This window comes from Silene latifolia, chromosome 10, assembly GCF_048544455.1.
Source record: "Silene latifolia isolate original U9 population chromosome 10, ASM4854445v1, whole genome shotgun sequence".
In the NCBI taxonomy this organism is placed as follows: Eukaryota; Viridiplantae; Streptophyta; class Magnoliopsida; order Caryophyllales; family Caryophyllaceae; genus Silene; species Silene latifolia.
Window position 1 is genome coordinate 13202777 of NC_133535.1, and position 116552 is coordinate 13319328.

A 116552-nucleotide genomic window follows, 5' to 3' on the forward strand; every position below is an offset into this window, starting at 1 on the left:
CGGTCCAAATTCACTACATTTTTCATATTCCCGTCACGTTTTTGGTTAAATGTAGTGAATTGAACCGAACAGAGGAAATATATCTTTTACTTTTAGTCCCTTTCCAATTTCTCATCTCTCATTAAATATGTGACATGACAAATTACAATAACATACCATAACTACAAAACTAACCTGTCAAAAATAAATAATCGACGATTTGAAGTAATTTGTCGAAAACAACCTTAAGATAATCACATTATTAACCAAAATTGTAATCATAATTAACAAAAGTTATGATCCTTTGTTTTAAACTGAAGGGTCTAAGTAACTGACAACTGTAAGGTAAAGATGGAAAAAAGAGAGATTAAATCAGAGCCATTGATGAAACATTGTCTTGGGAAAAGTGATATAAACAAAAGCTTTTACTGCAGGTCTAATGCAATTTCTGATAGTAATAAGTGTCAGAAAGACAGTAATAATGTGAAGATTGAAGTTGTTGATGATCATGATTTTGATCATGTGGTGGAGAATAGTGTAGGGTGCAGGAATCCTTCAGTAGTCAGCATCACAGTAAATCAGTTGAAACAACTAGAGTTACAATTGATTATATTTAACTATTTTGTTTGGGGTTTACCTGTTCCTCTTCATTTTCTCAGAAGTTTATCTCCCTCTTTTATTCACAATTCATGTGAGTCTCCCCCCTCTTGTAAGTTTATTTTATTTCTTTCATTCCGTCTTAATCTTTTGTTTATGTTTGATTAAAATATGCTTCATATAGAATAAAAAGTAAACAAATGATTTAGACGAAGCGGGTTATGGTTTGCTAATTATTTGTTTATCTTTAGTTAAAATACGTTTCACAAAGAATAAAAAGGTAAACAAATGATTTACACGAAGTGGGTATTGTTTTATTGAGTTACATTTTCATGTGGGTTATGGTTTCCTTTTGCTAGTGTAGCTCTTGTTGAACGGATCATTTGTTTACCTTTGGTTAAAATACGTTTCACAAAGAGCAAAAAGGTAAACAAATGATTTAGACGAAGTGGGTATTGTTTTATTTAGTTACATTTTCATGTGGATTGTGGTTTCCTTATTCTAGTGTAGCTCTTGTTGAATGGATCATTTGTTTACCTTTGGTAAAATACGCTTCACAAAGAACAAAAAGGTAAACAAATGATTTAGACGAAGTGGGTATTTTTTTATTCAGTTACATTTTCATATGGGTTATGGTTTCCTTTTCTAGTGTAGCTCTTGTTGAGTTGTTGTTATCATGTTGGTCTTTGTGGGTTTTTAGTTTTTACTTTAAGTTGCATGTTACAAATGACCTGAGTTTCTATGATTTGTACCCCCTTCTTGGGGCTTTTTTAACACACTTTAATAAAGGTCTTTACTCTTTACTAAAGAAGTTTGTGTACATTGAACCTCCAAAACCCGCCATCAGCGGAAATTTTCCGATTTAAGTGTGTTTTCTTTGCTGTAAATGGAGTCACCAAGGTAGTTTTTGATGCTGATGGGTTCAAATTAGATCATGTGTTCCGCCACTTGATGAACTAAACTGCTAAGCTAGCCGATATCTTTAAGGATTAGTGCATTTTTAAAGGTTATAATGCTTCCTATTCTAGAACTGCGTGTGCTAATGTTATTTTTATGCATATGTTACAACAGTAAACGCCTTTCGGGCTATGAATCTGTATCTTAAGGTGAGTTCCTTCTGAATTCGAGTTCTTATTCAGTTAAAGTTGCGGCAATTGATATTCAGGAGCTTGTTTTGGCTAGAACTTTGATGAATCATTTTTACAGTAGGATGAGTTCAGGATTTTTGCTTTTGTGACAATCTTTTTTCCTGTTTCGTGTTGAAACTTCATCTGAATACCTTAAAAGTTCACCATGTCATACTGTAAGACAGTTTTACCCAAGACGTTTTGTTTAGATTCTTATGTGGATAATTTCTGATGTCGGAATGCTGTCCAGGGGAAAGCATCTGTAATCAAGGTACTAATTGTCGAGAATTGATGGAGGCTGAGCCAGGGAGATGCAGGAGGACCGATGGGAAGAAATGGAGGTGTTATCAATCTGTAGTTCCTAATGAAAAGTATTGCATAAAACACATGCATCGAGGCAGGAAGCGTTCAAGAAAGCTCGTGGAAGATGTCCCTACAAACACCCCAACTGTGAATGAAGAAAAGCCTGGTAAAAATACTGAGAGTAGCCCTGGTTTTGAAGTGGCAGCTATGCATAGTATGGAATCCAACCCTCGGAATGAGCTGAGTAAGGATGCGATTAAAGCTCCGAGCTATGAAAAGGTAGAGACAAGCAATGAGGAAAAGCATGACATTGTTGTGAAAGAAAGGATTGCTGCCATTAACCTTGCTTTGGGACTGGATTTATCCCCATCGGAAAATGTTAGCCAAGATGGTAGGTCTTAACTCTTAATACTCAACCCTTAATTGTTAATTTCGATTATGCATGCATCCGTGATTATGGATTTTGTACGATGTTCTATTGAAAAAGCTGAGACGAGTTTTGTTGCGCTTCTGCCACAAATTTTGAAATGCAGCACACATTCTTTAAAAACACCATCTCATGCAAGCTGTTGGTGTGAGACAGCTCCATCTACTTGCTCGTCTTCATTGATATTACATGTCTGAATGTCTCACAATTTCTTTGTGAGACGATTTCTCACGAGACAAACTGAATTTAGAATTATTGTGTCATTTTTCATTGTTTTTGAGATTATTGCCTCCCTGGTCATTCATTTGCTGGGATGCTACTTTCGGTTTTGCTAACTAATTTGTGTTTCATTTTTACGTTGTTGTCTTACGCTTCTTCTATTCTTCACTGCTTTAATGCTTGTGACGATGTCTTGTTATAGAATTAGACTCCGTAGCTATCATAGCGCTTGGACATAATTTTAGGTAAGGCGGCTAATTGGTAAGATAGGATGATTATTTCTCAAGGGCCTTGCTAACAGTCAGAGGCAATTCTAGGATTCAGTGGACGGGGGTGCGAAAAATTAACGAAATTACGGAAATTGCGGAAATATTTATATAATGAGAAATCTGGTTCTAACATAATAATTTCTTGTGTGATTGGGAAAAATATACACAACACAAATGGTAAAAAACTCATTGAATATAAAATGTTCAAACGACACACAACCACTAGACCAACATAATTAATATGTCTCTTAATTACACAAAATTATACTTATTTTTTAACAAAGGGGGTGCGCGGGTGCATCCCCTGCACCCCCTCCATAATCGCCACTGCTAACAGTTCCTTGATAGTAGCTAGGGTTGGTTGTCTGATGGTCTCTTCTGTTTATCTCTGATTAATTCATCTTGAAATTCTTACGAAGGTCGGAGGTGCTCGGAAGCTGAACTCTCAGTAAAGGCTCAACGAAAAACACTGCAAAGATGTAGTAGGACAGATGGGAGGAAATGGCAGTGTCACAACGAAGCTCTGCCGTCTAGCAAGTACTGTGCACAACACCATAACAGAGGCGTAAAGAAGCTGGCCTTTTCACCTTCAGACCAGAAATCATCTGGGCCGAAGCAGGATATAATGGGCATGGGCATCGGCATGGGCCTGGATATGGATCTGAAAATCTCGCTTCCCACGAATCTGTCTGATCCAAGGCCCAACGTGAGAGTTGGCGCGACTAATCATTGTAGTAGCAGTAGCAGCAGCAGCAGCAGCAGTGATCCAAGCACTGAGACTACGATAAGTGACGACATTGCATATATGTCGAATCTGGTTGCTGTTTCTCCTAGAATTCAGTAGTAGATTTGTTTTTAAAACTAAATGTTATCTTCATGTATATATTTAGCATGTCGAATCTGGTCGCTGTTATCAACATGTAGTCATGTATACATTTGCAGGAAGATGAGGTTTGAACTTTGGTTTATTCTGCATGAATTTGGCATATATATTTGATAAACATGATGTTGAAAACACCGTGAGATAATCCATTGCAGCCTGAAATTAGCTGATGGACAGACTTCTTTAATCCTGACCTGATATTCCTGAAGTCCCGAACATAGCCCCTCAACCAGAGTACCCCCTATGCCCGGTGGTTTATCCACTGCGCATCAAAGGTAACGGTTACGGGTTCCCTCGTCAAAAAAAAAAAAAAAAAAATCCCGCTTAGCTGACGGTCTGAGAAGATTGCATCAGGCAATAACCCTACAAAAAGCGATCACGTACAAGTTAAAGCGGTTTAAGAGTGAATTCTAATTAAAGTATTATTACCATATTCAATTCTAATTCCTTTACTATATTTTTTATTTCCTGCGTGTCCCCATCAAACCTCTTTATCGCTCCAAGTGCGTCTCCAAGCGTTGGCTCTCTTTTATTTCCTCAACTTGTTTTGCCCGCTCTTATATCCTTACTCATCATCATAACAACATGCTACTCTTCGAAGTTTCACATAGCGGACTTGATAATCGAGTTTATGCCTTGCCCCTCCTCCCTGATGCAGCCTACCCTTATGTTTCTTCAATCCCCGTAAACTTTAGTTTCGTTCTCCCACTCTTGCGCGATATCTATAACATTAATAATTACGATGAAGATGACATTTGGGAGGTCACTAAAAATAAGATGTTGCAGCGCGTATTCTTAGTTGGTTGCTATGGCGGTTTGGTCTTACTATATACCTGTATTCCGAACCACCACCCTGAAAATAACGAGTATTTTTATTATCAGTATTATCTGTGTAACCCCGTGTCCAAGCAGTGGGTCCAACTACCTTTGATCTCAACTCACCATATTGTTGGTTTTACTTGCTACCACACACAACAAGGTAGCGATTCTAGAATTTGGGCTGATACCGATTCCTATAAGGACATCATTAGGAACAATGCCGATTATGATCCCAACCAGATTGACTTTAGTGTGGTATCCATCAAATGGGATGAGGAGAAAGACGAGTTTATTGCTAGTGTATTATCGTCTACTGATGAAACAGTCGAGTGGAGGATATTCCACTTCCCTTGTCCACCTAGGTGGATGAGTATGGACTTTGGCACCGCCAAGCTTGTATTTTTAAACGGAAAGTTTCATTGGTGTGGGACCAACTGCATTGCTGCATATGACCCTTTTAACAAACCTCTGGACTGTGATATCATTCCGTTACCTCCAATGGATGATGTTGAATCAGAGACTCGTGAGAGAATATTATATTTGGAAGCGTGTGAAGGGCGTCTTAGATTGGTGAGAGCGTTCAGAAGCGGAAGATTTAGGGTTTGGGATCTCGTAGATTATGCTAATAAGGTGTGGGTTCAAGAAGTAGATGTTGTTGGCAGTAGTGATTTAATGTTTCAGTCGTTCGTCGGTGTTGCTGACAGGGACAAGGTTTACATGGTAGCGTACCCATCAAGTGTCAAGCTCTTTGATGTGAGAAGTGAATCCGTACAACATTTTTATGATCCTACCAACTCGGACAATGTTTTCCAATTGCGGTTTGTCACACCATTTTTCTCAAGCCCATGGCCGACTCCTATTGCAGTTCGACAAAAAAAACTATTGTCTTATATCGACTTCATTTGTGTATTAAGGAGATGTATGTAATGTCTAATATCTTCATAGATAGTATTCAAATACCTTGTATAATTTCTAATATTCCCTACGCCCCATTCGTTTTTATGAGGAGTATTTTAATTAAAGGTAAACAAATGATTGAAAAATAGCGAGAATCAATATCTATCTATATTATTAAAGGAAACTTTTTTCGAGCAATTTTAGAGTCTCCAACTTTAACGAACTACCTAAAATATTTTCTAATGCAGATATATTTATTAGAGATAATAATCAAGATGTAAAATCAATTATTATATATTGGAGAAGATAATATTTTATCACATCATAGCCATAACCCAACCATAAAAAAGTGTAATGCTAATAAAATTCTACCTCTATATATATCTATATCTATATCTATATTATAAAAGGAAACTTTTGACCTATAAACTACTTTTAATATTAAAAAAAAAAATATAACTAGCTTGGTGATTAGAATTCTAATATACGACTAAAACGTAATATTATTGGCAAATTGCAGTTGGAGATATAGTAAAACTCGACTACCAAGTACCAACGTAACATAACTGCAATCAAACAAAGATTTAGTGTGTGTATATATAATGCAATTAGCCCACATCCAAATTCCTAGCCATGTTACATTTTTATTTTTATTTTTATTTTTATTAATCATCTTATAGCTTTTTTTTTTTACAATGTTATTACTTTGTAGTGATACTATGATAGTAATTATGAATTCGTGTGCTGTTATACTTCGATGTGTTTGAAACTTTAAATTTGTTTTTCATTTGATTTATACTTGAATTTAATTGTGACAATTTTTTTTTGCAGATTTAATGAGAAATTGATACGGTGATGTTAGCTTTGGAACTATGTATCAACTATGATTCAAAAAGGTATTTTTAAAATTTACGGTTCACATATTTATTTAGTATTTTATTAGCATCATACGGTATATTTATTTTATTTATGTTTATTTTATTTTCAACCGTTAACTCGCGGAAAAAATCTGCATTCCTACGTGAACAAAGAGTAAATTTATACCAACTACAAAGATTTACGTATTTATCATTCTATCCTATTTGAGAAGCAAGAGTTTAATTAGAGTACATTATAAATTCTTTATTTTTGTTTATCTCTTGGATTAAGTTGATTATACAATTGGTGATATTACTACATATGATATAATTTCAGGGTTTTATTGTAAATTTACGAGCTTGGTATTAGGATAGAGATTAATAATTGATGCACATAAAAATCTAAAAATAAAATAAAAAAATCCAAGCCTACTCTTACAAAGTTACACAAGACGGTTAAAGTATACACCTTCAGTCATAACTACTTACCCACCTTCAACTTTGTTGAACTACTAAGTTGTTAAATTATGATTTTTTTATAGTAGTATAGAAACCATAGAATTTGAGTGGAAATAAAATACTGGTATTAGTTCAACCGAAATTACTAAGTTTTTAAATTATGATTTTTTATAGTAGTATAGGAAACATAGAATTTGAGTGGAAATATAAAATTTGGTATTAGTTCAACCGAAATTTTCCTCTTATTTTTAATGGGATGACTATATTTACTAAGCATACGTCTTCCCAAGCATAACCATGCATGCTTATAATTTTGATTTCTTTTGGTGTTATGCAGGGTAAGTAACTTGTGGAGTATGAAAATTTAGCTTCCATCAATAATGATCTTTTTCTTATATTATAGGTAGAAGTTATTGTTATTGTGGTCGAGCAGTCTACCTCTTCATTACTTAAGTCTCGTATAACGAGAACTTAAAACTTTTTTGTAAACAGATCAAAGAATAGAAAATTGTTAGCACAAAGTAAGTGTATAGAAAAAACAGTGCATTAGCATAATTTATTTCTTAACATCTGCCTTCCCGCTCCTCTCCTAAGCATGAATTTTTTTTAAGATTACATGTTTTAAGTATGTTAGAGATTAACGGTTTGATTTTAGAAAGAAATATGACAAATTTTGTGCCAGAAAATTCAAGTTATATAAAAATTTAAAGGTTGAATTAAACATTGTTCCAATATTTTATCCTTTAAGCTGAAAATAACAGTGATCAATACAGGTAAAAATTAATAAAATCGTACGAGAAGCATGTTGGTGATTTAAGAGTAATTACCGGTTCATTTGGCGTAATTAAGATTGGTTCATAGATGGGTAATTTCTAAATAATGTAATGCGAGTTCGGGAAGTACGGAGTGTACACTCGCTTAATTATTTACGGGATTACGGTATAGTTTTCGGTTCGAATAACTATGAAGGGGGTCTCACTACTCGGATTTTTAATTAATTGTATCCGGAATTTCTGAAGAGTTGTAACTCTTCAGAAATACATCTCCCTATACCCTGTTTTGTCATTATAAATAGACAAAGGGATGAGAAGAAAATGTCACAGAAAAATAATTATCTTCTTCTGCATCATAGAACGACATAACATTCTACAACAAAATACTTCTATATTATGTCTCTGTTTTTTGTGCCAAAAATCAGAGGGCACCGTCTTATCTCAGTAGAAAGTTCGATTATACCCAGGCACTGTTAAGGGTCGAATTATTCTATTAGGAAAGCAAGAGTCGATTCGGTGCGGTTTTATTGTCAATTCCTGTTCGTTCATACTCAATATCTAACAATCTAATAGAATAATTATCGAATTCTGCCTAGATGTCAAATGATAAGGAATGACAATTAAGGTTATGAAATTTTTTAAAGTTTTTTTTTGGGATTAATGATGGAATCAGTACTCGATTATATCAAGATGGAATGGTATAATTGCTTTATGATTCTGGGTTTGGTCGAGAGACCATGGATTTGAAATCGGTAATGGTACATAAGAACTCATTCAAAGGACATTAGTTTGGGTTGTCAATTTGATTTTGTGCTACAGAGAATTTATGGTGACACTGGAATGATCACAAAGCAAGGTTGGCAAATTCTATGGCAACTCGCAAATTAAAAGATAAGTTTACTTGCTTTCGTTTTAACACCTGGATTAGGATGATAATTATTGTTGTGAATGTTTGATATTGGCGGCTATATGTGGGCATAGATTTCAACAAAAAGATACAATACTGCTTTTGCCTTCCTTTGTCACGGTTGCTATTAGAACTTTGCATGGCTTATTATTATTTTTGCTGTCATTTGTGATAACGATAGATTTACATGAAATATTTTTCTTGTTCTTTCATGATTATTTACATTGTTGTCTGGTAACTAATCTTGTTATGATTGTGGGACAATGACTATATTTGCCAATGACACATTCTTAAAGAATATTTATCGATTTCGGACCAATGATAGAATCGTTATGTGAGACGATGTCAAATCTGAATCTTGGTACGATATGAAGTTGATGTGTTGGCATTATTGTTGTGTGTTTTGATAAGATTGCAAAACAAAGTCTGTAAATCTTACGTGAGTTACAACGAGGAGGGGTTCGGTTTGCGAGTGTGTGAGTTTGCTTTTCACATGCTAAGATTCTAAATCGGATTACGGTATCCTTTGCGATGCATGCCAACGTACTAACGGTGAAAACTGGCGAATGATAGAAAGATTAAGATAATATTATTGATCATGTGTCTTCACCTTGTTGAATTTGATGGCTTGGCAAATGGGAATGACAAATTCTGAGAACATTATCCAGTATTATAGTGTATGTTTTAGTACTCTTGAATGATGAAGCGGTGTTTTGTGTGCCTGCGATTTTTCGCATGAAAATGAAAGGTTGTTGCATGATAGTATTTGTTTTCACTGTAACAAAAAGAGTTTAATGCATAACAAGATATGTATTTTCATGATAATCCATAAGGTCAATGGGTAATAACATGTTTTCATGATTAATTCATGATTTTCAATGATTATCTTGTTTCGTTGGTCCCTGGATGTGGTCAAATTTGTTCAATAATTCATTAATTACGATCGTCTGTGGTCTGGTAGGCGGTTAATATGCAGTATTGAGCGGTATAATACGGGTGTTTGTATTGCTCAATAGTATAGTGTATTTGTTTTTGAGTGTGTTAAGTTTTTCGATGTTATGGTAACTTGAGACATCCTATCTGGTTTAAGGAGTTTGAGACGTGCCCATAAAAGGGGACACATTCTTATGTCCATGTTCGTCTCAGTATTACTTGACCTTATGTTTTAAGTGGAACACATTTAAATGAGATGGGTATAAATATCAAACTGTGATAAAAGTGGTTTATTGATCTTGTATGACATATATCATGTTAAATATGTTCACTGATCAATTGCTTTAATGATAATGACAATGTATATGTGTTGCGGTTAAAGTGAAAATAGCTTTATGCTCACATGGATATTAGAGTGATTAATGGTTTTATTTATAATGTTTGATCTTCAAATGTTTTAATAATCATGTTAAATTGATTATGAGTTGTCATGAGCGTTGACTATGTTTTAGTTGAGTAACTTTTTGTATTTGATGTTTGTATTTTTTCACTATGCTTGTTTGTTAATAATGATACTAGTACTGTTTTCATATGTTTTTATTACATGGTGTATTATGAAAATAAGTCCTATGGAGTGGCAATGAGTGTATTGTATAAACTCTCTTGAATATTATTATTATACACTATAAGGTGGATATTGAGCGGTAACATATGACTATCATATGTGGCTTGATAGCATGATGTATTGATTTAGGGCGATACTAAGGACCGGTATATGGTGCCTTAGGTAGCCTGTTTTATTCAAGTAGAAGTTGAAAACTCATACATATAGGATGTAATCTTGAATGATATTAAGTCTCAGATTGATCATTATTGTGAGATGACCATGTAAGGAGATATTTATAAAAGTATAATGTTTTGATCAATGGATATTTAAATTGATCATCATCGGTTATATAGTATTGTGGTTAGTGTTCTAACTGTCTTGTAATGTTTGTTTAACATGTTAATATCTTGTATAAAGCATTTTAAAGTTTGATTATGTAATTGATTTTACCATATATTATCGGGAATGATGGTTTGTGATAACCATGGTGAGATTTTGGAGTGATGGTAGTTTGGCCATGTAAGAGGTAAATTAAACACATTGAAAGTACAACTATATTGACAATCCGGTTATGGAGTTGTCATCTGTTGTAGGATTAATGACAAGTCGATATTTGGTATAAATCAAAGATGATTTACCTTGTAAAATGTGGTTTGTCATCATGTTCTTCTATGATGGACATGGGGGAGGTAATATGATCCTTAGTATTAGGATCAAGGGTGAGAGTATAAATATTATTCTCTGGTTAATACTCCCAATGGTCGAGTATGACACTTTTATCCAATAATTAAAGTGGAGTCATGACTCGGGTTTTCACAAGGTCTTATTTATTTCGCTTTAACAAGTTGAGTAAGTATACTAGTTTAGCTAGTACTCATCTTTGGCAAGCGATTAGGCGAGCGTGAAAATGTATGAAGTAAACCAGAATTATGGTTTGTCCTATGTCATTTTCCTTCGGTTTTAGAGGTATAGTATATATAAGCAAATTGAATTATCAATGTAGAAGGTTATTTTCTACTAGTGATAATGTATTTTACTTGGGTAAGTATCATGAGTATATGGACTTCCAAGAAGCGAATTTGCATTATGAGTTTGACATTGGAGTTGGTATGCGTAGTGTTAGCATATAGCCGGTTAAAAGGCTAAGTAGCTGAAGAAAATAATCTACGATATTCCTTAAGTTATTTAACCAATTTCGTTAATATAATTTTTGATAGTGAATAACGGTGCGCACCGGGGTGTTTGTTATAACACATTTGTGGACTATCATAAATGAGAATTGATATTGGTTGTTTTGTGAGATCTCATTTTAGTTGATCACTTTGCATAAAGGATCAGTTAGGGACTTGGTTATAAAGTCGGTTGACGGGATGGATCTAAAACTCGTATAAGATCCTTGACGATAGGATACCCAATTCCCCTCTAATACAACGTTAGAGGCTGAATTCAATGTGGAAGGCCTATTGTTAAGAGATTGAAGCACACAATAATTTATATCCCGAGGTGTGTGCTTAGACTTGCATGTTGTAAGGTTGATCTTTTGAAAAAGTGTGTTTGCAAGGACACGATAAAAAGAATCAACCTATATGAACATGAAGTACAGCCGCTTCAAGGGAGTATGGGTTTGACTCCTGATATGTTCATGAATAGATATGGGACACTAGGCTTGAAATTAAGTGTCGGTTTATGTAATTTTTAGAAGTAAATTAGTTTATGTGTGAGTTATCTTCATGTATTCAAAATGGGTAGAAAGGGTTCAATGCTTAGTCACACCCCGATACTCGAATATTTGGAATGTGTAATTTCACTAAGTGGAAATTCAATCTTCGTGACATTTCCATTTATGCATAAATTGGTATGTTTGTTAGCTGTTTAATCTTGTATTACGCTTAAATGGGGGAGGAATGTTGGTGATTTAAGAGTAATTACCGGTTCATTTGGCGTAATTAAGATTGGTTCATAGATGGGTAATTTCTAAATAATGTAATGCGAGTTCGGGAAGTACGGAGTGTACACTCGCTTAATTATTTACGGGATTACGGTATAGTTTTCGGTTCGAATAACTATGAAGGGGGTCTCACTACTCGGATTTTTAATTAATTGTATCCGGAATTTCTGAAGAGTTGTAACTCTTCAGAAATACATCTCCCTATACCCTGTTTTGTCATTATAAATAGACAAAGGGATGAGAAGAAAATGTCACAGAAAAATAATTATCTTCTTCTGCATCATAGAACGACATAACATTCTACAACAAAATACTTCTATATTATGTCTCTGTTTTTTGTGCCAAAAATCAGAGGGCACCGTCTTATCTCAGTAGAAAGTTCGATTATACCCAAGCACTGTTAAGGGTCGAATTATTCTATTAGGAAAGCAAGAGTCGATTCGGTGCGGTTTTATTGTCAATTCCTGTTCGTTCATACTCAATATCTAACAAAGCATATACACATTGTTTATGGCTTTAATATTGTTCATTTAGAAATAATATGAGATCTTATATATTCAAAGAGCAAGTTTACATAATTTAAGTATTAGAGCACGTAAGGACTAAGGAGTACTGGAGTAGTAGTAGAAGAGTTCGTATAATAATCGTATGGAAGGAGGCGTGACTTTTGCCTTTGAATGAAGTTAGAGTTTACCAAGTATTAATTTTAATTTATTTCATTACCTTATTAACCTAACATAGAATTAATCAAATAAATATAATTCAATCAGTTATTACAGATTTAACCAAACATTTTATAAACATTAAGACTGATAAACCACAAGGTATTTTTAAAAGGATTTGTGTTATTAAATAACTATACAATTTTACTTTTGTAAGCATTGTACGATAAGAATAAATTTTATTACTACTCGAAACACCATAATAATATGAGAACTTATTGCTCAAGTACAAATCAACAAATAAAATATTAATGAAGTTTGAAATGAGTCTTTACATGATCGAGTCCCGATATTTGTAGTGGTTTTTGTGTAAAGTAATTCAACAAATATTTTTTATATGAGATTGTTTTTCCCTTAATTGCAACATAGCGAAATGTCACTTTGGTGAATATACAATAATCTCAAATTAATATAGAATACTTTATATGAGGGGGGTATTGTTATCTTACTAAGATTCTGAAGTTAAAGGTAAAACATAATCTCATACTTAGATAGAACACCACTGACAAAGTAGCATATAGGTTACGATCCTAAAAACATTTTTTAGTTACTACATATATACGACAGAGCACTACTAACAGGCCCGTGCATCACACGGGCATTAAATCTAGTCTAGTATATATATAAAAGAGGCTTTTTTCAGGCACTCTCAGAGATTCCAACTTTTCTAAAACACTTAAAATTAAAAACACATTAAAATATATGAACTTGATAGGATAGAAATTTAAAAAAAAAAAACATTAAAATATAAACTTGATAAGATACAAAATTTGTGTACGTACCAAACACTTTAGCAATGTATATATATATGCATTCATCCTCTTTATAAGAGAACCCTAAAAACACTCTTTTCCCATCCGTTTTCACGTGCTTTTTTTTTTTGTTGTTTCAAATGTATAATAACCATGTTTTTAATAATTGTACGATTTAGTTTATTGAATATCTCTACTCTATTATTTTGATTGCAGGTACTAACTCTTTCGTATTTACTTTTATAAACAAAGGCTCTAATAAGGGTATTAGATAGAGACAAAACTACTTTACGAGGTAAGATCATCAAACTTTTGTTTTTGTATTATATTATTGTCAACTTTGTATTTCATATTGATTTCAAGGATTTGTTTTCCATATAATTAACGTCATAATATGGTTTGTAAATATAAATATTGTTTTCGTTTTTGTTTATCTTTGTATGCAGGAACTTCGGCACAATTTTTATTCAAGGTGACCTACGGTGTACGGATTAATTGTACAAGTTAGGTATGTTGAGTAAATTACTTTTACTATAAAATTAAATTGTAGAACAACTTATACTCGGTAAAGATGGTATAAATCATATACGTAATTGTACCATTGCAAAAATTTACATGACCTACAACACTCTCCCTCAAGGTGTTCATATCACTCAAAGTTCCTGATAATAACCATATTCAAGATGCTCCCAGGTTTCCCTATCTCATTGTAGACCAACGAGCTTAAAAGTTCCTAATAAATTAATCCACATAAAAGGAACACATTATAATAGTAAACAATTTTTTTTATCATAAACGAATTAATGGATCTCCAAGACTCCCAAGTATGATTTCTATTATCTCATATCGACCATAGAAAAAATATTATAAATATTTTTGTTCTTTTTATTTGAAGTAGTGATTTATATAATAAATTGAATATGATACTGAGTTTATTAGTATATATACAATTATTATGTTATTAGCTCTAATTTGAGACAATCGTTAATATATCTTCTGATTTTCTACTGAAATGTTTTTCTAACAAGCATATTTTTTATAATCTTTAACATTTACGCTACTTTATTTGGGTGTTTTTGCAGATAATCTGGGAGTCATGCATGTCTTCATCTAACATGGTTGTGGGTTCGAGTCGAGGAGCGAGAAATGAGCTATTTGCGTAATTTACGTATTTAGTACAACTTGCTATTACTAACACAAGAAGTACTTGAGTTTCTTTTAGAACAATTCAACTAATAACAATCATCATGGTAATTCAGTTGACTGCTATGGTACATTAGCTATGTTTAGTGTTATATTTGAACATTACGTAAAAGATGTATGATCAAAATTTTAATTGTTTATCTCATGCACTTGCGGAGTTTCGATATTATATACTCCCTCATATTCACTATATTCTTCCCTTTTACTTTTTACCCAAGAAATAAGGAAATCAATTTGGACCACAGAAAACACACTACCCCACGTGCCATTGAATTTGGACCACACAAATCAACCCAAAAAAAGAAAATAGGGAAAAAAACCCGAATAACCGAATATGGAAATAGGGAAGAATACCCTGAATAGGAGGGAGTATAAATTTTAATGATTACTTTAGTGGTCAAGTAAAGTTGATTTATATTGCAAATTCAGAGTGGTATTAATGTATTATACCTTCCCTTAATATTGTGAGACTATCAAAGTTACTCCTGCCTTGAGTTGGTTAGCATTACGTACAACTTTTGTGGACGCGTTTTGAGAGATAATTAGATAAACCTACCGACAAATCAAATATATATATATATAAAGTAATATTTATTGGATGGGAGGGAGATAAAGTTTAACTTATATCTATCTACGTACAAGACTACAACTCTACCAAAAAACCACTACTACAAACCTCAATGCGTATTCATAGAAGTGTTGCTAATATTCTAAATCTACTAGCATGAGTTAATTATTGATAATGTCAGTAACAACATATCTAACAGGTATATAGGAATCATTGTCATATTATAATTCACATATTCTCATTTATAACGGGTATATCCATCACAAACTTGCGACGGGTCAAGTACTACTCATGTATTTAGTTAAGACAAAACATTGTCACAATTGAGACTTGCTGATTTCGTCACAATTGAGACTTGCTGATTATAATTAGGGCACAACCCACGATCATACATATCTAAGATGACAATAAAGATTTCATAATATGCCAATGAAGACCGTTTAATACGGAGCAGTATATAACACAATCGCACAAAAAACTAATTGAAATTAGAGAGACTAACTGAAATTAATTCACAACGTCGACTACACTTATTTTCAAAGTCATTAATTACTTTACGATAGCAAATTTTACCGTTCTCACATTCAAGAACTTACATATTCTATCACTTCAGTTAAAAATAAAACATTATTTAGAAATCGTGCAACGCACAGGCACAAAATCTAGTATGTTTATATTTTTCAATAAGGTTGCTTTTAACTTTTAACATAAAAACGCCATGAGATAAGCCACAGCAGCTGGCCTGAAATAAGCTGATGAACCGCTAATTAAATATTGTCCTGATATTAACCCGAAGTCCCGAACATATATTGCCCGTCTCAACCTGAGTATTATTAACCTGACAGAACTGCTTAGCTGATGTTTCTCAAAAGATTGCATCCGGCAACAACCCTAAAGCGATCACATACAAGTTAAAGCTGTTTAAGAGCTAATTATTTCTAATTAAAGTATTATTACCAAATCAAATTCTAATTCGTTTACTATTTAGTTTAGGAAATTTATAGTAAGCTGGGAGTTCGACAATTACTCCGTATATATATAAATCAACAACTATTTTAGTTTAGGAAATTTATAGTAGTTGGGGGTTCAACAATTACTTTATATATATATATATATATATATATATATATATATAGAGTGAGCATCCCATGAGTCTAGCATCTTAGATGAGTCTAGCATATCAATAAGAACCGTTGGATCAACAAGATCCAACAGCCCTCATTCTTCCACGTCACCCTCTATCAATCTGCAAAATTATAAAACTAAACACTTCCTCTTTCACGTCTCATTATTGTCATAAATTTTATCTCTCTACAAGTATTCTCTCCCCCTCTCTCTCTCTAAACACCATAGTCATCAATTATTCAACAAAAAAACAGACGATCTAATTCCTTCAACCGCCTCTTTTTCCAAAAAACATTAAAAATCAAACGAAATTTTTATTAAAATCAAGCGAAGATCTTCAAAAAAATTTAGTTAAGATTATATTAGATCGGTTTATCGCATAAAGAAGAGGTATAAATCGTTCTCAATTTTCGTTATATTTTTACAAAAATTTCGTTGTGATTTATGTTATTTCAGGTTGTTGTTGTTGATGATGATGATGATTGTTATTGTTGTTGTGGTTGTTGTTGATTTTATTGATGATATGAAGAAACTATTAATTGATTTAGGGTTAATGTTTTGCTCAAACTGATTAATTGATTTTTCGCCAAAAAATTAGGTTTAATTTGCATGTTGCTTTGGTTGATCATGAATTATATAAATAAACTGTCAATTGATTGTATATATATTCACTTTTTCGAACATAGAAATTGAGAAATTAATTCTAGTTTTTGTTTTCTTAGTTATTAAATTCTGTGATACTTCATGTTCTAATTTTCGCCTAAAAATTAGGGTTAACGATTTATAAAAACTGAGTAATTAATGTACGCTTTTGTGTTTGCGTGGGATTGATTAATCTTTGTAATAGTGTTCTTTGTAATATTACTACTTGCATGACTTAATCGTAACGATTTCATAAAATCCTCAACTCTTCTTACTGTAATAGCGTTTCTGTAACATTACTACTGCATGACAGAAATTGAACTTGAAATACTGTGACAATATTGTATATTTGATGTTATTGGTTTTTTCTCATTAAATTTGATGGTATAACAATTGTCATAAACTCACAAATAATGTTCTTTGTAATATTGTTCTTGTAAAATTATGAATAATGATGGACCACAAGCTTCGCATAAGTTGTAGTTATTAATAGTCGAATATTTTGTTTTTAATGTCAGAATATTTGAAGAAGAAAGTTTGAGAAATCAACCAATACAAAAAAGGCGCGCAAAGAGAAGATATATACAAAATGGAGTAAGACTACGCTAATCGGTCATGAAGATAGGTGTGAAGAAGGCAACGTTAATGAAGTTGAAATCCTAGTTGAGGTTGTTAACATTATTGTCATATTTTGATGTGTGATTATGATGTATACTTCTTGTAAACTTTTCACATTAATACGATGTGATATTGCAAATCATTTTAGTGGATCAATCTGGTTAGTCTGTTTTCACTTGATTTTTTATTATTGAAGTAATTAAAGTTTGGTCTTTTAACACCGTATCCGTATTATTTTTATGAATGAATGATGTTACAAGAACACAATTCTTTGTATCAATGTTACGATAACATTGTCACTTTTAAAATACGAAACATACAACTTTTTCATTACATTTTTGAACTACTTTATACACCGTTTGATATAATACACAAACTAAATAATAATTATTGTAACATTGTTGTCATGTTAGTTTAATGAATTAATGTTTTTACAAGAATAACATTGTTACGATAATATTGATATACCATTGAAAAATTAAATATAACGAAGATGTTACTGGACTTACAAGAACACTTGTAACTTTGATTAATGACCGATATTCTTTGTAACACTATTGTTGTGACGTGGCAGAATAAGGATTGGTTGTATTGGAATTAGGAGGAACGTACAAAGTTATCTAATAAACTAATAAAGCAATAAAGTGGTGTTGACCATACAACAAATAACACAACAATAATGGTAAAAGTGTCCACTATCATTCCAACTTCAATAACATTGCTTTCTTCATGCCTATCTCCATGATTGATTATTCAACGTCTTGCTTTTTTTTTTGTATATATTGTATCCTTGTGCGCCTTTTTTTTGTGTTGGTTGATTTCTCAAACCTTCTTCTTTCTTCAATTCTTCTGACAACCAAAACAAAACATTCGACAATTACTAGATAAACCATATGCGACAGTAACAATATTACAGTAACATCATTACAGTAACATCATTACAGTAACATCATTGCGAGTTTATGACAATGTTAAACCATCATATTTAATTGAAAAAAATCACATAACATCAAATATACAATGTTGTAAGGATATTTTAAGTTCAATTCTGTCATGCAGTTTTAATGTTACTGTAACGCTATTACAGTAACAAGTTTCGTTGATTTTTTTACGAAAACTAATTGAATTCTCACATTTACCGCAATTTCACGAAAACAAATCCAGGTATGAATTTAATAATGTGAAAACCTTAATTTTTTTTACAAACATTTATAACACAAATAATAAACGGTAAATAATATAAAATGATGTTATACCACAAAATAATCCATAAAATCGCAAATTAACACATAAATCAATTACAACAAAGCATGAGAAAACGAAAGATTGTTAGTTTCACCATGACATAGCCCTAACGTTTCAGAAATAGTTTGAATACAACATATAATCGACATTAATAGTATGAACAATCAACAATAACAATTTTTAAATTAACTAGAAAGCGTAGAACTAACCTGGAAATCGATTGAAGGTAATCGAACGAAAAATGCGATTTCAGCTGAAAGATCTAAATCGGGGTTTGATTAAGTTGTTTAAATCGATTGAATAGATTCAATCCTGAATGGCTATAATCATGAATTAACTGAATTGATTGAACTAATAAAATTGCTTATTGCTTGAGTTTCTAAAATTGATGAGATTAATTAAACGTGAATTGTTGAAAATTGGAAACCTAGAATTTGGGGATTTGTAGAAGAAGACGATTTAGAGAGAGATGGGAGGAAGAGAGATAAAGTGATATTGGGTTATGATTCTGTTAGGTTAGATTTTTAAGTTTATATAGTATGAGCTAGGATTAATCTCAGCCATTCATTTGTTTAAAATCGAATGGTTGAGATTAAAATGCTAGACTCACCTAAGATACCTAGACTCACTTGATGCAATTTCTATATATATATATATATATATATATATATATATATATATATATATATATATATATATATATAGTCGGGATCCGATGAGTCTAGGGTTTTAAATGAGTTCGTCCTATAATTATAAACCGTAGGATCTAATAGCATCAGACGCGCCAGATTGTGCCACGTCACCCAAATAATTAAAACAACAGGACTGAACCCATCCTTTTTTCTTCATTTCTGTTTCGTTCCTCTGCACCCCCCCCTCTCTCTCTCTCTCTCTCTCTCTCTTCTTCTTCACTTCTTCTTCTTCTTCTTTTACTTTGTCCAGATTAAATGCGCAATTAACAAAATTGCAAGAGAAAAGCGAAAAAAATTCATCAGACGATGGAATATTATGTGTTTTTACCTAAAACGAGGTACAAGCTACGATTTAATTTCTAAATTTTGTTTCATTCACTTTGTTATGTTAGATTAATTTGTTGATGCACTAATTTCTTCTAAGTTTTGGTTTAATCGAATTTTTAGAGTATACTGGTGAAATTATGATCATCGTCATTAATAATTATACTGGCGAAACTGTGTTATTATACTGGTGAAATGTTATTCTACTGTTATAATTGTGTTATTATATCTTTGTTGAAAATATATTCATCCCTGATGTTGAGGATAAATTTATCCCTGATTTGCTTTGTTAGCCAATTTCTAGCATCACTGAATCATAAGTTTGTCTAAATAATTTTTTAATAAATTTGATATGTTGCACTCTTGGTTCGATTATTTTTTGTTGATTTAGAATTTGCAGTTTCACATACGTGTAATCTGTTCTACTATAATACACACTGGTCGTCAATGTAACATACACTTCTTGTTATTATAACACGTATTGGGTTGTTGCCTCAATATATTCGGAGTACTTGTTATTAAAACGCATATAAATTAGTTTTTGTAACACATACATGAGTAACTAGTATCACTTCATAGAGTCTCCTGTTACACTATGAAATAACTTGTCTTACTCAATCAAGTCAAATGAGTTACTAGTGTGACTCGATAAACCAAGGTTACACAATCGGGTACCGAGTGCGTCGAATACCTAGTGCGTCATTCTATAAGTAATATTTAGGATATAAGTGGAGGATTTGGCTAGTGTCGAAAGTTTGGTAGGGCATGTGGCTAGATCTCATGGATTGCATTTGAACTAGTTTGTGAACTGCAACTGATATGTCCTACTCTGCAGTTTGGATAATGTCCATTATGTGCTTAGTGGTGCTATATATATTAAATGGCAATAGATGCACCATTCTTTAGTTAGAAATTTGGAAGCTCTATACATGACAATTCTTGGCCTGACCATTCTTTTTGTTTCTGCTTTTGAGTTTCTAAATGCAAATATGTTTCATATAGGCTATTAGCTCAATGGTAGAGCAATGTGCATTTTTGCACAAAAGATGTGGGTTCGAATCCTGCATAGCCTAACATAGTAACACTCTTTTATTGATGTTAGATGTGATTTTTTTTCCCTGGCATTTTGTTAAAATTCGAATTGTAAGAAAAAAATTTAGGACACACTTTCAAGACTGCATTAACACAACTAAACCACAAAAAAACATTACTATGCTATTATCGTAACATACTTACACTACTAGAGTAACACACATTCACTGTCACAACTAAACCACAAAAAAACATTACTATGCTATTATCGTAACATACTTACACTACTAGAGTAACACACATTCACCGTTGTGTCTTTCCTTAGGCTGTTTATTATCACATCTCTATTGTCTTGTAAGTTAGTATAATCATTAGAATAATATTGAGTACTATTTTACTATGTCCAGAATACACACTAGAGTAACACACAAGCAAAAAAACAACCACTAAAAACGAGATAACCTATGTGGGAGTCGAACCCACATCATTCGTACAATTGTACGATGCTCTACCACTTGAGCTAATAGGTTTTTGATATACTATGATCAATCAATTAATAAGGCCAAAAGACGCATATTCTTCTTCAATTTAAGCCTAAGATCTGTCGATATGTCGTATCCATGAGTAAAAATTGTTACTCGGTATAACATAGGAAAGTATAACATAGTAATCAGACAATGACAGGATATGTAATTCAATAAAACCTTTATAGTAACATAGTTAAGCTATTATTGTAACACAGTTCAACCGTTATTGTAACATGCGTAAACCATTGTTATAACAAAGTATAACTGCTACTTAAAATGAGTAAACTATTAGTGTAACAAAGTATAACCATTATTGTAACACAGTTAAACCATTATCGCAATACAATTAAACCATTATTGTCGCAAGTTACACTCTTAACCATTGTTATAATTTTATCACACACAAACACCGTTACAATCACACACTTATACCATCATAGTAAGAGAGTCATAAACTTACTAATACAGTTATCGTCACTATTAATACCGCGGTACAATTATTAAAATGTTATGTAACACAAGTACATTAATATTGTAACAAGTTAAAACAAACATGCCGAATCAAGTTCTCAACAATAAGCCTTTTTCCAGTATGGATTGCTCAGACGTGGACCTTCATCAATATTTGACAACCAAACAAGTTACTAAGATTTGTTGTTTCACTATGGAGCAACTTTCTGATCCAGGTCTTGTTAGTAAGGCCCATGGAAAGGATCAGGCGTACTGTCGTACTTTCAAAACGAAATTCGACTCAAAAGTTAACATAATTACCCAAGTGCTGCTTATAAACCTGAGAGGAACTTGCAATTAGAAGGACAAAGCCTCGCAAAAGCATTATGACAAACAGTCCAACACAACGACTAATTTTCTCGATGTTGATGATGTACATACTCCACTGTAAAGAAAGAAAACAAGAGCGTCGAATGTAGCCAGAAAACTTAAAACCATAAATCTTATCCTGTTAATCAATCAAGCAACTATCAGAATGTCATTTGGGGAAAGCTTTAGAAAGCTCCTACATCAAAATAGATGGGGACATACAATTTACACCATCTTGCCATCATTATAATACTCATCTACAATAGATGGGTAGCATTACAACCCAAGAGCATTTGACCATCATTATAACAAAGTTTCCATGATTAAAACACCTTTCCTAGTTCCCCGTTAGTCTTCGTGAATAACCTTAACATTACTACTAGTCACAATAGAGGGAAGTAAACAATAAAAAACATGCAAGGATTAGCATATAACTGATTGTAATGAGTAGAAAACAGATACACCATTAATGTAACACACTGATATCATTATTATAGCACACTCAAACCATAAAAGTAACACACCAGCAAACCTTCTCCTCCTCCTCGAATCACGAACAAACGCACCAACAAAAGAATAGCACAATTTGAGTCGACAATCCTAACCAAACCTGGAACAAACGCACCATTAGTAACCCGGCTAAACCATTATAATAACAAACATATAGCATTAGAGTAACATAACGTCATCCTTCCATTATCGCAATTAGTCATTGAGTAACACACTTATATCGTTACAATAACACACTTAAACCATTATAATAACACACATATAGCATTAGAGTAACACTACTTCAAAAATTCTACTCCAATATTTTAAGAATTTAAAATACTTTAAAGCATTATCATAACAAGGTTATATCATTGTAATACAGTTGCACAATTACTGTAACACATGTACACCATTAGTATAACACTAATAAAAAATCCTTATCATCGTACGGTTTACAAATACATCGCATTTCTATTAGCAACAAAAATAAACAGAGCATTCAAAAGATTGTGCATACTTGTAAGCGATGATTAACAATAGTTTGAATCATATAACTCGATTACTCTAACATCGACGACGAAATCGTTGGAGATCAATGCTTATTTAGACGATGTTGTTGAGAATGAAATATGCAAGCTAGAAATGCTTAAAATAATTACAATATAACATTAGATTTAGTGAAATAATGAACACAATTATATAAATTGAACAATATGAAAGCAGAATTGAGAAGTATAAGTGATTGAACAACACGACAGCTAAAACAAAATCAGAAAAAGGGAAAACATACAAAACAATAATATAAACCCTAGAAAACAAAAAGCTATTCCAAATAACTAAGTTTTTCACAAATTGAGCAAGAAATTCACGAAATAATGTTAAAGTACAGTAATTAGAAATGAAAATTGAAATCGAATAGATAAAATAATCTTACATTGAATCGATCAACAATTTGAGTAGGTCGAAGTAGTGAACTTTACCTTAATAATCTGCAATGATATGAAATTAAATGGCAAATGAAGAAAATTAAACAAATGGGAGAGAGATTAGGGAGAACCGTACGAAACTCCAGCGATCGATGTAGAATATAAGTATAGAGATGAATGAATTGCATAAATTATGGTGGAATTGCATAAATTATGATTGAATTGCAGAAATTCCAGTGGAGAATTGAGATGTGCTTGAACAAGGAAAACGTAGAGCAAATTTGATGAGAGAGAAAGGAGATCTGATAAATGACGAAAAATGTGAGTGGATCAGGTTTTATTGTTTGTCTGTGAATTACAATTTTGCCCCTTTCAAAAGATGCGCTCTATTAATATCGTAATACGTTGATCAGATATAATCTCAGCCATTGGATTGATTAGATCTAACGGTCTATAATGGTAGGACGGACTCACCCTAAAAACTAGACTCATAAGATCCTAATTCTATATATATATATATATATATAAACCAACTAGCTACGCCCAATTTAATCAAATCAAATCATCCTTGTTTCTTCTGTTTCTAATTATTACAAGGATGGTTACTAAAGAGAGGCCATTACCAAAGGAGTTATCTGCTCCTTGTACTACTATAGGTGGTGATTTAAGCGTTTGCACTAGTCATAGCGCACAATCATTGTCATCATCATTGCCATTTGATCGTCTCACTGATGACCTTTTAACTGAGATCCTCCTGCGCGTTCCCATCAAGCCCCTTTATCGCTCCAAGTGCGTCTCCAAGCATTGGCTCTCTTTTATTTCCTCAACTTGTTTTGCCCGCTCCTATATCATTACTGATCATCATAACGACATGCTACTCTTCAGAACTTTACACAATGCTGGTAAAGTTTATGCCTTACCCCTTCTCCCTGGTGCAGCCTACCCTCATGTTTCTTCTATCCCCTTAACCTTTGATTTTGTAGATAACATTTGGGAGGTAACTACTAAGGTGTTGTGGCGCGTATTATTAGTTGGTAGCTATGGCGGTTTGGTCTTACTATCGGCCTGTTTTCAGGACTACCACGCTGAAAAAATCCGCCAGTATTGTTATTATCAGTATTATCTGTGTAACCCCGTGTCCAAACAGTGGGTCGAACTACCTTTGATCCCAACTTGCGATACTGTTGGTTTTACTTGCTACCACGCACAACAAGCTCGAGGACAAGACGGGATTTCTAGAATTTGGGCTGATACCGATTCCTATGAAGAGATCATTAGGAACAATGTTGATTATGACCCCAACAAGATTGACTTCACTGTCGTATCCATCAACTGGAATAACGAGAAAGGCAAGTTTATGGCTCGTGTATTCTCCTCTACTGATGAAACAGCCGAGTGGAGTATATTCCACGTCCCTTGTCCACCTGGTTCTAGGTGGACGGGTATAGACTTAAGAGCCAAGCTCGTATTTTTGAACGGAAAGTTTCACTGGTGTGGGACCAACTGCATTGCTGCATATGACCCTTTTAACAAACCTCTGGACTGTGATATCATTCCGTTACCTCCAAGGGATCCGGTCAAATCAGGGACTTATACAAAGTTAGTTTTGGAAGCGTGTGAAGGGCGTCTTAGATTGGTGAAAGATTTCTTCACCGGTAGATTTGTGGTTTGGGATCTTGTGGATTATGCTAATAAGGTGTGGGTTCAAAAATTTGATGTTGACACTGATTTAGGGTTTCAGTCCTTCGTCGGTGTTGTTGCCAGGGACAAGGTTTACATGCTATCTAATTACTCTTCAGCTATCAAGCTCTTTGATGTGAGAAATAAATCCGAACAACATGTTTATGATCATATCACTTCGGACAATAATGTTTACAAATTGCGGTCTGTCACACCATTTTTCTCAAGCCCATGGCCGACTCCTGTTGCAGTTGGACAGAAAAAACTATTGTCTTATATAAATTTCCCTTGAATTTAAATACTCTTGTATAATGTCTAATAATATACACCACTTGTGATTCATTCATGTTTTGTTAATAGAATTATATTTCGTCATACAAGTATTTCTAAAGGACATTGCTGACAATTCTTATGGTCGTAGGGTTGGTTCTGCTTGTATGATTGTTCTTGTGTTTATCTCTGGTTAATGCATCTTGAAATTCTAACGTAGGTCGGAGGTGCTTGGATGCTGAACGCTCAGTAAATGCCCCACCATAAATCTTGAGCTGGACGGTTGGGGCGCGTCGGTGCGGTCCTGGCCGGGCCTTATCGGCCCTAGTGAGATCGACCCACATGAGATAACGGGCTGGGCTAGTCGCGCTATCTAGTGCTGGCAAAAGCTGACCCGTCTCGACCCGCTCGAAACCTGACTCAGTAGAACCCGAAAATAGGGTGAACCGAAACCAACCTGAACCCAACTTGAACCGATAAATGATAGCAGCATTATTTTTTTTTTCAACCTGAACCCAATATGACCCGACCTGCTTTGTCCGAACCTGTAACCGACCTGATTGTCGCCTTTAGTGCTATCTAATGTTTGGCCAGGGACTAACTCAGGTGTACTAGGTTCAATGACGGGCCAGGGTTAATTTTTTTTTTTTTTTTTTTTTGTGTGTTTTACAGGCCAATTGGGTCGGATTCTCAAAACTAAAAGGTCAGAGCCGGAGGAAAAAGTCGGCAACAAGTAGACATGAAGTTATGATAGGGAAAAGCCACAAATTCTCGTTTACGACAATACTATCCATTTTAAATTTAAATCGGATTAAATATATCATGTGGGAGAAATAGGATAACACTATAAAAGCATAGTGTATTGAAGAGGTAAAATATCGATTTTTTTTCTAAAATAGGGTTAAAAACCAAAGAAATTATCAAAAAGGATTGAGTTTCAAAATAATTACCTAAAATGGATCCATGTCAGCCCAAAGCTAGTATCGGATTCAAGTCATTCTCCCCCTAAGCGACTACATCTGGGATGACATGAAAATAAAGTTGCTTTTAAAAGCCAAGATTTTAGCCCAAGTCGCTCAGCCGGCCGGCGATTAGAAGACAAGTCGCTGTGGGAGGCAGCGACTTTTGGCATACTGGTAGTATTTTATATAAAAAAAAATACCAAAAAAAAAAAAGAACTTATGCGGAATCAAACCCAGATCATACGAATACTAACCCTTACCTCTTCTCCAGATTAGTATTTTATATAAAAAAAAAATACCAAAAAAAAAAAGAACTTATGCGGAATCAAACCCAGATCATACGAATACTAAACCTTACCTCTTCTCCAGATTCCCAACAGAATATTTATGTTCAATATTTGCAATCAAATATATAGGAGTATATTATTTCCAAACATAAAACCGTTGCATTTAATATGTGTTATAAATGTTTAAGCACAAAATTAAAGAAACATTGAAGCACACTTCCTAGAGGGGTTAAGAATATGTGTTATAAATGTTTAAGCACAAAATTAAAGAAACACTGAAGCACACTTCCTAGAGGGGTTAAGAATTTAGGCATTTGTAGCAGCAGACGCGGGTACATAATTTTTTTTTTCCACAAAATATTGTAGTCGTTCAATGGGTGAGCGACTTAAACCCAAGTCGCCTACCGACAACGATTTGGGTCAAAACATCTGAGCCTTGACATCACTAATATTAACTTGTTGCCCGGGGTGTAGACGCTTTGGAGGAGAACGACTTGAATCCGAAGCTAGCTTCGGTACTGACGTGGACCCATTTTAGATAATTAATTTGAAACTAAACTCATTTTGATAATTTCTTTAGTTTCAATACTTTCAACCCCATTTTAGAAAAAAATTCTAAAATATTCGTGCTATATTCTCCCTCCATTCATAATATATCACCACACTTCCCTATTTTGGCAATTCATTTTATATCACCTCATTTCTCTTATTTCCAATTTTCCATAGACAACCCACTTTTATCATATTGTCCTTGTTAGCCTTCATTATTTGCCAATATTGTCATTGCTTTTTCATTGTTTATTAGGTAATCTTTGTCCACTTGTCTTTCTTTTTCATTGTTTATTAGGAGTTCAAGTTTATATGCATTGTTTATTACCACCCTTAATATTTGTGCAAATTAAAACGGGGTGATAATTTATGAATAAAGGGGTATAACATACTCCACGTGAATACTATTTAACCCGAGATCAAAACGAATAGTACCGTCTTGATAAGATTAGCCGGAGTTAGAGGTGGCAATCGGGTCAATCGGGTCGGGTTAGGGTTGGGTCACATCGGGTCGGGTCAGCATACCCTTTCGGGTCGAGTCGGGTTCGGATCGTTATCAGGTCGGGTCATTTCGGGTCAAATGATGTATCGGGTCGGGTCGGGTCGGGTTTGGGCCGGGTTATTATCGGGTCCGGTAACTTAATCGCATTACTACAATTTTTTACCATCAAATTTAGTTTTTAACCTATTATTTGTTTTAATTACTTCATTACTAAGTCAAACATATCAATCTAAACACAAAATCACTTTCATTTTGATCAAAATTAAGCTTAATAATTGTCGGGTCATCAATTTAATCGGGTCAGTATCGGGTCGGGTCGGTTCGGGTTCGGGTCACTGATAATCGGGTCGTATCAAGTTATGGGTCGTCATCGGGTCTGGCCGGGTCGGTTCCGACTCTAGCCGGAAAAAAGCATAAGGGTAAGATTATTGGTAGTCTTGAGACAAGACTTTGGTAAGTCTTAAGACATGACTTACTCAAGACTACCAATAATCTTCCAAAATCTTTTTTTTTGGTACATAATAATCTTCCAAAATCTTAACAAAGTCTTAAGCCGAGTCTTGGAAATCCAAGACTCAACTTAAGACTTTGGATGAGTCTTGACCCCACATTCAAAGAAAAGTATCCAATGAATGGGCCACATGTGTCATTTCTTTTTATTATTATTTTTTTTTTTAAATTTGTAAAAAAAGAAGTGAAATGGAAAAGTAAGATCTGAGGTGAGTCTGACTGATAATGTATGGAGTCTGAGATAAGTCTGAGATGAGTCTTAACAATATAAAAATAATAAAAGTTAGTGAAAAGCTGATGTGGCATAGTCTTAAAACTTTGGTGGATCTGACTGATAACCTCACCCTAACATATTCACAAGAGTGGACCCACTTTTCATACTCTACAAATTTGTGTTCTTCATCTTTTACAACCAACTAGTTTTAAACCCGAGCAAATTGCACGGGCATGATGATTTAAAGATTGTTTTTATCAAAAATATGTCAAGTCTTGTGTCAAATTATATTTATGGTATGAAATTCAAATGTTTGCAAGGAAGAGAATGTAGATGTCGAACCTAAAAAGGACATTGTACGTAACAATAAAATTCACTTATTAACCCACAATTAAACTCTCGATTACATACCCACCTATTTTTTCCCTCTTTACTCTTACTTTTTGTACATTTTCTTAAATATTTCATTTTTGCCTATGTTACTTTTGGTCTGGATCGGAGGGAGTAGCATATATTCATATAGAATGCATTACGGTTCATTGCTCGAGCGTTTGTTGAAATACGGTCCTTCCTCTTGTTAGATAAGTCTAAAGTCTCTAACTGATATTTTGACCGGGTAAATCATGCATTTGAAAGAAATTGTTTCACGTTAAATGAAATTAAAATATTTTGGTGAAGATTAACAAAAATTTAACTTTATCGTGTAAATAAGAACTAATTGATTGCAATGTCTTAACGGGTCCATCGGTCACACGTTATAGATTTTAAGTTCAAATAATATATTGACTACATTGAATATTTAACAAATTTATATATTAACAATAATAATTCAAATTTTTACAATTATCTTTTAAAAAAAATCATAAGTTGGCATTGCTTATATTGCCTAACTACATAATTTGTTTTGTTAACACAACATGATTACAATGTATTCAAATAGAACCTAATGATTATAATATAATCCTTTTTTTTTTTACGATTATCTCATGAGCTTGTTAAAATTAATTTTTATTAAAGTCTTTAGATTAAATATTGTAAAATATATTTTCCTTACGGAAAGAGCCTTCATATGAGATATTGTAGAATAAGATAACCCGATCCAACATTTTCAACAGAGGACTCTAACTTGACTAGTAATTCGAATTCACCCGATTTAGTTTGACCTGCTGGAATGTTTATTATTAAAAACTAATTATTATCTCCAAATAATTTGATAATAAACGACCTAAGATCAGTATGCCTGAAACGATCTGACCCGTATTTCTGAAAACTCGAAATAATCCAACCCAAACTCAACATGATTGTCCCATTTATCATGTGTAATCGTAAAGAAAAGTGAATGTTTTCAAAACCTAAAATGATACATGCTTTACAACTCAATGTTTTGGCTATTAGCCTATTACTTACTCCGTATATATTACTAACAATAACTACTATAATTAGTATATTTAGTTACATGTTATTCTCTCAATCCCGATCAATAGTTTACACCTTTTCTTTTTAAGATATATACATATCATATCAGTCAATATTTTAAACTCTCACTTGTTAACAAATTAAGCAACCCAAGTGGGCGAGACCATTATATTTTCTCCTCATTTCAAGTTGTTTTTGATTTTTTTAATAATTGTAAAATAATTAATAATCGTATATAAATCAATTGTAAAACATTAGTTGAGACGAATGAAGTATTATAGTTTGAATATTAATTTTCATAATACTGCATGCATAATAAACACAACCCATTAAGTTACTCTGTATAACCAACTGATATAAGTAAAGGCAATGAAACTTCTTAACCCAAAACTAACACAACCCATTGCATATTTGCATCCATTTCCACTTGCTATATAAACCCACACTCATTCCATATCTCGTTACCCTAATAAATCTTTCATCACCCATATTCATTTCCTTCAATTTCTGCTGCTCCTTTCAAATCCAATTTATGTTGCTTCGATCTTATTCCCTTCGCATCCTTTCTCCTTCACTCGGCTAGTTCCTTCCTATATCTCATTCCGTTTACATCCGTTCTCCCTCCACTGCAACGCCGCCTCCATACCCCTACCATTTTCTGGATTTCATTCTACCAGTAATATTATTTCATTCACTACCTTACTCTCTAAAACTGGGCTTCCACTCAAACGAAGCAAAAAATCATGTATTTTAATGATTTTACAATTATTATATTTTAAATTCAAAAATTAAAGGTTCAAAATTTTTTATACAGAAAAATATTTGTTATAAAATGTTTCAAGTTTTTCTAGAATATATTTCTTGTAATTAAACTGAATTTTTTCATCTTGTATACTTTAATATACTCGGTATTAGTTAATTGATAGTTAGTATTTCAATTTCTTAGTAAATTAATAGTATATTATTTTATAATTATAGTAAGGCACTATAATTTGTATACAATTAGTTAATTTTTTTTATAATGTTCATTAGACAATGGGATTTTTAATAATTGTTCTAAAGTTTTTTACCTAATTTCTGTAATTTGTTGTAATGTTATTGATTTTTTTTTCAGTTGTAATTTATCGTAGTTTAACTTTGGACTAAATTATTTTGGTGTAATATTGGTTACTTCTATTTACATACAAAATGTGTATAAACCCATGTTTCACCAAAATTAAATTCATAAGTATTGCTGCGGGTCCCACATTTTTAGTTTTTTTTAAAAAAGTTGTATGTGATGAGGTGGCGTAATGAGGGTGAGTTAAATGTTTTAGTATTTATAAAGATAAGATTAAATCGATTCCCACTGCAAAAAGGCATTTTACTAAAAAAAAATCATTAATAATATCTTGTTTTTCATTAACCTACCAAAAATAGAAGAAAATGGAGGCTGAATACATCACCAAGGATCAATAAACACCAGGAAATTGGACCTAACCAATGTTCTTCTTGCCTTACTAAACGCATCAAAGCCTATGATCTCAACTCGCGATGTTGTTGGTTTTACTACCATTGATCTCAACTCGCGATGTTGTTGGTTTTACTTGCTACTACTCACAACAAGCTCGAGGACAAGACGGGGTTTCTAGAATTTGGGCTGATACCGATTCCTATGAGGACATCATTAGGAACAATGTTGATTATGACCCCAATAAGATTGACTTCACTGTCGTATCCATCAACTGGGATAACGAGAAAGACGAGTTTAACGCTAGTGTATTCTCCTCTACTGATGAAGCAGCCGAGTGGAGTATATTCCACGTCCCTTGTCCACCTGGTTCTAGGTGGACGGGTATGGACTTAAGAGCCAAGCTCTTATTTTTGAACGGAAAGTTTCACTGGTGTGGGACCAACTGCATTGCTGCATATGACCCTTTCAACAAACCTCTGCACTGTGATATCATTTCGTTACCTCCAACGGATCCTCTTGAATCGCAAGATAATAGAATATTAGTTTTGGAAGCGTGTCAAGGGTGTCTTAGATTGGTGAAAGATTTCTTCACCGGTAGATTTGTGGTTTGGGATCTTGTGGATTATGCTAATAAGGTGTGGGTTCAAAAATTTGATGTTGACACTGCTTTACGGTTTCAGTCCTTCGTCGGTGTTGCTGCCAGGGATAAGGTTTAGTATTTTATATAAAAAAAAAAATACCAAAAAAAAAAAGAACTTATGCGGAATCAAACCCAGATCATACGAATACTAACCCTTACCTCTTCTCCAGATTCCCAACAGAATATTTATGTTCAATATTTGCAATCAAATATATATATTATTTCCAAACATAAAACCGCTGCATTTAATATGTGTTATAAATATTTAAGCACAAAATTAAAGAAACATTGAAGCACACTTCCTAGAGGGATTAAGAATTTAGGCATTTGTAGGAGCAGACGCGGGTACATAATTTTTTTTTTCCACAAAATATTGTAGTCGTTCAATGGGTGAGCGACTTAAACCCAAGTCGCCTACCGACAACGATTTGGGTCAAAACATCTGAGCCTTGACATCACTAATATTAACTTGTTGCCCGGGGTGTAGACGCTTTGGAGGAGAACGACTTGAATCCGAAGCTAGCTTCGGTGCTGACGTGGACCCATTTTGGGTAATTAATTTGAAACTCAACTCATTTTGATAATTTCTTTGGTTTCAATACTTTCAACCCCATTTTAGAAAAAAATTCTAAAATATTTGTGCTATATTCTCCCTCCATTCATAATATATCACCACACTTCCCTATTTTGGCAATTCATTTTATATCACCCCATTTCTCTTATTTCCAATTTTCCATAGACAACCCACTTTTATCACAAAGCGTCTTGCTTGTGACGGGCTAATCCCGTCACAAGCTGAAGACCTCTCACAAAAAGGGAGAGGGGACAAGGTGGGGCACCCCCCATGTGCTTCTCCACTCACTTCTCATGGGTATTTTATGAGAAGAAATGGTATCCGTCACAAGCTTGTGACGGATATCGCCATCTTCAATGAGATTTTGTGCTTTTATCATATTGTCATTGTTAGCCTTCATTATTTGCCAATATTGTCATTGCTTTTTCATTGTTTATTAGGTAATCTTTGTCCACTTGTCTTTCTTTTTCATTGTTTATTAGGAGTTCAAGTTTATATGCATTGTTTATTACCACCCTTAATATTTGTGCAAATTAAAACGGGGTGATAATTTATGAATAAAGGGAGTATAACATACTCCACGTGAATACTATTTAACCCGAGATCAAAACGAATAGTACCGTCTTGATAAGATTAGCCGGAGTTAGAGGTGGCAATCGGGTCGGGTCACGTCGGGGCGGGTCAACATCCCCTTTCGGGTCGAGTCGGGTTCGGATCGTTATCAGGTCAGGTTATTTCGGGTCAAATGATGTATCGGGTCGGATCGGGTTTGGGCCGGGTTATTATCGGGTCCGGTAACTTAATAGCATTACTGCAATTTTTTACCATCAAATTTAGTTTTTAACCTATTATTTATTTTAATTACTTCATTACTAAGTCAAACATATCAATCTAAACACAAAATCACTTTCATTTTGATCAAAATTAAGCTTAATAATTGTCGAGTCATCAATTTAATCGGGTCAGTATCGGGTCGGGTCGGTTCAAGTTCGGGTCACTGATAATCGGGTCGTATCAAGTTATGGGTCGTCATCGGGTCTGGCCGGGTCGGTTCCGGCTCTAGCCGGAGAAAAGCAAAAGATATTCACAAGAGTGGACCCACTTTTCATACTCTACAAATCTGTGTTCTTCATCATTTACAACCAATTAAATGGATTCCCAGTTCCCACTGCAAAAAGGCATTTTACTAAAAAAAATCATTAATAATATCTTGTTGCCTTACTAAACGCATATAAACTTGAACTGAGACGGAAGGAGTAACGGCTAAAGGATTAAATGGATTCCCAGTTCTTCTTGCCTTACTAAACGCATCAAAGCCTCTACTGATATTGTATTCTTCTTTCTTTTTTATTTTGTTATACTCCCTCCGTCCCAATCATTTATTTACGTTTTATATTTTAATCAAAGGTAAACAAATGAACGAGACGGAAGGAGTAACGGCTAAAGGATTTAATCTTTGTATAATAGAATGCCCTTTTAGATATACTTCTTGCTTTGTTTAGTATAATTTCATATTGGGTCGTTTCTTTATTATGTTGTTAGCGTAAGGCTAAGGTTGAGGATATCCGACCCCCTCTTAGCCGGGTAATGTTGTTGTTGTTGATGATCTTTCATTTGTTCCTTGTCCTGTTTAATGGCATTGATATGATTCTAGAGTAACCCAGTTTTCTGTTTTTTATTTTCCTTTTTTTTTTCTTGAATCAAGAATGACCCAATTTGTTACTCTAATTAGGTCTTTTGCAGTGTTTTCAATCCTTGAAATAGTAAATGTTTATGCCCGTCAATTGTTGGAGTTTTAGTTAAGAATTGAGTTGATTTTGCCTTGTCTATGTTACTCCGGCACTTCACGTATCATGTGTCCGACACCTGGAAGTGTTGAACATGACACGATATGAAATTTGGGTCCTATTGGTTCCTGTGGCAAATATAGATGGCACCTAGCTTAGATATGATTACTTCTAACTCCCTCGTCAAGAGTCTTGAACATTAGATATACGCAACCTTACCCTCTAATAGTTGAATGACCAATGTTATACGGAGTATGAAATTTGGTAAATGGCAACAGGCCTGTCTGTTTGATTAGAATTGCAGGTTTCTGTAGTTTTTTTTTTTTTGCTTGTGTGTAGTAACGTGTGAACTTGACGAAGTTCCTGATGTTTGGTCAGGTTTGGTATTTAGTGAGAAGATTTGATCAACCGCAAAGGTACAAGCCATTCATAAGTGAATGCAATCTAAGGGGAGACTTTAAAGTTGGAACAGTCAGAGAAGTAAATGTGAGATCAGGCCTTCCTGCAACAACCAGCACAGAAAGATTGGAACTTCTAGACGATGTGCAGCATATTCTTGGTGTCCGAATCACAGGCGGTGATCATAGGTTGAAGGTAATTTCAGGCCTCTAAGCGCTTCAGTTCCAGTTATGTTGTATGAATCTCTTTTTGCCAATTTTCTGATACATACAGCTCTTACATGGCTATCCTTAGAGCTATCAATATCAGAACCCAAACCACAGCAGCCGGCCTGAAATAAGCTGATGAACCGCTAATTAAATACTGTCCTGATATTAACCCGAAGTCCCGAACATATATTGCCCGTCTCAACCTGAGTATTATTAACCTGACAGAACTGCTTAGCTGACATTTCTGAGAAGATTGCATCCGGCAACAACCCTAAAGCGATCACATACAAGTTAAAGCTGTTTAAGAGCTAATTATTTCTAATTAAAGTATTATTACCAAATCAAATTCCAATTCTAATTCCTTTACTATTTAGTTTAGGAAATTTATAGTAGTTGGGATTTCGACAATTACTCCGTATATATATATAATAATATAAATCAACAACTATTTTAGTTTAGGAAATTTATAGTAGTTGGGGGTTCGACAATTACTCCGTATATATAAACCAACTAGCTACACCCAATTTAATCTAATCAAATCATCCTTGTTTCTCCTGTTTCTAATTATTACAAGGATGGTTACTAAAAAGAGGCCATTACCAAAGGAGTTATCTGCTCTTTGTACTACTAAAGGTGGTTGTCGTGGTGGTCGTTTAAGCGTTTGCACTAGTCACACCTCTAAATCATCGTCATTTGATAATCTAACTGATGACCTTTTTACTGAGATCCTTCTGCGTGTCCCCATCAAGCCCCTTTATCGCTCCAAGTGCGTCTCCAAGCATTGGCTCTCTTTTATTTCCTCAACTTGTTTTGCCCGCTCCTATATCCTTACTGATCATCATAACGACATGCTACTCTTTAACGCTTTACGTAGTGGACACTATAATGAACAAGTTTATGCATTGCCCCTTCTCCCTGGTGCAGCCTACCCTCATGTTTCTTCTATCCTCTTAACCTTTGATTTCGTTCTCCCACTTGCGCGCTATATCTATCACATCAATAATTACACTACTAAGGTGTTGTGGGACGTATTATTAGTTGGCAGCTACGGCGGTTTGGTCTTACTATCGGCCTGTTTTCAGGACAACCACCCTGAAAATAGCGAGTACAGTTATTATCAGTATTATTTGTGCAACCCCGTGTCCAAGCAATGGGTTGAACTACCATTGATCTCAACTCGCGATTTTGTTGGTTTTACTTGTTACTACGCACAAGAAGCTCGAGGACAAGCTGGTGAGGTTTCTAGAATTTGGGCTGATACCAATTCCTACGAGGACATCATTAGGAACAATGTTGATTATGACCCCAATAAGATTGACTTCACTGTGGTATCCATCAAGTGGGATGAGGAGAAACACGAGTTCATCGCTAGTGTATTCTCGTCTACTGATGAAGGAGCAGAGTGGAGCATATTCCACGTCCCTTGTCCACCTGGTTCAAGGTGGATGGGTATGGTCGTTGGTATCGCCAAGCTTGTATTTTTGAACGGAAAGTTTCACTGGCGTGGGACCAACTGCATTGCTGCATATGACCCTTTTAACAAACCTCTGCACTGTGATATCATTCCGTTACCTCCAATGGATCCGGTCAAACCGGGGACTTCTACAATTTTAGTTTTGGAAGCGTGTGAAGGGCGTCTTAGATTGGTGAACGATTTCTTCACCGGTAGATTTGTGGTTTGGGATCTCGTGGATTATGCTAATAAGGTGTGGGTTCAAAAACTTGATGTTCACACTGATAATTTATGGTTTCAGTCCTTCGTCGGTGTTGCAGCCAGGGACAAGGTTTACATGCTAACTTATTACTCTTCAAGTGTCAAGCTCTTTGATGTGAGAAATAAATCCGTACAACATGTTAATGTTCGTCCTATCAACTTGGACAATAATTTTTACCAATTTCAGCGTGTCCAACCATTTTTTTCAAGCCCATGGCCGACTCCTGTTGCAGTTCGACAAAAAAAACTATTGTCTTGTATAAATTTCTCTTGAATTTGTATTCTTGCTGGACTTCATTTGTGTATTAGCTTATAATATGTATGTAATGTCTAATATCTTTATTGTATAATGTCTAATACTCCCTACGTCACATTCGTTTTATGAGGAGTACGTATTTTAATCAAAGGAGTATTTCGTCATACAAGTATTTCTCAAGGACCCTGCTGACAATTCCTCGTGGTCGTAGGGTTGGTTGTATATATGAATATATGATTGTCTCTTTTGTTTATCACTGATGAATTCATCTAGAAATTTTAACTTAGGCCGAATGTGCTCGGAGGCGGAACGCTCAGTAAAGGCCCCACAACCAATACTTTAAAGATGTAGTAGGGACCGACGGGAGGAAATGACAGTGTCGCAACGAAGCTATGCCGTCTAGCAAGTACTGTGCAGAGCAAAATAACAGAGGTGTAACCTTCAGACCAGAAATTATCTAGGCCAGAGCTGGAGATAATGGCCATGGAGCTGGATATGGATATGGATATGGATATGGATATGGATATGAAAATCTCGCTTCCCATGGATTTGGCTGATCGGAGGCCCAACATGAGATCGAGTTGGCGCGGCTGGTGATAATAGAGTTGGCACGGCCCAAACAACACCTAAATTTCAAAATTGTAATGTAAAAGATCTCTCTTTTTATTTTTTTTGAAATAGTAATGTAAAAGATCTCAAATTTTAAGATATACTCCCTCCGTCTCGGTCATTTATTGTCGTTTGGTTTTGGCACAAAAATCAAGAAAAGGGGGAGGGGTCAATTACTAAATGACAAGTGGAATAAATTGGGTGAATGATCAAATTACTCATCAAATTCATTCTTAAAATACAAAGGACAATAAATAACTGATACACCCCAAAATGGAAAAGGACAATAAATGACCGGGACATAGGGAGTAGAAGTATATCAAATTATCAATAGCATCAATGGCTTTGTTCCAAAATAATTTGCATAAATTCTCATTTGTAACGGGCGATATCTGTCACAAGCTTGAGACGGGTCAAATAAAATCCACTTGGGTAGATAAAGATGAATCATTTGTGATTTCTTAAGCACTCTTACTTTTGTCTTATCTACCTAAATTGGTGATACTTAATCCGTCACAAGCTTATAATGGATATACCCGTTACAAGGGAGACTTATTGATTATAATTTGATACTCCTGATATTCATTTCCTTTCTATACATTTGTTCAAAAATCAAAATATAGAGTAATATTAATCAAGTGTATAAAAATGAAATGAATGGGGGGAATATTGAACCAAAGTGAACTCCTAAATGTTGGCGTATTTCTACCAAAAGTGGGGAAAAAAAGCATGATAAACATGACATGGGAGAAAAGTGCGAAAAAGGTAAAAACATGTGAATACCAAGGATAACATACATGCATTTAAAAGAACACAAATCAAGTAGATACTTCATCCAATTTATACTAACATAATAACATCCCATATTAGATTTATTGCATACATGCTCTTACAAGATTATACAAGATTTTGAATAATTTAATAAAATTAAATGTCATTAGCAACTTCTATGGATAAACAAATAAATAGATATGATTAATTGCGAGTTTTAACTAGTTTACGTTAAATTTTTGACACACACAAACGGGTTATGTCTTATTCATATCCGCTTATTTTGTTGATTAGATGACGGAATATAATGAACCGGACGACCTATGAATAAAATATGGATAAGTAATTAATTATTGAATGTCAACTAATTAGTCCTTACCCCAAAGTTAAGGCACTAGAAAAAGCAGTCAGTCACAAAAGAGGAAAAAGTCGGCAACAAGTAGACATGAAGTTATGATAGAGAAAAGCGACCCATTTTTGTTTAAGACGACATTATTCATTTTCAATTTAAAACTGATTAAATATAGGATAGGATTTACCATGTGAAATGAATAACACAAAACATAATGTCTTGAAAAAGTTAAAAGTTTTATCTTATATATCCATCCTCCATGTGAGTACTATTTGACCGAGCTCAGGATAAATAGTACCGTTTTAAACAAGACGAGCCGGATAAAAGCATAAGATATTCACAAGAGTGGACCCACTTTCATACTCTACAAATCTGTGTTCTTCATCTTTTTCAACCAATTAAATCCATTCCCACTGCAAAAAGGCATTTTTTTTTTAGACAAAAAAAAAAAAAAAAAAAAAGGCATTTTACTAAAAATAAACATTAATAATATCTTGTTTTTTCATTATTTTGTTAAGATAAACCTTGTAAGAAAACACAAGAAAATGGAGGCTGAATACATCACAAAGCATCATAAACACCAGGAAATTGGACCTAACCAATGTTCTTCTTGCCTTACTAAACGCATCAAAGCATCTACTGATATTGTACTCTTCTATCTTTTTTTAGTTCTAATATACCGTCTCAATCTCAATCATTTGTTTACGTTTTATATTCTTTGTAAGGAGTCTTTAATCAAAGATAAACAAATGAATGAGACGGAGGAAGGGAGTAATAAATTAGTACTGTTACATGTGTTCTTTACTTGAGTGGCCAAAAGATTCAATCTTTGTATCACAGAACGCCCTTTTGTAAATACTTCTTGGTTTGTTCAGTAAATTTTCATATTGGGTCGTTCAGAAAGTGCCTCTTTGTTATGTTGTTAGCGTAAGGGTAAGGTTGCGGACATCTGACCCCGCCTTAGCCGGGTAATGTTGTTGTTGTTGTTGATGATCTTTCATTTGTTCCTTATCCTGTTTAATGGCATTAATATGATTCTTGAGTAACCCATTTTCTGTTTTTTATTTGGCTTGTTTTCTTTCTTTCCTTGAATCAAGAATTGCCCGGTTTTGATTTACACTAATTAGGATTTTAGCTGTGTTTTCAATCCCTGAAACAGTAGAAATTTCTGCCCATCAATTGTTTGATTTCTAGCTAAAAAATGAGCTGCTGCTGTCTGACATTTGGAGCATTTTCTGTGGTAACTTTAATCTGCAAAACTACAGTGCCAGTGTTCTACCCTAAACCCTATTATTTTGGAGGGCAATGTAATTTCTGTTAGACCCTTATCTGAGATGACCCATGAAACTTTGTAATGGTAACTTGGCCTCTTCGTTTGATTTGAGAAGTAATATTCTCAAAAGGATTTCAGTGGGTTCTGTTCACTGCAGTTTTCTGGTTTTTCGTTTTTGAAATGTTTGTTAACTTGTAAGCTTGACGAAGTTCTGAATGTTTGATCAGGTTTGGTCCTTAGTGAGAAGATTTGATCAACCGCAAAGGTACAAGCCATTCATAAGTGAGTGCAATCTAAGGGGAGATTTTAAAGTTGGAACAGTGAGAGAAGTAAATGTGAGATCAGGCCTTCCTGCAACAACCAGCACAGAAAGATTGGAACTTCTAGACGATGTGCAGCATATTCTTGGTGTTCGAATCACAGGTGGTGATCATAGGTTGAAGGTAATTTCAGATCTTGTATGCATCTCTTTTTTGCCAATTACCGTACATGTTATGTATATGTTACTTACATGATTATTCTTATAGCTAGCAAAATCAGACCCCAAACCGCTGTCAAGCCGATAATCGACACCACCTCCTTTTCCCCAGCTAAACCCAAACCAGAAGCGACATGTAGCAACCTGAAAACGAATCAGCTTAAAATTAACCTAAATGAGATTGCTTACCCTTTAACTTAAAACGCCATGAGATTATCCGCTGCAGCTTGAAATGGGCTGATGAATTGGCCAGTAAAATCCTGACCTGATATTGACCTGAACATAACCTGTCTCAACCAAAGAGTAATGTTGACCTGACTAAACGTGATTTGATCTGACCTGACAAGGAAACTGTCCCGACTCCCGACAGACACAAACCACGTGTAGCTACTCCCTAAGCAAACCTTCTGCATAAAACAGTTCTTATGAAACGTGTGTGCGGGTTTCTTTACTAACTGAAAGTACTGAATGTTTATTGCACTTTGAAAACTGCAGAACTACTCATCTGTAATCACAGTTCACCCAGAAACGATCAATGGAAGGCCTGGAACATTATTAATAGAATCATTTGTTGTCGATGTACCTGATGGGAACACCATAGAGGATACTTGCTGCTTTGTTGAGGCTCTTATCAACTGTAACCTAAACTGCTTAGCTGATGTCTCTGAGAAGATTGCATCAGGCAACAGCCCTACAGAAAGCGATCTCGTACAAGTTAAATCTCTTTAAGAGCAACTGTCACCTCAAGTTTGTGGGCTTGTGACCAGATTTGGTTATCAGAAGTTCAGGTTTTGGCTTGTAGGCATTTGCTTAAGGAGTTTTTGATACAGCAACTTTGCGTTACAGGCGGGTTTTCATTGCTTTAGATTTCCATTGGTTGCTTTCTTTCATATTGTTTCAATGGAGATTCATTGTGTTTTTTTCCTGTAGCTCAAGCCGGTATTATTTTTTATGGAGTTGGATGTATATCTGTTGTTGTAATTGATTCTTATTCATGACAAACTCCGTAATATAAAATAGCAGAACATTGTCAATGAAGCTAATGATGTAGAATTTTACAAAGCAGCGTAAACTAGTTTAATTGGTAGTCATCGAATTAGTATGGAGTACTTATGACGCGACCTTGAAACCTGTTCTCCGTTTATACGAAAGAAAAACTGATGTTCGGAATGCAATAAAAGCTGGCATCTCTTGTCTAATACCTCCATTAAGTTTTTGTGGTCGTTTAAACAGCAATAAAAACTGCAAAGCTTTCATGTTAGGAATGCACATTGATGCATCACAGAAAGCCAACCAGTACCCTGAATTGTTATCCTAACAATGCTAACAAGTACTCCCTAAGTTCCGGTTGAATTCACTGCATTTTTCAGATTTCCCACGCATATTTGGTCAAATGTAGTGAATTGGACGAAGGGAGCAGGCAACACTCATGGCAGACTATAGACAGCTTGAGAAGTATATAAAAGCCATGTCACAGAATACTTCACCAGTTTTACTAAATTATCAGGACGAAATTTCATACAAACTCTCTCAAGTAGAGCATATGTTGCTTGACAATTTGACATTGAAAAGAAATTTATATTAAAACTGATATTCATCCCATCAAAGAGTCACATCTACACTACACTAAGCATGATTATACAAATTTCTCTTCAAACTGAACTCGACACAATATATATTGGAGTAACCGGGTCTAACCCATATTGTCGCCGTGATGAATTCTTTCCTGCTAAATGATAGCATTATCTTGGCAAGGAACAGCATAAGCCACTTGATTGAAAATATTTCTAGGGAGATGGTATATTATCAAAACATTGAAAATCGCCGTTGTCATTGTTGTAATCACCATTTTTCACGAGGCCGTCCATCAGGAAAAACCAGAGCACGATCCTCCGCTATTTCGGGCATGGGATCAGACTTTTTCACTTGTTTGCTTGAGCTAATCCTTACATCACTTTCATCATCAAAATCGGGGGGTGTGTCATCTTCGTCACTCCAAATATCTTCATAATCTTCGTCATCACTCTTATCATCATCATCGAACTCATCGCCCATTTGATTATCAATATCAGACCATTCTTCTTCCCCTTCCTCTCCTTCTCTCTCTTCCTCTCCTGCAGAATCTCCGTCATCATTCTTTCGAAGGCCTCTCCTAAATCTGGGTATGCTAACAAGCGCCCTCATCTTCTCCTTGATAATTAGTAGCCTATCTTTGTCAACCAATTGTGAACCTCTATATGCTTCACGAAGGAAAACCGAGTCTCTGTCCCCTTTAAGGGACACATAAAACAGATCAGGATGCCTGATTAACATCCCCCTAAGCTGCTGTGAAAACCTGAACTCTTCCCGAAAATGAGTCAAATGATCAACAAGAGTCCTCTTTTCCATCGTTAGGCTCAAAAGCTCATGAACAACAGCACAAGCATGCTTCTCTTTCTCCCGTGAACCCGATTGCAAATGTGAAAAATCCGAATAAGGTGATATATAAGGAATATCCCTAAACTGCGAAATCCTTCTCATCTCACCTTTCGAAAGTTTCAATCCCTTAGGTAATGGCACCTTATTAAACTTCAAAGGCCTATCTATAATCAAATTCTTCTCTTCCAACTCTCTAATACGATTATCCTCCTCAGCCATCTCGGCAGCTGAAACCGCTAGTTCCGGATCCCAATGAGTCAATTCCAAAGCCGGGCCTCGCTCAGTAGGCACAACTTTAAAGTACTGAGGATACCTATGACAAATAGTATCCCTAAATTCCAATGGCAACCCAAGATCAGTCCTCAAATGCCCAATCTTTTCCACCAAAATCCGCTTCTCCAACGACATCATCAATAACTTCCTTATCTTAACAACCAACAATTCCTCCATCCCATTCCTAATCTTCAACTCCTCAAAATACAAACTTTCAGCTTCAGGGGTCAATTTAAACCTAAGCAAATATGCCCCTTCTTCCTCAATCTCAAACACACCAGGAAACTTCTTCAACAACGCGATAAACCGTCTTCCCCTCTCCAAACCCAATTGTTTCCTATACTTACCAATCTCTCTAAGAGGCATAGCTCTATCAGGCTGACTCATCAAAATCTTCCTAATTTTCAAACACAACTTAAGTTTCTTATCTCTTTGTATAACACTATCAAAGGGCATTTCTTTTCTTCTCTTAACAGCTGCTAAAATTGGGCAAATTTGTAAAAAGGGTTTCTTAATTCTCCGAAACCCGAATTCATTTCCCCCCAAGATCAAACCTTGACCCAAAAAAGAAGACCTATTACATGATTTCACAGAAACAGACAACTTGGGTTTACGCAGCGATATCGGGTTTTCAAAGATTGAAGCTTTACATGAAAGTAAGACAGGTGAAGAGCTGAATTGGGCAGTTTTGGGTGGACATAGATAGAACATAGAATCCATGATAATTGCTAGTTTATGAACTAATACATATCAATCAAATTAGGGAATAATAGAAGAAATTGAAGAAGGGTTTTGGATAAGAGATTTACCTTGATGAAGATATGAAGTTTTGGGTTAGTTTGAGAGAGGGTTTTGGAAGTGTTAAACCCTTTACAGAAACTCAACTGTTGATGCACACACAGAGTTATCTGGAAGTGTAAATTGTAATGTTGCACATTATCTTTTGCACTTTGTTTATGAGCCTTGTTGTGGCCTTATTATGGGTTGTGACTTGTGGTCCGGTTGGATTCGAGTGGGAATTGGCTCGGTTTAGACTCCTAAAATAATAAAGAAAATGTTTTTTTTTTAAAAGAAGTATCGAGTATATAATAAGGACATATAAATCTCGGAATAATTTATTTTTATTTATACGGAATATATCATAAAATAATTAATGTTAAGTAGTACAAAATACATTGTTTTTTTTTTTGGCAACAAGCAAAAGTACATTGTTAAATCGTTAATATTTGACAACGATTTCTACTTTTTTTTATTGAAAAAAGTATTTGGATCTCTCATTGACTCATAAAACAACATTTAAAATGTGAGTATTTGAAACATAGAAACGATTTAAAAGTTTCATCAATGATGCCAAGTAAGGATGTGGAATAAGTTGTAAGTTTCACTTCTTTTTGCAATATTAAGTTTAGTTATCTTTTGTTGAACACTAGTTAAAAGTTGAAACCATTATCGTGCAAGAAAGTAATGATTAAATTTTTAGTATCAAGTTGTCTTATTTATTTGTTTATAGGTATCTTATCATTTCCCTTGTTTATAGTGATTTAAATGGTGTTTGATAAAAGAAAATTAAAAAAATAATAGCACACACCAAAAAAAGATGAGTATACTCGTAATACTTATGAAATTACGAACACTTTAATTAGACTGTATTTTATGCACAACAGAAAATGATTATTTTTTAATGCTCTTTTATTCAACAATTTTACTATAATGGACATTCATTTGTAAATTTAAGTATATACCCGTTAGTGAAATACAAATTAACATTTCACTAAAAAGAAAAAGACAAATTATCGTGTAAGACCAATCTTATGACTTAATCCGATGTGATTTTTAATGAGAGTTTCTGAAGACATCTTTATTTCCTGCATCAGAGTTGTTTTTCTTAATTCCGACTACAGCTTTTCTGAATTCCGACTACAGCTTTGTCCTACCATTTACTCTATAACTGTTGGAACTTTGATGTTTATGTGTGGACTGCATAATGTAACTGTGCTTGCTCTCAGTAAGTATTTTCTGATGCCCATCCTTTCTTTTCTAACTCTTGCCTCAATGCCTGCATCAAGGATTGTTCAAAATTAGATATCGAGAACAGCAATAGAGCAACATTACCCGACTGTCTGCAATGCTCCTTCAACTAACAGCCTGAATTCAGAAAATAAAGCATTGTGTCTAACCTTGATTCTTTTTCGATTAACATCAAAATCAAAACTGCCCAAACGGGATGCAGACCGATACTCAACAATAGACTTCTTTCCTGGTGGAAACCAGAACTCGACATCATCTACAAACTGATACAAAGAAAAGACAGTTGCCAATCATTATTGAATTTTCATCCAAATAGCATGATATCTGTGATGCTACAACTTACCCCTAAAATAGGACTTTCGTACTCAACTCGCACATAATCATCATTCTTTTCCATGATTTTGGGTCTAAAATTGTCCGGTCCTGTTGATTCTATCTGCAATTAACAATGAATTTGTAGTTCCTTCAAGAAACAGACATACAGAAACAGAAGTCAATGTACTGAACTGTAAGGAAGCTTACCACTTCAAGAAGCTCCTGCATTGCTGCCTCTTTGCTGACAGAGTTTTTGCTCCCTCTCCCTCCTTCGGGATTGTAGTTCCTGACAATGGCACAACTCACTCAATCAATAACATATTGTCCCAAATTTTACTCCGTTTCAGGATGTGTCTATCATGGTATCAAAGCCATCGTGACCTTTGGTCATGGGTTCGAATCCTGGCAACCTCAAAAACTCCTCAAAAACTCTCGAAGTGGAATTCCAGCAGAGGGTATGGGGGAGCCGGTGCACAACTAACCACTCTTCAAGCCCAATGGGCATTTGAGTGAGGGAGCCTAATAGGAAAAATTATACGGAGTAATAGTTGGCCCCAACCATCACCTTAAGGTTTTTGTTGTAACAACAATTTTTTGGAGGATGACGGGGTAACCAGCAACCGCTACCTTTAGTGTGCACTGGATAAAAAGATAAGGGATGAGAAAATAAAGAGGTTGAATGAATAAACATACCAAGGAGGGGCATAATGTGTGAAGTCACTAGAGTTCTCAGAAGTGGAAATGCAGTTATTGGTAGCTGGACATAAGGCCAATGAAGGTGGATTCTTTTGCACTCCCAAATAACTTGGCTTTGTTCCACTGATAAAAATAAAACACCATCAACATTGAAATCAACAAAACAATTAAAATAAAAGACGAGCATCACTAGTAATACTAAAACTCGGTGACATTAGGTGGCGCTGTTTCATTTTCCGTAAAATCACATAAGGAGTATTAACTAGTACAAGTATAAGTTTAATAAAAAAGTGACCTGAAATGAAAGAGGGCGCCTAGTGTAGCTATCTCACTGCTTCTAAGAATAACTTCTCTACGATTTATTATTTGATCAAATTTCTTGGTTTTCTTGTTTTGATCTTCTTGACGACAAGATGAGACACGGAAATGGGACGGAAAAACCGTGGTTAAGTATGATTTGTATTGAGTTACATTTTTGGTGTTACATGGGAAACTTGGATGATATGCCACCATTGATGCCATTTTTGTAAGAAAAGAGCATGTGAATTGTGTAATTAAATTGTGTTGATGTGTTTGTTTGTTTGGTGGTAGATGAGTAGATGACTGGTTTTGATGTGTACATACAAGCCGAAAAGTGTGGACTGTGGATGGCTTATAGGTTGAGCCGCAATTTTGGTAGGTAACTAACTATGCAAGCCCACTTACACATGATTTCAACGTGGTTGAAATGTGAAAATTACAGTAATGGAAAGTGATTAGATTATAATAGTATTCACATTGCTACTTTCTTTCCACTGATCAGTGACCTGGGCCGCCGGCCGGGTCTGGCTATATGAGGGGAGCGGGCTAGGCTAGCCCGTGCTATTTCATGTTTGATCCGAGATCGGCCCATCATGGGGCGGGCTAGAGCGGACCAGGTAGTCTAGAGTATTCTTTTGTTCTTTACGACTGAAGCGGGTCGGGCCATCGAAATTGAAGCTTGGCCCCGACACTAGTGGTGAGTCGAGTCAGTTGTGCCAACTCGCACTTTTTTCTACCTCTACTAATCAGCTGAAATCAATGATTTTTTTTTCAAGCTTTAAAACAAAAATTGTATTATGGAGATTTGTTTATAAGAGTGAACTATTTTCACTAAATATTTTGTCCGATTAGGAGGTACGACTACTTTTTCAAATAGTAACTTTCGTCTTACTCGAAATTTCAAAATAAAAATAAAGAAAGTAATAACCAAAGTTATGATGCTAATGATGCTGCTGAAAAATCTAGTTATTGCAGCTCGGCGGTTTTCAAGGCTGAGACCGCAACTCGAGTACAAACAAGAGGGATTTTCCTAATTTTGAATTGGGTTATGAAAAAACACCTCCGGCATGTGAATCTTTTCTCCGATTGTCTCTCAATTATTTGTCAGATTGCAAAACATACATTGGAAAAACAAAAGAGTAATTGAAAACACCATTAATATTGCTAGCTAGTTGCTTTCATTGTTTGTCGATTAGTTTCATTCCGCGTCATCTTAATAAGAGAGCACACGATTAGCTAAAGTCGCGTTGAACTCATGTATGTAAAACTTATCTATTTTAGCCTATAAAAAAAGAAGTAACAACCAATATTGACAACGACATTACTTATAAACACTAAATAACGGTCGGTGTAAAAGCAGTTCAAAGACTATACATCTGAGGTAGTACTCTTATTGTTTATTTTCTGAGTTTTATTTTAAAGTTTTTGAGTTCTGCTTTAGTATAAAGTTTTTGAGCACATTTACTAAAACATTACACTAAAAAATATAATATTGCTCAAAAACTATATTTATAAATGGTAATATGCTCAGAAAAAATGTGTATATGCTCAAAAACTACAAAGCATCCTTTTTCTCGTGTAAAAGGGTAGTCATAAATCATCAATGTTTAAAATGTTTAGGGCGTTTGGTTCTTAGGAAGGTACCGGTTTGGAATCAGGAATTAAATTAAGGTGATATGAGTTTGAAACCTCATTTCCATTTGTTCACTTATGGAATAAGGAATTAATTCTTTTTATACTTATTGATTTTGTACTATTTACCAATATGGAGTATTTTTTTTTTCCGTAAAGTTTTATTGGAGGAAAATCGCGTTTTTGTTTATGGATGAACCCGACAGGAACCCGATATGAACTCGACCCAATATTGACCATATTAGATTGATAACCCAACAATTATTAAGCTTGATTCCAATCAGAATAAAAATGACTTCGTGTTTAATTTCGTCCTTTTGACTTAGTAATGAGATGAGTAGTTAGCAACCGAATCAAATAATGGTCGAAAAATCAAAAACTAAACCTAATGGCAATTTCTCATTTATGACGGACACTATCCGTCACAAGCTTATGACGGATAGTGACCCTCTCACACAATTGCAAGTGGGACAAATATGGAGCGTCTCACTTGCCCTCCCACTTGCATATTGCGATAGGGTCACTATTCGTCACAAACTTGTGGTAGATAGTGGCCATCACAAGCAAGACGCTTTGCTAATATCAATAGTAAAAATTGGAGTAATGCGATAAAGTAACAAAACCCGACAATGACCGGACTCAAACACGATAATATGACCCGATCCAAACCCGACTTAATAATGAAAACATTTCTCTCATATTTTCTTTTCAAAAAAGTTGCTTCTAAAAACACTGAGAAGCTTGTGCAGCAATCTTAATTTTTGTTTAAAACGTCAAAATTCAAAACACACACCCTTTCATCTCACACTCCATTCTCTCACTTGTTCAACAATGGCGCGTAACAAGGTACTTCCTCTACTTTCTTCAGCATTCTTTTAGTTTTAGTGTTTGTATTAGCATCATCTATGTTCAAATTAACTTAATTTGGAGTTTAATTTGCTCTTATTCGTTTCTTCTGATCGTTATTAGGATAATTAATTGAGCTAGGTTTGGTTCTTATCTACTTCGTCTTTGCTCAAAATTGCATGTTTTTGTATGTTAATGTTTCGGTTCGCGACGAATTTAAGGTTTTGGAGTAGGATTTGATATTTTTAATTTAGAAAATGTCAATTTAGGTTAGGTTTTCATTTTAGTTGAGTTAGTTATTGCATTTCCAGTTTGTATTTTCGGATATTATGTTTCGATTAGTCAATGTTTGATATTATGAAGAAGTTATGGTTGTTGGAGTAAGTAGAATTTGATAGTTGATATTGTATTTTACAAAATGTCAACTCAAGCATTTATAAATTAAAGGTTGGGGTTTCATTTAGACGATTAAGCGGAGTTGCTTATTGCATTTTCATCTTGTATGTTTGGATATTATGTTTCAATTAGTTATGTACCGAGTATTTCTATAAGGATGATTAGATTTCTGGTTAAGTTGGAGTATTTACAAAGTACTAATAGCCAATTTGAGTCGACTATACATAGCTAGTAGGTGTTTGATAGGTTTTTGGAGGAAAGTGGTTGGATTGAGGTTTGTTGATTTGTCCGTAAACCTTTTGGAAAATTGAAATGTTCATCCTGAAAAGGGTTTTAGGGGATGTTTTGTGCATGAACACTTTGTACTTTGGATGCCCGTGGATGAAAGTTGGCGAGGAATGGAAATGAAAGGGAGAGAAAATAATCTTATACTCCCTCCGTACCACACCAAAGGTAACGTAGGGAAAAATGGAGTATTTAAGAAAAAGTGGAAAAAGTAAGGGTAAAGAGGGAAAAAATAGGTGGGGTATGTAATTGTGGGTTTAATTGTGGGTTGGTAGGTGGGGTATGTAATGGCATTTTGTGTAAATATCAAATGGGTATAAGGATAACTTGGTAATGTTGTGGGCCAAATAAGGAATGTTACCTTTGGTGTGGTACGTCCGTTTATAGTAAGTGTTACCTTTGGTCTGGTACGGAGGGAGTAGTAAAGGAAAGGATCGGGCGAGAAAGATTGAGAGAGGGAGGGTCCAAAATTGTTTGTTTAGATTACATTGTATGTGGTAAAAAAGTCGCTGGAGCCATTTTCCCGCCTTATCAAATAAAATCATATTTCTTGTAAAATTGGCAAGATTTTGAGAATGTTGCTTCTCTCTCTTCACCTTAACATTACTCCATTTCTTCAAGGGATCCCGCAAATTGCTGGGTTGCGGGGTTGGATGTACGCAGTCTTATTCATGTCATTGTTTCCAAATAGATCCAGAATGAATATTCTCCAAAACTGCACCTAAAGAGTGTCACTTCACAATAAAAAAAAAGAGTGCTTTAGTAAGCCATTTTGCTTTATTCCATCACGATTTAGAATAAAAAAATAATGCGTCTTTGGCTCCATTGAAAATCGGAAGATCTCTTCACATTCATGCTTCCAATTCGTGCCTGCATTTAGGTTGCTTGAATTTACCCTCTTGAATTTGCTTAAACATGTGCATGAAGAATTAAATCCAGACTTGATATGAATAATGGTCCGTCCTATCATTGGTTTTTAACTGCTCCATTTCCTTCCTCTGCCCTTGCTTCAGTTTTTCTCTACTGAACCAAGTGTTGGAGTAAACAAGAACCTAGAAAGGAGGAAAAATTCGTCAAAGTTGTATTTGGCAAAATAGATGCTAAGAATTTTCTTTGTAATTGTGAAACTGTTATGCCAGATTGCCAGACATGTCTCTTCGTGCCGCCAAGGAGAATGTAAATAGTACTATATGCCATTAGTTAGATTAGGATGTGTAGGTAACATAAAATTTAAGCAGCATCACAGTATATTACTATTTTAGTATATTTGTGAATGAATATAATTTTGTACTCTTGATGATAGGAATCATTGATTTTATTGCTGGACGTTGGTCCGAAGATGCATGGTGTTCTTCCACAGGTTGAGAAAGTTTGTGCCATGCTTCTGGAAAAGAAGGTTCACTTTCTATATGATATGCTTTTCTTTTCCCCTTCTATGCTGTTAATACTGAGTGGATTAGTGTAAAATGCTGATTGTTTAATTTTTATGCGCAGCTCATGTATAACAAATATGATGAGGTTGGAATAGTCTTGTTTGGGACTCAAGGTACCTTGTTTTGTGCCTACTAACTATTCATGTTCATGCACATGAATGTAGTCTCTTATATTTTTTTTTTTGGGCTTCCACATCCTGAACGTTGTTATTCACGAGGATTTGATACGTTGGGTTTCATTAAGTTCTGTTTCAATTCGAGGCAAACATAGGGAAAAAAACAGTATCGGAAAGAAGGGTGGCATAAAGCTTGAAGTTTTTTGCATTACGCTGTAAATTGCAGAACATGATGAGTGACTAGACTCTGAAATAAATCCAAATGGTTTTCTTAATTTTACAGATTTTGTGATTTCTTGCTTTGGGTCCAGATTATAAATTATAATTTTCTTGAAACAGCAGGTAGTAGGTGCTTTTTTGTAAACAAGGGTATGATAGAAACCACCTCTTTTTTTTATCTCAGTGGTTAGGCTGCATACTTCGAATCTCCCTTATGCAGAACCCTCTTTAGATGCATTAGTGTAACATTTATGTCATAATTTTGATATATGGGAAGCATCAGTTTCTTTTGCTGTACGCTTTTTTTTTTCTTTTTTCTTCTTTGAGTCTTACTGTAGTACTGCAACTAATGTAATGTGATATTTATTGTACCTCATGACTTTGCTGCATGGCGGGACTATGCCAGGGCCTGAAAAACTACGTTTATTTGACTCTTCCAACTTTTTGCTGAAAGGAGATAGGCTTTGATTGGCCACATAATTTCTTTGATTCCATAGTGTTTACTTACCCTTGCCATCCATCTTAAGGCTTCATTCAATGCATGCTTGTGATCTGCAGCATGTGAAGTTGGTCTAGGATTGTGGGCCACAGTCGAGATTATCGATGTGTTTGGTGCTTCTACTTTTAGATTTTTTCTTGCAGTTAATAATTGCAATAAACAGGGTCACAAGCCACAACGTTATTATTAAGAATTAATCTAACAGAGAAGAATGTATATCATTGCATTTGGTGCATTTAGCCACGCATTACGATTAAGAGATTAATCTAACAGAGATTAATCTTGCTTTTCTTTTGAGCATATTAGAAGCCAGTTTTTAGCGCCCTTATAACTTATAAGTCTCTTATTTGAATCTCAGAAACAAACAATGATTTGACGAGGGAAGTAGGTGGATATGAAAATGTCATGGTACTGAGGAGTATTAAAGTTGTAGATGGAGACTTGGTGGATGCTGTCGAGCAACTTCAACGAGGGACAGTTCCTGGTGATTGTATCTTTTCATGGTTGTTTTTGCAATTTCCGTTAGATTTTAAGCTTATTAAGCTTTTTCTTTTCTTATTTTTTTTTATCTTTGCATACATTCGAACTAAGTTATGGTTGGTTAGTTGAACTATAAAGTCCCATTGATAACGTTCGAACACCATTTGAATCTGGCGTTGTCGTTGGAAAATGTCTTCCGGCTGTTTTCTTTTTGTGTGTACATTCCAATACCTTCATGATAAGGTGATATCTACTCTGCTTGATACACCAAATGTCACTCACTACCGATTTGGTTTAGATCAGCACTTGTATAGTTGTATGAGAACTCTTTCTGCATTTGTTTTCTAGTTCTCTTATTTTATGGTATGTTATGTCTTTCTATTACTCTGTATGTGTTTGTATTGGCTTCTATTCTCTGTTCCTGGCACTTCAGAGCTCAGACTGACGACCAAATTCAAATGCTATTTGCATTGGTCATCTGAGAATGATTCCACTGTCTTATGCAGTGTATTAGCCAGCTGGGAATGATTTCCACTGTCTTATGTAGTGTACCTGTGTAGCTTATCCAACGTATCAGTAGATACGTTAGTTCTTCTGTTCTTAATTATTTTGTTTTATAGTCCTTAATTCCTTGTTCTATTTCTCTGTTTTTTTACAAAACTAATGCGATGTTAGTTGAGACCTTAACATGCATCTTAGTTCTTGATGCCATTGTGGTTGGAATGGATATGCTTATAAAGAAATATGGGCCAACTAATAAAGGAAAAAAGCGCATTTGCCTAATAACAAATGCGCTCTCTCGTCTAAGAGATCCGTTCGAAGGAACAAAAGAAGATCAAGTCAGCACTATTGCTATGCAAATGACTGAGCAGGCCATAAAATTGGAATGCATAGTTGTGAGAGGGAGTTTAAGCAGTGATGCTGATAAGACTATTATGGATGAAAATGACCAGCTACTAGAACTTTTCACCAAGACAACATTGGCAAAGACTGTATATGTTGAAAGTTCAACCTCGTTGTTAGGAGCACTCAGGACTCGGAGTATAGCACCTGTTACAATATTCAGGGGTGATCTTGAAGTGAGCTCAAGCCTAAAAATCAAGGTAAGGTCCACTGCCTGTTATGAGGTCATGCCTGAACTAACCTCATTATGGAGGAATTCTCAGAAACAATTTTCCTTACGAGTCATTTGTAAACCACCTCTTTGTGTTGCTAATAGCATAGGGTTGAGGTTGCGTACATCCAGTATCTAACACATTGTATGTATAGTTAGTCATAAGTAGCGTGTTTTCACTTTTCTGTACTTGCTGAACTTGACACATCTTTTGAGTAAATGCTTACCTTGCTGTTTGACTTAGTTATGTTTTCTAAATCTGTACTTGATGCTGTCAGCCTGTCATAATGTCCTGAAAAAAATTTGAACTCTGACGACAGGGCCACCAACAGTTCACTACTTCTCCATATATGTTTACTCCATATTTCTCAATGACAGGTTTGGGTCTATAAAAAAACTTCGGAAGAGAGATTTCCAACACTGAAAAAATATTCAGATAAAGCACCTGCAAGTGATAGATTTGCCACTCATGAAATCAAGGTCGATTATGAGTATCAAAGCATTCAAGACCCAGGCAAAATTGTGCCTCCGGAACAAAGGATTAAAGGTTATCGCTATGGACCTGAGGTGGTTCCTATCTCAACGGATGAATGGGAAGCTGTCAAGTTCAAACCTGAGAAGAGTGTGAAGCTTCTTGGGTTCACTGATGCTAAAAATATACTACGGTGAGCAGATCTATTATTCACTCAAGATTAATTCACTTGTGGATGTTACAAACTTACAATTAACTGTCTTAATTCCATTTTTATTTGGCCCTTTTGACTGACCATTAATTTCTCTGAATACAATGTAAAATTGTTCTAGTTACTTTATTAAAGCTATTTTTATATTGTCATCCAAAAAGCATTTTGTTGTCATAGCTAGTGTTCGCCGTGACTTGTGAGACATATTGGTCAAGTTTGACATAGTTCGACCACCGAATCGTATTGGCCAATATAAATAGGGCTGGAGGGAATAGTAACCCATGGAGCTCTGATTTTCTTCTTCTCATGCTTTCAGCCAATATTTTATGAAAGATGTCAATTTATTTATTGCTGAACCTGGCAAGAAAGAAGCTGTCATTGCGGTTTCTGCATTGGCTAGGGCCATGAAGGAAATGAATAAGGTAGCAATAGTTCGCTGTGTTTGGAGGCAAGGGCAGGCAGGTGTTGTGATTGGGGTTCTAACACCAAATGTTTCTGCAAAGGACAATATTGTTAGTGTTTTCCCCTTCTTTTAGTAATGCTCGTATAATTCTTTCTTTTAGTTGTCGCTGATTTTACAAGCCTTTTTATTTTCTGTCCTTTATAGTCATCTAATTTATTTTTTTCTTTTTTTTGTGTGTGTGTGGGGGGGCGTGTTCTTTTTGAGAAGGCTGATTCATTTTACTTCAACGTGCTCCCGTTTGCTGAGGATGTTAGAGAGTTCCAGTTTCCTTCTTTCAGAAATCTTCCTGAAGCATTTCAGCCAACAGAAGAACAGCAGGAGGCTTCAGATAATTTCGTAAAGATGCTTGACCTTGCTCCACCTGCAAAAGAGGAGTATCTAAGGCCAGATTTCACTCCGAATCCTGTTCTCGAGGTATGTGGGAACTGTTTGTTTACTAAATTCGGTCGGGTTGTTTGGTTCAAGATTAAGGAATGGAATGGATGGAGTATGATACCATAGAGGTATGGGGTTCTAAATCCATTCATTCTTAAAATTCTTTGATTCAATCTAAACTTGTAAGGGGAAGGAATGGTGTGTGAAACCAAGGGGGGAAGGTGGGTATGAGATTCCAAGGGGTTGGGCCACTGTTGGGGTGGAGTTAGAATCCATTGGGCATCTAACCCCATTCCATAATATCCCAACCAAACATTGGAATGGATCAAATCCATTCCAAAGTAGCCAACCAAACACCTCCTAACATGCAACTTATTTCTGGCTTCTCGGGGTTTATCTGATCTTAAAGTTCGGGGACATGAAGAAGGAATATCTGTAGATTTGCTTAATGGTAACAGTTAACAGTAATCTCTATTGGAATGGTTTCTTTTTATATATTTCAAACCAAATAATTGATAGAGCTTCGTGTGCCGAATGTTTCTTTGAGGGTCGATTATTACCTTTGTTGAGTGCTAATCATTACTCTCTATATCACCATTTGACATTTAGATGAAATGATGAAATGTAACACGTGCAACAACAGTACAGTACGTTGATAAATGTAACTTTATTTGAAGTAAATAGAAAATAGTTTTTTAAAAACTATTGTCGTATGTGAATATGTGATATTCAGATTTTCTCTAACAAAAGGTTGATCAGAGTCATCTTATGATTATGTAGCGCTTCTACCACTTTCTTGAATTAAGAATAAAAAGCTCGGACACAGCTGTACCTCCACTTGATGAAGCCTTGAAGAGGATAGTTGAACCGGATCCTGAACTTCGTTCTCAAAATATTTCTGTGATTGAAGAATTTCGAAAATGCTTTGAAGTGATGGAAAATCCAAAGGTGCTGATTTAAACCAAACGTTTTAGTAACTGTGTTAGATTAAAATTGTTTGACTCTAATTTGGCCCATTTTACAGAGAAAGAAATCGGCAAGGTCAATAAGGGAAAAACCTTCTGGGTCAGATGATGAGAGGCAGGCTTTACAAGAGTATAGACCAATGGAATCTATTGAAAATGTTCCTATGGCGAAGATTGAGAATGGGGATGGAAAATCGTTGACTAACACTGAAAATGTTCCTATGGCTAAGATTGAGTATGGTGACTATAAACCATCCAGTTCTAATGTTAATTACTCTACTGCCCTTGTTGACAAGATTGGGAAGGTCACTCCGGTAGAGGACTTTAAGGCAATGCTAACGCGTAGAGATAGCCCTGATTGGGTGACTAAAGCAATCAATGGTATGAAGAGTAATATTCTTGAGCTCGTGGAGGACTCTTATGCTGGGAATAACTATGGAAAAGCAATAGACTGTCTTGTTGCCTTTCGAAAAGGTTGTGTTCTTGAGCAGGTATGGTCATCAAACAAACAAAATTATCTAAGATTGCCTTATACATGAGACAAACTCAATCAAATGAGGAATGCATAAGGTTTTGGGTTAGACTCATATGTGCAACCGTCTGATAAAAGATTCACTGAACTAAAATATATTCGGCAAATATCGTGTCATACATTCTAGGTGAACTTTTTTGCTTTTTACTGGTGACCCGGCTGCTGGTTTGAATCCTTAAACTTTCTTTTTTGCAGGAACCAAAACCGTTCAACGACTTTCTGCAGTATCTCTGTCGATACTGCCAGATACATGACATGACAGATTTCTGTGACCTACTTGTCTCAAAGGGAATGACATTAATTGCAAAGTCAGAAGCCATAGACAGGTTTACTCATCAATCTGGACTAAGCAAAAACTTATATGGAGTATGAGACAGCCTTATATGAGACGAAATGACCAACCCAAATTAAATTGAGACATAATTAAGGGTCTTGGTTTGGTCTCACATGTGAGACTGTCTCATACAAGACTCACGGAGTCACGGATATACTAATATTTTGGTTATATCATCATAAACTATTTTTCTGTATACCAAATTTGCCTTTAACACATTGTCACTTTGTCATCTATCAGTGATGTGGCCGATGAAGCAGCTGGAAGTTTTCTGGGTACCAAAGATCCAAAAGTTGAACTTGGGTGATGCGAGTATCAGAAGGACGGATCAATGCGAGTACTAGGGTTTGCAGTGTTGATGTACTAAAGTTTACCACCTAACCCAGTGGTCTTTTTCACCATCTAACCTTGGCAGTTAGGGTTGCAGCCAGTCCCTTTCTTCTTGGAGTTGTAAGAACTGCAAGAAAATGGGACTATGATAGTTTGATGACGGAAACGTGGAGTTGGTGAGTCATTACAGTGATCAGTGATGGTTGAACTTGCCAAACTGTAAACCTCTCTTTGAGGAATTATCTTCCGATGTTCTTTTGTCATTGCCGTACATTGGTTATTAGATGTTTTTTTTTGTGTAAAGGAAGCCACAAGGTCAATATGTTGCTGAAGTAAATCGAACTCGGGTCAATTGTGGTGGCATAAATCATGTATGTAAGTTATCCATCATGTTGAAATTTCTAGTGCAAGATTCGTCTTCGTTGAGCAATTCTTATTCGAATATCCGGACAATATGATTATATAATTTTTTAGCCACCCACCTACCGAAGGTGCAGTAAGGATCCTCTGTCCCACTTTTGTATATCATTTTGTGTCATATTCTGTGTCACACTCCATTTATCTTCTGCCACATCACTTGTTGCAAGAATAAAATATCCAATACATATATTAATTAGTTAATTTGTTAGAATATGTATGGAGTGGAACACCAAATGGGACAGAGGATTCTTACTGCCGAAGGTGGGGAGCTACAATATAGAGTAAAAATTAAAAAACCAGTCATACTACATAAAAAAGCAGGATGAAATGGATCTAAACCAATTCATATACTGGTTAAATAATGAACAGTGATTAATTAAAACTAAAAATATTAGAGCTGTTTTATATTATTAACGCTCTTGAAAAAGACTTAACGATTATTATAATAACCCACTTGCACAACCAAAAACAAAAATTATGATGTTTTTAATATCTTGAAACTTGCATTAAAAAGTGGGTTAGCTCACTTAGCTCGAATTTGCTGGTATGTGAAATTGTGAATTGGTTACAAAAAAAAAAAAAAAAAAAAAAAAAGATGGAAAGCGCAACATGTCCAAGTTCAAGCTGCTTGGTTCTTTATTCTCACTGGTATAGCTCCTGTTCTTGGAGAGTTCGTTTTGCTTTAAACTTGAAAGGTCTTTTCTTTCTCTCTTTTCTTGTTATTCTAATTCTATTTTGAACAATTTGATCATGTTTGGATTGATTTTTGTACATGGGTTTACATGTTACTGTAGGATTACCATATGAGTATAAGTCAGTTGATCTTGTCAATGGAGAACAATATACCCCAGGTGAGTTGATGAATCACAAAACTTGTATAAGACGGTTTTACAGTATACCCCGGTGTCATTTTCGTACCATATTTATTCTATGTTCTTGTAGCTGGGAAAATATGCTAGATAAGATCCGCTTAGACCCTGTTCTTTCCACCTTAATTCAGCTTACTTCAGTTCAGCTCACTTAAAGTTGAGCTAAGCTCAGGTCAACTTAAACTCATAGTAGTTTGAACTTAGTCCAGTTCAGTTTTCAGATTCATGAAGTATAGTTCAACGCAGCTCAACTCCGTTTCAGCTCAAAAGAACATGGCCTTAGTTTATTTGAAGGATAATTAAATTGAGGCAAAAACTTGGGTAGAAAGTTCTACATTCCTACTGATTAGGATAAGATATGGGATGAATTTTTAATGCGCCAGACGAGTTTAGAAGTACAACAATACGACTACAAAACCTTAATATTTAAGACGAATTGTCATGAGATCAATCTTATTTCTACCATTTTCGAACCTGATGAGGGATTATTGTTTATTTGCTGATCCTGGATTAGTATGATTTATGCACTAACAATAATCTTATGCTCGTGATGTATGCTTGTAGAATTTGAGAAGATCAACCCGCTTCATTTGGTTCCAATTTTGGTTGACGATGAAGTTGTTGTAGCTGATTCATTAGCTATCCTGATGGTTCGTATTGAGCCATTACTTTATCATGAACCTTCTTTGGAGTCTTTAGCTTATTGACTAATGATCTTCGTCATTTGTAAATACCTTGTTGTTGCCAGTACTTAGAAGATAAATATCCTGAGAGACCACTTTTGCCTGCTGATCCTCGACAGAAAGCCATCAGTCTTCAGGTAAGATTAAGTAGTGCATGCCTATCTAAATCCCTAAACTTACTACTGTGTAATACGCAGGCGTGTTTGGCACCTCAATACTTGAAACTGGACTTTGTGAATGATATCTTGTCTTAAAATGAACGATATTTAGTTTTCTTCTGCTACAGGTTGCTAGTGTTGTCGGCAGCAGCATGCAGCCACTACACATGAGAGGAGTGCAGGTATATTTCTCTTCTGAGCGCAGCCGCGCAGGTTTTTTTTATACAGAACAGGCTTACAGAGTTACAGGACTGTATATTTGTTTGAAAATACTAAGTACTTGGACAAACTGTTAATTAACAGATGTCTATTGAGAAGAAACTTGGTGAAGAAGAGGCTTTATTATGGGTTCAACAGATAATAAATAAAGGCTTCTATGGTTAGCAGATTTTCTTTATCCCTTTAATTATCGTATTATCCAGTTCATTTGATGCAAATGTTAATTATACAATCTACTTGACAGCTTTGGAAACATTGCTTAAAGATTTGGCTGGCAAATACTCGATAGGAGATAAAGCCTCCATGGTTAGTATCTCTATCTCATTCGGATACCTCATTTATGTTATAATTGCACTTAAGTTATGATGTTGATGCATTCTTCTTCTTATGTTGATGTATCTTTTTCTACTGTTATAATTATACGAGAATTTCTTATCCTATCCCGACCTCTCTTATTTCAGGCAGATGTATTTCTAGCACCGCAAGTATCTATAGCAATGAGCAGGTTTCACATTGATATGGTAATCATCTTTTCTTCACTGTTTTTGGTTGTGTAGGCGATGAGATAGAGATTTAGATTCGACAATCTTCCAAAGTTATCGGGTGAGTGAGTGGGCGGTACAAATTATTGAAATTGCAGCATTCTCCTATATTTGGTACAAACACACCTGCCATCAATACATGTTTAACAAATTTTGGTTGCCCTGCAGTCCAAATATCCAACACTGAATAGAGTCTACGAATCATGCCGGAGTTTATCTGAATATCAAGCGTCTCTCCCTGAAAGCCAACCTGATGCAAGAATATAAATCTGCTTCTTAGAATTAGGCTCTGCTCTTTCTGGCTTATTTTCAGCTCACTTCAGCTCAGCTTAGCTCAATTCAGTTCAGTTCAGCTCTAAAAAGCCAGAAAGAACCGGGCCTTAGTAGTATACTATGTATGCCTGTATTACATTACATCGGGATTGTTGTGGCAAATAAAAGACATTTGCAACAAGACATTTGTGTAATTTTACAATTTTCATCTCCACAAGCATACAATCTCTGACCACCGTCTGAAATTTCGCCTACATTACAATCAATTTCAGGTGAGACCCATTGCCTCGATAAAATGAATGCGAGGTAATTATCAGTTTCCGAAATCACATGGTTAAGATTCTTTAAGAATCAACAAATTTTGTTATAAACCTTCACCTCAAATGGAAAACTAGCATAGTTAAAACTTATCTAGCTATACTGATCTGAATCAACCGACATTTTGCTGGTTACCTCAACTGTTACAACAATTCCTAGTAAAAAAAGATTGGAAAAAAAGAAACACAAGTATGTAGTTACAAAGTGATTATCGTTGAAGGTGAAGCATTGGTCTTTCCTGCATCTGTGAATGCTGAGGGCAGATACTCAAATTCGAAGACCGTCCATTGAAAGACCTTTCTCATGGAAAAGCTTGAGTTTCTGCATAATGTAACTCTAAAATATGAGCACCAAGATGAAACAGTATATTGATTATCGAATACTCCCTCCATTCAAATGAATTCCACACGTTTGTTTAATATATGTGAGGTATATTTTAATCAAACGTATAAAATTTATTTGAAAGGAGGAAGTAGTTTCCAAGAAACGGCTCAGAACATGCTTTGAGAATAGTGACGAAAGAGAATCATACCGTTATATATTGTGGAGGATCATCTATACTTGTTGTACCAAGGATGACTTCCCTTCTCAATTTCGTTGTAAGCTTGTAACAAACTCGGATCTAAGAGCAGAATAATTAATAGAATCTTCAGCAAATGAATCAAATCCAGCTCGCAGATACGTAGATAGTATAGCTAAAGAATGATGTAGGGATATTACCTCGGATCTAGTAGCTCCTCCAATGACAAAAATGAAAATACGCGACCCTGTCATCTTAAAATCATTTGATGCTTGCCTCAGTACTGAGTCACTGTGTAGAGGACAAGTACTTACATTAGTACAGAAGTCGGGAAAATTAGAGCTGCCAACAGTTAGAAGTTGAGTTTTAAGACAGAAGGAGATACCCGCTTCCATCATCTGAATGATTAGCGCGTGCCCATGTTGCTGTCCTTCTTGATCGCACTGAACGAGGAACAGTGGTCGAAGTTGTAGTTGTGCTCACTGATGTACTCTGACTTTGATTACGTTCCTTGTTGTTTGAACTTGGTTCGTTTATGAACTGGTAGTCGTCCTTCGACAGCTCACCTTTGTTCACACTTTCTATCAAATCCTGAAAGCGAAGATATTGACAATACTGAACTCGTAACTTAATTATTTCACATTTCACATTAACTTGCCAGGTTTCGGCTGATCAGAAAAGGAGGCAAGATGTGCGCGACAAAGGAAAAAGTAAAGTTTAGTAACTTTGACAATAATCTTATGATTCTTACCTCAATCATTGGGTAAAATTTTGATAATGCCCAGGATTCCTCCTCAGCATTCGTTTTATCTTTTCTTACAGAGATCTTCTTCTGTTGATGCAAAGATCAGGAGAAAGAATAGTTAGACGATCTGATAGCATTTGTAGTGTCCGAGCTAAACGTCTGAGTAAGACTATGATTAATACCCTTTTGCCGTCAAATGTTAATGAGAAACTCCCAGCTGCTTTTTTCTTAGCGTTTGGTGATCCTGCAAGCAGTCTCATATTTTTTATAGCCTTCATATCATCTGCTGACAGTTTCGCTAACTGGGTGAAAATGAAAGGCAGAATGTTAGCTTTTGAGCTGAGACAAATAAGAGAGAAAAAAATTCCGTGTTTAAATCAAGACGCTGTTTCCGACAGAAAAAATTGGGCGTATGCACAATCAAAGCCACTGATCTTACCTGCATTATCTTAGTGGCCTTGTCTCCTTCGAACTTATCAGGGTGCACAGACGCATAAATCATCAGCAAGCGCAATTTGTTCTCAACAGACGCGTCCTGGAAAAGATGGATTCTATGAGAAGGAGATTTCTTTTATGACAAGCAGCAATGCAGCATCTAAGTGAATTATTTCTAATAAGCTCAAGAACCAAGACAGTACCGGATGTGCCCTCAGGAAGGTGATGACCTCTTTTGTTGCTGCATCTCCAAAGACGATATCCTGTTCTAATTGTCCAAGGTCTCGAAGACTCATGTCCCGAATCATCTTGTTGATTTTTCCAGCAATCTGCAATGCAAATGAGAATAATGTAGAACATTTAAACTTAATTGGATCATTGAATAACAGCATTGTAAGTATGCCTATGAGTATTAACCCTAAACTTTCAAAGATTATCCTGACTTATCGTATTAAAGACCGATTGTAGGTGTATATTCTGACCTCCACATGCAAAGAAAGTTTCTGCATCTGTTCAGTGTACTGTGGTAAAGCTTGAACCATCTTCTGCAAGTCCCTGGTAGAAAGTTCGGCCCCATCCCTGCATTAAGTCAGCAATATCCATGAGCATTTTTAGTCTTGTGACTTGCGATATCAGGGACCGGACAAGTGACAACTAAAAAATAGAAAACCAGCTTCATGGAGTATATGGTAGAAAAGTTCAAAGACGCGTCAATTATTATCTCCTAACCTTGAGGCCTGACTCAGCTGCGCAGCTTTGTTCTTGGATGCAAAGTTGGTCATCTTGTCATGAAGCCGCTCACTAGCCTGGGAGATCCCGAGGTTTGTTAAGCTTTTTTGTTTTAACATATCAACATTTTAATAAGATTTAATTCCAAGGAACATACTTCTGCAATATGTAAGTGACGGATCTCTAGCCATACAGGATCGGTGTCATCCAGAATAATTTCCTGCCTCTCTGGCTGACCGGTTGCTTTGTTAGCCACCTATCATGAAAAATAGTTGTTACCCTAGTTATCTCAAGAGCTCCGGTAAATGGAAAACTAATGGTGAAAGTCAAGATTTGTTGACCACCAAAAGTCAAATAGGGACGATAAATTTATAATGCAGGAAGTATAAGAGACAGACCTCTAAGACCAATTTGTTTCCATCCACCTCCAGCAAGTCATGGCACATGGCATCATAAGTCCACTCGTGTATCACCGGGGCAATCTGGAGAGTACAATGCAGATGTTGTAAAAACCGACCTTTGAACAAGGTACAAAAATGTCGTTTGAAATATTCAGATTACCTGGTCAACAGATCTGTCGAGTATAAGCAACTCGCAAGATTCCTTCTGCGGAAAGTTGGGAATTGTGGATTTATATTTTGTCAAATAGTCCCAAACTGCGGAAGCAAGCTTTGACGGAACTAACTCGTGTGGAGCTGCTGTATCAGGGTCCTTTGCAGTTTGGTATCGAACATAAGGGAGCTCCTGCAGAAAAGAACATGTACCGAGATGGTAAATGCATTGTATCACAATCATAATCATAACTATGAAATTAAAAAAATATAGCCATGTACCTTGAGTGAAGCAAAGACCGTGGCAATTCGAAGAGCCATTGTGTTCATACAAGCATCAAATTTCCGAGCATTTTGTGAAGTCTCCCCATACAGCTCCTCCAAAGCCATGCCGTGATCAGTAACAAACACCTGTATCAAATTCACTTGGATTAATCAATCAAGCATCATACACAGGTATTTTATTTTATTTGTGACATCCCTGATATAACAGGCGGGCTTAATACCTGGCTATCCACAGGAAAGAACTCCAAATTCATCTGCGCATTGACAGGAAAACAAATACTTTAACGGATGTCATTTTAAACTGTCAATAAGCAACAAAAGGACAGCATCTAACCTCTCTTAATGCGCCTATACGAGGTACCACGCTCATATCACTCTTAATATGATTAACTAATTCCTTTGGCACAGGTCCGCTGAAAAACACAAATGCTCTGGAAAGACAGACACAAAAGTAACAGCGGGTAATTAATACGGAGTATATATCAAAGAACATAATGCCTTGCAAAATAACTATGAATCAATGCATGCGACGTTGCATACTTTTTGTATAAGGGCTCTCTTCCTGACATGTCTGACAAGAACATGACAATGCTGCAGTAAGGCAAGAGAATTGTTAGACGTGTCTTTCGATTATTTGCTGACAAGCGAATGACTGACAAACAATTTGTAAAAGAAACAAATTACTTCTCTTTTGTGGGCTGGATGAAGTAAATGGCCTCTAACGATGGCATTGGTTCCCTTCTCCTGAACAAATCTTCGACCACTGCAGTAAAAAAAGAATGTCAGTCAACAAAGAAAACATTATTGCCAAAGATTACGAGTAACTTAACAGTATACTTCCAAGTTCTAGTTATATCTGCCAAGAAAACTCACATGAAATTCCCTGATCAGTGATATCGGCCATCTTGCAGGATGAGGACATAACTTTTACAGTGATCTTGTCCATGATTAGCACCTAGAAGGAACAGCACAGCTTGAACTATATCTCAGACAAAAACAAAGAAATGCCGTATCAAAGATAACGAGGAGATCAATTTTCACACAGTGCGCCGCCACACAGAACATTTTAGGGTACTGTAAGCTTTGAGCAAAAGGACAGTACCAGCAAAGAATTGCCAATATACAACTCATCTACCTATCAGTGTCTCTACCGATATCAGTAAGTATGTCACTAGTATTAGTATATTTCTCCTTGAATTACTTATTCCTGAGCATAGATCGGAATCAATAGCCAGTGAGGAGTCTTCCATTCTTCTGTCCCGGAACTACGACTATAAAATAGATTTATGTAAAATAAACTTAAATATACCTTCCATGCTTTTGAATCAGCTGAAGTTGATTTGAGCATCTCGTATAAAAGTCCTGAAATTGCGCGTATTAGCAAAAGAAACCGTCTTTATAAGCGCCAAGAGCAACAAAATTGTGCTTAATGCTCAAATACAAATGCATTTTTAAACAAGTCCTAAGAATAATCTTCACTTGGAAGAGGTTTTATGTTATAGTGATGGTGTCCATGTCATATAACAACTAACAAGGCCAAATTTCAACAATGCATTTCAATGGAAGCATAATACATCGTACAAACGCGTACTGCGCCACATCCATAAGGCAGGGAGATAGTCCACTCCATAAGTTGAAGTTTCGTCCTATAACCAATTGGCAATGGATGGGGTAACTCCTTAATTTATAAAATGATCAACTATCTCCTTTTCTTCGACGTTTGACATCCACATAAACATAATTCCATTATCGGGTGTAATATTAAATTAAACATAAATAAACAACAAATTTCAATACAATGTTCTCCATTTGACTTTTACATGCTCCCTAAGATGACAAGGTAGCCATTTTTTTGCATCTATAATATACATTGCCTTTTTTTATCAGATATTGGTTACATTTTATCATAAAATAATCATATTTTTTCGTCTCAAGCTTGTGCATGTGACGCATCATAAATGAGAATTTATCATTGGTAAAATGTCAAACTTTAAAGATACTACTGACCTACTGCCTCTTGTTCAATAGATTCATAATGTAATTACGCTTGATTAAAATAGTCCTCATAAATAAATAATCCGTAAAAAATAAATAATTTATAGAAAAGGTAAGTACTTCTACACAATGAACACATGTTCACTCAAATTCCAACATTTGGGTAATATACGTGAGGAATATTTTAATCAGATATATGGAATTGAAGCAAATGAAGGAATTAATATTCAATTCTCATAACTTTATTCAAATTATCTTCTCATATTTTAAACAAATGTATGAAAATAGAAAATTTTGATCAATTTCTTAAATTTTCAATTTACATTTAATCTCTCTAACTTTAAATCTAATTGAGCCACCACGGAACAATCAAGCTGACATTTCAGCAAAAGTAAGCACAAATCAATCAAAAAGATATCAAAATTCCGCAGCAATCAAAAAAGAGAGCGAGAGAGACGCACTATCACGGCCGACCATGCGGAAATTTTTGTGTTCGTTGGGGCGTCCACGCGCCGAGCCCTCGGAATCGGAGAACGACATTTCCAGAAAAAAGATCGATGCTTTTGTATCGCTAAAAATGGAGCTTGGAGGACGAGTAACAATGGCGGAAATGGAGAAATGTAGAAGAGAGAGAAAAAGAAAACAGAGGGAAATGGAAGAGAGAATGTGGGACGAGAAATAAGGCGGGGTGTAAGAAGAGATCGTTATGTTTTCTGTGGGCGTGGGTCCCTCCTTTGTCTTCTCTCAACTAGACAAATATTTTTCGATTTGTTTTGTTTAAGACGGTTTTATCTAAATTTTAGTTGAAATAGATAGATACAGAGTATAATAAGTCTCACGTGTGACTATCATAAGTTTGTGACCTCTTACAACTCCTCCCTCACTTAGTATTTCACGTGCTCTTCTATTTAAGCTTATGAGAGATCATAAGCTTGTGACGAAAATTATCCGTTACAAACTAAAATTTGTGAAATAGATATAATCACCAAGAAATTATGATCCACATTCAAGAAAAAAATACTCCTACCTATAAAGCCAATTCATTTTGCAATACACAAATTCTCATTATAGACGACGAAATATCCATCTATAATAAACATATCTTTTCAATAATTGATACGAAGTAGTGAACATTTTTATCAAAAAACCTATTTCACATTATTGGTGACAACGTCGTTACTTTTAAAGTTCAGCTATTATTTTTACTCTAAATTGCACAATAATTTCATAAAAATGTATCGTAAACGGTTTTTTAAGATACTTACACTTATGTATAAGGACAAGGACGAATCTAATAATAATTTTCTCAAGTAATAACTTTTATTAAAATTATTGAAAGTTCAATGTTTGTCCAAGAAAGACAATGGGGGGAATATTTCATGGCATGTTAAGTCTTCTCTTGTCTTCGGCCTCGCCGTCTCATGGCAATGGACTTTGGACGTGTTACGCATGTTCTTACTACTACTAGACTACTACTATTTCATTACTACGTACAAGATAAGGTCTCCCACAAATATTGGCATTGACACACTTTATATATTTTTTCACACTTTATATATTGATGCACCAAAAAAAAAAAACAAATATTGGCATTGACAAAACAATTAGGCACTTGAGGTTGTGCTTCATTCCCTATTTAAAGGGATTTATATCAAATTTTGTAATTTTGTTTGGGTTAGGAAGAGATGCATTATATTTCCTTTGTCTCAATTATTTATTTATCTTTGATAAAATATTTCTCATATAGAGAATTCGGCATTTTCATGGACATCCACTTGATCATTTGATTCATGGCAGAAATTTCCCATTCTAGGGTAATCTTGGGCATTGACGAGCGAAGATGTAAGTGATCTTTTAGAAATATGAGATGTGATCTTTTAGAAATATGAGATGTGGGCAGGATTTTTTTTTTTTTTTTTTTTTAAGAAAGCACCTCGAGGGTACACTATATTAATAAACGATCAGCCATTCAAAGCAGCATTGTTCGTAATCGGGGGCAGAGAATCTGACCACACAAAACGACCAACAACTCTAGGAAATAAATGAGCTAAAGCATGAGCTACGTTATTGTTAACTCTACACGCGTATACAACCAAGAAACAGACGAAAATAAGCTAGCTAAAGACAGAATATCGTGAATAACTAAATAAAAGACGTTTCTTCCTTTCTTTTTCTTGTTTAAAGCATCGATAACTTGGGAACACTCACTTTCCATCACCACATTCAAGTGCCCATTCCGCCTCGCTTCTTCAAGACCTTCAAGGACGGTAACCGCTTCAGCAAACACATGGCTCCCACTCCTCCTTCCACGCTCGAGACATACCCCATAACACCCTCCCAGTATCGTCTCTACAAACCGCTCCAACACCAACTTCTTCCCCATCATTAACTCTCGCGTCTACGTTGACCTTAACCCACCACACCGAAGCTGTCTCCCACCCAACTCCCCTCTTGGTCTCCACTACCAGCCTGCCCTGACCACTAGTCGCCCCCCCCCCCCCCCCCCCTCAATCTCGACGACAACATCTTTAGCACTCCGAAGGATACTCGCCGGATCAACCTCCACTCCCTCGAAAATGACCTTATTGCGATGCTCCCAAATGGCCCAACAACACACCATAAACCTTTCATGCTCCATCACCCCAAGCTCCCTCCACCTCGTCTCAACCCAATCTAAAACCCTTCCTCCTTCGAACTCGCCCTCATTCTCCCACCCCATCCTTGCCCAGTATTTTGGATAGATAATTGATTACTAATTGTTTAAAATTAATATGGAGAGATTTTAGTCTAGACCTGGTAAACGGGTCATTCAGTTCAGTTTCAGATCGAGTTAAATCAGTTTGATTTAAGTCGGATTTACCATATTTTCAGTTTAAGTTCGATTTTGATCGGGTTCATTTTGGTTAGCTACTTTTATTAGTTTATGCTATTTCGAGTCGGGTACGTTTCGGGTCGGGTCAATATCAGTTCGGGCGAGTTTCGGGTCATACTTTTCTTGAGTTATAGTCAAACATTAGCTTAAATGCACCTTATACTTTTCAATTAGAATGTAATAATGCAAAATAACATTAATAAACAATGAATCGATGAAAAAACACCTTAAATATGAGCGTATTTATGAAAAATAAATATTTTTAATTCAGGTCAATCGGTTCAATTGTTATCGGTTCAGATATATTTAGATTCGGGTATCATCGGTTATTATTGAATTTAGTTCAGTTTCGATTCAATTCGGATAGACAGGTTTCGGCTACTATCAATGTTACTCATATCGGATGTTCGATTGGTTATCAATTTAGATATTTTCGTTCGATTTTTCGAATTCGGTTTCATTTTGCCAGTTTTAGATTTTACCATCCTAGATTAATATTTGAATACTAAGTGTTCATTTAGCGAGGTGGAGAGTGGAGACCGCTGCTTTTACTGAAGAGTGCAATGCACTCTTACAAAGTCGATCTCCACCCAATCTCAAAGATTTTCATAGTTTTTCTATTTCTTGTACTTAGGTAATCTTGTTATCGATAAGGGATTGTGCGATCTTGGAGCTATTGTAAGTGTTATGCTTTACTCTGTCTGTAAAAAGTTAAATATGGGTAATTTGAATTGTACCCGTATAACCCTCCAATTGGCCGATCGTTCAGTTAAATACCCTTTAGGCGTTCAGCCCACCACATGTGCTCTTCCCTTCTTGATCTTTGTAACTAGGTAAACAAATGATGGTAGGAAGAAAATAACTTTAACACCCTCGAGGCCTTGACCCTTGGTACTTTTGGTTAATTACCGTTCATTTCCTCTAATAAAATTATTATTCTCTATACTCCTCATTAAAAGAGTTAACCGTTACATCATTCCGAAATAAAATCCGATCCTTAATAAGTACTGGAATGTACTGGAGAGACCATTGTACTGGAGAGGATTTTTCCCTTATAACATGTGAACATAATCTATACATATTCAATTTCACAATCTTTTACAACGATTTTTATATTTATATCATCATTATTTTATTTTACAAAAGGCCTTTCTAACATGTGTAAATAATTAATTAATGATACGGACGAATTTTTTAGATACATCTGATTTACAACATACTTGCACGGTTGCACCAACACGCAATGAAAATATTACATAGTAAAATTTAATACAATTTCCATAATAAACAACTAAATAAATAATCATAAGTAAAATACGTATATAACATACAATGCGTCGTTTCATTAACGGTTTTTCTAAAATGTGCCCTAAGGGCACATATTAATAACCTTAATATGGTAAGATTAACTATATATTCTCACTAATTATGGTAACAATGAGTTTATAGTTAAATATCTCATGAGAATATGTTGTGAATCTTACCATATTAGGGTTATTAACATGTGCCCTTAGGACATATTTTAGAAAAACTCATTAACTAATTAATTAGCAAGTCCGACAACATACTACATCGAATATACCAAATAATTTCCATTCTTTAAGGGACTTGTTAAACTTTTTCAGCTATTTTTACTTGTGAACAAAAGTGACTCGCAATTACCTTCCTTTTTTAACGTTATTTTAATTTATTTTGAGACGACATCGAGAATTTACGGACTTTTTTATTCTACAAGTAGTTTGTTGAACTTAATATAACAACATTACTCACATTTGATACTTGGTATCTAGAAGATATCTCCTACCTTAAATATTAGCAAATCCAAAAAAATTTGATTAATCACTGCATACGCATTACGCAATAAATCCAAGATTTTTTACCACATCAACCATATATTCCGAGTTATTTCCTTATTAAAAAATATCATTAAACCTCGAAACGCGTTTTTACTCCCGCAGTCCCGCTCCCCTATATATACCCGCACCATACCCTCCCTCTTTCAATTCAAATTCAAAATTAACTCAAAATTAAAATGGCAGCGAACGAATTGGCTAGAGTATTCGAGAAAATCGACACGAACGGAGACGGAAGAATATCGGAAAGCGAGCTAGGACAACTCCTACGCTCCTTAGGAACAGAGACAGCAACGGAAGACATAGCGAAGATGATGGCGGAGATGGACAAAGACGGAGACGGATACGTCGATTTTAACGAATTCTCCGAGTTTTACGCAGCGACATCAGGCAGTGACGTAGGGAGTAGTACAAGTGAGCTTCGTGACGCGTTTCGTGTGTTTGATAAGGACGGAAATGGATTAATATCGGCGCGTGAATTGCACGATGTGTTGAGGAGTTTAGGTGATAAGTATTCTTTGGATGATTGTGGTAGAATGATTCAATGTTTTGATGTTGATGGTGATGGACATGTTAATTTCGAGGAGTTTCAGAAGATGATGGATAATGGATTAACTCCGTGAAGATTAAGGAAGATTAATGGTGATTATTGTGTTTTAGGAGTGTATATTGTAGGTGAAGATTGTTAGTTTTAAGTAATTTCGTTGATTGATTAGGTTTAAATTGAAAGATTTTTTTTTTTTTGGTACAAAAAGTTGAAAGATTATTGATTAGTTAATTATGTAATTAGTATTAGTATTATGTTAACGTTCGATAATCCGTCAAAATTCTATGGTGAATAACATAGTTTCAACAAGTTTTGTTGAAATTGCTTAGTAAGTCCTAAAATAACTTAATTAGTGTAAGTATTATATCTATGAAATCGCTACAAATTTGGAATGAATTAATTTGAATTGTATGCATCTATAGAGTATATACCACTGAGTAGGGATGGCAATGGGTAGGGTCTGGATAGGGTCCGCCTAAACCCGGACCCGGACCCGAGATTTTCCCTTTGGGCTCGTACCCGACCCAGACCCGCAAGGGTCTAGAACTTGAGGACCCATACCCGGACCCTATGGGTACGGGTAGGGTCTGGGTCTACCCGCAGGTCCGAGTTTCAACCACTTTAGTAACAGGATTAACAGCTATGAGGTCTATAATATTAAAAAAAAAAAATCATACTACTTTAACATTATGAGTTTATTAATCTCTATTGTACACTACCAAATACAATATACTACCAAAGAGATTAAAAAAGACAAAAAAGGCCTAAATTAATTTTACATTCAAATACATGTGAAAGAATCAAACTCGGAACCCAAAAATCAATATCGTACTTGATAGCCGTCTCCATCTGACCGTCGCTGGCTGCCGTTAATGGTAGTTGTCGGTCACCGCCTATTAGAGAGGTGGTTGTCAGTCGCGTATCAGTGCTGTGGTGGTGGTTTTCTTGTGTCAGTGGTGGAGTGGTGGTATTGTCAGAAGAGTTTGGTTGAGTTTTATCACTTTATGGGACGGGAAAGTGACAAATAAGCCCCAAACGTTTGCCACTACGTGCAAATTAGCCCCATAACATTTTACTAGTACGAATTAGTCCCATTAGTTATACCCGACGTGCAATTCAACCCAAGTAGAGATATCCAAGTGAAATTCTTGCCGGAAATTTATGACATGGCACCGGAAAAATGACTAGGATGGATTAAATTAAATAATAATTAAAAAAAACATAGAATTGTCACTACCTGCTACTCAAATACCTCTTTACTTCCTCCTTATCTCATTCACTCTTATATGGCACCCGGAAAAATTTCATTTAATTTCCGAGCTCAGATCGTGTAAAATTTCGTTTATTAATCACAACAACTCCGTTTAATTTATCACAGCAATATCAACCTCAGCCACCACCATTGTTGCGGAACTTCGTTTAGTTTTCGAGCTCAAATCGTGTAAAAATGACGTTATATACTTGTAGTGTGTATAAATTTAATTTTTCCCAAATTTCATTTTTTTTTTCCAGTTTTTGTGATACCCAGTAAATTTTTAATCACAAAAATTGTGATTTACGGGCATAAGTATCGGCTACATCAAACAAAATTGAGGTGGAAAAAAATAGAGAAATGGTTAGAGGTGTGAGAATTGAAGAAGGAGCTCAAAAACATATAAGAGTGAAAGAGATAAGGAAGAAGTAACGAGGTGTTTGAGTAGCAGTAGTGACAATTCATGTTTTTTTTTTAATTATTATTTAATTTAATCCATTCTAGTCATTTTTCCGGTGTCATGTCATAAATTTCCGGCGAGAATTTTACTCGGATATCTCTACTTGGGTTGAATTGCACGTCGGATATAACTAATGGGGCTAATTCGCACTAGTAAAATGTTATGGGGCTAATTTGCACGTAATGGCAAACGTTTGGGGCTTATTTGCCACTTTCCCGCTTTACTGGGATGAGAAAGAGAAAGAGACTTTAGTTGGGTTTCTACGGTCTGCCAGTATGAATTCAGAAAAGTTGTGATTTTGATTATTTTTTTTAATAAAGGGTCTAAGGGTCGGGTATGGGTCTCATAACTTAGACCCGGACCCGAAATATTTTCTTAAGACTCATACCCGACCCATACCCATACCCATTGGGTATATACACTATATTAATAAACGAACAACCAATCAAAGCAGCATTGTTCGATTGACGAGCGAAGATGTAAGTGATCTTTTAGAAATATGAGGTGTGTACAGGATTTTTTTTTTTTAAGAAAGAACCTCGAGTTTATACACTATATTAATAAACGAACAGCCAATCAAAGCAGCATTGTTCGTAATCGGAGGCAGAGCATTCGACCACACAAAACGACCAACAACTATAGGAAATAAATGAGTTAAAGCATGAGTTACGCTATTGTTAACTCTACACGCATATACAACCAAGAAACAGACAAAAATAAGCTAGCTAAAGACAGAATATCTTGAATAACTAAATAAAAGACGCTTCTTCCTTTCTTCTTCTTGTTTAAAGCATCGATAACTTGGGAACAATCACTTTTCATCGCCACATTCAAGTGCCCATTCTGCCTCGCTTCTTCAAGACCTTCAAGAACGGCCACCGCTTCAGCAAACACACGGCTCCCACTCCTCCTTCCACGCTCGAGACATACCCCATAGCACCCTTCCGCTATCGTCTCTACAAACCGCTCCAACACCAACTTCATCCCCCTTCTTAACTCTCGCGTCTATGTTGACCTTAACTTCCCCACATCGGAGCTGCCTCCCACCAAACTCCACTCTCGGTCTCCACTACCAACCTCCCTTGACCACTGGTCGTCCCCCTCACAAAGCCCCCTCCCTCAATCTCGTCGACAACATCTTTAGCCCTCCGAAGGATACTAGCCGGATCAACCTCCACTCCCTCCAAAATGACCTTATTGCGATGCTCCTAAATGGCCCAACAACACACCATAAACCTTTCATGCTCCATCACCCCAAGCTCCCTCCACCTCGCCTCAACCCAATCCAGAACCCTTCCTCCTTCGAACTCGCCCTCATCCTTGCCCAGTATTTTGGATAGATAATCGAATACTAATCGTTTAAAATTAATATGGAGAGATTTTAAACTAAATCTGGTAAACGGGTCATTCAGTTTAGTTTCGGATCTGGTTAAATCCGTTCGATTTAAATCAGATTTACCATATTTTCAGTTTCAGTTCGATTTCGATCGGGTTCATTTTGGTTAGCTACTTTAATAATGCTATTTCGAGTCAGGTACGTTTCGGGTTAGGTTAATATCAGTTTGGGCGAGTTTCAGGTCATGCTTTTCTTGAGTTATAGTCAAACATTAGCTTAAATGCACCTTATACTTTTCAATTAGAATGTAATAATGCAAAATAACATTAATAAACAAAGAATCGATAAAAAAACACCTTAAATATGAGTGTATTTATGAAAAATAAATATTTTTAATTCAGGTCAATCGGTTCAATTGTTATCGGTTCAGAATTTCAGATATATTCAGGTTCGGGTATCATCGATTATTATTAAATTTAGTTTAGTGTTGGTTCAATTCGGATAGAGGTACTATCAATGTTACTCATATCGGGTGTTCGATCGGTTATCAATTAAGATATTTTCATTCGGTTTTTCGAATTCGATTTCATTTTGCCAGTTTTAGATTTTACCATCCTAGATTAATATCGAACTAGTATAGATCCCGCGCAAATGCGCGGTTTTCTAGATTAAGGAATCTAACTATTAGTAATAGTATTAACTTCAATCAAAATTTAATTATAAAATTTATTATTAATAGTGTTTAGTATTAAGAGGTAGAAAAAAGAAGGTTTAACACTTTTAATACTTGTCGCTTTTTATCAAAAAAATAACATTGTATGTAATTTTTTTTCATAGCAAATCTATATATATATTTAAATTTCGGCTATCAAAATTTTATACTTTAGATAGTACTAGTATTGGTGCCCGGCTTCGCCCGGGCTACCTCTACTTCCATTAAAAAAAAATTCTCATTAAATAAAATTACTTAAAGTTGCATAACTCATAAATTTATCATTAATATATTTTTTATAACATATCCTAAAATTATGATGAAATAAATTTTGAGACAAATTCACTATTCCCGCTATTAATATTTTACTCTTATTAATGAAAAAATATCAATAACATTTCACTACTTGCCCGTAATCATTGTTACTTTCACTACTCCCGCCGTAATTATTGTTACTGTCACTAATCCCGCATTAATATTTATAATTTCACTACTCCCGCCGTAATTATTGTTACTTTCATTATTGCCGCATTAATATTGATTATTTCACTACTCCCGTTGTTGTTTCTACCACTCTCACTAATCTCGTTAATAATATTGTTACTTTTACTATTTAAATGAGTGATTACTATCACAAAATTCTACTGTCCTCCCGGAGGATGGTACTCCTCACACACAAACACATTCCACCCAAGTGGAATATTATAATGACTTGTGTATGAGGAGTACCGACCTCCGGGAGGACGGTAGAATTACTCATACTATCATATAACTTTATTCAATGTTACTACAATTCTTTTTTTTACTGATGACATTACTTTTACTACTTAAGCATGCAATTTTAAGAGGATTATATATTTAAATAAATATATTACATATATGCATTAAATCATATCGAAAGAAGTATGCAATATTATATATTATGGAAGTTGATTTTATATTTAATATATAATTTTATGTTGATAATAATTAGTATCATAGGTGTGCATGTTTATACTAATTAATTATTTTATTTTAAGGAAATTGACCATCTCCTAATCTTCTATAAATATTTAGGAAAATTACCAAATATCTTCTTTCTTTTACTCTCCTTGAAATTGACTATCTTAATTAATTATTTTATTTTAAGGAAATTGACCATCTTAATTAATTATTTTATTTTAAGGAAATTGACCATGTTTAGGAAAATTACCAAGCTTCTATATAATTTAGTTTTAACCCAAACTATATAATATTTGCATTGAGATCCCTTGATCGGGTCCATCACATGGTGTTAGTAATTTTAAACTATATAGTATAATTAATTTGTATAAGTTTCTTTAATTACATTGAAGTCCCTTGGTTTCTGGAATTAATATATAATATTGATTCATAGTCAAAAATTGTGAAGTTGGACTCCGAAAAGAGAATGTAAGCTTTGGTTTGGAACTTTGAATGAGGGGGAGTAAATGAAATTAAAAAGCATGGCCCAATTATAGATAACTACATAATGAAGCCCAATTGTAGAGTAATTTTCATTTAGGCGGGAAAAATTGGAGATCTCTTATTCTTTTAGTATAAGGGGGATACTAAGCGTTCATTTAGTTGGAGACCATTGTTTTCACTGAGGAGTGCAGTGCACTCTTACAAAGTCGATCTCCACCCAATCTCAAAGATTTTCATAGTTTTTCTATTTCTTGTACTATAGGTAATCTTGTTATCGGTAAGGGACTGTGCGATCTTAGAGCTATTGTAGTGTTATGCTTTACTCTGTCTGTAAAAAATTAAATATGAGTAGTTTGAATTGTACCAATATGACCCTTCAATTAGCCGATCGTTCAGTTAAATGCCCTTTAGGCGTTCAGCCCACCACATGTGCTCTTCCCTTCTTAATCTTTGTAATTAGGTAAACAAATGATGGTAGAAAAAAATAACTTTAACACCCTTGAGGCCTTGACCCTTGGTACTTTTGGTGGGTCGTGCTTTTTCACATACGGATTTTATTCTTTCACATACGTCTTTTGCAATTTTACCCTTGTCATTTTTTTTTCTCCTTTCTCCATCTTCATTCCCTCCATCTCCCTCCGACAACCCACACGATATGACTTTACCCCGACCGACCATGCTCACCGTGGAATGAGAGTTATCAGGAAAGGGTCGTCATCTTGCCTATGTTCACCGATACTCGGAATTACCCATATCATCACAAAACAAATTATCAATTAAGGTTTTATTTAGATTATCCTCCTCAAGTAATCATGGTCTCCAGTATACTTATTAAATCAAATCAGGCGTCTCAACCATAGTTTGCTGGACTTTTGTTGGCTTCCACGCTAGATCACTAGATGGACTAATGGAGTTAATCTCACACAGCCTCCCTTTGAGAATGCTCTGACTTCATTAAAATCCGTATTGATTAAATCTCACATTTTAATCCTCTTTTCTGCATAGACCCTTGAAATAATGTTTGGCTAATTGACGAACAACTAAACAAACATAGTATTAGTTTCACTAATCCATTAATTAGACGATTATGATCCATTGTTCAATTATTTAGAGCAATTAGCTTCGATTTTAGGGAGAAGGATAAGTTAATTTGTTAGGTTTAGAAAAAAAGGGTATGGTATAGAAAGTTAATGGAAAAATGTATGTGAAAGAGTAAAATCCGTATGTGAAAAAAAATAATTCCGTTTGGTTAATTACCTATCATTTCCTCAAATAAAATCATTATTCTCTATACACCTCCTTAAAAGAGTTAACCATTACATCATTCCGATATAAAATCCGGATTCTTAATAAGTACTGGAATGTACTGGAGAGACCATTGTACTGAAGAGGATTTCCCCCCTATATCTACATGTGAACATAATCTATACATATTCAATTCCATCTGATGTACAACATATTTGCACGGTTGCACCAACACGCAATGAAAATATTACATAGTAAAATTTAATACAATTTCCATAACAAACAACTAATTAAATCACAAATAAACATACAACGCGTCATTTTATTAATTAGCAAGTCCGACAACATACTATATCGAATATACCTAATAATTTTCATTCTTTAAAGACTCGTTAAACCTTTTTCAGCTATTCTTAGTTGTAACCAAAAGTGCCTCGCAATTACTTTTCTTTTTTAACATTATATTAACTCATTTTGCGACGTCGTCCAAGAATTTGCGAACTTTTTTATTCTACAAGTAGTTTGATGAACTTATATTATTATAACAACATTATTCACATTTGATTCTTGGTATCTAGATATCTCCTACCTTAAATATTAGCAAATCCAAAAAAAAATTGATTAATCACTGCATACGCATTACGCAATAATATCCAAGATTTTTTACCACTTTTTACCACATCAACCATATATTCCGAGTTATTTCCTTATTAAAAATATCATTAAACCTCGAAAAACGCGTTTTTACTCCCCGCTCCCCTATATATATACCCGCACCATACCCTCCCTCTTTCAATTCAAATTCAAAATTAACTCAAAATTAAAATGGCAGCGAACGAATTGGCTAGAGTATTCGAGAAAATCGACACGAACGGAGACGGAAAAATATCCGAAAGCGAGCTAGGACAACTCCTACGCTCCCTAGGAACAGAGACAGCAATGGAAGACATAGCGAAGATGATGGCGGAGATGGACAAAGACGGAGACGGATACGTCGATTTTAACGAATTCTCCGAGTTTTACGCTGCGACATCAGGCAGTGACGTAGGGAGTAGTACAAGTGAGCTTCGTGACGCGTTTCGTGTGTTTGATAAGGACGGTAATGGATTAATATCGGCGCGTGAGGTGCACGATGTGTTGAGGAGTTTAGGTGATAAGTATTCGTTGGATGATTGTGGTAGAATGATTCAATGTTTTGATGTTGATGGTGATGGACATGTTAATTTCGAGGAGTTTCAGAAGATGATGGATAATGGATTAACTCCGTGAAGATTAAGGAAGATTAATGGTGATTATTGCGTTTTAGGTGTGTATATTTTAGGTGAAAATTGTTAGTTTTAAGTAATTTCGTTGATTGATTACGTTTAAATTGAAAGATTATTGATTAGTTAATTATGTAATTAGTATTAGTATTATGTTAACGTTCGATAATCCGCGCATTTTCGTCAAAATTCTATGGTGAATAACATAGTTTTCAACAAGTTTTGTTGAAATTGCTTAGTAACTGCTAAAATAACTTAATTAGTGTAAGTATTATATCCGCGAAAGTGGTAATTAGGCCCCTTAATTCTGATCAATTGTGAAATTAGGCTCCATAACTTTTATTTGGAGCAATCAAGCCCCTTAAGTTTCATCAAAAGTGAAAATCAACTCCATTTTTTAAATTTACGCAAGAATTTTAATTAAAAATAATTTATATTAGTATTAAACAATTTATTAAATAACTAAAAATTACTAATTGCAGCTTTACGAATTTTTACATAATTTATTAATCATTGAAGAACACTTTTACATACATATTTAGTAAATTGTTTATAATTTATATAACACTCATACATATATAATAAATTGTCTATATCTTATAAAATTCAAAATAAAATAATTCTCAATATTTAATATAAATAAAAAAGTTCTAAAATTATAAAAAATATTTTATATTTGATAAATTGTATTAAAAGTGATATTAATATAAGAATTTGGTGAAAATTATGAAAATGGGGTTGAATTTCACTTTTGGTGAAACTTAAGGGGTTTGATTCCTTCAAATAAGACTTATGGGGCCTAATTTCACAATTGAACAGAGTTAAGGGGCCTAATTACCACTTTTGCGGTATTATATCTATGAAATCGCTACAAATTTGGAATGAATTAATTTGAACTAGTTTTAAAACCGTGCAAAATTGCACGGGTATGTATTTGGGCCGGTATTAATGTTTTTGAATGTATTTTTTTTTTTTTGCATTTCTATTGTAATTATCTAGTTGGTCTAAATCAACGATCTACATAATTAATGTTTACACTTGTTTCAAATACGTGTTCACATGTAATGCTTTAAGAGGAAATAATGTAATATGCTATTGTAAATAAAATTTGCATACATAAAATACTTTACATCCCGAAAAAAGAAATATAATTTAATAATCAACTTTAACATAGACAAATTATTCTAAAAATTGAAAATTTTCATGATAGTGGTTCTCGGAGATTTGACATTGATTGTTACGTATTTTCCGTAGTCACCAAGTTTCTTGGAGGTATGAACACCTATATTCGTCAAGCATGAAGGCAAAGACGAATTATTTCATTAATTTCTATAAAATATTCACATTATTCGTTATTCAATCCCGTAAGTAAATGTAATTTATTCACGTAATTATGTAATTTTATTAGTAACTATGTAATTATGTAATTCAGTGCGATTATATATAATTACTTTCATTTATTCCGATTTGTAATTCATTCTGTTTATAATATGCAATTTCTTTTTACTTCTGCCGATTATCTATTTATTTCATTAACTATGTAATTCAGTCCGATTATATGTAATTATTTTCATTTATTTCGATTTTTAATTCATTCCGTTTATATGCAATTACTTTTACTTCTGCCGATTATCTATTTATTTCATAAAATATTTTCTATGACATAATTTGTCGCATGTTTGTCAGAGACGATTTAAAGAAATAAACTATTTCCACGTAAACGGGACCTACCACTACCTGAATTTCCCAAAAAAAAAATGAGTGAATGACGTGGCGCATCCTGTGTTGAGCATTGCTTTTTTGCATTAATATAGATAAGATTGTATGCATCTATAGAGTATATACCACTGAGTATATACTCTCCATCCATTTTTCTATTTTCACTTCATTTGCTTTTTGGAAATTTTGACCGTCAATAAGTTGGTGAATAAACATTATTTATTTATAAAACTAAAACATTTTACAATTAATATCAAGACATCTTTCATGAAAAAAAAAAATTCAAGAAAAAAAATATTCCCTCCATTATTTTTTATATGTCATTCCCACATTTCGAGACAGTCACTTCTCTCTTCAATATCTCTCAAAATATATGAGATAATAATATGAAATGTATACTCTTATGAAAGCAAATTTCATGACGAATCTAACGATATGATTTTTATAATTTTTTCTAGAGTATTTTTTCATAAAAATCAAAGTCAAAGGCTTATCTCGTAAAACGAAAACGTCATATAGTATAAAATAATAGAGGGAGTACAATTAAAGTGGTGTCTTGAAGACCGCAATAAAATAAATAAGGGTAAAAATAGAAAAATGGAGTGAAATTTTAGAAACATACCTCGTGTTCACAAAATGAACTAGTCCTTTATGTGCCACGTTATTGGCATTTTTGGACCTTGCTAAAGGCTTGAGCCTAATGAAGATTTGGGCTATCCTATTGGAAAGTGGGACAAAAAAATAAAGAAAATATTGTGTTCAATAAAAAAATTAGAAAAAATAAAAAAGAGGAAGATGACCTTCTTTTCAATGTGTGTGCTCTTAGTTTGGAAAATAATTGTGTATCTTGGAAGAACGTCCTTCTTACACTTATAAAAAGAAGACCAAAATGAAAATAAGGAGGATGATTTTCTCCTTTGAGTGACCGTCCTTCCAAAGGATTATTCGGAAACATACCTCGCTCACAAAATGAACTAGTCCTTTATGGGCATGTTATTCGCATTTTTGGACCTGACTAAAGGCCCGAGCCTAATAAAAATTTGGGCTACTCGTGTACCATTTTATCCGCTTAGATCCTATTATTTTGGATTTAATTTCAGTTCATTTTAGTAAAGTTAGTTCAACTTTATTTAATTCGGTTCAGCTTATCTTTATTCAGTTCGGTTTTAGTTCGGTTCAGCTCATTTTTTCACAAATTAACTCTTACTTCAGTTCAGTTTAGTCATCTCTTCACAAATTAACTCTTGCTCCCTCCTATTCACCATTTTCTTCCTTATTTCCTTATTCGGATTATTCGGGTTTTCTTTCCTATTTCCTTTTTTGGGTTGATTTGTGTGGTACAAATTAAATTACACGTAGGGTAGTGTGTTTTGTGTGGTCCAAAATCGGTTTCTTATTCCTTGTGCAAAAAGAAAAGGGGAAGAATAAATATAGTTAATGGAAGGGAGTATTTCAATTCATTTCAGTTCAATTTAGCTCCATTAAATTTAATTCATCTCTTTTGAGCCGAACAAAACAGGGGCTAATTGACCGTAAAGTATTGAACATCGGATTCCAAGGTATAAATTTGATTTACTTGTTCCTGAAACTATTTTATCACCTATGCGTCGTAGAAAATGGAGAATTCTAATGTGTTTGAATTCAAGTAATAATAATGGTATGTATAGGAATGCAGTATCTTATACCAGGAATCATATCCAAAACTGTAGTAAATTTTTTGATGAAAGCAAAGATCTTGGGCACGAAAACAATACAGTTAAAGTTATAAACTATAAAGTCTTTCTTTGGCCTAATTATCGACTAGAAGATTTAGCCTATATAATCAGGTCAAGTTGTTACTTTTCGGGGCAGTTTTTTAGGCTTAATGCATATTATTGAATTTGTGCTCTTATTGAAGTTAGGCACTTCGTTAAGATTGTAACCTGTGATGTGGATTCTTTATATTGCCAATTTAGAAGAGTGGTGGAATGGATTATGTTATGGTATGTGTCGAAATTGGGATCAACTATTATTGACCTAGTTTGCCATTGAGATAAGTGTCCCAATTTGGAGTATGTACAGGTTAGGCTGGAAAAAATTGAGAGTTTCTTATTTTCTTAGTAGTAAGGGATTTACGTTTGTGTTTTCCTCACATATCGAGGAGAGGATGTAATTGTTTGTATCTAATGTCGTTAGATGACCACGGATTAAAATGTAAGTGATATTTTAGTTACCCTTAGTAAAAACTTGAAAATATCAATTCAAGTGAATTTCAAATTAAATGCGTATGTTATTTGGTTACCTTAATTAGACCGGACAAACAGATTAATCAGGTTGAGTCATTTGAGTCGAGTAATCTCGAGTTGGGTCAGGTTATTTCGGATTCACATCATAGTTGATATGCGACAATACACATTCGAGGTGGTCGAATAGGGTCGGGTCGATTCGGGTAGTCTGTTACAGGTTAGGTTATTCGCATTGGGACATTTGGGTCGGTTGATTTTTTTTTTTTTTTTTTGAAATTGTCATCTCATTAATAATCAACTAAGCGTAGGTTACAATGAAGATAACAAATAGACAAAGGAAAATCAAGATTGCTAACGTAAAAAATACATTCAAAATAACTATCTAAATATCGTAATGGCGCCGCGCTCCAAAATCATAAATTTCTTGAATCTATGAATAATCGATGTCTTTGCATCCTTCTTGATGGAGGGAAACAGTGTAGCCGTCTTGATGTATTCATCCACGAAACAAATCTGATAATCTCCCCGTCGATTAAAACTTATTTTATTGATAACAATCCCACGAAAAAATGGAAAAACCCCGAAAGAAGGGACGAAACAACAGATCTCACCAAAAGGGAGACTATTATTGAAAATAAGATAGATCTGCATAAAATTAGTTGTTTAAGAAAGCTTTTGAGGGGCTTACCATCGATGGATGATCGATGGAAGCCCCCGAATAATAATGGAGGCTAGGTTTTTAGAGAGGGTTTAGGGTCGGTCGGTTGATTTTTGCCATGTCTAATATCAATTTTACATGAACTGAACTTTTTTCCCTGAATAAGGAAGGTATTTACTATTTACCTACCTTGCTAAGTACTCCGTACATGATAATTCTTACATGACACTTATAATTTGTTTATACAACCAAATCACATTTTTTTGGGTTATTTGGATTCTAAAACATGTGATATGGAGTACATTATAGGTTTCTATATGTAAGTGGACATTTTTGTGATTGTATATCCTTGTAAAAACGTATTAAAATATGAAGATAAACAAATGAGTAAGATACCCTAAAATAAAATATGTACAAATACGATCGGGATAAAGGAAATACACCAATTCTCATTTGTGAGGGGTACTATTCCGTCACAAACACTATTCACATTTGCGACGGGCCAAATGTGACCACTTTTTGAGAAAATGTGACCATTTTTTTATAAATAACATTTTATGAACAGTACTTAAATGGTTACATTTTATCAAAAAGTGATCACATTTGCCCGTCGCAAATTATAACCGTCACAAGGGAGAATTGCTGATGGAAATAAATACATTGTATTACTATATTACAATAATGACCAACATATTAAGGATGATGAACCAATAAAGTGGGAAACACAATAATTTTCACAAATTCTCATTATAGACGGACACTATCCGTCTATACGTATAGACGGATACCATTTTCCCTCATAAAATACCCATTTGCCATAAAGTGAGAAACACATGGGGGTGCCCCATCTTGTCCCCCCTATCCATTTTATTAGAGGTCTTTACCCGTTTATACGCCCCACCTGCCTATGTCAAGACCTATTGATACATTTTTACCAGACCAACTAAGACCGTAGTTATGGGTAAATTATATCATGCTCCCAGGAGTAGGGAGCATGATACTCCCAAGGGAGTTATTAAGGAAAAATAAATAGAAAACAAAAATTATAAAAACCACCACCCACTAATCCACTATATTACAATTAGTTACATTGCTCCTCTAATACTTATGTTATTCTACAAAAACTCTATCATGGATCTATTACTACTCAATTACGTAAATTTCATGTTTTTTGGTCAAATTATTTTGCATTATTCGCTTTGCTACTGTCTATGGAGCAAAACGTTCATGATTATTATTCCGTTTATTTGAACGAGTCCGCAAATGAAGATATCGACATCCACAAAATATAAATAAGTGATACATTCACATGTAACATGTAATATATTGCGAATATGAGGTTTATGTTTTGCGTATATGTAATCTATATGCGATGAATATGTAGTTATACGTTGTGAATATATGTTAGGTTATGTTAGATTAATATTTATGATAACCTCTATGTATTTGTCATATGTATTTGTGAATATGTTTATCATATTGTGTGAATATGTTAATTAATTGGGTGAGTATGTGAGTTTTAATTTGAGAATAAGAAGTTTTATTTATATGAATATGTCAACTATGTTATGTGAATATTTTATTGTGATGAACATGTCAATTATATGGTGTGAATATGCGAGTAAAATTAAAATAAACACCAAAATATATCAAATGTGATCTCAAATTATAGAGGAATCAAAATCACGAATAATGGTATAATTTTTAAATTTTTCTATTTTATGAAATCTAAGTTTTAACGGTTTTAAAAAAAACTAAATTAAAGTTGGAGTATGGAGTACCATACACCTGGGTGTATGGTATAAGGATTGGTAGTTATGTGAATCATTCATTACAAATACAACCAAGTTCTCTATTCTATTTTCGTGTTACATATTATGTCTCATTTTCATTAATTTTCCATCATCTAATCAACATAATATTACAACTAGTGTAGATCCCGTGCAAATGCGCGGTAAATATAGGCCTTTTAATTTTTAGTGTATTAGTTATAAATTTAGATTTATATCTCGCGAATTTTTATAAAAAATAACTAATATTAAAATTAATCAAAAGAATGGAATAATTCCATGAATTGTGTTTTTTTATGAAAATATTTTAACTACATCAAATTTTTTACAATTTTTTTTTTGTCACGAAGTTAATAATAGGAGATACCGTGTTTATGTATAGATTATTTTAAATGGAAAATTAGTTTAATAAATGAAAATCTAATTTGTTTCCATATATAAGTTTGAGCACTTTGGAGGGAAAACTTTAGAGAAGATATAGAAGGATTTATACTTTTAAAATTTGCACCTCATCAATATTTATCAGTTCATTCCATTGTATTTTGATATCAAACAAAAAAATTAAAATGGAAAACTAATAAAAAAAATTATTTAAGTTGTGAATTTTTTTTAGTGAATGTTTTTTGACACGAAGCTGATAGTAAGCACGTGTCAAGTTATTCTCTACAGTAATAATTATTGCATTACTGAAAAATTTAGCAACTTATACTTTATAATTTAATATCAATTTTATTTTATTTTAATGAAAAATCATAATTATGAATTTATTTAAAAAATTAGAGTTTATTTATAAGAATATATTCATTGAAAAGATAATAATGTAATGAAAGAAAATTTTATTTATTACCTTATTTAGCTAGATGCTTTTTGGAGGGAAAACTAAGAGAATTTTTATTCTCTTAGTAGTATGGGGGATTTTTTGTGTAACTGAAAATGATTTGTGCAACAAATAATGGGATACTAATGTCATGTTCTTTTGAACTTAATTTCAGCTCATTTTAGTTCAGTTCAGCTTAATTCAGTTCTGATTCATTCAGCTCATCTGTTCACAAATCAACCGTTACTTCAGTTCAGTTCAGTTTAGTTTCAGTCAGTTCAGTTCAGTTCAATTCGGTTTAATTCAACTCTTTTCAGCCGAAAAAATAGGATATACACAAAATTAGGACAAATCAGTAGAAATAATTCAACCATGCTCAAAACGCTAATTAGTTATTTAATGTTTATCCAACAACAAGGCGTTTTGCTTGTGACGGACAATATCCGTCACAAGCTGAAGACCTCTCACAATAAAGCAAGTGGGTTGGCAAGTGGGAGGGAAAATGGAGCACCCATGCATATTGCCACTTGCATCTTGTGAGAGGGGCATTATCCGTCTTCAGCTTGTGACGGATAGTGCCCGTCTTCAATGAGATTTTGTGATCCAACAAAACTATGTTCTGGTTTGGCCTTCGTGAGCTTGTGTCATCATCGATGACAATATGACATACTTGTCCCCTTTCTATTAATAAACCACACTCTAGAAGGTCCACTCCCCTACATCAACGTTGTTTACTCCTTCAATTCAAAATTAGCGATCACCGGACCCATCATTAACTATACTTCCATCATTAACTATACTTTCTTCAAAAACAAGATAGAGTAAGAGTGTAAGACCATTAAAGATTATTGTTACAAAACATTGCCAAAGTAAGACGTATTGAAGAAAGCATTAAACTATTAAAGTCATGTTATTTTGAACTTAATTTTAATTTATTTTAGTTCAGTTCAACTTTATTCAGTTCAGTTCAGTTCAGTTCTATTTGGTTCAGTTCAATTCAATTCAGCTTCATTTGGTTCAGTTCGGTTTAGCCCTTCCCTTCACAAATTAACTTTTATTTTAGTTTAGTTCAGTTCAGCTCCATTAAGTTCACTTATGTTCAGACAATTTCAGTCTAAAAGAACATGGCCTAAGTGTAATACAAGTTACAAAATCGTCTATAACAACGAGTAATCTGAAGTTTGCTCAATTTCATAGGTAAGGAATAATCCTTTGACATCATAGTTAAGAGATGAGTAAACAAGAATCAAACCAAACCCACTAGATTATCTCTAAGACTAAATGAGCCACAAATTAGAGATGGTCAACGGATTGGGCCGGTGCGGGCAGGATCAGACTCGGACTTGGCTGTAATAAAGTGACTTGAGCTTGGCCATAAAGAGGGACCGATTTGGGTTTGGTCGGGCTCGACTACCTTATGTTTGATCCGCACCCCGATCCACATAGGTTTTATTTATTTGATTTATTAATGGGCTCGAACCCTGGCTCGATCTGTACCAGAGACCGGCCGTGATGGAATGGTGAAAATTAGACTTGATATGGCCGGATCAGGCCAGGTCGAGCTAACCCACCACATTAACCAACTCTACCACAACTCCGCACAGACACAAGGCCCAAGGGCATTAAAATGGAATTCGAATATGAAACTTATTATTGTCTACATTACCTTCGCCTCAACAAATATGCTAAAATATCTTCGGTTTTAAGACTAATAAATACTTAATTATTGACCGAATACATGAATCTTAGATCCGTTTCACGATTCCAACAGTCTTGGACAAAAATTCCAAACATAATATCCATCCCTAGACCATTATACAATCCCAATTTGAAAATACCGTATAAATTGCGCTCTTATAATAATAATCACACTAATCCTATCACATTCTAACACCAACATTAATCAATAATCCCAATTTTCTCCCAATCTTTAAACCCCCCCCTGTTCATATCTTAATCAATTAAAACTCACCCAGAACTCAATAAAACTCAATTTTAGGAGAAATTAAGGATTACCCAAATGAATTTAACCTAATTAAATCCCAATTTGGTGAATTTAATCTATAAAGATTGGATCTTTATTAAGAATTGTATAACCCTAAAGGCATGTATAGATCAGGAACAATAATGGCATGGAATGTGTTCAGATTTTGCACAGCTTTAAGGGGTTTAGGTTCAATTATGATATTATTGGTTTTAGGTGTTGTTGGTGTTACTTATTATGCTGTTGTTTTGATGAATTATGGACCTGCTTTGGTTTATGGTGGTGTTGATACTCTTGTTTCTTTTGCTGTTTTGATCCCTTTTCATGCTTTGGTAAGTTTAATTTTTTGATTTTGATTTTGGAATTATTGGTTTTTGTGATTTGTGATTTTCTGGGTTTTTGCTTTAATTGTTGGGATTCATTTTGATCAATGTTGGTTTTATCGATTCACAAATACGTGTGTAAGACGGCCTTGCACAAGTTTATTGTAAAGCGGGTTCGTTGATAACTAGTTTCACACTATCATGGGCATGATCGCTTGAGATTTTGGATCAGTTTACACAATTTTCGTGTAAAACCGTCTTAGACAAGACTAACTGTTTTCCGTTACGGAGCTGTCATTTTTTTGTTGTTTTCTTGGGCTGTGGGGGATTTATACATAAATGGTAATTGACTGGTTGAGTAAAGTTAGGTTTCTTTCCTTTAATTATGCTTTGGATGTTAAAGGGTTCTTGAGTTTCTGTTTATGGTGTTTTTTGTTTACATTTTGCATGGTGTTATTGGTTTTAATTTGTCTTTTTCTAAGATGTGTGTGCATTAACTGAGAGAGCTTGGAATTATTTGAAACTGTAAAATTGTAGCTCTTAAAGGTAATGTGTGTGTTCCTAGTCAATGATAACTGAAGTTGTCTTAGCTGCCATTTTTCGATCGAGCTAGCTTAAATGAAATTCAAGTTGATTTTGGGTCTGTATTTTAGATTTTTAGCTGCCTACTGCTGCAACTCTGCAATAGGAGGTTGTTATTCTGTCTGAATTTAGCTAATTTTGGTGTCAATTGTTATATAGTCGTAGTAGTATTTTTTTCATCGTTATTGTACTAAATATTGTAGAATAGTCTAAAGAAGGAGTGCTGGGGGCTTGGGGATAAGACCCTCCGTTAAAGAACGCTTCTTTGTTTGAGGAACCCGTAAAGTTGTGAGGCAAGACTAACTTATATAATTGTTGCATGCTTATTTGCAGTTAGGTATGCTTCTATGGAGTTATTTCTCAGTTGTTTTTACTGATCCGGGGAGTGTACCACCCAACTGGAGGCCTGCTATAGATGAGGAGAGGGGTGAGACTGACCCCTTAAATGTGTCAGAGTACAGTGGAGTGCAAACTGGTGATCCACTTCATTTAAAAGTTCGGTTTTGTCGAAAGTGCAACCAGCTTAAACCTCCCCGATGCCATCATTGCTCTGTTTGTAAGTTTATTACTATCCTTGTATGTTACTCTCTCCATTCCAGTTTGTTCTTTTCATTTTTCAAGTCCCGTCTCAAATTTAAAAAATGTGTAGAACAAAGTGAAACGGAGGGCACTATTTTTTTCTCAAGGTGTCAGCATTTTGACATGCAATGAATTGTTTATACCAGGTGGGAGGTGTATTCTCAAAATGGATCACCATTGTGTTTGGGTTGTCAATTGTGTTGGTGCACTAAACTACAAATACTTTCTTCTATTCCTGGTATGTTCAAGTTCATACTCCTGTCGGCTTCTTATGTTGTTGCTTTTCATCATTTCATGTATCTAAACCCGACTTGGTGTTTGTGTATGTGGTTAGCCTGGTTACTTTGGATTTGGGTACTGCATAGTTCATATATTTACCTTCTGCTGTCTTGTGTTTGCTCCTGAATATGATCTGGTTCACACTATTCATACATGACGAATGAAGGCCACCCAATTATGACGGTTCCTTCAAGAGGATTGCATTAAGAAATCACTGAGAATCCTAAAAATAAATTACAGAGGCCTATTTCACAAGAACTTGTGATTACTAAAGCGAGACCTAGTCCAAATTTCGACGTCGTTGGGGTGTTTGAGTTTGGTAAGGGCATTGCTAATTTTATGACCAATCATATGATTTTTTAATCGCATAAGTAGGCTAGATGTCTAGAATGATCGTGGGATTTGAAACGTCTTGGAGATTTCATTTTGAACAACGGGGCTACTAATATGGAGGCTGTGTAGGAACTAGGAAGATTGACATCGTATGATGGATCAGTTAGGAAGCCTTGTGGGCACACCACTAGAGATAATGATCTATGCGAAAATGTGTTATCCATTGAACATGCAAACTCTCTTTTGTGGCCCAAGATGTTGCCAAATCTCTTCATAGGAGAACTTAGCAATGGCTTCGAGTAAAAATGTGAAGAAAAATGATGGATAATTAACATTCATATCTTTTGGATTGCAACAGTTAACTAGGTTTGTTAAACGATAGTTACATTCTCACTTTCAATTAGTTGATGAGCTAGATTTCCTTGAGTAAGCTCAAGCAGAAGTATACACATTTGTAGTTTACTGAGAAATTTGTTTTGCTTTGTTGAATACTTGGCTTCTATATTCAAGACTCTGATTGAGTTGGCTAGTCTATGTAGGCAAGTAGCTTCTATCTTTCTCGAAGCCTTTCTATCTTTTTAGCTATCAACCAAACCATTCTTTGTTTGATGTTGTAGCTCCTGGGTAATTGGGGGTGTTTGATTGAGGGTTATAGGAAAGCGAATCCAAACCCCCATTCCCTTTGTTGTTTTTTTTACCCTTTTTTCCATACCTTTTCCCCCTCTTCATTCCTTCCCACGCCCCAAATCCCTTTATCTCCCTTCCCTCACCCCCCGCACCTCACGTATTGTATTCCCTTTCCCTAACCCACCCCGGGTCCCCGACCCACTTGGAGTACCACCATGAACACCATCGGAGTGCACCACTACCACCACAACCAGGGTTGCCGAATACGTAATACGCTCTGATTATTACGAATTCGCTCTATTGAGCGTATCTGATACGTTGAGCGTACTAAAAATAACATAATTCGCTAATACGTATCGATTCGCTTAATGTATAAAAATAACAAAACAAATAAAATAAAAAATAATTTGGAAAATATAAACCAAAAGTCAAAACTATTCCCAGTATATTTCACATAATTATTTATTGGGAACTGATTTTATTCGTGATTCCCGTTAATTTTTATTAGAATTTTTACCCCCCCTCTACACGTATCAACAAGGGTGGTGGTTAGGGTAGTGGTTGGGAGAGTTAGGGTGTGAAGAGGGAGTTGAGTTAAGGGTTTCATATGTTTGTTGGGCATACCAAACACATTGGGGTTTTGGGTATAATTCCTTTCCTTTCCCCTCGTTTCCCTTACCCAATTCCATTCCCTTACCCTTTCTCCAACCAAACGCCCTCTTAAGTCTGTTTCAGACTTTCTGGTTTTCTTGAATCCATCATACTACTATCAGGTATTCAGGTCTTAATTAACTTCAATTCTCATGACTGACCATGCTGGAACTATTGTCAGTACCTTTTGTTTGTTATGATGAGGGCACAACAAGAAGCTAGTTCCCGTTATGAAGTTGAGAGGTTTGTACATCTGTAACCAGCGTTGATAAAGATTGCACCTTGCATATATCATTTTAGGGATTAATTCTGCTTGAGCAATTGAGTTTGGAACCCGTTTAGTAATGATAGGTTACCAACACATTCAATATAACCTGCTTAATTTGTCAAAAAAAAACCACCTTACTGTTAAAGAGTGCCTTGGTATCATCGTTCCATTATGTATAATCGACTTATTGAGTGATGGAATTATAATAACTATCTATTAATGTGCTGTAATGCAGTTTTACACCTTTCTGGAGACCACTCTTGTAACAATATCATTATTGCCACAATTTATAGCATTCTTTAATGACGGAGAAATACCTGGAACTCCAAGCAGCCTAGCAACTACTTTCCTCGCATTTGGTAATGGCCGCCGAGCTTCATATTCGATTTGCGTGTTGTATAAATTTGTTACTCATTTATTTCCAGTTACTACTCAATTCTCTTCCCGCTAGAGCCCTAACTGTTTGATTTTGAATGCAGTATTGAATTTGGCATTCGCATTGAGTGTTATGGGATTCCTTATCATGCATATCTCTTTGGTTGCTGGTAATACCACAACAATCGAGGTATTCTTTTCTAGACCTTCTATGCTTTGATGCCATCCTTTCCTATGTTTACCACCCCTCTTTTTTTTTTTTTTTTTTTTCTAAAACGGTGGGAGTCTGCAACTGTTAACTTCAATGTGCACTAGTTGTGCACCCATGACATACATATAATTTAGACCAGGCAAACAGTCATTTGGTTCAGGTGCAGGTCAAGTCAGATTGAGTCTGAGTCATGTCTGAGTTGGTACGTGCTGAGTGTGTTATTATTGGTTCATCTAGCTAGTTTGGCATCAAGAAATTCCGGGCGGATCCGGTCAATTCAGGTTGAAGGTCATATGCAAGTTTGCTGTTAGGGTATATGCGGGTTAGGTCGGGTCTAAGGATGGCAATTGGTAGGGTCCTATAGGGTAGGGTTTGGGCCTCAACAACGAGGCCCAAACCCCCCCTATATCTTGTGGATCCCAAAAAGTGAGATCTAAATCCGCTCCATTAGGGTCTGATCCGGCGGATCTGGGCAGGGTCCTAGACCCATTGTAATCTGTAGTCGGGTCATTTGAGTCAGGTCAGTTGTCACTGTACACCAAGCTAGGAAAGTGTTTTTTTCTTGTAGACCCAATCTAATATGTGAGTGTTAGAAACTCTGCCGCAGCATAGGAATTTGAAAGTGGCATGAATTTGAAGGTTTGCAGTCGAATATTTACTCTTATTTGTTTCTTGTTTATTTAACCCAGGCATATGAGAAAAAGACTACTCCAAAGTGGCGTTTTGATCTCGGAAAAAAGAAAAATTTTCAGCAGGTTTGCAAACTTTTCTTGCTTGTGAAATAAGAAAAAATCTTGGGTATAGTCGACGTGGGCCATAATTTGATTAACTTCCCATTAATAAGTAGAATGAAGAAAATAAATTAACGGGTTTACATGGGTTAGAGTGACGGTGAGTCGGTGACCTGGTACATCGAGTGTGTACTTAAATTGGTTAGAATGTAAGTTGATATGGTACTTTGATCTATTCAGGTATTCGGAACAGATAATCGCTACTGGTTCATCCCTAGATATTCCGAAGATGATTTAAGAAGGATGCCTGAACTTCAGGGTCTTGATTATCCATCAAAGCCAGAGCTTGAGGCACAAGAGTTCTAATTCATATGAACTCCAAATTACTAACATTTGGGGGTTGCTTTCCCGAGATGAGTGCCCGATCAAGCGGTGAGGCCCCGTGTTGGGCTATAGTCGTCGTGTTTGTCTGACTTGCCGCCTTGATGGGACACGGGAAAGAGTTCTGAAGAATATAATGGGGGGAGAAAAGAGTGGTAGATGCTGCAGGGAACAGGAAAGTGTATTTGTGGGTTTTGCTTGTAGCTTCTTGATGTATTCTTCTGAAAATTCTTTTGTTGTATATTGATTTGATTTTATGTTCCACTAAAATGTCAACACAGAAACCGATCATTCTAATTACACATTCAATAATTCTAATCACTTGAGCAAAGGAGACACAGACACAAGGCTACCCAGAGTACCATACAACTATACAAGGGAGTTGATTCGAATTTGCGACCTAATATTCACCTCATCTCCGTAATTGTTTTTTTTTTTGTGAGAAAAGATCATTATCATTAATAAAAAGTCATACGATATCTACAACATATGCCAAGCTCAATCGGATACAAATCGATTACAACCATAGGAAATAAATTCTTGTTCAAAGAATGAAACACTGCAACAGAGTCTCTATCATCGATTCGCCGCAAAAGGCTTTCATCCATAAAAGGGTCTCCGAATCTTCCTTGACGAGTATCCATTTCTTCTGACGTGATTGATTGTATCCATGAATCGGGCAAAATATGTAAAATCATATAACGATCTATAACAACGCTGATCTTCTGCTGACTTATTAGAAAACTGCAAACGAACCAGAAAACGAAAGCTCTCAAACTGAAAGAAGGACACCACCGATTGACGGGGACAGAGCCCTCAGAAAGAGAGACGAAACAAAAACGAAAGCGAAAATTAAACAAAAACATAAAGGAAACAAAGCGGAACACAGGAGAAAAAAAACGGAAGCCACCGTCTCCCTACCAACCCACAACACCGCCAGATCCAAGCACCACCCTGCCACACCACCTCAACAAACTCGTCCGATAAGACCCGAACAGCCCAGATACACCACGCAGACCGAGAGGAACGGACATACCCGTACGGTCCAGAACCGGGTGTAGGTAAGAAAGGGGAGGAGGGTTAATCGGAAAAGAGGAGACGGGTCGCCGGAGAAAGGTCTTGAGAGACCCAATCCCCGGCGACATGGTAGGGGGTTGATGGGTGGCGGTGGGAGGAAGGAGGAGAACAGCGGCAGCAAAGGGGGAGGATTTAGGGTTTTGTTTTTTAGAGAGAAGTATACGAACTGTTGAATACAAGTATACGAACTGTTGTTCAACCGATGTGCACGAGACACGTCTGCTTTTATTGGAGTTGATATCATCTATACCACTTTTATGTCTCATTTTGTGTACTAACTACCAACATCTTAGGCTCCGTTTGACACGACACTTCAGGTAGCTTATTTGACCAAAATTTCAGCTACCTGATTTTTTTGCAAGTGTTTGGCAAGTAGCTTATTTGGTCAAATAAGGTACCTGAAATGAAATGCTATCTCGGGTAGCATTTGAGAAATCAGGTATCTGAAATGACTTATTTTCCATTTTGTACCCCTTTATTCTATAAATATTAAATAATTTTCATATCCTTTTACGTCATTTTACCAAAATCAGCTACCTTTTCAGTTAGTTTGCCAAACACATTTTTATATAATCAGTTATCTTATCAGTTCCTAATTTTCAGCTACCTTATCAGTTACCTTTTCAGTTTTCAGCTACCTTTCCAGGTAATTTTGCCAAACAGAGCCTTAGTCTAGTGACACATCAAACATATCAAAGAAGTCATTATGTGTCACAATGAGAAGTAATGATGTACAAGATCAAATACAAAATAGGACAAAAGATTTGCATTGCTTTTATCGCATTGAAATACTATCACCCTATAGATAGGTCATTAGTTCTTTTAAGAGATGTTAATAATTTTCCGGATTCGTTAATATCGACGACGTTTTAGTAAACGTCGACGACGTTTTTTAAAAAAAAGACGCTCACTGCCCCTACTATCTCACTAACCCATTCTCCATCATTCCCTATTCTCTCTACTCAAACTCAACCTCCAACTTCCACCAACACTCAACCACCACCACCTCCACCACGACACTGCCACCACCACCTCCACCACGACACTGCCACCACCACGCCGACCACCACGCCTCCACCTTGCGCCACCACGTTGCCGCCGACATCACCAACAAAGTAAGTGCCTTTTTTTTTTTTTTTTTTGTTAAATTAGTTTAGAAATTGAAACTAATTGAATGAAACTTTGAAATTAAATAGTTTTCTTTCCTTTATTGTTATTGTTAATCTATTAAATTGATTGGATTTTGTTTTGTAATTGAATTAGTTAGTAAATTAGGTTATGTGTTAGGTTTTTATTAAAATTAATTGAATTAGTTTAGAAATTGTTAGTTTTTCTATTAAAATTCATGTTAATTAGTTGTTATTATGTAAATTTTGGTGTTGTTATATGTTGTTTGCGAAATATACTTCATTGGGAGTGATTTTTGAGTCGATTTTTGTTGTTGTTAATCGGATTGGGAGTGAATATGTAGCGATTTGGGGTCGATACCACGGGCAAACGTGGGGAATTTTCGTGGGCTGTGGCTGAAACGTGGAAATTCCACGTTTGGCTGTGGCTGAACGTTGGGGTTGCACGTTTGGCTGCGGTCAAACGTTGATTTTTCACGTTTGGCCGTGGTCAAACATCCAATTCTATTGTTTGGCCGCGGTAAAAAAAAAAAAAAAATGTTTGGCCGCGGTTAAAAAAAAAAAAATGTTTGCCCGCGGTAAAAAAAAAAAAAAATGTTTAGCCACCGTCAACTAAGGGATTTTTTTGTTCAACCGCGGTCAAAGAAGGGGTTTGTTTTGTTAGTCCGCGGTAAATTAATTTTTTTTTTTAAAAAACCGTGTTTTATGCTATTATTTGCCGATTTTTGTTACTTTATATGATATTTAGTCGATTAACGTGTTTTCTAACAACTTCCAATTTCCTAATGCGGATGGCGGATCGAAATGAGAGAGGAAAGGCAATCATGAATGCTCCTGGCTCCGCCTAACATACACGACCGTACCGCATGGGCGTTATGTTACTGAACTCAAGCGTCGTTTGCGAGTTAAGCAGGCCCACAAGCAGCCACCCCCACTTCGAGAGACGTCTGGTATGGTTATGATGCCTACTCCCGGTCACGTCGTTAGCGAGTGGAGGAGGCGAGGTCTAGGGAGGTTTCGGTAGTTACCAAAGATGAGAGATGATGAGCCGTCGGATGACGGTTCCCGGGAGGAGGAGGAGGACGCTGGAGAGTATGTGGTCCAACCGAACCCGGCACCGCCGAGAGTGTTGAGTCTGAAGTTGGGCCAGGATAGTAGAGGACGTTATTCGAGTGTTAGAGAGTCCTCTAGCACCGATAGGTCGAGGAGGCCGAGTAGGGATAGTTCTTGGGTCCCGAGAGAGCCCGTTCCCCGGTGGTCCTAGGAACATTAGCACCCTACGGAGTTTTGGTGGTCACGTTGCGTTCAACAGTTGGTCGGACCCTAACCCGGAGAATATGAGGTCGTGGATCAAGCTCTACGAGAGGCCGAAAGTCGTGAGGGAGATTAGGAACATGGTTCTCACCGAGGGTGTTGCGGCTAGGGTACAAAGTAGCGGGCTTGGGGTTTTGAAGAAGTGTTTTACCACCGGTCTAGATGATAACCTCCTTAGTGCTTTTATCGAGAGGTGGCACCCGGATACTAACACTTTCCATATGCCTTTTGGAGAGATTAGTATCATGCTCCATGATGTCCAGCATATTCTTGGGATACCTGTTAGTGGTGATCGGGTTATTGTGGCCGGTTCGGTCGAGGATGATGACAGTGGTTTGCGGGGCAAGATTGCGAGGTTTTATGGAGTTCCTGAGTCCGATGTTGCACCACCGCTCTACAAGAATGGCGGTATACTAACATCGGAGTTGAGGCAGGTTGTTTACCTAGGGAACGAGCATGACTCGTTATGGGCTTACCTCTTGATGTTACTGGGTCATACTCTTTTCATGGATAAGAGTGGTGATAGGGTGTCCGCTCAGTTGTTGCCCTTGTTTGATAGTCTTGAGCGGGTTGGTTCATATGCTTGGGGTGCGGCTTGTTTGGCTTACTTGTACCGACAGCTAGGGATGGCATCGCGCCGAGATAGTGCGGGTGTTAGTGGGTGTCTACCGTTACTCCAGGCGTGGATATACGAGTACTTTCCCAGGTTCCGACCCGTCTTTGGATTCTTTTTGAGGACCGTCCTCTTGTTGAGGCTTGGGCCAACTTGCCTCGGAGTAAGGGCGAGTCTCGTACTTTTCAGTTGTATCGTCATAGTTTGGACGATCTTAGGGCAGAGCATGTCCGATGGTTGCCTTACGGTAGTCGGCCTTCAACTCGGGTCTTCAACTCGGGTCTTCAATGGCATGATAGTTTTGCAACTTCCTTCCCAAACTTTCTTCCCGTCTCGCAGTGTATGACCAATCACACATATCGTCCAGTTGAACATCGTTGCAAAAACTAGCAAATCGTCGCTACACATCCAATGGTCCTGCCCACAACTAATCTGCTGAAAAAACTCAACTCGTCGAATCGCTAAATCTAACCCCGACATACCGCTGAGTGGTGATAGAAAACCTCCATATAACTCTGCGTAGATAGAGTCGGTCCTCATCTCCCTCGAACACCATTCCCGCATAACTATATAATCTGTCTCTCGGCCTCGCTGGGCGTGTGATATTACCCGGAATCCACAATGACCGTCATCTCCAACATCCACCCAACCATCGAAGTGGCCCCACAAAACCTCAGGTATACCCCACCGTTTGACCCATGTTGATATAAAGCCAATGGTAAAGTTCATTCCCAAAGGAGCACCGGAGTTCCCGATTCAAATCACCATTTCTTTGTTGAACCTCTGCATTTGTTGAACAATGAGTACTTGGTGTCCCGAACTTCCTTTCTGCGTGCTCAAAACCCGACTTGTTTCTAGTGGTTGAACCTCTTGGACGACCTTTCGGGTGCTCATTAATAGGGGTGGCAAAATCTCTTGGTCCTCCGGTCTTTGGAAATCACGCAACAAGTCTATGGCCGCCCTTAGTTTAACCGGGTCACTGTGCCTCATATCATTCGCTAATTCATCCCATAAATCACCGTCATTTTTCGGCATTTGTTGAGGAATATCATACACCAATGTCTTCCAAAAGACATGAATATCCTCGAGATGGACCCTCCTACCTTTTCCGTGCAAAGATACCAAATTGCATGCACAAGGTAATCCATGAGTCGTTCGCATCACGTGTCGGCATCGATCATTCAATCCGATACCCAAACCAAGGCCTCTAGTAAGTTCTTTCTCCATTAACTCTATGGCCTTAGTAGACACGTTTCCTTGCAATAAGGAGAAAGTACGAGATGTTCTCCTAGGTTTACTCATTTCATCTTCGAGTTCTTTCTTAATCTTCGAGTGTTGACTTTCAAGCATGCCGTGGATACGGGACCACATGGAGTCAAGTGTGAGATGCTTTGACTTCAACCAAGCCTTCAATAAAGAATGTGCTGACTCAACACGGGAAGTTGCCGTGTTACCAAAATGTAAGACCTCGTTTGTATAGCATAAAACGAACTTCCCTGCGTGTGGACCCCAAGTTGTCCGTACATAATCCACCATTTTTGGCCACTTACGTTGGAAACACCGCCACGCACGCTGAAACGATTCCTCGGAATCGAATTGATCACCTTAAACCAACCATCTTCATCATTTGAGATGACAAATTTCCTCATACTTTCAGTTTGGTATGTTGTCAAGGCTTTTGCATTGACGGCTTTGTTCACATGCCATCTACACAACAAATGCTCAGCCCGGGGAAATACTTGCTCAAGAGCGCCGATCAAACCCAATTCCCGGTCGGTGACAAATACAAAGGGGACGAACTCCGGTGGCATCTAAAATCGCAGCTAACTTTCTCAACAAACACCGGTAATTCACGTCAGACTCGGTAGGAATCATCGCACATGCAATTAAGAAGGACGATCCCGTGGGTGTCACACCAACCATCTCAATGAGTGGATTCTGGTAAATGTTGGTTTTATAAGTCGAATCCATGAGGACCACATAAGGATAAGCCTGGAACAACTTAATCGCTTCAGGATGAGCCATGAAAATGTGAGTCAACTCTTTTGACTCCTCGGAAGAAATCTCGTAGAAGTGGACGTATTTCGCTGCCACCGCTAGAGCCAACATTTGCTGAGCGGTGTTTCTTTCACCCATTTCTTCTTTCTTAATTTTCCTTGTTTCATTATACAGTTGGGTGCTTGACGGTTGAGGTTTATCGGGGGATCTCAAATGAAGACCATTTTTAATATCCCTCGGTTGAACCCCGGCCAATGTTTGTTGCCTAACATATGCCTTCTCTTCCGCGTCCAATCCCGCAAAGTGCCGATCCCCATCCTTATAAACGGCTACGTTGTGGTTGTGTAGTCCACCACCCTCGGAGGTTACAATGTTCCACACCACCGTCTCTTTATCATTTTTAGACACGAAATTTTGAACGGCACGAATACGAAACTTGCATGAACACTTCTGCGACCTCCTTGGCTTTTCAAGATCGTCCGTTTCTTTTGGTTTACCATGTCTTTTACATCGAAAATAACTTGCCAACAACCCGTTCTTTTTCCTATTTTTAGCTCCATTATTAGCTTTAACCAAAGCAAACCCATTCTCGAATGCGATTTTCTGAGCCCAATTGAAAGCTTCGTCACGCGTTTCGAAATCTATAGTAGTCTCGAACAACGGGTTGTAATCAATTGGATTATCGCTAAAATCCTCCCACGATTCCTGTTACAAGCAATAACGACTATAGTAAGACAATAAAAAGGAATCATATACTACATAAATTGCGTAAAACGAAAGAAAAACATGTAAAAACGACTTATTCATGCCTAAAACACGAGACCCAACAAACGACCGCGGCCAAACATTACTTTCCATCGATCAACCGCGGACGAACAACGAAAACCAACTTCAATCCACGGCCAAACAATGAAAATCAACATTTGACCACGGCCAAACAACGAAATCCAACGTTTGACCACGGCTGAACATTGAATTCCAACGTTTGACCACGGCCAAACATCGAAATCCTACGTTTGACCATGGCCAAACGTTGAAATCAAACGTTGGACCATGGCCAAACGTTGGAAATCAATGTTTGGTCCGTGGCAAACGTTGGTTTCCAACGTTTGGACCGTGGTCCGTTGGTTTCAACTTTGGCCATGGTTCATCTTTCGGGGACATTTTTCGATTTTTACGCAACAAATTCAAACATTCGCTACTACTAAGTTAATACGTCAATTAATTCAACTATCGAATAGAATGAACGATGCGCAAAAAAAATTGATAAATTAAGCAAATGATTAAGTTGTTTACATACCGTTGAATCGAGGTCCGACATATTGTTAATTGTTGTTGTTGTTGTTTGTTTTGAATTTAGTTGAGTTTGAGAGAATTTTTTTTAGAGAGATAAAGTCATAAGGGCAGTCATCGTCTTTTTTATGAAAAACGTCGTCGATATTTACTAAAACGTCGTCGATATAAATCAACCCCCATAATTTTCCGATAAGATCTTGCTAATAAAATGCTTAACTCAATTTGAATGATTTTATTCATTCCTCTTATACTTTAATCCCAATTTTTTTGAGGAAAATTATCGAGTCATTTTATGTTTGAACGAAAAAAATTAGTAGTAATAATAAGTTAATAACTAATTAAAAAACAAAAGAGAGTATTTATAAATTTTTTTTAAAAAAAATGCAAAATAAAGTTACAAAGACATAACAATGAGGGTAAAATTGTCTTTCCAACATTAATCGGCAAATGTACCAAAAAAAAAAAAAAAAAAAAAAAAACATTAATCGGCAAACCCTCGCTAAAACCCCCAAATTGCGAAGAACTGCAAACTTTTAGCAAACAGTCTTCGCTTCTCTCTTCGTAAGCTAAGGTAAAATCTCGCCGTTTCATCTTACAAATCTTCATATATATGTAATTTCTACTTAATTTGTGATTTTTGATTCATATTGTTGTTTTAATTGAATAAATCATCACAAAATTCGGAAATTGATTACAGATGCAAACCCTAATTAGGGCAGTTCGATCGCAATGCAGAATTAGGTCAGAGATCGTATCTTCCGATTTTCGTTGCTTCAGTTCTCTCCCCTCCGTTGTTTCGGTATCGACATTTCGTTCTACTATCATTTCTATTTTGTTTATGGATGAATTTAATGTTTTTGACTGTTATTTGAGGTTGAATTTGCATTTGTGTGCGAATATAATTTACGAGTTGCGTAAAATGTTGCTTTTTCCTCGGTATAGGCCTAGCATCATGAATCCCACTTTCCCATATGAGTTATACTTAGATAGTTGCTAGAATGAATAAGCTGTATTTAAATTTTGTTGTAGTTTTATGTCGACTTTGGTTTAGTTAGACGATTAGCTTAGACGATCAAATAGGTCATTTATAACATTGCTCCTCATTGTAATCTGGAGGAGATGAGAGTCGATATAGACCTGAAAACTCAAACGTGCCCTTTCATTTTGTCGAAAATGATGCCCCTGTGAAAGACTGGTCACTGTAGATTAGTTATAAGTTTATAACAGGTTTGGTCGGTAGAAGTATCTTCTCACAAAGAAATGACAATGGGCATGTGGATCCTATTCCCTTATTTTTAGTGAAGACAGTTGGAAGTTGGGGTGGTTTCAGCTTTGGTGTAGATTGTGGCTTGTTCATTGATTTGAATAGACGAGAATAAAATATGGGAGCAGGAGAAATACAACAACGACAACAACAACAACATTACCCTAGCGCCTCAATGGCTCCCGCAAATTGCGGGGTAGGGGGGGGGGGGGGAATCTGAAGTATTTTTTGGTTTATGTTAACAACTATTCGTGTTCCGAGGCTATGTTACCATCCCTCGGCTGAAAGTGCGGGACTCAACATTGTGTCGAGCTTCAGACTTTGCTTTTTTTGTTAAAATCTTTCATTTCTGGACTGAAATAAACATGCAACATACAAGCAAAGTGAAGTGTCAAAGTAACATGGGTTTCAATTGTCTTAGGGAAAGAAACATAATCATGGCTCCGCTTCAAAGCATAGATATGTTGCTCCTTCATTGCCCTTGTTCAATGATAAAGCAAAGATTGGGACAAGTCCTATCTTTGCTGCTGCTTTTGCATGGAGAAACTTTGCTACAGCTGCAGCTCCTGTGGAGTCTCAATTGCATGAGCCAATTGCTCCTGAAGTTGACAGGCCGGCTCGAATCAAATTCAAGCGGCCAGACAAAACAGCAAGGCACATAATGCAGGTATGCACTATTTATCACTTTTCTGTTTCTTTTTATATGTTATACCGTTTTGTCATATTGTAATGCTGGTTTTCTTAACAGATTCTTGATAAAGAAGCAGTGGAGGAGGTAAAGTCCCAAAGAGAAATTCCTGATATTCAGCCTGGTTACATTATCCAGCTCAAATTGGTACGCGAAACCTTGTGCATGCAAACCTTTGATCTTTACAGTTTACATAACTTGGGTGAGTTCTTTGTCAGCTATTGTGAAAGTGCTTCGTGTGTTCTTATGGGGATGTGTATGTGTATGAGCAGGAAGTTCCTGAGAATAAACGACGCATTACAACGATAAAGGGCATTGTTATAGCAAGGCGGAATGCAGGTCTACAATCAACATTTAGATTAAGGAGGCTAGTTGCTGGAGTTGGAGTAGAAAGTCTTCTCCCACTGTATGTGAACTTGCAAATACTCCCTTGGAAGTCTGAAACCTTAGTCTTATCGTACAACCTTCTCAGTTTTCACTGCTGAATGTTCTCTTCAACCCATTTCTATTATGTCCGTTTGACTCTGGTAGTTCACGTTTGACCAGTGTTTTCTCACCCTAGACACTTTCTACAATTAAGTCTCACATTTTAATAAATTAAGTTAAACGGAATTTACAGTGTATATCTTCATAGACAACAACTTTACCCTATTTGCCCAAGAGCTCCAGTACATAAAGGAGTAAGACGGGTCTGATGGACTCAGCCTTACCCCCATTAACGCAGAGAGGCTGTTCATGAGTGACCGCAAATAAAAATTGCGTCGAAAACTGTAGGGACAATAATGGTCTAAGTTGACATGATTTCACCACCAAAGCCAACTGGGGACAATGTAAATGGGATGGAGCTAGTATTACTTGGTATTTTCCCGAAATTGCACCAAGAAAATGTCACGTGGCATCACATATAGCATAAGAGTTCCTTATATGTGACTGTTCCGACACTAACATCCCATTTATTCTGCTAACATGCTATTTAATTCTGACAGGTACTCTCCTAACATAAAGGAGGTAAAAGTACTGGACAAGAAGAAGGTTAGGAGAGCCAAGCTATACTACTTGAGGGACAAGATGAACGCTCTTAAGAAATAGTCACAAACCCTCTATCCGCTGGCATGTTGGAGGATGTCAAACGTGATGCTTTTTGTAAAAGACCCTAAACCTCATTTTAGATAAATCAAGATTTTACTTCAATTACTGTGTAATTTGTTCTTTGCTTGAAAAGCGCCGCATTGTAGTTACTAGTTAGCCAATAAGTTTGGGAAATTGGGACTACTGTGCTGAATGGCCGAGAGTGTTTGACGGATTGTTAATTTTTTGAGCCTTCTAAGAATTTGGTTTTGTTTCTGTTCACTCGGATTTTGTGTTGAGATTTTCAATATCATGGATTACTATGTATTCCCATTTAGCAATGCTGTGACGCTCGACGACGATTATCAGAAGTCATAGAAGTCAGGAGCCACATAGCAAGGGGAGCATTTGAGGGTTGAAGCTACAAAGAAAACTGACCAATTGAGGCCTTGAGGTTGAGGGAGTGAAACTCGTTGGCGTCTCCGACACAGCAAATTTGAGAGAAGTACAAACTTCTTTAAATCGAGCTATATTGGAGAGTTGACAATACAGGAGAGCTTTCGTAGTATACAAATTAATTTGCGTTGTGTTCTGAAAAAAAGAACACGAAAATTAGTGGGGGTAAGTACGTAATTTTAGTGGTTTAAAAAAAAGTATTGGTAAAAAAGACGCTAGAAGGAGGGCTTGAACCTCCGACCTTGTGGTTAACAGCCACACGCTCTAACCAACTGAGCTATTCCAGCTTTTTGTTTAAATAGCAACAATGGTTCAAAATAAATTAAACAAGTGTGTACGTTTAAGTTAATTTCTAGTAGGCTGCGGTTTGAGTTTGATGTTAAATTTCTTCATCTTTGGATGCATGCTTATACAAATATAAAACTGTTAATCATTGCTTGATAAGATTTCATCATAATATCATAACTGTACTGTTCTGTTTTGCTTTGGAATATGATTAAATAACGCGTATATCACAAATTGACCAACGACGCGCTCTCAAATGGTTTGTCTGTTAATCATTGAGTTAAAACTGTTAATCATTGAGTTTGATGTTAAATTTCTTCATCTTTTCTTGGTGTAAACAATTTGTTTTGTCTGTTTCACTCTTGGAACGATCACATAGACGACAAAGTAAGTGAGTCTCGAACTTAAAACCTTTAGCTAATTAACCTAGATTATTAGTGACAATTTTTCAGTAAATGGTTTACTATAAAGCATTTTTAATTTCTAGCTGTCACATAGTCACATGGTAAATAAAAAGGCTAAAAGGAATATTAGCTCAGCAGTCTTTCTCATGAGGACAAAACATAAATGACAATGAATAACCTGCATTTTCACAGAAAACAACAGAAAATAAAATTTGAGAAGTTAAAGAAAGCTGACAACAACTCTTCACATGCACGGCAAAGAACACAAATACTCGTGACAGTTTTACATAAATTTATCGTAAGTAACTACTTTTACCCACTAATAAGGTTGTGTTTGGATCCGTCTTACAACTGTATTATGTAAAATCACCTTAGACTAACTAGGCAAAGAAACAATTGCTACCAAGTTCAGTTTTTGGTTGTTTTTTTGTACAATGAAATTACATTATTCACTCATATTACTGTATTTGTAGCAGTTGATTTACATATTTACTTTACAGTAGAAGTAAAAACTAAAAAAGTTTCACATGTAGGAAGTTTGATGCATGCATGCTGTTATTTGGAGATACACACATGTGATGATGTGATCTCAGATTTCTTGTATTATTTGTCAATTTACAGTAATTAGGTCCCATGCATTGAGGTTTCCAGGTGAATATGACAATTTTGTTTCTTCTCATATTCTAGTCTTGTGTGTTGAAACACTGGCTGTACAACAAAATTAGTAGGTGACCACTCCTCAGTCTCATAGTTTACATTTGCTTTATTTTCCCCTCACAAAATAAAGCAAATATAAACTATTCACCAAAATAAAGGGAGTACTTCAGTATGTAACTCCTCCATCTCAGTCAATAGTTTTACCTAGTGTTGTTGGAATTTACTACAGTTACGGTTTTCAAATAACGATTAAGATTAACCGATCTCAAATTACTTTCTACTCGTACTAAAACTTCATTGTTGTTGGTTTTGTCTTGAACAAAGTGGGAATTCCAACTGACAAATCGTGTCTTAAGAATGAAGTTGTTTTAATGTCGAGTTGAACATCAGTTAATTAGATAGTGTCAAGATACAGCTCACCCATGATAAAAGGCACATGTGAGTATCCCACATTGGAAAAAGAGGAAAGAGTTATCTATCATATAAACCAATGAGTTACTCCGCCCATCGCCAATTGGTTTTGGATTGGACCCTCCTTGGACTTATATGCCGGACTCTCTCTCCTCCATGCGGATGCGGCCCAAGCCCGATAACGAAACTTATCAGATAGATACCCTTATATCGGTCTTAATTATGAAGTACTCCCTTTGGACATGATCCATCGAGATTCAATTTTAAAATATTTTTAAATTACGATAATTAATTTCAATTCCTACAAAGATCAAATCCTAGTTCCGTAAAAAAAAAAGTTCTAATACACTCTTTCGATCATGTTACCAAAGAGGTGAGAGCCTTTACCACTCACACCAGCTTTGGAAGTCATTAAGATAGAGGTATTGTAAATAATAGATCTCAGATTCGAATCTCTTACTGGCCTTGCGACTCATTTGATACCGAACAAAAATCATGTTACTCCACTATCCAGTATCCACCAAACCCATTCCCCCTCAAAATTTCCTCGGAGTTAGAATACAAAGTTGGGCATCCACTAAATCAACTTTTGCAGACCATAGCATGCTGGTAATGATTAAATATAACAATTACTACTACAATTGGTAATAACATCAAACATGCCCTACAAGATAAGGGTATCTATAGACTAAAATAGAGTCAAGCTTATAGTAGCATAAGTGATGGTGCTAAATTTTGTCCTAAATGACATGGGATACTTAGGACAAAGAAAAGGAAATGGGGTAAAACTGTATCAACTTGGTGAGTAGTGTCATTAAGCCATTAAGGTATGGAGGGCCATAGTTCACATGCATACTTTAAAATGAAGGGTAGCTTTCCTTAACTAGAGCCCCCCCCCCCCCCCTTCCTTCTACCAATTGGTGCTCCATCCTTGTGTACCATTTGCTTCCATTTTGGTTTAATGTTTGGATTTGTATGTGTATATGTGTGTTTGTGTGTGCATGAGTTTATCGTCGATTTGTCACTCTCGTAGTGACGGGGCCACAGGGGACGAGAGAAGCAAGAAAGCGTATGGACGGTTTGGACGGAGTTGAAAATTTTGGAAATTTCAAAATGCGAAATAAGTTTTTATCATTTTTCGAGTAGTTTAGTAGTTTTATTAAGAGGAAAGTCAGTCGACATGACTTTATTGTGCATCGGTGGTGTTGCGTTTATTTGGGTGATTATCCACCCATAGGCCGAAGCCCTGCAGGCTGCAGCATAGAGATACATTTTTCTCAAAATATGTGAGATTTTGCAGAAACGTATACACAATCAAATGGAACGGAGGAAGTTTGTACTGAATTGAAGGCAGCAAAAGGCGAAATGTATGAACTAAAAGATTTAAGGTTACTAGAAAGAACAATATACATTTTACATACCTTAACACTGCTACAATCCTAGACATTACTCAAAGGTCCAGACTACCTTCACCTAGCATCCATATAAGGGGATCTGAACTTTGATACAAAGATTTAAAATTAACTGATGAATGATCACAAAGACGATTCATACGAGGAACCACGAAACTAGTCTAATGAGTACAACTACTCAACAAATTCTAACTAGCTTACAACATTGATACATTGGCCATCTGCACAAAATTTCTAGTGAGATTAGCAGACAGTTAGATTTTTTGCCGAATGCTTGCTACTTTGAAACAGACATGGCATCGATTTCTACTTCAAGAACTATCGTCAAGAAAACTTAGTTCTTGTCTGACAGTATTTATTGTCGGTCTTTGAAGAGGGAGTTCGTGGGTGCAAAGTAAGGCTATTTGACTGAGTTTCATAGCCTCGGATTCACAAAACTTCCCTCGAAGATTGGGATCGATAAATCCTTCAAACTTCTCTGATTCAGTGGCCTGACGATTTGGCAGGTCAATTCTGGTTTTACCAGAGAGAATTTGGAGTACAAGTATGCCAAATGCATACATGTCGCTCTTCTCAGTGAACTTTCCAGTGGTAGTGTACTCAGGAGCAAGGTAACCCATTGCTGCACAGGCTTTAAGCATTGAGAAGACGATGTCATCTGCAAGGAGTTTGTGGAGACCAGACCCCACGAGTAGTGGGTTGAGCCGCCAGTCAATGAGTACTTTTTCAGCCGATATGTTTTGGTGAACTAAGGCAGGTTTATTACTTTGCGGGTTGTGCAAGTAGTCGATGCCTAGCAAGAAAATCAGAAATTAGTAACAAGAACTAAAATAGAAACAATAATTGAGTTTAGAAAAACCTTAGTATTAAGGCAAATTCTTGTTTCAGACGGACTATTTTCATAAGAAATTAAGACGGATCAAATGTAACCATTTTACGATAAAATGGAGTAAATATTTTCTAATAAAATGTTACAACTTTAATTATAACATTTTATTATTAAATGGTTAATTTCTATTAAAAAATGTTGACATTTTCTGGTCTTAAGATAAGACCGTCTTGAGAGAGACCTACTCATTAAGAATACCCTGCCAGTTCATCTTCTCTGATTTAACAAAGCCAATTTTAGTATTGAAAAATGTGAAAACCAAATCTAATATTGCTAACTTGTCCTGTTAGTGATCTATCTACCTTTTACACCTAGGGTCCTCATGTCAAGAGTGGATCACATGTCCATTTTGTGATCCATGTCTCGACTCATGTCCCACAACCTTCTCCTTTTAACATATCACTGAGTAAACATTACCTTTTCACATTATTTCATTGAAGGTGTGATTTATTCATGTATCAATAAGCGACGGGGTGGAACATGAGATGAGGCACAAATTGAGACAATGGAATCTCACTTCCCTCAAGATCTCGAGGAGTCAATACCTCATCATATCTAACAAGTTCCTACGAACTAATAATTGCACGTCTGCTAAATTCAAGTGGCAAATAACATGGACTTAAAAATGCCAGTAAACGCTTAATGAAGGATAAAGGGGAGCTGAGTCCATACTAACCTTTGGCAATGCCCTTGATGATGGAAACTCTAGCAGACCATCTGAGAACGTTTTCATCGCCATCATTCAAATCTAGGTATTGTAGCAAGTTTCCATTGGGAACAAAGTCGTAAATAAGAAAACATTCTCCCCTCCCTTTCGAGCAGCAAAACCCTCTCAGCCTAACAAGAGTCCCATGCTGCAAAGAAGTCAAAATCTTCAATCCCTTCAAGAACTCAACTTCGTCCGATTTGCAGCTTGACTTGGCTATGCGCTTGATAGCAACAATGGAACCATCTCTCAACACTCCCTTATACACAGCTGAGTAATTGCTCCTTCCAAGGAAATTTACCTCGGAGAAGTGCTGTGTAGCTGACTCAACATCCTCCAAATTGAACATGTAACTATCAAAGAATTCTTGTGACCCTTTTTCGAGAGGGTCCCAGCCAGATGAATACTCAAGGCTGATAAGAGGAGCAGCACTCCTCCGAGACACATCCTTTTGATCGGTGCTTAACCGACTATCAGAAGTATCTACGTTGTTTCCGATCTTTTGTTTCTTTCGACGGTACCAAGAGAAAGTAGAAAGTACAACAACAGTGACTATGGCAATTACAATTACTGCAGATACGAGACCAATGTGCGAGCCCTTGGAGCCATTTGAGCACTGTGTATTGCTGCAATTTGATTGAAGGTTTGCTGATTCTGGAATGTCTTTCTTTGCGAATCCATTAGAGCCAGCGGCAAATGGTTCGAGCTTATTTGGACTGTGGTAATCGGATTCAGTACAAACTCTCAAGGAAGCAAACCCAGCTCCACATAACCCAGGGTTGTTCTCGTATTGAAATCCATCCTTCAGTCTTTGTAGAGCTTCAAAATTATAAATGTAGGTTAGTTTTTCATTATCTCATTCATCTGTTACACTACTAAAGCAAATAATGAACCGTGAGTCTGAATCCTGTATCCCACATTTATGTTCCGTGTAGTGGCCTTCTCACAAAACAGTTATCCTGAATTCCTAAGCATAACAGTTTATGGAGTGTCTGGTTGCCCATATGTTAAAAATGTAGGAATCGACGGTTTTATAGGAAATGAAATTGGTTTACCGAGCCCTCTTGGTCATTGCAAATTCTTATATTTTATTTTCAATTAAATTATTTGCGTACCTTCAGTCCTTCACATAGATTGCTAATCCCATTTAAAAAGTTTTTAAACAAAGAGTATTCAGTCAGTCACAAACTCATTAACAATAAAAGGGGAACAGGTTAGTTCAAACAAACAAAGTTTGGGAATGTAATTCATGTGAAGGGCAGATTTCTTGATGTCAACCAAACATGTTTCGGCAATTTAACTGGAATTAAGGAAATTTAGGCCCCGCATGGCGCATGAACCACACAAAAGCGGTAACTTACTCTCTGGTTAAAATCACTCATAATTTTGTCCCTTTAATTATTCACCAACACAAATTATGTTCTATAACTAAAGAGTAAGCCACACACAAAAGCGGTACACAATCGTAGGATATAAAATTGACACTCATGAGTAATGATCAATGGCATATAATGATACAGGAAACTTAAACTTTAATTTTTCTTATTACCAGAAGGTACATTGCCAGAAAGAGTATTGTTTCGAACATCAAGAATTCTCAGCTGGCGCGCTTCTGCTAACTTGACAGGAATAGAACCGAAAAAATTGTTGAAGCTTATATCAAGTCTGATCAACTCATTCAAGTCTCCCAAACTAGCAGGGATTGCTCCTGTTAACTGATTATATTGCAAAGCAAGAACATTAAGCTGCTTAAGCGAACCGAGTCGTGTTGGCACATTCCCACTTAACTTATTATAACACAGCTGCAAAACTGCACAATAAGAACAGCAAATTAAACCCTTTTCAGTTACCTTACCATTATGCTAGAAACGTTTTAAAACAAACTTAAATAATCACCTTGCCATGTGTAAGAATAAAAAGAGTACTCCATCAGTCTCAAATCATTCGTTAACCTTTGATTAAAATACGCATCACAGAGAATAAAAGGAAAAAGCTCTGGGACATACACATAAGAAACCCAACAATACCAACAAATTAACTAGTAAGAGTTGATCTAGCTTAACCATGGTTATTAATGGGGGTGTTAATTAAAAATCAAAAGAGCCTAAACTCCCTTGTGGTCCTACCTGACTCGAATCCGAACCGAACCAATGATGTAAACAGAATACAAAGATTCAAATTACAAGAATAAAAGCACTTTAAGTTTATTAAATTCAGGTATAGAAATTAGTTGGGTAATAAAGTGAAGAATAAAGATGATGTAGTAGTACAAAACACATTAAACTCAGACGAAACTATACAAAAATAATCACAAATTCTTATTTAAGACGGTGTTTATGTGATAAAGATTGAAACTTTAATCAAATAAAAGTCAACAAAAAGAAACTGACCTTGTAAACTAGACATATCACCAAGCTGTTGAGGAATACTTCCAGTAAAATTATTAACATCCAAATAAAGATCAGTAAGCTGAGTTAGCTCAGAAATCTCTTTAGGAATTTCACCACTTAACTTATTAAAATGTAAATACAACCCAGTTAAATTCTTAAGTTTACCAATAGCAGAAGGTAAAACTCCATTTAACCCTTTACCCTGCAGTGAAATATTAGCAACTTTACCATCTGCATTACAAGCAACACCTTCAAAAGTGGGACCCACACAAGGATCACCATTAACAGTCCATGAAGAGAGGTAAGTTCCATGAGGATCAAGTGCTGATTTTATTTCAAGGAGGGTTTTCAGCTCAGCATTTTGACAAACAGTTGGTGTGCATAGGTAAAAAAGGGGTAAAATGAGGAAAATGGGGTGCATTTTTTGTGGGTTTTGGGTGAAAATTAGTGGGTTTTGGTTGGTTTTTGAGAATGGTAAGAAAGATTTGAGCTTTATTGTGTGGAAGTTTGAGTTTGTTGTTTTGGGACTTGGGAGTGAGAGAAAGGGGGGAAAGTGGGAATAAATGTACAAGGGTAAAAGAGTCAGCGCAGGTGATGGGGAGCAAGTGAAGTGACTCCACTGAGTGAATGAACGAACAGTGAAGTGAGTGGTGTGGTGTGGATTGTGGAAAGTGCTGAAAATTCAAAATACAAATTCCGGTCCGAGACGGTTTTATATTGTAAAACGGGTTAGTTTTATGCGAGCACACTTCTTTGCTGGTCCTCTTCTTTTTGGTTGAAAAAAATTAAATTGATTGAATTTAATGGAGTTGAATTGAACTGAGTTGAATTTGTGAAGACGGGGTTGTGATCATTTTATGGTCAAATATAACTATAATGATCCCGCTAATGTTACAACTCATGACAACTTATTTTTCAAAAGTGTTCACATTTGACCGTAAATTAATCTCAAAATCTCGTCTTATTGATTCAGACAAAACTAACTCATCTAAAGGGAGACCAACTCGTTTCTATACGACCATACTTCTTTGCTAATACTCCCTTCATTTAACTCCAGACTACCACTTTCTATTTTGTACATTATTCACTATTAAGCATTAAATTTTAATTTTCTCTCAATACATAATTGAAAATATATTCATATGGGATCTTGTTTGATTCGTCTTTACGAGTACATTAAAAATATATAACTTATATTTTTTGCAAATACGTAACTAAAGGTATTTAGTGCGTAAAACATGCATTGACAAACGTGAAAAAACAAAATGGTAGTGTGGAGTTGAATGGAGTATAATCCATGATTTCTGGATAATTTCGTTTTACCAATATTTGTGTGAGACGGCCTTTATTAATGAGAAATTAAATTTGAAATATTTGGTTGAAAAGGGTGAAGGTGACCGGGAGTACAGGTAAGCATAGCAGAAACTGACATCACTTTGTCAGACCACTTTAAACTCAGTTTGGAGTGTAGTACTAATGTACTATGCCATTTCACTAATGCAGTTAGGCACTTTAGTTTCTCTCTCACTAATGCAGGAGCAATGTTACTACGAGTGTACTTGGTAGTTGACTAGTTGGTATTTGGTACTCCGTAAATAAATAATTTCAAATACTACGGAGCTGGCTTATTAAGCGGGTCGTCTCGGCCCAGTTCGCTAGGTTGTCTTTTAATGGGCTGGTTTAAGATTGTTCTCTCGCAATTTGACATGTCCAGCTAAATCCATGGATAAGTCCTACTTGTTGCCCCGGCAAGCCCAAATCCTCCCTATAAGTTCAGTGGCGGAGCCAGGATTAAATTTAGGGGAGACAAAAAATTTTTGGAGGGGGCGAAGTGGTAAAAATATAAGATACACTTGAATTTTTTTTTTAAATTTAACTAAAATTTTCGGAAATTTAGTCCGTTAGGGGACGCGCGCCCCTGCTAGCCCCTCTAGCTCACCACTGCCAACAATCGGTTTTAGGGCTAGCTAATGCCAACCTAGCCCTCCCCGTGGACCGTTTTGGGGCCAGCTAAAGCTATTTCAACCTTGACCTGCTCCTCCACGGGCGGCTCAGGCTCAATTGGTCAAGTATGCCAAGCCCGACTCATGCGACTTGTGAGTCCAATTAAGGTAAAGATTCTTTTGAATTTGCTTTAGTTTTAGTTTATATACGTTCTTCAATTCGGTGTGGAGTATAGTTCAATTTAATTTAGATAATCCTATTTATTAAAAGAACAACCACAGAGCTGAGTTGTCAGCCTGTGGTTGAATGTTGACTTTTCAAACTAAGCTTTGATTGTCCCCACCACGTTCATTGCTAATTTTTTAACTCTCTGAATTCCTCTGGCATACGACTGATTTGATTTTGTCATTAATTAATTAAATGATATAAATAACAATAATAATCTCTATTATTAATTTCAGAATGATAAAATTAACAAAATCAACAAATGCCTCAAAGCACATAAAGAACTAACGAAACCAGTTTAATATACTTAGTATTAAACAAAAACAAAAGCGTTAAAATAATAAAATTTCATACAGAGATTATTAATTAAAATTTGGATTATTATTCAACAATGTGCTTATAATATAGAACAAAAACTTTATTTAATTCTATCCATAATATACATAATAAAATTATAGATCGAAATATATCATTATAATTAAACTACTCCATGAAAAATAGGAGTATATTAACATAAAGTCATGCATCATCAATCATAAAATAACCACACCTTCAATTGAGGCAAAAATAATTCTTCGTAACTCAAGCTTAAATTGAAAAATAAAATAAAAAAATATTTAGTTATTTAAAAATAAAGATATAAGAATTAATTTAGAAATATGGTTTGATTAATTGCCATTAGTTTATAAACTATCAATAAAGTATACAATTAACCAAATTGATATCGAAAACAATTAACAATCGACATTATCATTGACTAAAAAACTTTTGATAACAGATTGCATCCAGATTAAAAATAAGAAAGTTGAAAAGTATTTGAAAATAATAATATACTTACAAAAAATATAAATTTGTACTGTTTTAGAAAATAAAATAAAAAATATTAAAAATAGATAATCTGTATTAAATATGGCAATGGCTTAAACTGGATTATAAAAATTGAGTTGGAGAGGCTAGGTCGATGATGCTAGAGGTATTAGCAGTATTGATAGTGTGTATCATTGAGACTATAGGGTTTATGATGGGCAAGGCTTGGATCCTCTTATCAAGCCCACTGTATGTTTGGGGCATGCGTTGGATATTTGGGCCCGACAAATTTTGCCCAAATACCGATTATTACAATGTTCATTATTTAACTTAATTTGAGATAAGTTTTTGTTACGACAATATTACCATTTTAAATCTAAAACAGGCCAAGTAAATACCACTTGTGTATATAAGAATGTATTGGAAAAAACAATACTATATCAAATGGTATGATACTCGACTCCTCTTAAACTTACGACAAATAGTGTCGTCGTAAATGAGAATTTGTATTTAATATATATAATAAGTGTTACCTATAACTCTATAAGGCATGCAACCCAGTGCGGATCCTCTATCCCATTTTTGTGTCCCATTGTATGTCTCACCATACTTACTTTTTGACACATCACTTATTGTAAAATAAAATATTGCAATAAATGTGTTAATTTACTGATGTGTTAGAAGGTAAGTGGAGTGAGACACACAACGGAATATCAAATGGGACAGAGGATTCCCACTGCATACAACCGTCATCTCGAGGTGTGGCATATAGGTTGGGTTCAAATACCGATTAAAACATGAGTTTACGAGTCTGGTGAATATGGGTAGAAGAAAGTGTCTGATCCCATTTTTTTACCAATTTTTAAATAAGAAGAATATTTTTGTAAAATATTATATTGAAAAAATTAAATTATTTTTAATAATCATATAAATTATTTTTAATTGATCTTTTAAAGGTGTTTGCAAATAAAGTATATGTTTTAGTGTTTGACCTTATCAGTTATAGATCTTTTAATTAACGTAATCAGTTCTTACTATTAGCACATATTCACGTAAAAGATTAAATTAATGTTAATCTACATGAAAAAAAAGTGTCATTTCATTTTATATTTCTTAGTTTTTATTCTACTTCTCGATTACTTTGTCAAAAGGATATATTACAAGTATTATTCGAAACAATCCAACAGTTCAAATGTAATATCATTCATTTTCCATGTCAAAAAAAATTATCATTCACTTTATATTTTATATTTTCAAGATGATATATAATTTGAGTGTATAATTAACTAATTTGAGTGCATAATTAACTATATTTTCAAGATGATATATAATCTTTAAAAGATTTTCAGTTTCTTTACCTGACCCAAACTGCACGGGTTAATGAGCTCATATTTATGTATCTAAATGTAAAACGGATCAAGTTAGTGTCAAAATACGGTTTAACTATAGTTTTCGTGTCTTTTATTATTCAAGGCGATATAGTATGTTTTTAACGGGTCATATTAAATTAGGGTCAATCGAAACGTGAGTAGCAATTTACGGCTCTTAACCCTAAATAAAATGGGTCAGTTAAGTTGGGTTTACGGGTAGGATCAAAATTTGACAGGTCAAAACTAGACCGATACTCACATTTACTACAAACTATGGAGTAAGGCTTTTTTATTACAAAGTATATATGCTTTCTAATTGTATATGAATGAGGTAAGATATATTTGGGCGGAATATATATGGGCTAACACCGTAGAACGAGTTTGATAGCCGATCATATAGGCTGGACAAATGCGAGTCGGTTACACGTGTCATATTTCGGGTTAGAATTGCAATACAAATCAAAATTAGTTTATAAGGTCTTATTTTTATCATTTTTAAAATTGAAATAATATAATTTTATAAATATTTGATATTAGTTATTTTAACCATCTTCATTACTTTTTGGTACTTATATAATAACAGT

At 35.5% G+C, this 116552-nt stretch overlaps 14 protein-coding genes and 1 non-coding gene across 17 annotated transcripts in view; 9 read left to right on the forward strand and 6 right to left on the reverse strand.

Moving 5' to 3' along the window:
• LOC141605179 (growth-regulating factor 9-like) overlaps positions 1-3889 on the forward strand; it is a 4268-nt gene extending 379 nt beyond the window's left edge. Inside the window, exons 1-3 of one of the 2 annotated variants that reach the window (XM_074423854.1) lie at positions 1-688; positions 1954-2397; positions 3341-3889. The exon at positions 1-688 is cut by the window's left edge and continues 379 nt beyond it. In XM_074423854.1, the coding sequence (XP_074279955.1) occupies positions 331-688; positions 1954-2397; positions 3341-3765 (1227 nt within the window). In that variant the 5' untranslated portion in view covers positions 1-330 and the 3' untranslated portion in view covers positions 3766-3889. The remainder of the gene's footprint in view (positions 689-1953; positions 2398-3340) is intronic. The other variant, XM_074423855.1, reaches the window with a different exon arrangement.
• A 20400-nt stretch (positions 3890-24289) lies between these two features.
• LOC141607120 (putative F-box/kelch-repeat protein At4g22430) lies at positions 24290-25663 on the forward strand. Its single transcript, XM_074426478.1, has one exon. It carries the CDS (start codon positions 24290-24292, stop codon positions 25661-25663), a length of 1374 nt encoding a protein of 457 aa, XP_074282579.1.
• Positions 25664-39246: 13583 nt separating this feature from the next.
• LOC141605180 (abscisic acid receptor PYL8-like) lies at positions 39247-41634 on the forward strand. Of its 2 annotated transcripts, XM_074423856.1 has the most exons (4): positions 39248-39492; positions 40346-40561; positions 41092-41343; positions 41377-41634. In XM_074423856.1, exons 1-3 carry the CDS (start codon positions 39391-39393, stop codon positions 41323-41325), a joined length of 552 nt encoding a protein of 183 aa, XP_074279957.1. In that variant the 5' UTR covers positions 39248-39390; the 3' UTR covers positions 41326-41343; positions 41377-41634. The 2 variants fall into 2 exon arrangements, with proteins under 2 accessions (XP_074279958.1, XP_074279957.1); XM_074423857.1 differs by having other exon boundaries at positions 39247-39492; positions 41092-41634.
• Positions 41635-42067: 433 nt separating this feature from the next.
• Positions 42068-44249, reverse strand: LOC141605181 (protein WHAT'S THIS FACTOR 1 homolog, chloroplastic). Its single transcript, XM_074423859.1, has one exon. It carries the CDS (start codon positions 44005-44007, stop codon positions 42439-42441), a length of 1569 nt encoding a protein of 522 aa, XP_074279960.1. The 5' UTR covers positions 44008-44249; the 3' UTR covers positions 42068-42438.
• Positions 44250-44936: 687 nt separating this feature from the next.
• LOC141605182 (uncharacterized) lies at positions 44937-46945 on the reverse strand. The gene is made up of 6 exons (XM_074423860.1): positions 46622-46945; positions 46324-46449; positions 45838-45916; positions 45659-45751; positions 45465-45578; positions 44937-45343 (listed from the first exon to the last, which is right to left on the reverse strand). The coding sequence occupies exons 1-6, from the start codon at positions 46846-46848 to the stop codon at positions 45290-45292; spliced, it is 693 nt and encodes a 230-aa protein (XP_074279961.1). The 5' UTR covers positions 46849-46945; the 3' UTR covers positions 44937-45289.
• Positions 46946-48943: 1998 nt separating this feature from the next.
• Positions 48944-57758, forward strand: LOC141605183 (ATP-dependent DNA helicase 2 subunit KU80). Its single transcript, XM_074423861.1, has 12 exons — positions 48944-49104; positions 51089-51181; positions 51280-51331; positions 52411-52542; positions 53232-53635; positions 54025-54311; positions 54646-54841; positions 55000-55206; positions 55948-56115; positions 56192-56623; positions 56860-56990; positions 57239-57758. Exons 1-12 carry the CDS (start codon positions 49090-49092, stop codon positions 57303-57305), a joined length of 2184 nt encoding a protein of 727 aa, XP_074279962.1. The 5' UTR covers positions 48944-49089; the 3' UTR covers positions 57306-57758.
• Positions 57759-58246: 488 nt separating this feature from the next.
• LOC141605185 (glutathione S-transferase zeta class-like) lies at positions 58247-60727 on the forward strand. The gene is made up of 9 exons (XM_074423863.1): positions 58247-58443; positions 58543-58599; positions 59182-59267; positions 59366-59437; positions 59587-59640; positions 59762-59837; positions 59922-59983; positions 60139-60198; positions 60388-60727. Exons 1-9 carry the CDS (start codon positions 58344-58346, stop codon positions 60484-60486), a joined length of 666 nt encoding a protein of 221 aa, XP_074279964.1. The 5' UTR covers positions 58247-58343; the 3' UTR covers positions 60487-60727.
• A 47-nt stretch (positions 60728-60774) lies between these two features.
• On the reverse strand, positions 60775-66834 carry LOC141605184 (protein transport Sec1a-like). The gene is made up of 21 exons (XM_074423862.1): positions 66532-66834; positions 65385-65437; positions 64949-65030; positions 64760-64838; positions 64616-64666; positions 64410-64506; positions 64297-64329; positions 64073-64201; positions 63801-63983; positions 63638-63721; positions 63397-63495; positions 63240-63316; positions 62993-63089; positions 62714-62839; positions 62515-62610; positions 62258-62377; positions 62082-62162; positions 61716-61921; positions 61531-61621; positions 61343-61432; positions 60775-61131 (listed from the first exon to the last, which is right to left on the reverse strand). Exons 1-21 carry the CDS (start codon positions 66608-66610, stop codon positions 61078-61080), a joined length of 2007 nt encoding a protein of 668 aa, XP_074279963.1. The 5' UTR covers positions 66611-66834; the 3' UTR covers positions 60775-61077.
• Positions 66835-70974: 4140 nt separating this feature from the next.
• Positions 70975-71418, forward strand: LOC141607121 (putative calcium-binding protein CML18). Its single transcript, XM_074426479.1, has one exon. It carries the CDS (start codon positions 70975-70977, stop codon positions 71416-71418), a length of 444 nt encoding a protein of 147 aa, XP_074282580.1.
• A 7128-nt stretch (positions 71419-78546) lies between these two features.
• LOC141607453 (putative calcium-binding protein CML18) lies at positions 78547-79253 on the forward strand. Its single transcript, XM_074426803.1, has one exon. It carries the CDS (start codon positions 78598-78600, stop codon positions 79039-79041), a length of 444 nt encoding a protein of 147 aa, XP_074282904.1. The 5' UTR covers positions 78547-78597; the 3' UTR covers positions 79042-79253.
• Positions 79254-88018: 8765 nt separating this feature from the next.
• Positions 88019-93837, forward strand: LOC141605186 (putative protein S-acyltransferase 14). Its single transcript, XM_074423864.1, has 7 exons — positions 88019-88559; positions 89466-89688; positions 89858-89949; positions 92105-92228; positions 92349-92434; positions 93145-93210; positions 93427-93837. Exons 1-7 carry the CDS (start codon positions 88350-88352, stop codon positions 93550-93552), a joined length of 927 nt encoding a protein of 308 aa, XP_074279965.1. The 5' UTR covers positions 88019-88349; the 3' UTR covers positions 93553-93837.
• Positions 93838-99441: 5604 nt separating this feature from the next.
• Positions 99442-101017, reverse strand: LOC141607122 (protein FAR1-RELATED SEQUENCE 5-like). Its single transcript, XM_074426480.1, has 2 exons — positions 100997-101017; positions 99442-100401 (listed from the first exon to the last, which is right to left on the reverse strand). Exons 1-2 carry the CDS (start codon positions 101015-101017, stop codon positions 99442-99444), a joined length of 981 nt encoding a protein of 326 aa, XP_074282581.1.
• Positions 101018-101469: 452 nt separating this feature from the next.
• Positions 101470-104294, forward strand: LOC141605187 (large ribosomal subunit protein bL19cz-like). The gene is made up of 6 exons (XM_074423865.1): positions 101470-101563; positions 101690-101791; positions 102678-102923; positions 103005-103091; positions 103217-103350; positions 103931-104294. Exons 2-6 carry the CDS (start codon positions 101690-101692, stop codon positions 104031-104033), a joined length of 672 nt encoding a protein of 223 aa, XP_074279966.1. The 5' UTR covers positions 101470-101563; the 3' UTR covers positions 104034-104294.
• Positions 104295-104681: 387 nt separating this feature from the next.
• On the reverse strand, positions 104682-104755 carry TRNAN-GUU (transfer RNA asparagine (anticodon GUU)). Its single transcript has one exon. It is a non-coding gene; the product is annotated as a tRNA-Asn (tRNA).
• Positions 104756-107595: 2840 nt separating this feature from the next.
• On the reverse strand, positions 107596-112270 carry LOC141605189 (proline-rich receptor-like protein kinase PERK9). Its single transcript, XM_074423866.1, has 4 exons — positions 111623-112270; positions 110782-111042; positions 109203-110051; positions 107596-108430 (listed from the first exon to the last, which is right to left on the reverse strand). The coding sequence occupies exons 1-4, from the start codon at positions 112041-112043 to the stop codon at positions 107949-107951; spliced, it is 2013 nt and encodes a 670-aa protein (XP_074279967.1). The 5' UTR covers positions 112044-112270; the 3' UTR covers positions 107596-107948.
• Positions 112271-116552: the final 4282 nt, after the last annotated feature.

Excerpts from the sequence above, each read along its gene's own strand:
- LOC141607120 (XM_074426478.1), top strand. The coding sequence starts at position 24,290 with ATGGTTACTAAAGAGAGGCCATTACCAAAGGAGTTATCTGCTCCTTGT.
- LOC141605180 (XM_074423857.1), top strand. The coding sequence starts at position 39,391 with ATGGAGGCTGAATACATCACAAAGCATCATAAACACCAGGAAATTGGA. Across the intron at positions 39,493-40,345 it reads TCAAAGCATCTACTGATATT|GTTTGGTCCTTAGTGAGAAG; the intron begins GTACTCTTCTAT and ends ATGTTTGATCAG. Across the intron at positions 40,562-41,091 it reads GTGGTGATCATAGGTTGAAG|AACTACTCATCTGTAATCAC; the intron begins GTAATTTCAGAT and ends TGAAAACTGCAG.
- LOC141605181 (XM_074423859.1), bottom strand. The coding sequence starts at position 44,007 with ATGGATTCTATGTTCTATCTATGTCCACCCAAAACTGCCCAATTCAGC.
- LOC141605182 (XM_074423860.1), bottom strand. The coding sequence starts at position 46,848 with ATGGCATCAATGGTGGCATATCATCCAAGTTTCCCATGTAACACCAAA. Across the intron at positions 45,917-46,323 it reads ACACATTATGCCCCTCCTTG|GAACTACAATCCCGAAGGAG; the intron begins GTATGTTTATTC and ends TGCCATTGTCAG. Across the intron at positions 45,752-45,837 it reads TGCAGGAGCTTCTTGAAGTG|ATAGAATCAACAGGACCGGA; the intron begins GTAAGCTTCCTT and ends TGTTAATTGCAG.
- LOC141605183 (XM_074423861.1), top strand. Across the intron at positions 53,636-54,024 it reads GCTCAAGCCTAAAAATCAAG|GTTTGGGTCTATAAAAAAAC; the intron begins GTAAGGTCCACT and ends TCTCAATGACAG. Across the intron at positions 56,624-56,859 it reads AAGGTTGTGTTCTTGAGCAG|GAACCAAAACCGTTCAACGA; the intron begins GTATGGTCATCA and ends TCTTTTTTGCAG.
- LOC141605185 (XM_074423863.1), top strand. The coding sequence starts at position 58,344 with ATGGAAAGCGCAACATGTCCAAGTTCAAGCTGCTTGGTTCTTTATTCT. Across the intron at positions 59,984-60,138 it reads TAGGAGATAAAGCCTCCATG|GCAGATGTATTTCTAGCACC; the intron begins GTTAGTATCTCT and ends CTCTTATTTCAG. Across the intron at positions 60,199-60,387 it reads GCAGGTTTCACATTGATATG|TCCAAATATCCAACACTGAA; the intron begins GTAATCATCTTT and ends GTTGCCCTGCAG.
- LOC141605184 (XM_074423862.1), bottom strand. The coding sequence starts at position 66,610 with ATGTCGTTCTCCGATTCCGAGGGCTCGGCGCGTGGACGCCCCAACGAA. Across the intron at positions 64,507-64,615 it reads AGAGAGCCCTTATACAAAAA|AGCATTTGTGTTTTTCAGCG; the intron begins GTATGCAACGTC and ends CTGTCTTTCCAG. Across the intron at positions 61,922-62,081 it reads AATTTTACCCAATGATTGAG|GATTTGATAGAAAGTGTGAA; the intron begins GTAAGAATCATA and ends CTTCGCTTTCAG.
- LOC141607121 (XM_074426479.1), top strand. The coding sequence starts at position 70,975 with ATGGCAGCGAACGAATTGGCTAGAGTATTCGAGAAAATCGACACGAAC.
- LOC141607453 (XM_074426803.1), top strand. The coding sequence starts at position 78,598 with ATGGCAGCGAACGAATTGGCTAGAGTATTCGAGAAAATCGACACGAAC.
- LOC141605186 (XM_074423864.1), top strand. The coding sequence starts at position 88,350 with ATGTATAGATCAGGAACAATAATGGCATGGAATGTGTTCAGATTTTGC. Across the intron at positions 88,560-89,465 it reads TGATCCCTTTTCATGCTTTG|TTAGGTATGCTTCTATGGAG; the intron begins GTAAGTTTAATT and ends GCTTATTTGCAG. Across the intron at positions 92,229-92,348 it reads AACTACTTTCCTCGCATTTG|TATTGAATTTGGCATTCGCA; the intron begins GTAATGGCCGCC and ends TTTTGAATGCAG.
- LOC141607122 (XM_074426480.1), bottom strand. The coding sequence starts at position 101,017 with ATGTCGGACCTCGATTCAACG. Across the intron at positions 100,402-100,996 it reads TGTCGGACCTCGATTCAACG|GAATCGTGGGAGGATTTTAG; the intron begins GTATGTAAACAA and ends TGCTTGTAACAG.
- LOC141605187 (XM_074423865.1), top strand. The coding sequence starts at position 101,690 with ATGCAAACCCTAATTAGGGCAGTTCGATCGCAATGCAGAATTAGGTCA. Across the intron at positions 103,092-103,216 it reads ACATTATCCAGCTCAAATTG|GAAGTTCCTGAGAATAAACG; the intron begins GTACGCGAAACC and ends GTGTATGAGCAG. Across the intron at positions 103,351-103,930 it reads GTAGAAAGTCTTCTCCCACT|GTACTCTCCTAACATAAAGG; the intron begins GTATGTGAACTT and ends TAATTCTGACAG.
- LOC141605189 (XM_074423866.1), bottom strand. The coding sequence starts at position 112,043 with ATGCACCCCATTTTCCTCATTTTACCCCTTTTTTACCTATGCACACCA. Across the intron at positions 110,052-110,781 it reads TTCTGGCAATGTACCTTCTG|CTCTACAAAGACTGAAGGAT; the intron begins GTAATAAGAAAA and ends ATAATTTTGAAG. Across the intron at positions 108,431-109,202 it reads CATCAAGGGCATTGCCAAAG|GCATCGACTACTTGCACAAC; the intron begins GTTAGTATGGAC and ends TTTTCTTGCTAG.